The sequence below is a fragment of the Melospiza georgiana genome, chromosome 6, assembly GCF_028018845.1.
Source record: "Melospiza georgiana isolate bMelGeo1 chromosome 6, bMelGeo1.pri, whole genome shotgun sequence".
Taxonomy (NCBI): Eukaryota; Metazoa; Chordata; class Aves; order Passeriformes; family Passerellidae; genus Melospiza; species Melospiza georgiana.
Window position 1 is genome coordinate 60,809,058 of NC_080435.1, and position 117,257 is coordinate 60,926,314.

The 117,257-nt window shown below is 46.5% G+C and overlaps 5 protein-coding genes and 1 non-coding gene across 20 annotated transcripts; 3 read left to right on the forward strand and 3 right to left on the reverse strand.

The window, feature by feature from the left end:
* Positions 1-4,270: 4,270 nt before the first annotated feature.
* Positions 4,271-13,438, forward strand: TBPL2 (TATA-box binding protein like 2). Its single transcript, XM_058026730.1, has 7 exons — positions 4,271-4,321; positions 7,358-7,746; positions 8,481-8,568; positions 8,792-8,883; positions 9,950-10,117; positions 11,521-11,615; positions 13,359-13,438. The coding sequence occupies exons 1-7, from the start codon at positions 4,271-4,273 to the stop codon at positions 13,436-13,438; spliced, it is 963 nt and encodes a 320-aa protein (XP_057882713.1).
* TRNAG-UCC (transfer RNA glycine (anticodon UCC)) lies at positions 4,390-4,461 on the reverse strand. Its single transcript has one exon. It is a non-coding gene; the product is annotated as a tRNA-Gly (tRNA).
* Positions 13,439-16,043: 2,605 nt separating the features above from the next.
* ATG14 (autophagy related 14) lies at positions 16,044-33,728 on the forward strand. Its single transcript, XM_058027086.1, has 10 exons — positions 16,044-16,261; positions 20,880-20,942; positions 21,079-21,121; positions 21,529-21,610; positions 25,669-25,906; positions 26,921-27,150; positions 27,657-27,774; positions 28,808-28,898; positions 29,011-29,096; positions 32,013-33,728. The coding sequence occupies exons 1-10, from the start codon at positions 16,044-16,046 to the stop codon at positions 32,320-32,322; spliced, it is 1,479 nt and encodes a 492-aa protein (XP_057883069.1). The 3' UTR covers positions 32,323-33,728.
* A 4,759-nt stretch (positions 33,729-38,487) lies between these two features.
* On the reverse strand, positions 38,488-78,550 carry FBXO34 (F-box protein 34). 15 transcript variants are annotated; one of them, XM_058027213.1, is made up of 7 exons: positions 78,451-78,550; positions 64,442-64,520; positions 52,034-52,133; positions 51,181-51,231; positions 49,919-50,090; positions 49,459-49,662; positions 38,488-41,256 (listed from the first exon to the last, which is right to left on the reverse strand). In XM_058027213.1, the coding sequence occupies exons 6-7, from the start codon at positions 49,533-49,535 to the stop codon at positions 39,165-39,167; spliced, it is 2,169 nt and encodes a 722-aa protein (XP_057883196.1). In that variant the 5' UTR covers positions 49,536-49,662; positions 49,919-50,090; positions 51,181-51,231; positions 52,034-52,133; positions 64,442-64,520; positions 78,451-78,550; the 3' UTR covers positions 38,488-39,164. The 15 variants fall into 15 exon arrangements, with proteins under 15 accessions (XP_057883196.1, XP_057883193.1, XP_057883188.1 ...); XM_058027210.1 differs by having other exon boundaries at positions 49,919-50,337; XM_058027205.1 differs by having other exon boundaries at positions 49,919-50,923.
* Positions 78,551-86,849: 8,299 nt separating this feature from the next.
* On the forward strand, positions 86,850-105,222 carry DLGAP5 (DLG associated protein 5). The gene is made up of 19 exons (XM_058026890.1): positions 86,850-86,909; positions 89,342-89,591; positions 90,703-90,911; positions 91,334-91,426; positions 91,806-91,890; positions 93,581-93,676; positions 94,394-94,467; positions 96,102-96,394; positions 96,822-96,940; positions 97,020-97,140; positions 97,560-97,645; positions 98,165-98,325; positions 99,053-99,145; positions 100,530-100,734; positions 102,141-102,351; positions 102,707-102,764; positions 103,883-104,036; positions 104,391-104,440; positions 105,100-105,222. The coding sequence occupies exons 2-19, from the start codon at positions 89,351-89,353 to the stop codon at positions 105,220-105,222; spliced, it is 2,472 nt and encodes an 823-aa protein (XP_057882873.1). The 5' UTR covers positions 86,850-86,909; positions 89,342-89,350.
* A 2,003-nt stretch (positions 105,223-107,225) lies between these two features.
* On the reverse strand, positions 107,226-112,516 carry LGALS3 (galectin 3). Its single transcript, XM_058026606.1, has 7 exons — positions 112,496-112,516; positions 109,552-109,599; positions 109,393-109,415; positions 108,718-109,128; positions 108,481-108,569; positions 108,070-108,238; positions 107,226-107,475 (listed from the first exon to the last, which is right to left on the reverse strand). Exons 3-7 carry the CDS (start codon positions 109,408-109,410, stop codon positions 107,320-107,322), a joined length of 843 nt encoding a protein of 280 aa, XP_057882589.1. The 5' UTR covers positions 109,411-109,415; positions 109,552-109,599; positions 112,496-112,516; the 3' UTR covers positions 107,226-107,319.
* Between the last annotated feature and the right edge of the window lie 4,741 nt (positions 112,517-117,257).

Consider the following 117,257-nt stretch of genomic DNA (forward strand, 5'->3'; position numbering starts at 1 on the left):
GGGAGGGACACAGAGCACTAGGGGTTAAATGGGAACTTACAGCCCTTCCCACCACCCAGCAAATCTGGATTGTGGCTCAACTCCCAGCCATTGTAACCTCTCTTCTACCACAGGGTTACTCCTGACTTACACAGGTAAAGTTAGACCCAGATATCAACTCTAATGGGCCTGATTCTGTTCATGTTTACACCAGCACAACCTGATGATAATTATGATAAATAATTCTGGGAAATGACCCTGGATTCTGGCTCCCAGCCATTGTAACCTCACTTCTGCAGAGGGTTACTCCTGATTTACACAGGCAAAATCAGACCCAGGTATCAACTCTAATGGACCTGATTCTGTTCGTGTTTACACCAGCACAACGTGATGATGATGATAAATAATTCACAATTAAAAGCCAAATTACTCACTATTACTCGGTGAGTAGTCATGGCAACTTCTTTCCTTTCCCAGCAATAAATTCAGTATCTGCTGATACTGCCAGGCACTGATCAGGTCTGGAAGGAGAATTATGGGATAGACAATATGAGGGTGATGGTCACACTTGTCGGACCAAAGGCACTCCAGCATCTCTCTCTGATGGCTGCAGGCATTTCTCAAGAGCTTTTCCAGCTCCATGCAGATCCTTTGCTCCCACTGACTTGACTGCAGCTCACCTGCTCCTCTCCCTGACCCTCTCCAAGTTCCCCCTCTGCACCTCACTCTATTTACATCCCTGCCACGATGGCAATCAAGGCACAGGGACCAAAACAAGGCTAAACCACACAGAAGGAACAACCTCCACAACAAGACTTGCATCCTGCTGTTGACAGAGGAGTGCTGCCTCCTGGACTAATTACAAAGTGCTGAATTTGGAGACACCTTGTGCATAATATATTGATTTTTTTTTTTTCCTTGGAACATGGTTCCAGCTCTCAGTTGCTCTTCTACATGCTCCAAAGGCAGAGTTTTAATGCTGCAGGCAGAGAGGGCACCAGGAGATGGGAGCTACACACGAGGCAAGCTCCACTCTTCTGAGACAATTACAGCCATAAAGGTTTAACATAAAGCTCAGGAGAGCAGAAAGCAGAACACTGTCAGTCACAAGCTTTTCATTCTGAAACCGGCTCCTAGAAAAGATAAGATAAAGCCAAACCAGATTAACCAACTTCAAAGCAAGCAGCAAGGCATTTAGGGCACGCTAGAATAGAACGCAGCTGTGCAGAGAGCTGATGAATTAAACAGGTAGAGGTTCCTTAATGACTTGCTCCTTGTCCCTTGCAGGGTTTTGGAAGTTTCCTGTGATTAGTCCCATCCCCTAACGAGATTCCAGCATCCAGGTGATGCAGCAGTGCCTGCCACAGAAACGTTGATGAGGATGATGGAGGTGAGCAAGCAGGAGCTCTGTGGAACAGCCTCCCCCAATCAGTTATCCAAGGAAGAGTGATATTGAATGACTCTTACAAGGGACACACAAAGCACTTACTGTTGAGCTCATCATTAACTTTCTAAGTCAAATTAACCAATTTGCTAATTAAGGCTCGTGGCAATTCCTCACGACAGTAAGCCTGTAGTGCAGTGATTCATCAGGCGGTCACAGAACCAGGGAGGAGCTCCTCCTGCCCTGACTCAGGATGGCTGCTGCTTCCCAAAGGAGTTCAAAAGGTGGGGGGAAATGAGAATGGGAGGAAAATAAGAGAGGGAAAGGGGGGGAAAGGGGGTAAGTGGAACACAAGGCAGTTTGAGAGAGAAATCATATTTTTTAAAATTGACGTGGGAAAAATAGTTGCCTTTCTAACATCATTTGATTTGGATGATGTGAAATTAAGCAGGTAGGTCTCATGAGTTCTAAGTGGTACATTGTGCGTTAACATCTGTCCAACCCATGGCAGGGGTCAGTCTGCTGCTGAAGAAGGAAGGAGCAGAGAGGGAATGATGCCTCTGCTGACCAAGAAGGAGAGACACAAAAGTTGGGAGCAGCCCAGGGATTCAGCTCACTGGAATACTGCTCTCTGGACCTCCCACCACCTGACCTGTCACTCCCTGGGGCTCCCAGCACTGCACAACCCCTCACGGAGCCTCCCCCACTGCAGATTTCCAGCTTGGAAGAGCAGGCTGCAAGCACAGAGCCCTCCTGAGGCCCAGCCATACCTGCTCTCCTTGGGGCAATGGCCAGAAGACCCTTTGCCCTACAGCAAAGCAACCCTGAAAGCTCTAACTGCAAACACAGCATGGCTCTTGGATCCTCAGAGGCTCTCTCAGCTTTCTAAACACCTTCCCTTCTTCAAATGGGTAAATAATCTTTCACCCATTTAACCTGAGACACCAAACTCCATGACTCACCCAAAAATCTCAGCACTTCCTTGTGGCCCTTCCATTTGTCCTTATTCAAGGCAAGAAATGACACCAGTACCAAGAGATTTGTATTTTATGTTCTCTGTTATGTAGCCTCACTCACTTGAGCACCGTAATTTGACCTTCTGTATCTCAGCTTCACAAAATGCAGACAAATCCATTCCCAGGGGCTCCAGGATGAACACATCTCCTCTCCAGGGGGTTCTGCAATGAAGGATTAATTAGCTGAGGAAATTCACAGCACTGCAGCTGCAATGCTACAGGCAGGGCCGCACCAGGGGAGCCCCAGGAGCACCTCCAGCTTCCCAACTGGACACAATAATAGTGTCACAACCTCCTGGCCCCCTGGGATGTCACTGCAAGGACAACGCTCAGCACAATCCCTGTGCTCAGTTCAGTGATTTCTGTGGGCAGGGCAGGCCCACAGGGCTCTCAGGGAGCTGGGCTGGCACTGCAGAGCCCCCCAGCACTCAGTGCCCCATCCTGTTGTGCCCCCAAAGGCAGCTGAGACCACGGAGCTGTCTGTGAGCACCCCAATCACCTGCCAGCCCTAAATGGGACATTTCAGATTGAACCATCCTGAGCTGACCCGAGCTAGCTCCACCAGCCTCCCAAATTCAAAGCACAACCTCCCTGAGTGCTCTCCTTGCTTTGCTGCCTGATTTGCCTCCAGGACAGGCTGTGTGATGTAAACCAACCTGCTTGAGGCTGGATTTTTCTGGAGCTGGGAGGATTTGGCACCTTTTATTACTCACTTGTAAAGTGACTCCCAGAAATACCACAAACAAGCCCAGCAGGCTGCCTGAGGAGGGAAGGATGCTCATGTATGCTCTGTTCCTTGGATAAAGGGCATTAATCTAAGCCTTTGCACCTGTGGGGCAGTGAGAAGAGCCTGGCAGCACCTCCCAAGGACCTGCTGCATGTCTGAGCTTTGACATCTTCTTCCAAAGGGTTTCTTCAGCTCAGCTTGCTGTTTGTCAGCAAATCTCACAGCAAAATCCTGTCTGGCAGAGCAACAGTGCAGTGATCACGACATCCACCAGCTCTAGCAGGCACAGGGACCTGTTCCCAGCTGTGCCTCCACAGAAATCCATCCATCCATCCATCCATCCATCCATCCATCCATCCATCCATCCATCCATCCCCACACAGCAGCAGGACAGGAGAGGAGGAACAAGTCAGGCAGCAGCTGCTGGCATTGACTCAAGTGGCACCCAAGCCAAACCGTGTCAGCAGTGTGAGCCTCCCACAGCATCCAGCAGCCATGAGCTCCTTCCTGGGAACGTGCTGCCTCACACCAGGACACGGGAAAAGGGAATGGCCCCAAACCATCACTCACAGAGGGCAGATGTACTCTCCAGAGGGGAAATGCCTGCATGGGGAGGACAGTGAATGTAAAACTAAAGGCTTCTCCCTGCTCCCCCTAAGCAGTGTTAACCAAACTGAGAATAAACCATTTCATCACAACGCCTTCAGTTTGAAGTTTACACTTTTAGCTGCAGGGGGCTCCTCTCAAAGGACCAGATGTGCCTCATTGCACTTGATGAGACAGGTGGGAGACATTAAGGGGCACGTGACACTTGCTAAAAAGCATCACCTGGGAAGGTCTAAACTACATTGACTACTACTAACTACAGGGTCCGAGTCATTTCTCTTCAACCCTGCAGAGGAAAGCATGCTCAGAGGCACGGGTTGTGTTTTTAGGCTCCAGTAAAGCACACGAGAAGAGCACCCTGATTTCTCTAATGCTGCAGGATGGGACAAACCCTCTCAGACAGCCGTGCGGGCAGAGCAGAGGCTCCAAGGCTGCTTGATGAGGGTAAAGCTCCCAGCTGTGATGGGCTCCGCTCCCTGACAAGCCACAGGTGCTGTCCCTGGGCGTTAAAAGCAGGACAGGAGCAGCGCTGAGGGCTTTGTGTCGGTGGCTGTGCCCATGGAGGGCGTATCGCTGCTGGAGCGATACCTGGAGAGCTGCAGCGGGCAGGTAAGGCAGGAAGGAAAATATCAACCGAGGAGGGGGAAAAAATAAAATAAAGCTAAACAAAAAGCAACTGCGTTGGCCGGGAATCGAACCCGGGTCAACTGCTTGGAAGGCAGCTATGCTCACCACTATACCACCAACGCTGCGATGGAAGTAGCTTCGCAGACGCGCCTCAACTGCGTCATTACCGCATTCCTGCTGGGTGAGCCCCAAATTCCGCTGTTCTGAGGGGTTCCTCCTTGTCCCAGGGGATCCCTGCTGTCCCGGAGCTGCCGGGAGCACGGAGGAGCTCTCTGGAGCAGAAGGTCGCCTTCACTCCCTGCTAAGAGGGATGATGCTGCCTGTGAGGGTCAGCCCGGGTGCTGGCGTGGGTGGGCACTGAGAGGGCAGGAGCTCGCATCTCCTCGCTCTGTTAGTAAATGTCTGCAAAAAGTCATTATTTCGGGGTTTGGAATGGTTGTCCTCTGCCTACTATAAACAACGTGTAAGTCTCACCTTTTCTGCTCCCCCAGCCAACACAGTAAGATGTGCTCTTCAGAGGGCTGAGGAAGGACTCCAAAGAAACACTCTAATAAAAATGCTGTTTTGTTTAAGGAGCCTTGTGCAAATGCATAAATGCTTAATTTTCAACAAGAAAAGCTGTTGTTAAGCAGTGTAATTCAAAGCACAAGCTAAGTGTTTTGGTTTAGTTAGACTCGTTCTGATTTCAGGTGGTTGTAGGAACAACTGGGAGAGGGCTGGACTCCACAGCTGAGCATCCTCCTTACTCAGGAAACAAAACTTCTTTGCATCCTGTTGTAAACTCATTTTCAGCTCAGAAAACAGGCTTAGCACAAGCTGTTTAAATCCAGAGACGATCCTGTGGCAGTGGGTAAAGCCCTCTGAATGTGCCCTCACAAAGCACATAATGTGGTAATGTATAATACAGCTTTTACAAGTGCTGGTGAGCTTTTTATATTTCACATTTGCTGGTACCCTTGATAATAGCAGATGTGTGATAGGAGGAAAAAAATAATCCAAGTCTGTTGCTTAAGGCAGCTGGGTTTGATTTGTGTCTACCTGAGTTGCGGGATTTCTGCAGTGGAAGTGAAAAAGGCTGTTTCCCCTCAAACTGCCCCAAACGGAGGGATCTCAGACAGGATCTGTGAGTGAAATCTCCTCCCTGGAGCTGCTGGGAGATGGCCAAAGCTGTGCAGTTGGTGGGGCCTTGGTGAAGTTAATTAACCCAGAGTCCATAGCAATAACCCTTGGCAGCCAGCCCAATGCAAACATGGTCTTGTGCCCCTTTTGCAGCCTCTGAGCATCTGTCTGACAAGAAGGAAATATTCCCCAGCACTTAACCCTGTCAGGGCTTTCCTCACACCTCTTAGGTGCAAACCTGATCAGAAAGGAAAATTTGCTTTCTGTTTCTACTTGCTCTATGCAATTGACTCTACTTTTTGAAAACTTCACAGCTGTGTGATACTTCCAGCCTCATGTACCACTCGTTTCTCCATCAGCTTTTTTAAGATATGTCACAAATTGGCTTTGGTTGTTTGTTTGTGGGTGGTTTTTTTACTGTTATGTTCATTCCTTGATGCCCATTAGTATGATGTGAGTAGTCTCACAGGGAGCTTTTTGTATCATTTTCTCTACATTGTGGTTCCCACAAAACCTTCCTAATGAGCTCCTGCACAACTAATCCTTAATCCACTGGAATTCTTGCTGAGATTGTGACTTCCTTCCTTTGCTGCTGCCTTGAAAAAGATCTATTTAAAATAGACATAATATTTTATTTGTAACTATTAATTACATATTTTACCATTTTTTCTAAAGGGTAAAGGAGTACATAGATTTATTCAAGAGCATCCTGCCCAACAGATCTTCTGTGGGGCTCTGCATTTAGAAGTCAGTTTTAGAAGCAGTTTTAATTGTGGGTACTTTTCTGATTGCATCTGTATTCAGGCTAGTGAGGGTTTTCTGGATGATTTGTCACTTTGTCAGAGTTCTCCAAGTGTCTGCAGGCAGATATGCTGCAAAGTAGGAGCAGAGCTGTCCCCGTGTGCATGGCTGGGCTGCCAAGTGAGCTGCCTAGAAGAGAGCAGCACTAGCTCAGGGCTGGGAAGCACTGATCTGGAAATCCTGCTCCTGCTGGAGGTCAGGCACTTGCTGCCAACTCCAGGGCTCAGTCTCATGCACCACTCCCTGCTCTGATTTGTGCTTGGGCTTCTCAAGTCCTTCTGGCTCTTGAACCTAAAAATGCCTGATTAAACACAAAACCTCTTGTGCAGATTCTTTAGTCCAAGCTGTCACCTGCTGTGGATGTTGGCAGAAATCACCTTCAGAAAGAGGTTTATGCGCTACTGGAGAGGGAATAAATCCTGTCCTGAAACTCTTGCCTCATTGACATGATGACGCTTTTTAAGAGCTTTTAATAATAAATAGTTGATAAAGGACATCATCAGTATGGAAGAGCTTACTTGCAGGTGTGTTGTGTGCTTGGTTCTGCTGACTGTGGTGAGGCTTTTTTTAGTCCCATCTTCTCATCTCTAGCTTCACTCAGGCTGGTGGCCTCCAGGAGCTGAGGAATTAATTGCTGCTGGTTCTGTGAGCTGCTGCCCTCTGTTGCACAAAGCAAAGCTGACACTGTCCCCTGCTAGCAGGGAGAGGAAACGGAATAATTTACAGAATGGGAGATCAAGACAGCCAGAAAATGCTGTCTGTCTTCCTTGGAAAAACTCAAGAGTGTGATAATGTGGTTGTGGTGTGACAGTGGCTGTGAAAGGTGAAGTGCCAGTGTTGTACCTGCATTTCTCAATTTGTGCTATTCAGGAATTCTCTAGAGTGCCCATGGACTGTGGTGCAAATGCATTTATACAAGCTACCTGGATTTTCATACACTCACAGACAAGCAAAGGACACACTTTCAACCTTAAAACTAGTCTTTGCTAAAACATATATTGGGGAAAAATTATTGAAACTTGCTCATTGAAGATTAATCTTAATTTACTCTCCTTGTTTTAATACAAGACCCTTAATGGCACTTTTTCTTAATTCAAGGATGACTTCTCCACTAGTCCTCATCTGTTCACTCCTATGAGCCCTTATGATTTAGAACTTCCAATTCAAGCATCTTCCCAGTTAAGTGAGTCCAAGGAGCTCCACACAGACTTCTCCTCCGTGGACCTCAGCTTTCTCCCAGATGTCACCCAAGACAACAAAGAACAAAGCCTCTCTGAGGATGGTCAGGAAACCCAAAAAGAGCTTGATGGGTCACTCCCAAGTAAGGAGGACAGTGGTGTTTTCATGGATGAGAGCAGCTTGTCACATCCAGGTGCAGCTGAGCCATCTCCTGAAGCTCCTGGCGTGTGTCCTCCCCTGACTCCGATGACTCCGATCACCCCGGCAACATCTGCCTCAGAAAGTTCTGGAATAGTCCCCCAGCTGCAGTAAGTTATGTGCTGTTCATGTAGCACACACACCATAGTCAGAGTTTGGCTTAAACTGCAAGTTAAGCCAAGTTGCTCTGACTTTTCACTTGAGAATGTAGCAAGCATGGCTTTGTCTTAAATAAGCCAAAAAACTCTACAGGAGTAGTTTTTTTGTAGTAGTTTTTTCCCCCTCTTGAAAGAGAGGTGGAGAAAATTAAATTACAGTATTGGATAAAAATATGAAGATTCTTAAGAAGGAGGATTTCCTCCAGCAAGGAGAATGTGAAGGATGACTCCAGGGGTTTAAGAATGTCACTCTGCCTTTTCAAAAGGAGAAACAGAACCTCTGGCCTCATTAAAAGATGCTGTCCTGTCTAGGATAGAGCACCTCTGGAATAGTTTATACCTGTAGAAAATAACCCAGCCCTGCCTACCTTAGGTGCTGTAGTAACTCTAAATAGTCAGTAATGGTTCAATCCCAAGCTGTGAAAGGCTTCAGTGATGCAGTTTTTGGAAGACACACAAACTTTTATTTCAGAGAATAATAACTTCACACTTTGTTCTATCTCAAAGTGCAGTTTTGGATTGAATTACTTAAGTTTTGCCAGAAGTAGCTTAATGCTTGAGTGGGGAAGAGACAGGCAGGAAATCAGATGATGGCAATTATTAATTGGAATGTGACTGTACTGCTGGGGGGGTGGCTCTGCAGTGGCTGGATTTTGCAATGAGAAAATTCCTCCCTCATTCCACAGGAATATTGTGTCAACTGTAAACTTGGCTTGTAAACTGGATCTGAAGAACATAGCTCTGCGTGCCAGAAATGCAGAGTATAACCCAAAGGTAAATCTTGGACTCAAAGCTTTACCCTCACTTCCCTTTCCCAGTGATCCTGTGACTGTGCTCTTAACTCTCCTGCTCCTGGGTGGGTGGGAAATAACTTCAAGTGGGAAAGAAACTCTTAAAAAGCAAATATGTGTTGTGATAAGCTTTGGAATTGTTAATTTTTGTAAGACTAAACAGAAATACAGCTTAATTCCTGACAGGTTTTCCTTTGAATTTGTAGAGGTTTGCTGCTGTCATCATGAGAATCAGGGAACCACGAACAACAGCCCTCATATTCAGTTCAGGAAAAATGGTCTGCACAGGAGCAAAAAGGTATTTTTCTGGTTTTTCCCTTCCCTCTAAAGGTCTGGGTCTTGCAGCTGTGCATGTATTTTGATGGAGAATGTCTTACTTAAAAAGTCTTGCTTAAAACATCTAGCAAAGGACTAACTGCAAGAAAAGTGAAGCACTGATATTGAAAATCTTCCTTTCTTCATGATGGCACCTTAGCAATTTCTGAACTGTGTACTTCTGTCCCTGAATTTAGAGTGAGCTGAGCATACATCAGTAGAAAAGCTGCTGAAATTCCCAGAAATTGTTAAGGGGTTATTTGCATTTCTCACGGATTTTTAAAGTGTTTAGGACATAACTTGTGTCTGTCAAGTCTCTCTTCAGTGTCTGTGTTCACCAGTCAACACATCTGCCTCTAGAGGAAATGAGAATTGGGGAAAGCAAAAGTTTCTTGCTGTACTCTGAAGCTTTTTCCCCCTGAAGTTCAGCAGAGTCTGCCTTGGTTTTTATATCCCAAAACAATCAATTAGAATTAATTAACTCATGCTTAGGAGACCTCTTCTCCAGCCCCTACCACCACCCCAGGCAGGTGAACTGTAGTGATGCCTGCAGTCTAACCCCTGGATCAGCACTGAGCTGTTTTGAGGAACTGAGAAACCTCTCAAAAGGGGAACTGCTGAGTGATGAAACATCTCCAGTGGGTTCAGCCAGACCACAGGAAGGTGAATGAACAAGTGCCTTACTCTTTTATTTCCCTACAGCAGTTCTGGGGATGGAGCCTTGCTATTTTGAGTGGCAGGATCTCTTTTTATGGAACGCAGATTAGCACAGTGGTGGCTATAAACTGAATTCCACCTCAAGAGCAGAGGAAAGCACAAATAAAAGTTGCTTTTTCCCCTTTGCTCTTTCTTCAGTGAAAAGCCTCATTCCTGGAAGTGTTGCAGGCCGGGTTGGATGAGGCTTGGAGCACCCTGGAATAGTGAAAGTGTCCCTCCCCATGGCAGGGGGTGGAACAAGATGGGTTTAAGGTCTCTTCCAGCCCCAGCCATTGTGGGATTCTGTGATTTGAGGGCTGTTTGGAGATTACAACAAAGATTTCTCCCCTCAGTGAAGAGCAGTCGAGGCTGGCAGCCAGGAAATACGCACGGGTGGTGCAGAAGCTCGGCTTCCCTGCCAAGTTCTTGGACTTCAAGATCCAGAATATGGTGGGGAGCTGTGATGTGAGGTTCCCCATCCGCCTGGAGAGCCTGGTTCTCACCCACCAGCAGTTCAGCAGGTAGGAGGAGATCAGGGACAGCCCTGTGCACCTGGCAGCAGGGCCTGAGGCCAGTTCAGCCTGGTCTGTGCCTTTGCTCTGATGCCTTGTGAAGGCTGACCTAGAACAGAGGCTGGACAGAGCTAAAGAATAAAGTTGGGATTTATTAGGGGACATCAATGGATCCACCTTGGGCAGCACAAGAGCCCAGCCAGGGCTGCACCCAGGATGAACCAAAATGGTCACAAAATGCACAACTGGTCACTGGGTCTGTGCCTGGGATCAGTTCTGCTCCATTTGCACCTTGCAGTTCATTGTCCCATTCCAGCTTTAGCCCTGCAGTCCCACCCTGCTTGTTTTTCTCTCTCCAGCCCACGGTGTTTGTGCTCCTGGGCTGAGATTTGGGTCATTTGTCCTTGGTGCCCAGCTGGAGCAGGAATTGTTTTGTCTCCCTGCTCTGTGCACAGAGCTCACCATCCCCTGATATGGAGCCCAGACCCACACACTAAAGCAGCACAGAATCTGAAAAATAGAAAAGCTCAAATCTGAGGCATCAGCTCCATTGTGGGTTTTAATACCAAGGTGGCCTCTTAACTCCCAGCAAAGCAAATTCCTGTCTGCAGGGATAAGGTTTCCAACCTTCAGGCATGAAGCCAAACTGCAGTTGCAAAATACAGAATTGCAGGTATAATGTGTTTTCTGGGATATTGTTTTGGTTCTGTTTGGATGTTCTTTAGCCAAGAATTGAAAGAAAAGCTGTAGCTGAGTGAGGGCATGTTGTACCTGTGAGATCAGCTTGTTCAAAACTAGATATTGCCATCAGGAAAGGATGATTTCAGCACTGACAGAGCCAAAATTCAGTTGTCTTTTATTAGCACTGCATCTAATAGTTTGCATTTCATTTAGGAGCTAGATATACATTAAATATTTACATTGGCTCTTATCTTGTCTTAGTTGCACAGGATGGTTCCTGATAAGGGTTCTTTGCAGACTAGGAGGGATTTACTGTGAGGGTGCCCAGAGAAGCTGGGGCTGCCCCTGGCAGTGTCCAAGGCCATGCTGGATGGGGCTTGGAGCACCCTGGGAATAGTGGAAGGTGTCCCTGCCATGGCAGTGGGTGGAATTAGGTGATTTTTAAGCCAGGCCATTCCATGATTTGAGGACTGGATGAAGATTACAATAAAAGTTCCAAGGTTATGACAAATCAGAAGTGGCTCACAAGTCTTTAAAGTTCAGCATGAAGATCCCCCACCAGCTCCATCTCTTCAAGATGTCCAAAACCTGACCTGAACCTTCCTCAGGGCAGCTAGATAAAATCAGTGTGGTTAATTACCTTACTGCTACTATAATTAAGGAGCACTTTATTCATACAACACTGAAACAGCTTTTGCATTTTACTGATGTCACCTGCTTGCTTTGAACAGCTATGAGCCTGAACTATTCCCTGGCCTGGTTTATAGGATGGTCAAACCAAGGATAGTGCTGCTGATCTTTGTGTCTGGGAAAGTTGTACTGACTGGTAAGTGCTGCCTCTCTGTGTCTCTACCCACTGCTTCACTTTCTGAGAGCATTTAAATTAAAAATTAACTAAAAATCAGTATCTTGCCACAGTAAAGCCACTCAGGGATCTTTTTAAGGGCTGCTGCAGTTTTATCTGTGTTTTCTGCAGATAACATCAGTATTGTTGCACTAGAATCTTGTATTATTTCATATACAGAGTCTCAGATTTCCATGTTAAGTATTTTTTTTATTCAAAGCCTGATGCCACGTGCCAATGCAGAGGATGCCAACAGGATGCTGCCATGCCAGCAACTACTCAGGCACTTAAATAGGAACCTCACAATAAGCAATTTAAAATTGCTTGGACAGGAAACAAACTTCTTAAAACACTTCACTGACAACATTTAGTAGGGATTATCAGAGGAAAGGGTGGAGATCTTAGAGCTTGTTCCAGACAGTTTGGCAAAACAATTGTGAGGCAAAAGCCTTGCTGAGTCAGTGTGCTCAGCAGATACCTGTACCTCAGATCCCAGGTGTGACTTTTTCAAAAAAGGTGAATTCCTGAGCTCCTTTTTGTGAAGCTCATGTAAAGGCTTCTATTCAGATGTACTGAAAGGTGAATGGTGCTTGTTCCCAGAAGCTCTGAATGTGATATTCATGTTCACAACACAGCTTTGGGAGTGGGGAAGGCAGGAGAAGTGCCTGCCTTAGCCAGAGATTCTCACAACCATAAATCAGGAATGAGCTCAGCCAGCTGAAGGATGGGGCACTCAAGACAAAGCTTAAATGCTTCCCCCTCCAATTCCACAATTTTCTTAGGTCTAGTAAAATTGTACTGGTCAGTAAAATCATACTGGTCAGTTCCATTCCACTGATGCTTGCATTTTTGGGGTGCACTGATTGTAATGGCCTTGCTGCACACTCAGCCCTTTGCTGTGAGTCCTGGGCCAGCTGTAATGACAAAACTGAATTAGCTGAGATGTGAGGAGGGTTTGGTTTTTTTTTTCCCTTAATCAAGAAAGTAACTTTACTTTTGAAAGTAAAAGTTGTGGTAAGGCAGATGAATTATTCATGTCCAAGTGAGGACATGAGTAAAGGTTTACACATCCAACCTAAGCAGGGCTTAATTCCACTTTTAGTTCATTTGAATGCAGTTTTCTCCTGGCTGATGTTTGTTGGGCCAGCATGAGTAGTGTTGCTGGCAGGGAATATTCCTGCCTACTGCAATGCAGTTTGTGTGCAAAACTTGGTATTAAAGATTTGCTACCAGTACCACAGAAAAGGATTTAAAATCAAAGGTGTCCTAACACACAGCTTAAAATTAAAACTGCTTCTCAGAGCTGGAAAAGGAGAGTTCTCAAACTGTGGAACAACTCCCAGTATGAAATAAAGGCCTTTCACCTCTTGTTCTTACCTTTCCACTCACCTCATGAACAGACAGAGCTATTATTCTTAAGCAGATAACACCATGGTGGTGCTCAGTTGCTTTTTTTCCCATCTTCAAAGCCAATATTTTGCAACTGTCAAGAGCAGAAAATTGCTGTTTTGGTTCCACAGGTTAAACAAAACTAGTCTTAAAGCTAAGCAAGCTGGAAAATGCTCTTTGAGGTGGCAGATAGAAATTCTGCCTTTAATAGTAAGGTGCTTTCAGTCTCCTGGGTTTCTTCATGGTTTGTAATCTTACTGGGTTTGAACTGCATTTAGTTTAAGTTCAGCACTCTCAATTCATGTTTTTTTTTTTTTATCTTAAATGTCCATTTAGGAGCAAAAGACCGTTCTGAAATCTATGAGGCATTTGAGAACATCTACCCCATTTTAAGAGGCTTCAAGAAACCATTGTGACACAGCTCCCAGAGCAATCCAAAACAACCCCTGGGCTTGTGTTGCTGTGCTTGGAGCAGAACCAAGGGCATTCCTGGACACATCTGTGGATTATTAAGCAAATTATTCATTTCGGAATGCCACATAGGCTGATGCCTTTCTATAGCTTGTGAAATGTTCTTTTCTTTCAGATTATCTGAGTTCTGACAATTTCTGTCAAGTTAAAGCACTTGATAAATGAATGCACTTTTGATAGAATGTATGTTAAGGTGGCACTTTAAAAATATTTTGCAATAGAAGCCATGTGTCTCCTTCCCTGTTGAACAGGTGAATCCATGCTGCACTTCAAACTGGATTAATCAGAATCCTCAGCTCTAAGTGTCTTGATTTGCTCCTGCAGTGTTGCAGTTTCATGTTTAAGCTCAACATGTCTATAGCATGGCTTACAAAATCCTGTATGAGCTGATTTTGGTGTTTAGAACACAAGTGTTAGAATCACTCTGATCCCACTGGCTGGGTAAATTCTTGTGTTTGAGGGTAGAGGGTTTGCTTTCACAGAGAAGACATTCCATGTCCTGACTGCTGGGACACACCTAGAAAATCTGTGGGTAGAGGGGTGCAACTAATTAAATTATCTAATTTGACATGGGACAAGTTAGATTTTAACCAAATGGTCCCCACTTGATGGGAGATGATGGGAGTTTGGTGCTGACAAAATATGTTGGTTTGGAACTTTGTTAGAAATGGATTTAAGGAAAATACAAAAAGTCTTGGATGCTCGTGGCAATTTTAATTATCTCTGTTATTTAACCAGAGTTCAGCCAATGGCAGTAATTTGGTAATTTTGGAGCAAAACCAATGAGGTTTCCTGTACTTGGTTTGAAGTCAAGCCTTTCTTTTCAGAAGGTGTCCTGCCCAGCAGGAACAGGGCAAAGCCTGTCCCACGGCTGCTCTGGAAAGCCCCTGGAAGCAATCCAGAGCAGTTCTGCTGTGCCCTTCCCTGCTGAAGGTGTTGGTACCTGTCTGCAAACGCCACTAGAGGCTGCTCTTAGATGATTTAAGTGTAACCCAGCCCAAAATCCTCTTCGGTCCTTGCTGGAAATACTCGGCTCACTTCCCAACAGGGTCTTGCTGGGCTGAGTTTTGCTGCCACAAAAGTTTATTTCTGATTCGGTGAGGGTGTGGCTTCATCTTCTGTATCTGTTATGTGTCTCTCACAAGTGGTTTTATATCTATCTCCCCGCAAACTTTGGAAAACTTTGTGAACTTCCTCATGATAAGCTGGTCTTAGCTGTTATCAGTGTCTCTGTCAAACTCTGGATTTCCACACTCAAATCTATTTTAAACACGGGCTTACTTTTCTGTTTGCTTTCGAACGTTGGAGACTTTCCACAGCCATGGGCTGGACTTTTATTTGCACTGTAGCTGTAGAAGCAGCTGATGAGCTTCAGTTAGAATAATGTTTTGTGAGTGAAAACACTCTTGTTTTATTGAGGTGTTGGGGGGAAAAAAAGTTTATCTAAGATGAGCCCTCTTCAAGAAATCACAGTTTTTTGCTTAAGAGCTTGCCACATGATTTCAGTGGTAAAATTAGTGTTCTTTAGAAGCACAGATAAAGCCTTAGAGATAAGAAATGGGCTCTGTGCCTTTTCACTGAGCTACTGATTAGGTTAATGTTTGCTATGGTAACTCTTGTCTTAAAAACAACAATCTTGGTATCTTGGTTCTACCTCCATAGTGCTGTTCCTGCTGAGTGTTTGATAACACTGGGAAGGGGGGGAAATAGAGGCTGGGAATTGCTCTTAAAAAAAAAAAAAAAAAAAAGTAAAAAGGTAATGTGTGGTAATGTGTTGTTGCAGTTGTGTTTCTTTTGGGAAGGGGCATGTGGGGGTATTGCTTAAGTTTTCTGTCTTCTGTGGCCTCGGTCTCCTCTAATGGCCTACAGACAGAAGAGGAAATTACTTCAAACTGAGAGTAGGTTCCTATTAGGAAATATTAGCTAGCAGGAAAAAAATATTTACTCAGAAAGGGGTGGTGAGGCCCTGGCACAGGGTGCCTGGAGAAGCTGTGGCTGCCCCTGGATCCCTGAAGTGCCCAAGGCCAGGCTGGGCAGGGGTTGGACACCCTCGGATGGTGGAAGGGGCTCCTTTTGAGGGCAGGAGCTTGGAACTGGATGATTTTTAAGGTCCCTTCTCCTCAACCCTCCTCCATCCTCTGTCTTAAACTCCTCATCGTCGCCCCACCATGGAGGCTGGGTTGTGGCAACCTCCCTCTGTCGGTTTTCAGGATGTGCCTCGGTATTTGCCGCTTGGACAAAGCGATTTGGATGTTACTGTAAATACACGACCGCGCTTTCGCTGGGAGCCGCAGTCCCCACAGCAGCGTTACTGCCTGCTTATGGTACGGCTACCCGCTGTGAAGCCCCACGAACGGGAATACAACACCCCCGTCGCTCTGTGCCGATCCCAGCGGTGTTCCCTTTCCTCCCGCAGAAGGCAAAGGGCGCAGTTTTTATTAAAAATCAAGATTTTTCCCGCGCCCTCCCCCGCTCCCTCCCGCCGCCTCAGCGCCCCTTCCCACAATGCCCTGCCCGGCAACAGCGTCCCACGTGACCCGCGGCCCCAACATGGCGGCTCCCAGCGGCCGCCGGCCGCAGCCCGCGGGGCCGGGCGGGGGCAGCGCCGCCGGGCCCGGGGCTCTGCGCGGCGCCGAGGAGGACGCCGAGGGTCTCTACGTGGCGGTGGAGCGGTGCCCGCTCTGCAACACCACGCGCCGCCGCCTCACCTGCGCCAAGTGCGTGCAGAGCGGCGACTTCGTCTTCTTCGACGGGCGCGACTCCGAGAGGTACCGGCGGCGCTGAGGGGAGCGGGGCGGGCTCTCCCTGCCTGGCTGCGGTCGCTGTGCCTCGGGGCCGGGCATGGGGGCCGGGTTGTGCCTCTTCCCCGCTGTCCCGGGGTTCGGGGGGCTCAGGGTGTGGGTGGGGAACGCTCCGGGGGCCGCCGGGCCCACCCTGAGACTGGGGGCGGACACAGGACCCTCGGTACGAGCCTTGAAATAACAATATTTTTAATAATAATAATTAAGGAGTGACCCCGAGTAACACTCGGTCAGGTGCGGATGTGTCGGTGGCGATGTAGCCACAGAAGCTCCAGGCAGTTCAGGGCACAGAGACCCGTTCGGTGTTACTTCATACGATTTACCTCTTTTCGTCAACACTTCTTGAAATAGTCGTTTTCTAAACCTTTAAGCAAAATTAGGAAGGTGTATAAGAAAGAAAATAAGCATTTTCTTGTGTGTATACCCATAAATGTGGACAAAAAAAGTATCCACTTGAGTTCATGGTGTGGCAAGCGGAGCGCTGGCTCTCCCTGGGCGAGCGCTGTGCCCATAAACAAATTCCCTCCTGGAATGACTCAGGTGCCTCCTCCAGCGCTGCTGTCCAGCCCAGATTCTTCAAAAGTCCCCAGGGCCATGTCTGGAAGGGCTCTGATCCTTGGCTGGCACCGTGTTCCTGGTGCCTCGTTGGCAGCTGTTGGGAGCGATTCCTGGGGCTATTTTGGGAAGGGTGTGGAGTGGCCGTGTCCTCGCTCCAGAGGCTCCTTGTGTCCCCAGGAACACGGGGACAGTGGTGCCTTTCACCCACCGGCACCCACGGCGGTGGGGAAATGCTGTCAGCCAGCGTGAGTCAGCTTGAGGATCTCAGACTTTAGTCTGTCACTGAAGTCTGTCTGTCTGTTCCCTTTTTGAATGGAAAAAAAGCTATGTTGGAGAACCACAAACTGGATTTAGCCTGGCTAAAATGGGTGGGAAACGTGGAGTTGTGTGAGAGCTGCTTGGGGTTTTCTGCAGATTCTATTAAAAGGTTGGATATGGAGCTTGGAATATAAACCAAGTTTGGGTTTTTTCCTGTGTCTTTTGCAGCCTTAAGTTTTTGGCTAAACATCAGGTTTAATTATAGAAATTCAATTGTAGCCTTTGTTAGAGTTGAAGCCCTGTTGTTTTGTATTAACCAAGGCTTAAGAAGTCTCTGCCCATCAGGAAAATGAAGTCATAAAGAAGCAGCTTTAGCCAAAGTACCAGAAGCAGCAGTGTAAGAGAAAACCCTCTTTATCTTCTCACATGAGACAGGATCAGCTTTTCTGTCTGACAGTTGTCACTGCATCTTCCTGAGAAGCTTTCACTGCCCCATTTGTCTGAAAGGCTGTATATTTACCTTGTGTTTTTTAACTGCAAGGATTAAATCTCTTTTTTTTTCTTCTTTTTTTTTTTTTTTGGTCTTTTTTCCCCCTTCTCTTCCTGGACATCACGGTTCCATCTCTGGGGGTCACTGCTGTTGTATTAACCTGGGGCCTCCCTACACACTCCATTTCCCCAGGCTTTGTTTCTCCTGCTGCTCAGAACTTTTCCATCAATTAATTGCAGTAGTGCAATTCGTTAAAAATGGCAAATTTATTTTAATGAATTAAAGGAACAGCACTCCTGTGTGAATAACACAGTGTTAGCAACCTAAATATCCTCAGTGGCTGCAGGAACTCTGTGTAGGGACAAAAGCTTGGGTTTTGAAGATAATGGGATTATGTTTAAACCATGCCTGAAACATTTTGTTTGCATTCTCTAATTAATATTTGGAATTAATGATTTAAGAGTGGGGAAGGGGTCAGTTTTCTTTGTTTGCTCTTTGTGGGTGTCTCTGAATTTCTCGTGGTGTGAGCCCTGGGAGAGGGGGGAGATGTTTGAAATGGTGCCCAGGGCAGAGCCATGCAGGGACAGGTGCAGGTCACTGGGGGCCTTTCAGCTGCTGTTTACAGCCACCCTTGTTTGTTTATTTATTTATTTTATGCCTTCTAGTAGTGCCTGGGTTAATTTTAGGTCGGCCACTGCTGGAGGAGTGTCATAGCAGGGGCTTTGCTGAGTGGCTCAGTGTGAGAAATTCAGAATGTGGAAGTGTTTGGGGGCACTTGGGCCTCCCATTTGTCTTTTTGAAGTGTTGCAGATGGAGGAAAAGGATCATTATCTTCCTGGTTAAATAGAAAGAAACCAAGCATTACTCCTTCTATCCAACAGTGATTTATTTTTAGAATTTTCTTGTGAATTTTCCTTATATGAAGACAAACAATTTAACGTTCTAATTATTTCAGATTTCACGGGACAATTTTGTGAGCTAACTTTTAGAAGAACTGCAGTAAAACTGGAAGATTTTCATCTGTCTGGCAAAAATCACACCCCGTATCTGTGAGGGGGAGAGACTGAGGAGCTGTTAAGATTAATGACTTCAGGAGAGCTACAATTAAGGATGAGTAGTCCAGAAGTCCTGCAGTAGAACAGTCACTGCCATCCTTCCTTTCATGACTAATGTGTTGTGTGTTCAAAAGCCAAGCTGGCATCTTGGTGTTGGTCTCAGCTCAGAGCTTCTCCTTCCTCCTGGGAGTGTCCTCCAGCCTGGTGTGTGCATTAATTCTCAGAGTGTGTTCCCCAGACTGCTGAATGGCTTTGCTTTGTGCATCTGCAGGTGGCAAAAGCCAAACTCAGTGTAATTGTGGTGTCTGAGCCTGGCTAATTTCTCCAAGCTATGGGTTCTGGTTGGGAAAAGTGATTTTTTTCAGCAGTTATAGTGAATAGTGTGCCCTCAGCTCCTTCAGCATTAATCAACTCCTGTAGATTAATATGTAGATTAATGTAGGAAGCCCCTCTCTCTGGTTGCTTCTCTCTAATCATGAACATGTGGAAATAAGCCAGGCAACCACAGAAAATCTCACCTTAATGTGATAAGACTTGAGGAAAGAGAAACATTCCATGGGTAATTCAAGATGTGCTCTCCTCTCAGTTTACATTTGATGGGAGTTCCTATAATAATTCATCCCAAGTTTTGTTTCTTTGCCAAACTGAAAGGCTAAAGATGTATAAAGAAGGAGGAGTTGCAGGATGCAGTGCAGCTGAAATCAGAGCTATATAAAGCAGTGGAAATGTTTGCTTGGGAGGAGGCTGCTGGAGGGCTTGGTAGGAGCTGTTTGACATCGCTGCCGGAGCGCGTGGTGAGCTGCAACTTCTTCCACAAACCCTTCTGTCTTCCTTCCACAGCCAGAACTTCATTTATTCCTCTGTTCTTTGGCAGATCATTCAGCTTTTTGCTGCTGTGGTGGGCAGGATTGGGTGATTCTGTTCAGTCAGGGTTTGTGCCCACAGATCCAGCTCAGAAACCAAGAACTGCCAGGTGAGCCCAGTGCCCTGCCTGGGTGAGCTCTGTGTTTCTGGTGGCAGCCAAAGGTCGGGGTGCAGGAGGTGTGCTCTGCTCTCTGGTAAACAGGAGGCTCATGCAGGGCCTTTTGTCATTTCCAGGGTGACTCCTGGGGTGAGGACACACAGGAAGAGGGGATGAGCTGGGCTGAGCAGCTGGCCTCCAGTTGCACCACATTCCTCCAGCTCACGTGTGGCCTCTGGCTTTGGTGCCAAGCACCTGCATTTGGTTTGGGTTTGTTTTGGAAGGAAAGCAGATTCTTTTGCTTGGCTACAAAAGCAGCAGCCGGTGGTTTTGTTGTTGTAATGCTAATGTCATCTGGGAGGGTGGTTACACACACTGTGAATCCAAAGGTAGTCACCAAGCTTTCAGCACTTGAAGGAAAAAACTGAAGCATTTTGAAGTTCTGCCTGAAATCAAATCCACAGAGTAATAGAGAGGGAAATCCAAGATGTCATCCTGTCAAGCCTTTTTGTACTATTCTTTCTAAATAAAGCTTAAATGTCCATGAAATGAAAGTAAAATCATAAAATCACATGGTTTGGGTTGGAAGGGACCTTAAGGACCATCTAGTTCCAACCCTGCCCTGGGCACCTTCATGCCTCATCCTGCCTGGCCTTGAACACTTGCAGGGATGGAGAATCTCCAAATGTCACAGCTCTGGTAGGATGAAATCATCAATTCTGTGTGTTGCAGAGAAAAATAGAATGAATTGTGGAACAATAAGGGGGCAGAATGTGGCTTCTGTATACTGAAAGGGTGAAAACACAGGATAATGAATCTGAAAAAATTCCTTTGTGATCAGTTCCCATATCCTGGAGTCCAGTGCAGCAGAGCTGAAGCAGACATGTGGGTCATGGGCTGTGTGAGGTAGTGCTGTTCATTTCTCCAGTGACTGAAGGCCTTTTGGAGTACTCCATGTTTTTTGTAACACACTAAACACTGCTCTTGCTAAGCCATAAATCTAGAAATAGCAGAAATTTGCTATTTGTTTGATAGCTCAACACTCTGATGTTTCTCCAGCTTAGAGGCTCTGTTGCAATTCCAGTGAGACTCATGCTCTAGAATTCTGCAGGAGTTTTACACATTTAGCCATTAACTCCCCCAGATCAAGACAGATAGCTGAGGTTTGGAGAATCCCCAGGCTTCAATTTTATTCTCTTTTTCATACAACTTACAGTGCTGTAATTGTACAAAATATCAATAAAAGAATTTAATCTCTTCCAGGTTTTCAGACAAGAAAGAAAGGCTGATGCATCTTAAAACCAAACAGAGAGAATTCCAAAAACAGTAAGTTGTATTTATTAAATTGATATAAAAGCTAAGAGATCTCATAAAAGGAAACAGTCTCTTTTAACACACTGTTGCTGCAGACAGATGAAGTCCAGATAGTCATAAAACTTTCAATCATGTTTTTTTCCTCTAGTGTTTTGAAGGCCATGGAAGGGAAAGAAATAACTGATCAGCTGGTGAGTTGCTCCAAGTGTCCCATGGTTTTTAAACTCTCTGAATTCCTAGATCTCATAGTTTAAAGTTACAGTTTACCTTGAGGGCGTTGTGCTGCTTTACCAAAGAGCCTGTTGTAAGCAAAACTGAAATGGGCTCTGCCAGCAGAGTGCTCCAAGCTGTCTGAATTTTTCATTTCTCACTAGATATTTGTTCAATAACTTCTTTTACTGATTCACTTTATACTAAGCACCATTTTGTTTGTGGCATTCTTCTGTGCACAAAACACTGTATGAAATATTTAGTTCTTTGATCCATTCAAGAGCATCCTGCTACTTTTTGCACTAAAGCTGCTGGCTTTGCTGTTAATCATTAGTTCAGCATGTTTGAAGTCATTTGTGCCCTAGAGTTGCTGAATGTTCTTTTTCAGAGATGGAAAATAATGTCTTGCAAGATGAGGATTGAGCAGCTGAAACAGACCATTTGCAAGGAAAATGATGAAATGACAAGACGTGAGTAATGCCTGTGCTTTTGTGATGTGGAAAATCTCCCTGTGCCTAAGAGTGAAAAATCAATTGAGGTGAATTTGAGCATTAGTTTTTTTTTTTAAAAATGGTGAATTTCCAAAGAGTTGCTTCCTAAATCAACTTGAAGGCAAATCAGTGAGTGGATTTTGGCCTTTTTATGCTTGGGTTTTAATTAGCAAACAGCAGACATTATTCAGCTGGATGGAGATGGTTTTGCAGCAGCTTTAAGAGCAAATGCTTAGCAGCCTGTGACTCTGGCTGTGTCCCTAGAGATGGCTTTATTCAGTGTAGTGTTTCTGATCACTTCCTCTTGATAAGGAGGAGCAAACAGCTCTGCAGCTGTCACAGATTTCCTGAAACTGCTGAATTTTAACCCACACCTGTCTGAAAATCCTAAAATTCTACTTGAGCAAGAGTCACTGAAATTAAGATGTAGGTTCCATTCAAAAACTTCAGTTTTTGAAACCCATCAGATTGTTTTACACTAAATTTGCAGGGTCATTTTTCAGAAGAGAATGTGCAGCTCTCCTTACAATCCACATGCAAGGGAAGTAGAGGAAGCATATTCAGAAGCATATTGATTGAATCTGGGATATTTTTATGGCTTGAAATTCAAGAGGAGCCATACAGAGAGTGGAAGCAGAGGCAGAACCTGAGAAGAGTCATAAAGGACTAGCACGGGCTTGGGGTGAAAAATCAAAAAGGCTGAGATGCAAAATTATTTTCAATTAAAAAGGAGATGGATAGTAACAACAATGAATGGGTGATGAAAAGGTGAGGGAGCAGAAAAGTGTGTTAATTAACAGGAAAGAGCAATAACAGTGCAGAAAAGTCTGAGGCATTCATTCAGTGCTGCCTTTGCTTCATCTTCCTGCAAAGAAAATGGGATCAGCTGCTTAGCCTGGTTAAATTTGACATCATGAGAGGACTCAGTTGCAGGCTAAGGAGAGGAAACAGATAGCTACACATTGGTTTGCTTTGTGGAAGCCAAGGAAGAAGCTGAGGTGGTCTGTGGAGCACTTGGGAGCCTGTGAGGGTGTGTGAGGAAGCTGAGAACAGTTCCTGCTTCCAAAGGGTGCAGCAAGGCAGAACCTCAGAGTGATGGCACAGGAATCCTGTCACACACCCAGGGGGCTCTGACAGGTAAAAACAGCCATCACTTGGTTATGGTATTCATGTCACATCCATGTTTTGTTATTTATGCCATGATATCCATGTCAAATCAACCCCTCAGTGGGGATCAGGTGCTGCAGTGGAGGATGAAGCAGAAGCTGCACGTAGCTTGGATTTGGGCACTGCCTGAAATTGTGAGCAAACAAAATTTGCTGTGGGTGTAACCCCTGCAAGGTCATCATCACAAAAGGTTAGAAAAGCTTCATTCAAAGAGTGGTGGCACTGGTCAAGCTGAGGAGGTGAGGCAGGTGGAGCTCAGCAGTTCCTGGCCCAGTTCCTGGCAGTATTTCCCATAATAGCTCAGCAGAATAGAGGGTGGAATGGAGGAAGCCAGGCTGGATGGTGGAATGACTTCTGTGGAGACCAGGACCAAAATCAAAACATGCAGATAAATAGACAGCATCATCTGGAAAGGACAAAATCAGGGTACACATTGTTGTAAAGAGAAACATAAACCCAGAATGGGGGATGGTGGTGAGATTTGGCAGGAAGGGATCTGGGGAATTGCAAATTAAATAAAAATTATCAATCCTGTGCTGCTCCAGAAAGGTTCAGGCCTCTTTCTGGGTTAACTAATATAAGTGCTGTATTTAAGATGGAAGCAGTTATCCTGCTGTGCCAGGTGTTGTTGTTGCTTCAGTGGAAGCCTGGTGTCCAATTTAAACAATTTAAGAAAGATACAAATCATCTGAGGAAAGTCTGAGCATTGGAAATGAAATACAACAGCTTAGAAAATTCATGTTTGGTTTAGAGAAGAGGAAGTTGAAGAAAAACAAGCTTTTCAGTGGGTAGAAGATTATTGTTATGGAGATTAGATTATGACTTTTTGTCTTTTGCCTGTGAAGGGAGGAGAAGAGGAAATCAGTGTGACTTTAAGGAATTAGTCACCTCTTCTCAAAATGCTCTGCTCTGGAGGTGGCAGAGTTAGGACCAACCAGGGAGTGGAGTTCTCCATTTTCCCACTCTTCTGTGGAATTTATTATCTGCAACTTTTGCAACTTCTCTTGACTCACAGTGAATTTGATCAGATGTAACCTAAAAACTGAGCTGACTATTGCCCAACTAACCTATTGTTAGCTCAGTTGCTTTTGGAGAGAGACCAGGAATGAATTCTAGCTGTGAGTAGCCAACAGACCAGGATCCAACTTGGTCACTTTAAAAAGTGTGAAAAGGTTGTTTCTCTGCTCTTGGATGTGGCACAGTTTAATTTTCTGAAATAAAAACCATTTCTAGAACACTGGGTTCCTGCTTTTGGAGACCTCAATAACTGGTGGTGCTTAAAATAATGTTTTAAAATCTGTGTGTTTGCCTTCTTTCTGTGCAGAGCAGTTCAAGGAGACAGGCTTGCAAATCCCTGGCAGAGCTCTCTGGGCAGAGATCAGTGTGCCTGGGCTTGCATTTATCAGGCAGTGCAGGTGTGTGGGACACAGTGGTGTGCTGAAATTCTCCTGGGGACAGATTTTTAATCCCCTCATGAAGCAGAGGTGCTGTGCAGAGGGCAGGACAGTTGTGTGTGCACTGGGACTGCTGAAGAGGAAATTTCAGTGCAGTGTCTCCCCTATTCCCAAATAATTGCTGTTGGACCTGCAGGGAAGGGAGTTCACTCTGAAAAAGTAGCCTTTCAAGTCAAACATGAATGTGAAAATGGAACAGCTGGACCTTTTCCTCCTCATCCTGTCTCCTGTTCTTTTTGCAAAGGGAGAGTTTGGGAATATGACTGCAAGTGTTAATTGATTTTCTGTTGATGTTACAGGACTGCTTAAAGGGAAGGGAATTATAGCTGACACATAGAGATTCTGGCATTGCTCAGAGAAAAGTGGATTTTTCTACTGCTCCTCTATCAGGGGTCACTTATTTATATTATATAAACCTGAGGATTATTAGTTCTTATCTTCATGGAGGAGCTTTTCTCACCTCCTTTAATTTGGGCCTTTGCATCTCCCACACACCAGATCTTCCTTCCTACCAGACACACTATGGATTGCAGCAGATCAGATGACTGGAAATAATTCCTGATGTTCAGAGAGAGCAGCATCTGTGTCTGCAGGGGCAGGCACACCTCAAACTAGGGCACAGGGAGAGTTTTAAATGTGAATTTGGGGAGAGCACCAGAAATCTTTCCCTGTGCTTTTAAAAGACAGAGGTGGCTGACTCTCATTACTGCAGCCCCTTATTTTATATCTGAATTAGCAGATTTTGGGATCATCAAGGTTGCAAAAGACCTTTAAGATCATCAGGCCCAGCCTGGGATGCTTTAAGATGCTCTTGCAGGGTATTTTTCCAAGCCTCACACGTGGAGTGAATCCAGGCAGTTGCAGCCCTTCAGCCCATGGGCACAACTCCCATTTGTGAGTGGATGGGGAGATAGCAAATGTTCCCTGTGGGAAGAAGGAGCTGCACTGTTGGGATCCACGAGAGAATCCCAAATAACCCACACCAGCAGCAGCACAGGTGCCAGGACTGGTGAGTGAAGATGCTATCTGCACTTGATTTTGGCTGCAAGCAGGGCAGGGCTTTTTTGGCCAGCACGATGCAGACGTGTACAGTCAGGCTATTTCTGTCAGGATGATTAGCTCAGGAGTTTAATTAAACTGGGAAATCTTGGCTTTTGTGCTCCAAATCCAGAAATAGCTGGGTAAAAGATAGGGAAAGAATAATCCCAGTTGCAGTCTCTTTGGAGATCTCCAGAGGAGATTAAAAAGTTGTACCACTGAGCAGCTGGAAGAAGTTCATAGTTTAGCAGGGTTTTCTGTTTTAAGCTGCCACAGATCTTGTTTTCCATAAATATTAATAAAGCTTTTCTCAAGCTTTTCCTACGAGCCCTTCCCAGCTCCTTTTCCAAGGGATAACATCTGCTGCTGCTCTCACAGACACAGAGGGGCTGCTGAGGATTAAAGAGGAGAACCAGAAGCATTATCGCAGGGCTCAGAGGCACCAGGAGAAGAAGGAGAAGATCCAGAAGCACAACAGGAAGCTGGGAGACCTGGTGGAGAAGAAATCCTACGAGCTGAAAACGCAGTACGAGCACCTGGCCAACCTGCGGCGCGCGCACATCCTGGAGCTGACCTCGGTCATCTTCCCCATGGAGGAGGTGAAGACAAGCATGAGGTATGGCAGGCTTGTCCTTTTGGGATCCTTTTGCTTGGTTTTAGGCACCCACAAGGGAGTTGTGTCAGTCTGAGGTAGGTGGTCTGGCTCCCTTAGGGTCTGTGAGGAGGAGGAGTTGTGGTCTCATCCACAGATAGAGGTCCAGGATGGAAGAATCTGAATCTGGAGGTGCTTGCATCTCCCCACTGAGAGATATGAGCTGCATTTCCAGTGTTAAAGTTCCTTAAAATATGGATTCCCCATCCTTGGAAGTGTTCAGGGCCAGGCTGGACAGGGCTTGGAGCAGCTTGGTCTAGTGGAAGGTGTCCCTGCTCATGGCAGGGGTGGAATGAGATGAGGTGTCCCTTCCAATCCAAACTTTTCTAGGATTCTACAAAAACAGGTATTAAAATTCCAGAGAAAATGAAAGTAGTTTTGGGAATGAGGACTTTTGCAGAAGTGGTTTATAAGGTCCTTTCCAACCCAAACCATTCCTGGATTCTACGAAACCAGCCAATTAAAAACCCCAGAACATCTGAATCTGGACGTGCTTGCATCTCCCCACTGAGAGATATGAGCTGCATTTCCAGTGTTAAAGTTCCTTAAAATATGGATTCCCCATCCTTGGAAGTGTTCAGGGCCAGGCTGGACAGGGCTTGGAGCAGCCTGGTCTAGTGGAAGGTGGCAGGGGTGGAATGAGATGAGGTGTCCCTTCCAACCCAAACCTTTCTAGGATTCTACAAAAACAGCCAATTAAAAACCCCACAATGAACAAATGAAAGTAGTTTTGGGAATGAGGACTTTTGCAGAAGTGGTCTGTAAGGTCCTTTCCAACCCAAACCATTCCTGGATTCTACAAAACCAGCCAAACAAAAACCCTATACTGAACAAATGACAGCACTTTTGGGACTGAGGACTTTTACAGGAGCGTTCCTGCCGGCACTTTGCCCTGGGTGAAACCCAGCTCAGTGCCTGCCAAGCGTGTGTTTGATTCCATTGCCAACCACTTGTTTGCACCCCCTGTGGGCCCTGCAGGGACCCAGCAGACGTGTCCTCAGAGAGTGACAATGCCATGACCTCCAGCACTGTGAGCAAGCTGGCAGAGGCACGCAGAACCACGTACCTGTCGGGGAGGTGGGTGTGCGACGACCACAACGGGGACACCAGCATCAGCATCACGGGGCCCTGGATCATCCTCCCCAACAACGGTGACTACTCTGCTTACTACAGCTGGGTGGAGGAGAAGAAGACCACACAGGGACCTGGTAAGGGGCAAGGCATGGTTTCAGGCAGCTGGGACGCTTTGGGTGCCAACAAAAGGCAATGAGGAGCCATAAACCGGTCTGTTTGTTCTCAGCCTGAGCCAGAAATAAATGCCAGATTAGGGATTTTAGGAGAAGATTCCCTGCCCAGTTGAAACTAGGTGGTTTTTAAGGTCCCTTCCAACCCAAAGCATTCTGTGATTTTATGACTAGTCTGCTGAAATCTTCTTCTGCATGAAATTCTCACTGGGATGCACAGCACAGTGAAATGGAGAAAGTTAATTATTCACAGTTTTGACACAGTTCACATGTCATCATCTTAACAGGAATTCCAAGAATTACTATTTTCTTCCAACTTCTGACAGATTTCACTGGAAATGATTGCTAGATTCAGGCTGTTCTCCTTGCTTAGAAATGACATATTCCAGAGTAGACTCCAGGAACATATTAACACACCCACCAAGACTTCATTTAAAACAAAGATTTCATGTTGTTTTTATTTCTTTCAGATATGGAACATAATAATCCTGCTCATACCATCAGTGCTGCATTGTGCTATGCAACTCAGCTTGTTAACACTTTGTCTCTCATACTTGATGTAAATCTTCCCAAGAAGCTCTGCAACAGGCAAGTAAAAACACAGCAGGGGAATCTGTGACCTTAGTTTGAGCAAAAAAGTCATTAATTGGAACAGCTTTTGATAATATAGGTGGCTTGTGGATTTTTGTGCTGTTTGAGGGGAGAGCTAGCAGGATTTTAGACCACAGTTAACAGTCCCTCCCTCCTTTTTTATTTCCTGAGAGGGAGAGCAGCCATCAGAGTTGAAAATAACACCTCTCTAATTGACATATTCAGCATCGTCCCATGAGAGATGAAGTATGGCAGTGCACAAATGGCACTTTTCATTTCACTGGAGCCCACTGTGCTCCCCAGAATCCCAGCCCAGTCCAGCAGCTCCTGAACAGCTCTGCTGCCTCCTGTGCTGTGGGACAAGTGCTGTAACATGTCATGGCAGCAGTGTCATTCCAATGGCATAAAAATCCTAGGAGCAAACCCCATAACAGAGCACTGTTAGAATTTTGGTGTCTGTGTGGAGCAGCTGGGATCTGCACCACGGGTTCCAGATGTGCTGCTGAGATTCTTTAAAGTGTTTTAAAATAATGGCTGTCAAACTGAGGGCACAAAAGTTGTGTAGGGTTTCAGCTTTTTGCTGTGGCTCAGGGGTTGGAACCAGGTGATCTGAAAGTCCCTTCCAACCCAAACCCTTCTGTGATTCTCTGATTTTGTTTGGGTGTTCAGCCCTCACAGAAGGAAAAGGTTGGGAACAGGAAATGGTGCAAGACTTTAAAGGAGATCTGAAACAGTTTGGCTCAGGTGGATCTGAGTTCCCTACAGTTCCCACCACCTGTCCTGTGCAAACTGGTGAGGCCAGGGCAAGCAGAGCTTGCTGATAAAATGCTCACAGTCCTGCTAGGTTTAAAATTAATCTCCTCAGCACTCTAGAACTGGCTGCAGACTTTGAACAAGTGCTCGCTGCGAGGATTTTTACTCCAGGATTTGTTAGGAAGCCAGGGCATGGAATGCTGATGCCTCCAGTAAATGCTGTGTTTTCACAGCATTTTGTTTTCTGTGTGTTTTTGTGTGTGTGGTGTTTTAACAGTGAATTCTGTGGAGAGAATCTCAGCAGACACAGGTTCACACGGGCAGTGAAGAAGCTGAATGCTAACATCCTTCACCTCTGCTTCTCTCAGGTAGGGGGATGCACATTTCATATCTTTAAATAGCTTTTTAAATATCAGCTCTGCCTGCTGGTTACCTTCAGGACCTGATCATGGTTTGTTTTTTTTCCCTTCCTCATGTCAGCATGTAAATTTAGATCTGTTGCACCCCCTGCATACCCTCAGGAACCTCATGTACCTGGTCAGCCCAGACACCGAGAACTTGGGCAGGTAAGAAAAGCAAAACATCAACTTTGGAGTTGATGCCTTTGCCTTGTTACTTGTGAGGGAAATTCTCTTCTGGTGTGCCTATAGATCAGTCCTCAGCACAGAAATCAGGGTAGGTCCAGGAGGAGGAAAGACTGGACAGAAAAAGGGGCTCCTGAGTAGGGAATTAAATGTACAGATGTGTGTTTGCTGTGCTCCTGCCTATGGCAGGCTCAGCTGGAGGCTTTGCAGTGATGATGGACTCATTTCCCCTACAGCCAGGAGCAGGAACTCCTTTCCAGGCAGCTCTGCCATGCTCCCAGTGTGACCCTGCCCACACCTTGCCAATATGCAAATACCTGAGAGCATCCAGAAATACAAACCCTGAAAAGAATCCCAGGCAAACCTTTCCCAGAATATTTCCAGTCAGTGAACTGCCTAGACCAAAGCTGACCCTTTAAACAATACTCATTTATATGTAAATTAAGATTAAAGACAACTGTTCTCTTAGTTGAGAACGTGATGAAAAGAACGTCAGTTCTGGCATGCACACACCAGGTTTAATAATTTATTTCTTTTTTTTACAAGTTAAATATAAGAAAGCAAACAACACTGATTTCCCCATTGGGATAACCCAGACACAAGTCACTTGTGCCCAAGACAGTCTGCAAATATTTGTTTGATGTGCCTGATGTTTTATTCCCCCCTTAAACACAGTGAGTGATGTTCTGAAATCTGCTTTTCTGCTTTGTTCTCTTGTATGGATCTGGTTTTATTCAAAAACCTGCAGTGCCACTAAGAGGAGCTGCCTGTTCCCACTTCCTTGTGTTCTCTGGATCTGTCCCTACTGAGCCAGCCCACAGACATGGGGAGCCACATCTTTGTAAAAGATTTTGACAAAAATCTGTGCTTGCTGCCTGAAATAGAGTGCTGGGAATGGCCAGAGGATGGAGAGCTGTGTCCTCAAAGGAAAGCAGCTGCTCTGAAGGGTGCAGGGCTGCAGTGGGCACCTGTGCAGGTGTCCCAGAGCTGCCCATGCATCAGCTGGGTGCAGAGAGTAAAAGGAAGGGTTACAGGAAAGCTGGGTAAGATACCCAGCAGGCTGCTGAGTGGCTTTACAGACACCACTGGGAGCAGAGAGCCTGAGCTGCTTGAAATGAGGCACATGCACTTAGCAGAGACAGTAATTACCCACAGGAATGAAGGTGGGGATTCAGTTTCCTTCTGTCATCCTCTCAAGGCTGGATGAGTTCCTGGTCTGGATGCATCATCAGGCAGGAGTTGCTGGGCTCAGGACAGGGAGGAGGGTGGGACTCAGGGGCCTTTGTTAGACAGGAGGTCACTGGAGATGATCTAATGGTCCCTTCTGGCCTCAACCCCGATGACTCCTTCTTGTGTTGCCTTGTGAAGCAGGAGGCTTTGCCAGGAGGCAGAGCTCCCATTGCTGTCCAGAGGATGAAAGAGGAGTGTTTGCCTTTCATTTCTCAGCTGGCTGCAAAGTTTGCAGCAACCAGCTCTCTTTGTTTTCCTTTAGATACCTAAGCTGTGGTTGCCTGACAATCTCCTTTACATGCTGCTGGTTTCATATGCTTATGATTTTACCAAGCTTTAATTATCTGGATTAATATTTCCCATGACAAATCACTGCTTAAGGCTCCTTCTCCCACTGAGGCTGGATAAACTCTGGTCTGTGTTTAATGGTGGGACTCAGTGATCTTGGGGGTCTTTGCCAACCTAAATGATTCCATGATTCCATCAAATTCCTGCTCATGTTCACAGGGCAGTCTTGTGGCTTGGAGTGAGCTCTGTCAGGGACTCTGCTTGCTGTGGGGAATTCACCTTTTTCCCTGGAATACAGGCAGCCCAAAGCAGTGGGATGGGATGGGCAGGATGCAATCGCCTCTCCCACCAGGCAGTGGCAGCAGGGAACTCTGAGTGACAGCACAGCTGGGACCCTGCAGGACCCTGGGGATGCAGCCATGGCCCTGCTCAGAGCACTGCCCACTGTCCCTGCTCCAGGGGCCCAGCAATGGCACCAGAGCAACGAGCAGGAGCTGATGCCCACAATTCCACCTGAACGTGAGGAAGAACTTCCCTGTGCAGTGACTGAGCCCTGAGCAGAGACCAGAGAGGGTGTGGAGCCTCCCTCACTGGGACATTCCAGAGCCATCTGTGACCCATTTCAGACCCAATTCTGTGCCCTGGGATGACCCTGCTGGAGCGGGCAGATGGGACCAGATGAGCCCCTGTGGTGACTTCCAACCTGAGCCACTCTGTGATTCTGTGTTTGGAGTGTCCCCACAGGAGACCCCTCAGCCTCTCTGGGCAGCCTGTTCAGTGTCTGGCCAACCTCAGAGTGAGAGACCTTGAGGTGTTGCTTGGGGCAGAGTGGGAAGTCTCCACTGCTGGGTTGTGCCAAACCTGGGAGGTGCAGGTACAGCCTGACAGAGCTGAGCTTTCTTGGCTTGGCTGGGCCTGGTGTTGGAAATTAAAGCTGCTCCACATCAAGGCAGGATTCCCCTCAGTGAAGCCCTGAGTTATCACCAGTGGCTTTCTCTGCTCTGTGTTTCTCTGTCCCTGCCAGAGCAGAGCTGCTCTCCCACCGTTCCTGCTCCATGGTCTGGAACCCTGTCCCTTTCTGGGCCAAGTGTTTGTGTCACATCCAAGGGGGTGACACCAAGCTCCTGTTCCTGCTCCGTGGTCTGGAACCCTGTCCCTGCCTGGGCCAAGTGTTTGTGTCACATCCAAGGGGGTGACACCAAGTTCCTGTTCCTCCTCCATGGTCTGGAGCCCTGTCCCTTTCTGGGCCAAGTGTGTCACCACATCCAGGGGGTGACACCAAGCTCCCTCTGCCAGCTGGCAGAGACAGGCACTCCATCTCTGCTGTGCCCAGGCTGCTGTGGGTGGGAGGGAGAGGCACTGATGGTGTCCTCCCCACAGGTCCGGCCCCTTTGAAATCAGCGCCGACCTGGAGGACTCCATGGAGTTTGTGGAGCCGAGCGCGGCGGGCGAGACGGACGAGAGCGGCGACGAGCGCGTGAGCGACGAGGAGACGGACCTGGGCACGGACTGGGAGAACCTGCCCAGCCCCAGGTTCTGTGACATCCCCTCCCAGCAGGTGGAGATGCTGCAGAGCCAGAGCACGCAGGCGTCGCAGCCCATCGCCAGCAGCAGCAGCGCGGGCGGCATGATCTCGTCGGCCGCCGCCTCCGTCACCTCGTGGCTCAAGGCCTACACCGGGCACCGCTAGCGGGGCTGTGCCAGCAACCCCTCCCTGACTGGGCTCTAACCAACCTTTACCTATTCAGTTAAGTAGTGCCTGGAACAAAGGAAAGGTCAGACTTCTGTTTTGTAAACGGAGAAAACCTTTTTATTTCCCCAAGACGGCTGTGAGGGCCCCGTTTTGTAAATGAGCTCCGTGCTGCCCACGGATCCTGCCGGGGCACTTGGTGTCTTGGTTCTGTCTGCATCGAGGATTGGCAAAGGACCCGGCGACCTCCAGCTCTACTTTCTGAAGAAGAATCAGATTTTGGAGTGTTTGGATCAGGAAGGCTGCTCAGGGTGCGGTCTGGACAGCGGTGCAAATGCAGTTCCCACTTTCTTAACTCCTTACAGGGTTTTCCTTTGCGTGTGTGTGTTTTAAATCTGTCTTGCATAATGCAAAAATGCGTATTTCTAAATTTTTTTCATTCAGGACATGAAAATTATGCATTTTTAACATGTTTTCTAATCTCTGTTGCCATATTTTTAATACAAATGATCAGCATGGACAGGGAATTCACACAGCAAATTGCTCTTGGTTTAGATTTGGTTGTGAATCTTTACCCAGTTTTGCCATAGAAAACTGGCTTGTTTCATGCTGTTTCCACTGGTAGGTGTAGAAGTTTTGTGTTGTGCTGAGGCACACAGGCTCTGTACTCTTAATACCATACACCAAAGAAACACTGGACATTCTCTTGCTAGACCCACATTGGATGCTGATCCAGAATTGCATTGTTGCAATAATATCCATCGGTTACCACACCATGCTGCCACTTTTTAGCATTAGAAAAACCCCATTTCAACCCAGTTTGGTGAAGTCACGTGCTCTCCACACTACATGTGTTTGTAACCCTGTTTTACTGTATGTTCGTGGTGGGGTTTGTTGTTTACTGACTGCCAAGAAGTTGGTTTGGTTGCCCTGGCACAGCTGGCTCCTGGAACGCCAGGAGGTGGGTGCTGACTTGGTGAGCAAGGGCTCCTCCTCCTCCTCCTCCTCTGCCCTGCAGGATGGGACACCCTCGGGTGGTTTGCTCAGCAGAGCTTCCAACGTTTACATTTAGGGCTGGGACAGTTCCTCCACAGGGCCAGCCAAGGAGGAGCCTCCTGAGGATTTCTGGCACTGCCCCTCAGCTCCTGGGGACACAGCGTGGTGACAGAGCCACAACCTGCCTGCTCCCAGCTCCAGGGCTGGCTTTCCCAGCACCTCACAGGGTGTTTGTGCTGGATTTCTCTCTCCCTGGCCAGTGCTGCCCCTGTCCCCACGCAGGAGGGGTGGCAGTGACACCCATGTGCCACCCACCCCTCCACGGCAGCTGCTTCTCTTTAGCCCTGAGCTGGGCATCCTTTGTCAGTAGTTTCCTCTCATTTTTCTTTTTCTCTTATTTTTTTTTTTTTTTAAACCAAAGACCCTTAACTCCACACGTTGTCAGACAAGGCCAGCCTCTCCTGCCACTGCTCCCAGAGCTGGGTTTGTTGTAGAACAGCCCAGGCCCCTGGGCTGCTGCAGCTGATGGGGCCTGGCCCAGCCCCACTGCCAGGCTGGGCTCTCCTGGCTCTCAGCACTTTAGCACTCACAGCTCTGAGCCACCAGCACACGCCAGTATTGCAGCCTGGGCTCACAGCCCAGCCCCTTTGCTTCCCCGTGGATTTTGCACTGGACCCCACCAGCTAAATACCTTCTTGTTGTTGTTTTTTAATAGGCATTTCAGTCCCTTTTTCATTGCTGCCTTTGTGCTTTGAGCCCCACAAGGTCAGGCCATGACTCAGCTTCGTGCACTGTCACTGAACTTGGGGAAAGAAAATCCAACACAAGAACTTTTCTAAGCCATATTCTTCCTATCCATGTTTTCCAAAATAATTTATTTGCAACCGTGTCATACTCTGAGAGTGCACAAGGGCACCGTGGGGGTGTTCAAATGTGTTGGGGTGGGGCTTTTCATGGAACCTTTTTTTGTAACAGAACACAAGGTTGTGGTGGTTTTTTAAAAAGTGTTTTGCACATGTGTAGCTGAGGAAGAACTGTGTGTGTCCAAACCTTGAGTGCAATCACCAGGATTCGTTTCCCAGGTTATTTTGTTGGGGTGAGGGAGGGAGGGAGGGTAGGAATATCCATAATTATAAATATTTGAAGGCAGCCAGCTGAGAGTTTACAAAACTTTTTGTGTAGCATGAACACGGGAATTTCAGTTCTGGCCAGGATTTCTGGTGGTGATCAGTGACCTGGGGTGGCCAGTTTGGGCTGCCAAGGAGGAGCCTGATTGCAGGGCCCAGCCCTGTGCTGGAAATCAGGTGCCTGTGCAGGGTCAGGGTGGGACACCCAGGAAACTCACGGCCCCCCTCTCACAACTTCCAGACTTAAGATGTAACTAAACACAAATGGTTTGGTTTTTTTGGGTTTTTTTGTTGTTTTTTTTTTTTTTTTCTTCTAAATTTTATTGTATTATTGCAATAAATCTTTAACAGTAATTTTTTTTTAAAGTTGTATATTTATGACTGTTACTTCTGTGTGGTTTTTCACCGTGCTGGGCAAAGTACACAAGAATTTCCAGCCTTGGAAGCATCACAGGGACCAGACCTGTTACAGTGCAATCATACAGAGGTGGAATAAGCAATATCCATTATAAAAAATACTCTTACATAAAACAACTGCATCTCCATGGGAGCAGGGGTGGAGTCCTGCACAGCACAGACACACAACATCCCTCAGTGTACATGTAAACCTCTTGGGTGTGCAGGGGATGTTTCTGCAGGTGGGGGGTTCCTTCTGCATGCAAAGCTCCTCATTCCAGGCTGATTTCAGGGTGCAGGAAGGTGCCCAGCTATCCTTTAGAGGATGGAGTTATTCAAGTCAAGCAGTGACAGGGAAAGGGCCCAGCAGGCTCTGCCCAGGGGCACTGGTGGTTCACAGGCTGCTGTGAGCACACCATGGAGGACAAACCACCCCTCCCAGTCCATGTTTTGTGATGATGTGATGGGGAGCACCGATGGCTCTGTGGTTCCTGGTGCTGGACACTCAGGGCTGGCAGCAGCAGGCAGCTGGGGCTGCACACAGAGCTGGCACTTGATGGCCTTGGTGACAGCACAGCCAGGTCTGGGCCTGGCTCAGCCCCTGCAGACAACGCTCAGGCCAAGTCTGCTTAGGCAGCACCAGCAGCTTTTGTCCTCTGCCCAGCCTGGTTTGTGGCAGGGGAGCAGCTGGAAATGTCCCCACCTGTCCCTACCCCAGGACTGCCTGGAGCAGCCAAAGGCAGCTGGGAAACAGCCCCAGGGGAGGCTTCAGCACCATTCCCACCGTGCAGGAAGGGGGAGTTGAGCCTCAGCTTGGATCTGTCAGGGCAGTTTTGTGCAGCTGGGAAATCCCAGAATGGTTTGGGTTGGAAGGCACCTAAAGATGGCCTTGTTCCACCCCCTGCCATGGCAGGGACACCTTCCACTGTCCCAGGTGGCTCCCAGCCCTGTCCAGCCTGGCCTTGGGCACTGCCAGGGATCCAGGGGCAGCCACAGCTGCTCTGGGCACCCTGTGCCAGGGTCTCCCTACCTTCACAAAGAAGAATTCCCAGTTCCCAATCTCCCATCCATCCCTGCCCTCTGGCACTGGCAGCCATTCCCTGGCTCCTGTCCCTCCATCCCTTGTCCCCAGCCCCTCTGCAGCTCTCCTGGAGCCCCTTCAGGCCCTGCCAGGGGCTCTGAGCTCTCCCTGGAGCCTTCTCCTCTCCAGGGCAGCACCCCCAGCTCTCCCAGCCTGCCTCCAGCCCTTGGAGCTTTTCCTTGGCTTTCCCAACAGCTCCAGGGGCTGCACGGGGCAGCCTCTGCAGGCCCTGGGTCCAACAGCAGGAACTGAGCTCTGCTGCAGCTTCCCAGGGTTTCTCCACAGGGCCCAGGGCCCAGCAAAGGGAAAAGCTGCTGCAGAACAGCCAGGATGGAGCAAGAGCCCAAGCACAGGCAGCTGCCCTTTCACAGGGCTGTCCATGCCAGGAGAGCCCCAGAGCTTGATGAAAACTGGAAGCTTACGGACAATGGAAATGTTGTTACAACTCCTCTGCAGGCCTATCTGGAAATTCAGTCCAGACACTCCAAATGCTCCCAGGCAGGGAAGTCAAGCACACGGTGCAGTCCTTCATCCTCAGTTCTAAACACTGAACTTTGTAAATCCAACACTAGATTTTTTTTTTTTTTTAATTGCTTCTTAGGAAAAAAACCCAAAACCCTGACATTCATCAGATTTGGCTTCTCCCTGAACCATCCCTTAAGGAAACAGAAATCTGCATTTTACAATGGTACAGGGAAAAAAAAAAAAAAAAAGCCTGCAGGCAGCTCAGCATGGCAACACTCAGAACCAACTCATTTCTGGATGTAAAATCCTGCTCTGTGAAACAATTTTTAACAGCAATGCCGTGCAGGAGGGACAGTTCCCTCAGACAATGTAATACATGATGTATAAACCAGCCCACGCTCCCCAGGCAGCCTGGGGGCAGGGCAGGGATGGGGTAGGGACAGCAAATTGTCCTCTGGCTTTACCTGCTCCAGGAACAAAATAGCCTCATGATATTATTGTATCCTCATTTTTCCCCTTGTTCAACAAAGGTGACCAAAATCTCACACCCTGTTCCAAGTAAAATGACCTCACCGGCCCCTTATCTAATTACAAAATATTTTCCTCTGCCACTCCATTCCAGCCTCGCAGGGACTTTCCTTGCTGCTGTCAGCCTCAAGTTTTCCAGGGTCTTGGGTGGGGGAGCAGGAAAGCAGCTTCTTTCCCTTTTCCCCTCATCAGAACGAAGCCGAAGGCTTTGGATGCCGATGGCTCTGGCAAAACAACAGCCTGGGGGTGGCTGTGCTGCTGGTGCAGGTGCAGCTGAGGGAGCAGAGCGGTTTGGGTGAACCCGAGCCCCGTCAGGGGTTGAGGAGGGATCTGCTCTTCCTCTTCCCGGTTACAAGGTGGCCACACCCTTCGGTGAGATTCCTAATTTCATTCCTCCTGCTTGCCCTCGTGTCTGCAGCGCAGGGAGGCTGAGCAGCTCCGGGACGGGTGGATGACACCCGGTGGGTGGCAGGAGCAGGTGAAGGCAAAATATAAACCCAGCACATCCTTTCAATCTCCCTGCAAAGCCTGAGCTCACCAAACCCACATTTCAGGCTGTCAGGGCTTGATTTTCCTTCTCCCACTGTTAAAGGCAAGAACAAAAGCCTTCAAACCCTTTTGTCCTCCTCATGCTCCAAACCTGTGTGTGAGTCACTCCCTGCGAGCCCAGGGCAGGGGGGGTGGCTGGCTCGGCCTGGCCCCACAGCCAGCAGCGTTCCACACCTCGATCCAGCAGCAAAGGACAGAGAACAGCATGGGCCACCCCATCCCTGCCCTTTCCAGCAGAGGTGACCCCGTGGGAAGGTGGCACCAGGTCAGATTGGGAATGGTGAGAGCCAGGAGTCCGTGTGTGCCCTGAGAAGGGCAGAGGAGCAGCACCAAGAGGGGACAGGAGGGAGGCGGCAGGGCCAAGGCAGGGCTGCCACGCTCTGCTGGGCTCCTGCAGCAGCTGCTGCTGCCCTGGCCAGGCTCCATTGCCACCTTCCCAACCATCCACCCTGCCAGGGCTGCAGCAGGAGGCTGAGGTCTGGCTCACAGCACTGCAGGACAGGAAAGGATCCAGGGAAACTCTGCCACACTCCGTGCTCCCGTTCTGAGCGTGAGGAATCGCCGTTCATCCCACACAAAGCTCTGAACTCCCCTGGAAAGCACCAAGCCACGGCCCTGGGAGAGGCCAGGGCTGCAGCAGGGCAGGCAAAGCACTGCAAGGAGTCTTCTGCAAGGGAAAAATCCCACACAGAGCTGATAGGGAAGCTTCCAGCACACCACAGAGCCAAGGCAACTCCACACTCATCCTGCTGGACCCACACTGCATCCTCGAGCATCCAGGTATCAGGGCAGGCGCCACACAAGAGCCAAGGAGCAGCAGGACCAGAAAGTGCACCCAGCACCAGAATTCCCAATGAAAGGAGCCCCTGCTGCCGGCAGAAGGAAAAGCTGGAATCTGTGATTGTTACAGCAGGGAGTTCTCCAAGTACTAGAGATCTGGGGGGGTTTTGTTCCTTTGTTAGCAGGAGGAGAGGTTTCCTAGAGAAAGCACATTGCACGTCTGAACTACAGCACAGCACCAAGTTTCTGCCACGTGTTTTACAGCATTTTTTTATTTTGGGGCAAAAGTCTTACAAGAGAAAGTCTGGTAAGGCAGATCTAGAATGCACATTTTATTTATGTGTAAAAAAAAAAAAACCCAACCAGACAACATGGGTAAGGTAGACAAGAACTTTTTTTATATTCTGACTATACAATAATATTCCTCTCTTTTCTTTTTTTTAATCCACTGCCACGCTACTATAATGGATCTGTTCTATAGTCTAAGTTTCAGGTTGTCCAGTTAAGTTGTCTGCAGCTTCTTTAAACAAGTTGACCTTTACCTATTTAGAGTTTCTTCTCAGAAACATTCATATATTATACAGGATATACAGATTTTGAAACAAGACACTTAAAAACACACACACCTATAGCCGCAACACTGGGATAGCTGCATTGTAGGGGTTACCTTGTTCAGCCAGCTGTAGACTCTGTATGTACAATTAGTTTTTATAGTGTTATTTACAGAGATGGACTAAAAGCTCTCTTTTAATCTAAAAGGTAAAGGCTCTTGTGTTTGAGTATGTGCAGTTTCATAGCCCTGTGGGGGGAAAAAAAAAAATAATCACGACAATTATATACACTGTAAACAGCACAAGGCATGAGAATCTCCTCCTCCTCCTCCTCTCCCAATCTCAATCTTGCAGGAAAGTGTTTGTGCACTAATATTCCTCTTCCACCTCTGCTCCAGCTCCTCGGGTTTTCTTGTGGATGGCGCGGTTAAAGCTGTGGCAGGCGGGGACCCAGTGATTGTCATGGAGGCCCAGCTTGCAGCCAGGGATGCCCTTCTGGGAGCGGTGGCAGCACATCCAGTAGCCAGGCCCGTAGGGCAGAGCCTGGCAGTAGGGCTTGGGGTGCCACCTGCACAGGGACACGTCCCCCTTGACGTATTTCTTCTTGCACTGCTTGCAGGGATCCTCCCGGTAGCGAGGGTCGCGCACCCAGCGCGAGTCGGCCGGCCTGATGTTGTAGTACTCAATGATGAACTTGAAGTAGTAGCAAGTGCATTTCAGGGCAACCAGGCTCCTGGTGGGAAGCAACCCAAAGATCTTCACGATGATGTGGTGAGGCAAGAAGGCCATGTACTGCTGGGGCTCCAAAAGCTGCTGGATTTTAAACCTGGTCTCCAGAAAGTCATGAGAAACCTGCCGCTTTAGGCAGGAGGCATCAAGTACTTGCAAAGCTCCTTCTGTGGCAGGGACAGAAGGGGCTGATGGCTCTTTAGGGACACTGCTGCTGACACACGATGTACCAGATGCCAGAGCATCCTCATCCTCGTTTTGGGCTACTTCCCCTGGCTTCTCCTGGGGACCCTCCCACCGTGGCTGCTGCTCCTGAGCAGCAGGCTGCTCACCCTGGAGGAAAAACAGCCTCCCTGGGAGCGAATCCTCACCAGAACCAGAGAGCTTCTCCTTCCTGCACCCTTCCTCTGTCTTGCTGACCGATATACTGATGCACAAGGGCTCCTTCCTAGCAGGATGCTTTGGGAAAATTCCAGGCTCCTTGGACGTACAATCAACAGTCGCGCTCGTGCTCTGCAGGGGATCCGGTGGCAGCCTGGCAGCAGCAGCGGGACACGGGGCCAGCAGGGCCCTGGGGGGCTCCATCCGCGTGTCAGCGTCACTCCTGCCAGCTGTCATGGCCAGCACCGCCTGGGCAAGCCCCGAACTCACATTCCCCACCCGGGAATCCAGCCCTGAAGGAAACGGCTGCGGGGCAGAGGCGCCGCCATCCCACAGCTCGGTGTCACCGCAGCGACCCCCGTACCCATCCCCTGCCACCCCTGCCTGTCCCTGGGGCGGGCCCCCCTTGCCCAGGTGCCCCTCGGGCCGGGTGCCGCTGGCCAGGAGCACCCTGCCCACGTTCCTGCGGAAGCTGTTGTTGCGGGAGAGGCTCCCGGCCTCGCTCTGCCGCCGCAGGCACTCGGACTCCAGCCTGGCCACCATGTCCAGCACGCGCACGGGCTCGCCCTGCGCCTCCGCCTCGCACGGCCCGCCCGGGCACGGGGGCTCGGGGCCGGGCACGGCGGGCCTGGGCTGGGGGCTCAGCCTGGCGCCCGTGCAGCTCTTGGCACAGTCCACCAGCAGGGCGCTGGCGCGCTGCTCCAGGAACGCCACCATCTCGATGACGGACAGCGAGCGGCCCGGGAAGGCGCCCTCGGCGCCGTCGCCGCCCGAGTGCACCGAGCAGTGCTCGACGCCGCAGGCGAACGGCTCCGCCTGCGAGCACCTGGAGTTGGCCTCCCTCATTCTTTCCAGTTGGATTTTGGCTTTTTTAAGATCCACCGATTTTTTCCTGCGCTTGGCCGTCCTCCCGTCGATGTCCCACGTGCTCTTGATTTTCATGGAGCCCGTGCGGGTGCTGCCGCCGCCGCTGCACTGCTGGGCTGCAAAGAAGGCGATTTTCTCCTTGGTGTTGCCAGGTTTCACCACAGCCCACACATCCAGAGGTCCCTCCCCTTCTTCTCCCTGGTGGATCGTGGCAGACAGGGCGTTCTTCTTCTCTCTCGCGCTCGGAGCGTCCGCCGGGCCCTTCCCGTTCATATTGCACATAGTATTTGGATAAATAATCCCCAGAAGCTTCTGAGATGGAGCCACCAGGGAGGGTTTTGGGAAAACGCTCAGTTTGGTGCAGTTGGTGAATTTTTCTCCTTGTGCTGGTCCCTGGTGGCCTCGAAGGGAATCCTGGCTTATTTCTGGGGATCGCTCTTTCTTCTGTAACTTGAGATATGGCTTTAAGTGCATACCAGAAACCCTGGAAAAACAGAGAGGGAAGAAGTTATAGTTGCAAAATGTGCCTGTCTGGAATTAGAGAAGGTGGCCCAGAGCAGGCACCAGCCCACACCTCAAGAGGAACCACATGAGAAAGGAAAAGAGCCACCAAGGCTGCAATATCCACCCCCGAAGAACTTCTGCAGCAGGAGAGAACTTCCCATTAGAGAAATCTGTTTCCAGGCAGTTGCAAGGAGAAATCCTCCAGTTTAAGTTGTATCAGTTGTGAAAACATAGCTAGTGGTTCATTCTTGAGCTAGAGCCATCCTCCTGCCTGCTCATTCCTTGATCCAAGGCAAGGCACACACGGGTCCCAGGCTTTATCTGGACATCAGCTACCACACACGCTCTTTTCAGTAGATAAAATGTGGTTAAAGCTCAAAAGAGAAATTAGCAAGAGTAATTATATTAATCAGAGATCCCAGGGGATATCTAATCTCCTCCTATCACCCAAAATCTCACAGTGGTTTGGGCTGGAAGGGACTTTGAAGCTCATTTTGTTCCATTTCCTTCCACGGGCAGGACACCTTCCACTATCTCAGCTTGCTCCAAGTCCCATCCTTGGAGACTTCCAGGGATGAAGCAGCCACAGCTTCTCTGGGCAATGAAACCTTTCCTTCAGCACACTGATAATGGCAAATTTGGTGACTTTCCCATAAGGGTCCTTATGTACTCATCAATGTCCCCCCAAAGTGACAGCAGCGTGACATCCAGCTGAGGACACCCACTCTCAAGGATGGGATTTCACACTCAGGAGCTGTGAAAAACCCCTTGGATGCTGCTGACAGTGCAGCAGCAGCCCCAGACTCCTCTGTCCTGTCACACCTCCACAGCCACCTTCCCTTCAGAGCTCAGGAATGCAGAGCCCAGGGCACTGCACACAGGATGCAACCACGGGAGACTCCAGGCTCTTCTCCCAGGAGCATCCCACAAGCACATACAGAGCTAACTACAGGTTATGTTTCCATGGTAATCTTTGAGTTGCTGCACTCAAAGGCCTCCTCCTCAGGGATGATCTGAGCTCAGGAGTGAAGAGCAGCAGGTTCAGAGCCATGTTCATCATGAGCTGGCACAGACACACTGAGGCACTGAACGTGTTCCCCTTGAGAGCCCACACCAAGAGAGTTTCTTAAGTGTGGCAACTTTGTAGGTGTCTGGCCTAAAACCAGCTTTTAACTAAAAACCTCAATTTGTTGGTCTATAAAGTCCAACAAATTTATAAGTGATGCTGCCCAGGAAGAGGAAGCTCCAGGACTAGAAGCAGCTGAAGATTGCTTTCTCTGGTTCCTCCTTCTGGCTCTAGTGACAACAGGGGAGGGCAGGCACAGAGATTTTGGGCAGGTACATCAAGAGGAAGGGCTCAGCTCACCTTTCTACACCTCTGTGGTCCAAGCAGGGCTTTGAAGGCCAGGAAGCAGCTGCTGGAAAGGCAGATGTCATGTTCCTTCCCTCTGGATTTTTCAGGGAGATCATCACCTGGCTCTTGCAACCAGACAATGCCACAACCACCTGCATCTCACCTAGAGACTGTGGGTAAGAGATCCCAGTGCTGCAGACACACACACCCACCCAGCCCTGGGTTAATTCTCTGCCTGTGTGCCAATTCCAGCTCCTTGGAATTGGGTCACCTCCCAGTTTAGTCTCCTCTGCAAAATGCAACTGAGCTACTTTGTTTGCCTCCTCAGTCGGATGCTAAAAGCTAAAATAATCTCATAAAAATAGAACTTCGGGGCGTTGGAATAGCTGCATGGAGAGAAAAATGGGAAAATGAGGCTGCTGGAGTTGGCTTTGGCCTCATTTTTCACAGGGGCTGCCTCCCTCTGGTTGTGCTTCACATGGAGCAGGGTCAGGCTGCTGAGGTGACCTGGCCAAAGCCCAGCCCAGAGGAGCAGCAGGTGAAGCACTGCAGCAAAGTGCTGCAGAGAACAGTGCCTGCAGCCTCTCCCTGCCCTCCCTTCCCTTCCAGAAGGACATTTCCCAGACTAGGGAGGGAAAAGCTCCAGTGGCTGCTCGCCACCGTACCCTGGGGAGAAGAGGTGAACACAATTAAAACACGGCTTTGCATGCTGAAATCTCCTGAGCCAGGGGCAGGAGATCAAATTTCATTCATGAGTTTTGTGCCAAGGTGTTTGAAAGATGAGCTGAGCTTGTTTTTTAAAAGGCTTTCTCCAAGCAGTTTTGAGGAATCCAGCAGGACAATCAGCTCGACACCCTTCATTAAGAGAAGCTGCAAATGGAGGTGAGAGAGCAGGGATTATGTGAATAAAACCAGAACCAAACTGGTTACCCCAACAGGCTCAGGGGACACGTTCAGCCAGCAGAGTTGGTTCAGCTGCTCCCAGCTATTTCTGGTCCATGGAGAAAGACAAAGGGTAAAGTTCTGCCTCACCTATTACAGATTTCTTGTTTAAGGTTATATTCCCTATGTTTCAGTTAGTCCCTGGCTAAGCCAACAATACCATTTAAGGTTGAAAAGTTATAATTTACATAACAAAATTATGCCTTAGTCAGAAGTTTTACTGCCAGAATAATTGCCTCATTTGAATTCAGCATTCAGTTCATTGCACATGTTTTAATGGATCTGGATTTAAAGAAAACCTTCATCTAATAACTTCAGACAGCTATAAAGAGCTCTGCAAACTCCACAAGACCAGCTGCCACCTGCCTCAGAGTTTTCCAGCAGCAGGGAAGAGAACTTTCATTTCAAAAGCCACTTTAGCAATGAGCCTTACCTGAAAGTGTCACTTGGAAAAAAAGGAGCCCCCAGCTCACACGCCCTTTGCTGTGGACATTGAGAATGAACTTTCAGGCAATCACAGCTCCTTCCCTGCACACCAGCAGCACATTTCATCTCTAGCTCCCACAATTAGAACAAGACTTCCCAGCAGAAATTGCTTTGAAGATGAAGCAGAGCCCAGTCCCCACCCACAGACTCCCCCGTTTCTCAGGGCTGGCAAGCACAGAGCTGTGGCAGCTGCAGGTAAGCTTTTAAATATTTAAAACCACCAAAAATAGTTGTTAAAAGGTGAAGTCACATATTCCCTATGACACTCCATTCCAGAATAATTCTGTTTGCTTTCCTCCACCCTTTAAGTTATCAAGCTCTCTAATTTTATCTTTAGAGACAACGACTCTTCAGAAGTCCACGGGAGCAAACATAAAAGGTTTTCAATCCCAAATGTGTGGTTTTAAATTGCTGATAAGAGAGAATTCTGCCAGGAATGATCAGCACTGAAACAACGAGCAGTGCTGCCTTTATACTATTATTCCATCCTTAAGCTGATGAAATAAAGGGGCCAGTTTTTTCTATTTCTAATCAGCCATGTCTGAAAAACAGGATACTTGCACTGCTGGAATGAGACTGCTGTTTTTGTAAGTCCTAACTACAGCTTGTTTCCACTGCACTTTTATCAAGCTGGTTACTACACGTTGCTGATACAGAAATCTATTCCTTTCTATGAGCTCAGATACTCACACACCCCTCTCTCCCCACCCATAACCCACTGGTGGATTCCCCATCCCTGCAAGTGTCCAAATCCAGGCTGGATTGGGCTTGGAGCAACCTGGCCCAGTGGGAAATGTCCCTGCCCATGGCAATGGGGTGGAATGAGATGGGATTTAAGGTCTTTTCCAACCCAAATCGTTCCCTGATTCTACTTGCCAAGCTGGCCAGACTCTTCCAGCATCCTTTTGTGTTTATGTATGTTCTAAATCACAGCAGCCTAAAACAATAATATATTTGCTTTAGTGGAAACTCCAGAGTTGGAGGCAAAACTGGTAGAAAAGACTCAGTTTTCACAACTCCTTTCTAAGGTCCACAGAGAGCCTTAATTCCCCTTTCAGCTCCCAGCTCAGGGATTTTGATGATGCCCTGTGAAGCCAAAAGATTTCCTCTGGCCAGCAAGAATAACAAGGACAAAAAAGCCTGATCTTCACAAACACCATATTCACACTGCAAGTTTTCTGGGCAAAGCACTGGAAGGTTTTATTAGGGGGAAAATTTCCATCCAAACCCCCAACTTTCCTATGGATTTCTCCTTGTAAACACCAAATGCAGTTGAAAAAAGCTCCTCACATTGCTGACTGCACACCCAGTGCCAACTACAACTCTGAAAAACCCCTCAGGACATACTAACACAAGGCAGAAGCCAAAAAAAAAAAAAATAGGGGAAAAAAAATCAACAACAATAAAAACCCCACACCTCTGGCAAAGCATTCGTCTTCCCTGGCATCCCAGCTCTCTGTCCATGGAGTTTTCCTCCTCCAGAAAGGACACTGACAATTAGCAAGGACTGAGCACTGAGTGGGAGTTAACCACACTCAACCACTTGTTATTTCTGGAAGGGCTTGGTGGGTCCTTTGGGCTCCATCTCCAGCACCATTTCCATCCCCTCTGCACTGCCAGGGCAAGGCAGAGCAGACAGAGAGCTGCTTCAAAGGCATTCCAGGGATTCTGCTGGGGAAAGTACTGCCATGGAAGGCTCCCTGCACTCATGGAGTTTGTTCTGGAGCATGGCAAGGCTCCAAGCTCACAGAGAGGAGGGCTGGGAAGCTCCAGAGCAGGGCTGGGTTTGACTCTGGCAGCTGTGGAAGCATCTGATTTCCTGAAAGCCCACTCCCCTTGGAGCAGCAACTGCTCCTGACCCAGCTCCCAACAGCTCCAAAATGCCTCTTGCAGCAAAGGGAGAGCCAGCAAGGGTTAGAGAGGGATTGGAAGGCAAACAGAAGGCATGTGGCTGCTGAAGGAGAGCTCTCTGCTCCAGTGGCCAGCCTGGGGCAAGGGGCAGAATGCCAAAACCGTGGGGCAGAGCTGAGGAGATAAATGCTCTGTAAGAACCAAACTCCTAAGGCCGGGTCCCTCCCCAGCTTGGTCACCTGCATCAGGTGCTCAGATAACCTGATTTTGGGGGAGACAACCCCAAACACAGCTGCACCCAGCACAGCCAGGAAATCCATCCCACAGAGGTGCTGGGTGACAGAATGCACCCCCAAGCCCAGCACAGACCCCTCCACTCTGAGGGCTCCCACCCAGCAATGTTTTGAACATGTTTTACACTAAACACACACCCACCCTTCAGTAAAGCACAGTTGCCTTGGCTACTTCCTACATTTTGCACAGGAAGAAGTGCCACAGCTTTGCCAGGCTTTTGTATAAAAGCACTCACCATGAAGGGAGAGATGCAGCAGCAGTTCTGTGCTGAGCCTCAGGAAGGTCAAAGCCCTGCTGCCCAACCACACCAGACACGACAAAGCAAAAGGGAACAAAATAAACTGAAAGATTTGGAATTCAAGGTTATCAGCTGCATCCAGAGATGATGGGATGGCACACGTGGCTGTGGTGGGATGGGATGAGGGGAAATCACAGAGGGACAACAAAACAAAAACTGCTGATTTTATAGGGCTTCTGCTGAAAGGTAAGTGCCAAGTGTCCTTCTGGAAGTGTTTTACATTTATTAATTTGTTTCCTGATTTATGAAGTGCAAGAGAACCTTTCTTCATATCACAGTGCAACAAATTCCTTGTGTTAAGGAAGCTCCACAGAGTGATGCTATTTATAGCCTTCATTGTTGTGCATATGCAATGAGAACACATCAAAGGTTGCAGAAATTAACCTTGGACCAAACAATCTGTAACAGACTCAGCATTCAAAATAAAAACAAGCAGAAGCAGAGTTGAAAGCAGGTTGCCCTTCTGAAACTCAAGACTGAAAGAAACTGGTGATGAATTCAGGATTTCACTGCACACTGCATTCTCCAGGAGTCAGAAGGTGTTTTCATTATTAAGAACACATCCCAAACAAAAGACTCAAAGCAACTCCAACTGGATTTGATCCTTTTTTGTGAAAGATACCAGAAGCAGACACAGGTTTCAGGTCACATCACTTGGAAACTTCTACCTTAAAGACCAAAAAGTCCAGGAATAAACATGAGAACTGGTGCAGTGTTAAGTCACCGCAGAGATATTTAACAACAAAGAAAAACTTAAAGGTTTTTTTTCAGTTTGTGAGAGAATGGAGAAACAGGGTTGCAAGCAAGGGCAGGGCAGAGATCAAGAGTACAACACAAAATACCAAATTTGACTTTGCACCATTTTTAAAGAGGGGAGGTAAGGGTGATGATGAGGGCAAAAGCCCAGGCGTTAATCTGAACAAGAGCATTGGCAGGAGGGGGATTAGAGAGCTTCATAAAAATTGTGAGGATTGGCTCATCCCAGTTTCAGAATCCAAACCAGATAGGCTCATTGCAGGCCAAGAAACAGGATTTATAAACCTCTTGAAAGGCAACAATAGGAGATAATAAACATGTGGCACATTGGAGGGGGCACTGCAGGGGAGAAAGGGAAGGAGAATGATCACAGCCTCTCCAGGGCTCCTATTCTGACTCCAATATAAAGGTGCTTTGCAAGCAAAGAGGATTAATGTGACACACAGAAAAAGGGGGAAGAGGGAATAGTTCAATATGCCAGACTAACCTCAAGGTTCTCAAAAAAAGCCATCTTTTTAGAGCAATCTACTATATCTTCCTCACATGGACTTCAGAGAGCACAAAGAGATTTACTGGCTAAGACAGATTGGCAGAGGAATGGGAAAACAGACAAAGGAGCTGGCTTAGCAGGAGACAGCCCCAGGTGATGCTGAATAAGAAAATACCAGCCTGGAAACCAAAGACATGCCTCAAGAATCAGCCCTGGGAACATCTGACTTTGTTAAAAACGACCTCAGCACTAATTCTGCACCCACAGAAACAGAGGCAGCTCCAAAACAGCAGAGACACAAAGCTCAGAGTAACAGAAACTGGGGAGGTTTGGAAATGCAGGCAGTGATGCATCAGCAAGAGAGACACCAACAAATTTTGGGAGTAACTGAGGTGAACTGGCCACCACAGAGACATCCATGAAATAAGAAGTGGAGGTGATGAAGAAGCCCTCTGGGCAGAGCAGTCCAGAGCACAGCACACACTTTTAGCCAGGACTGAGAATAATCTGTGAGGGGCATCTCACTGAGAACAGCAGCAATTGCTACTCAGGAAGCTGCTAAACAACACTTGGGTCACTCAGCAAAACCACAGGTGAGGTTTACAACCCCCTCTCACAGAATGCAGAAGAGCTAAAGCACTGAAAATGAGCAGCAGTCCTTAGGCAGAAGGGAAATAAAGGAACAGAAACTCAAATTAGTCTATAAACTGTCATGAACGTTCAGCCTGGGAATGAAAAGAAGGTTCCTAACTGCACAGCAAGATCTGTCATCTTCAGTAATGGCTTGATCTACAGGAGGAGAGAAGAAAAGATACAAGAAAAGATGTAAATGTTTTTAGGCTGGACTAAGTTCACAAAAGGGGTTATGAGATGCTGCTTGGGAAAGCAAGGAGCTGGGTGACCCAGGAAGTCTTTTCCAGCACTAAATTACCATGAGACTAACATAGCAAGTATATGCTGTCTACACAACCACAAAGAACAAAGGTTAAAAGTTTGCTTTAAACCCACACAGCCTTTGGAAACCAAAAAGCTGGCGCTCTTCCTCCAGACTGAGGAAGTTTAAGAGCCTTGGTTTCAGAAAAAGAGTTTAAAAAAAAAAATACACATTTATTTTGCAGTAGTTTGAACTCCAACAAACTGGCATGTCCTTGCATTTGCATGAGGACAAGTTGTTCTGCATGGTGTTCCTATAAGGAGGCACAGTGAGAGGCGTTCACTTAATTGTCACACAAGCACAAGTGTTTGAAACCAATCGTGCATTTCTCCTTAATAAGAGACACAGGAGAGTGAGCAATGCAAAATGTGAGCTCAAACTAATCTAATTACTTAGTCCATAGTAAGACAAACCACAACAATGACTGCCAGCATTTCCACTTGCTTTAAGCTGCCTGCATGTTTTAAAGCCTACTCTGATGAGCCTTTCACCAATTAAGTTTTACTTCAAAGTCATGTTTCCCAAACTAATTTACAGCTGTTGCTAGAAAACCCAAGGATTTCTGCAAGTACCCTACCAGCTGCAGTGAATCTGCAGCTGTCATGATCAAATAAAAACGTCAAAGAACATTTCTGCCCTTAAGCCATTACAACCTAAACACCACCTGAAAGTCAGAATTTCGTGCAAATATTTGAGTGACAGCACAAGACAATGGGAGAGGACAAGGAGAAGGCTAAAACCAGTGCTGAGGCTGAGCTGCAGGCAGTGTGTTCATACCGTTTGACCTGATGGAAGGTGGAGGATGTGGAATTCAGCGGTTCCCTGTGGAGGCCAGCTCTGCAGGAACTCTTCATGGTAAGGCCCTCTCCAGGCTAAGGCACGTCCTCGTCACAGCCAGTCCATCCTGGGCTACACCCCAGGCTCCCCCATCAGCTCTGCCTGCCCCACACTCAGCTTCACCGTGTCTCTGCCACCTAAAAACTGAACAACAGAGAGCTGCGTGAGGCGGCGACAAGAGCAGATGATCAGGACATGGATATTCCCATGAGAGAGAACAGATATAAATATAAATATATACAAACACAAACATGCTATGCATGCATAGATATAAAAGATACATATTCAGATTTAAAACAACATCATCATGCCAAGTGTTGCAGCTGGAGTTCCTGAACACCACCAAACACAAATGAGCACGCCCCACCACAGCCTGTCTGCACACACGGAGTTTTTTCACCTTTTATCCAACTGCAGCTCTACCTTGGCACCTCCCACGGAACACGCTGTCTTCCCAGCTCCATGTAAACAGGACGCACAAGATCTCTCTGCTTGTTAGCACCACATCAGGCTTTGGAGGGAAGTAGCTGCTAGCAGTGAGATTTGAGGCTGCCAGGAGTTACGTTAGCGCTCTAATCGAAATAACGTGGTGGATTTTAGAAAAGGACAGAAAACATGTCACCACGCAGCCTCCAAGTCTTGTGAAAACTGCCCTGTCTTTGCATCACGTGCAGATAAGGCAGATTACAGCAGAACAAAGCTGTTCTGCAGTATCTCTTGTTCTCCCTGGGCTGCTGCCTTCTCCACCTTGTCCTTGGAGCAGACACCCTTACCGGCGCGTTAACGCACTTTGATGGAGAAACAACAACAACCTTCGAGCTGGAACATTAAAGGGAAGAGTGACACAGCAAAAGAGCCCTGGAAAACCTCAAATACTCCAGCCTGAGCTGCCAGCAGATTGTTTTAGAGACCGTTTGCTTCCTCTCTAGAGGCCTGTGCACAATGATGCCGTAATAAAGGAATGCCATTTGAGGATGCTAACTATGGAGCTGTGTCCCCAGGGAGATGTCATTTAGTGCAGCAGGTTGTTCTCTCCTTTTCAGCAGCTCTGCCCAGCGTTCCTACTGCTGTCCTAGCCCTGCTTTTGCAGAGATTGAGCCTCTCACATCACCCCCTTCCCAATGCCTCCCACACAGAAGAGCCCCCACTGCGCCCAGCCCAGCACTGCTTCACCGGTGTGGTTCACAATCAATGCTCCCACTAAACACCCCTGGCCTGGAAAACCTGCTCTAGGTAGACACACTTGCCAGGAAAATGATGAAGGATGAACCCTCCAGGCAGGAAAAACAGAGACAGAAGCTGGTTTAGATCCACCTGACTTGATGTCTGCTACACCAATTCCACGGTTCGTTTAATGATGGCGAATAAGAGGTTAAGAGCTTGCCTACATTTGAGTAGCAGGAGCCTAAAATAATATATAAAATATTATATAAACACATTCCAGTCTTCATGAAGAAATCTCTGCTGAGCTCTACACAAGGCTAAGAAACGTGTGGGGTGGAGGAGATGGAGGCAGGGCAGGAGGAGGAGAGCATGTCCTCTACCCCAGGGACTCAGGGAGACCAGCAATGAGGCTGCCACAATCAGCAATAGCAGAAATTGAAGCTTTGTAGCTAAACACCTTTTTCATCAGACTACCCAGAGTCTCTAACAAGGACCTACCTCTATGAGTGAAACCTAGGCACAAAACCAGGTGTTTCTGATGTTCTCATGCTGTAAAGATACACATTCACAAACAGTAATTCACAGAGAAGTAAAAAGCATATGCCCGGTGCTTTAGGAAAATCAAACACAAAATCATTACTTTCCCACGAACCATCACTAAAAGGCACTGAAATTCTGACTTTTCTCCAAGCTTTTGTCTGGCTTTACTAACACTAGCATTTCAAACTCAGCAGGAACTGTATCACAGAAGCATGATTATATCCACACCCAAATAAATGCAACCACACCATTGCAAGAATGCCACTCACTCTTCCAACAGCTTATACCCTCTCCATGGATCCCTGGTCAAGAATACCACATGTTTTGTCCTAGTCCTACTCCTCTGGAGATCAATGGAGAAGTAAAAGATAAAAAGCCAGACAAAGAATTGAAACTCAAAGATATCTTGTTTGCAGTAAAGAGCTCGAGAAGCAAAACCATCAAGAGAATTGGTTCAGGTCAGGAGCAGCCAGAACCCTGATCCAAGCACAGGCGTTGTATGGTGGGATTTCGTGAGTTTAGGAAGGGACCAGCAACTACTAGAGGGAAGCAAAAGCTGACAAAATAGACACAGCCAAGTTCAGATGGGCACTGCAGCACAGACCCAACCACAGCTCCATACAAAGCATGCTTTTTCCCCCCCTCTGTAGCTGCTGGGCTATAGAAAAGAGCTGAAATAGACTATTAATGCCAGCAAGCTCCTGACAAATTCCTACTGTGTGAAGAGTAAAAAGCTGTGCTTGTGAATTAAAAAAAAAAAAAAGGAAAAGAGAAAAAAAATCCCAGCATTTAAGCTAGCAGATATACTTACTGCTTTTTAACTACCACTGTTTCTGTACCAAGGCTGATCCTTAGCAGAAGGAGCTGCAGCCGATTTAAGTTTTGCACAGAGTCAGGTACAGCCCAAAAAACTGCAATACAGATGCACAGAGAAACAAAACAGAAGAGGAAGTTAAAACCCTAATGGTGTTCTTCTCCCTCTCTGAAACCACCCCCAAACATATGCCTTTCTGCACAAGATGTGGGAAGGACTCTGCTTTTGGCAGCAGAAAGCAACACATCCTCTCAGCCACAGACCGAGCCCAGGGAACGGGCCCGCAAAATTCCCTCTCTTATCACCAGGTCTGAGCACTGCTGCAGCCTACAAAAACAAATGTATCAACTCAACCAGGCTGCACTCAAGGTCTCCCCATCTGTGTAGCAATTCACCACAGCTTCTGATATTTTGATTAGCGCAAGTGTGTTTTAGCTGTAGCAACAGTAACTGATCAACAAAGCAGTTCAAAGGGTGGGCACATCCTCTCAGAAAATTTATTTCTTGAAAGGAGGCCCTGGCCTCGGGGCTGGAGCCGAGCAACAATCACCCTGCGGGTAAAAACATGTGTAAAAACACATCTGACCACCCCACCTCCAAGCAGGGCAAGCTTTGGGATGTTCCATGGGGATGTCACTCTGCATCAGCTGGGCAAAGAGCATCAGCACGCTCAGGATGCAGAAGGAAGCAGCAGCAAGTGATTCAGAGCAGAACTCAGAGGAGTTAGTAACAAAAACAGTCATTAGGATGGGAAAAGTCGGGGCTGAGGCTTTATAACAAGATAAGGGTATTTGTTTTCTTGCAAGAACCAGTTCCATGTCCATTCTCCCACCATGGAGCTCAATCCTAGGTTGTTATTATATGATCCTTGTCTCCAAAAGAGTAATTCACCAGACATGCAATTCTGCCATCCCCCAGCCAAGTCATCCCTCAGGACCCCTCTGACAGCACCAGACTCTCCTGACCAAGAGGCTTTGCCTCAAGCTCTTCCCCCATCCCAACATTCCCACAGCAGCTCCCAGGCCAGGTGTGACATGAGGGGATTGACACACAGGTCCTCACCCTCTCAAACCCCTAACCATTGCTTTTAACCATTCTTCAGGTAATAGCTGCATATTTAAAGCACCTGAAGAACTGCCTTTTAACCCCAAAGGAGCCATCACAGGCATCATGTGCCTTGTGAAACCTTGTGTGCTCAGCCTCCCCTCTGTTTGATGGTCCATCTGATCTGGCATTATCTGATCTAAGGGCAATGAAATTGCCACAGGGGCTCCAGCTGGAATTAGTGTGGGGGAGTTTCCTGTGCCTTCTCCCACACCAACACCAGCTGATGGCACTTCTGCCAAGCACCAGGAACCAGAGCTGCCAAAGCAGCAGGAGCTGGTTACCACTGCCCTGTGCTCATTTCCTCACCAAATTCACTCCAGCCCTTCCTTCCCAAAGCTCCTCCAAGCTCCCATCCTTGGATCCCACCAGACAGAGCAGCAATTCAAATGAAAACTGAAGATTCCCATGTAAGCAGAGGCCACGAAGACAATGAGGGGTCTGGAGCACCTCTCTTGTGAGGAAAGACTCCAGGAGCTGAGCCTGTTCAGTCTTTCACACCTTCCCCTGTCTGATTTCTCACCTGAAGCCTCCCAAGGAGCTGGACCAGGACAGAACTAACCCAAATTGCTCCCTGAACCCACCTACCCCTGACCTGGCAGGAACCCACAAAGCCCAGCAGGACAAGGCCCTCAGAAACTCAATCCACACCTGCAATCATGCTGGGAAATGTGTGGTTTTTATGTCCTTTTAGTGGACAGAAACACTTCTGAATGCACAGTGGGCAAAGTGCAGAGTGTTTCAGAAGCAGGGAAATGAGCATGTAGGGCTCCAAGGCAACATTTGACTCCTCACTGCTGTCAAACAGCTCTCCTGGCTGTACTGATAAGCATGTGAAATGCTTATTCCAATGAAGCACTACAGGGAGAACCTGTTTTCCTCCCAAGATCACGTCAGGAAAGAATGAAAGGCTCCACATTTGTGGCTCACATGCTTCCTCACTAGGTGGGGTAAGAGTTGGAAGCACTAAGTCGTCCCCTCAAAAGGAAAATCTCAGAAAGGAAAAAGAAAATAAAGACAAGCTCTGCTGCACCCTCTTAGCCCTGCATGAGTATTGGGAAAAATAATATTACAAGTGTTTCCCTTGTTTGACTATTCCTGAAAGGCTTCAGCTGCCTTGCACGATCTGGGTAAGGACATCACTCGCTGCTCAGCTGGGAAGAAGTTAAGAACTGGCTCATTAGATTTGTTCTGCTTGATCCAAGAGGAAAACAAAACCAGTCCATCCCTCCCTGGGCAGTGCTGCTGCAGCTCTGGTGACAAACACACGGGGCTCACACATCATTCTGCTTTCTAGAAAGCTGCCTTGGCACCCCTTGGCACTGTCATGTGCCCTGAATGACAGAGTGGGGGTGGCAGAGCCCCTGTGAGAGTGGCTGTGGCTGCTGCACCCTCAGCTCATGGGGCACTGGCAAAAACCCGCCCTGAACACCCCCACATGAGCCACATCTGAATTATTCAGCCTCTCAAAGTCCATCTGCTTTGCCATGCAGATTGTGAACTCATGAAAGCTCCGTGAAAGGCCACTTTCTTGGGGGGGGCGAGGAAGGAGAAAGCTTCCAGAAGCTTTCCTATTATAGAAGCAATAGAGCTGGTTCCAAATATAGTAGAGCAGCACTCCCAGAGCTCTGGAGACGTGGTGCCCTGGTTTTGGGAGGCTGAGGTCTCGCTGGATTGCTCCTGCACATGCAAAGATGGGTGGAGAGGGCTGCAAGATGCAGAACTGACGTGAGAAGGGAGTTTCAGGACAAACACCAGAGGCAGAAACCCAGACTGTCTCTATGAAAAGATCAGCCTGAACACCAGGACAGAGCCAACCCGTCCCACTTTAGAGAAAGCCAGTAAAAACCAGCAAGAAGAATCCCATCTTTTTCAAGAACACAACATAAGCTTGCTTTAAAAAATCCCGATTATTTATTATTATTATTTTTATTATTATTATTATTATTATTATTATTATTATTATTATTATTATTATTATTATTATTATTATTATAACCCCAACAATCATTTGATCAGCCTGTCTTGCCTGTGGTAGCAGGGATCCAGGCTGGAGAGGTGCACTTGACTCACTCTGGCATGCAGAGGGTGGATTTGTTTTTGTTGTGACAGCTCATAAAGTGACCATCACATGCCCTGCCCCACAGAAATTCCTCACCACTCACCAGGAACAGTTTGTTAGTGACCCATTTTAATTCCTCAAGTTTCCCTCTCCTGTTTCAGGGCAGATTTTGTAATACAGCAGAAATAAACTCAGTTGCAAAAGTGTATCTTTGCGTATCTCTGCATCTGTGTACTCCAGCATAGGACTGGATTTGTGATTGGCAAATAGTAACAAAGTAAAATGTCACCAGGACAGCAAAAATCTCATACAGGACCCCACACAGCGAAGAAGGCCCCCTAAACCATGGCACAAAATGCACAGGAATAATTGATCCTGCACATCTCTCCATGGGGTATGAAACAGCTTCTAAAACAGGAGAAAAAACCTAAAGCTGATTTCTAAATATCCATCAAGTAAAATACAGTTCCTTCCTTAGAACTCTGCCAACAAGGAAAACCCCACACAGGTGACTCAATGCTAAGCACTAATTTCATCAGCTTTAAAACTCAATTCACTGAATGAAATATGGCTTTCCCAGGTTTCTGTGGCTCTCACTTGGTTGGAACCAGCCCTTGGGTTGCCAATTCTCCTTTCTGAGACCACCCCATATTCCCTGATACAGGTCCAGATCTACATAGCGTAGCAGAACAAGAGGTAATTTATTTTAATTTACTTACATAGAATTTTACCCTTTAACCAAAAGATTATTATGTGCATTTCTCTGTCCTATACCACTGTGGACACTTTTTCAGCAGTGACAGAGGCACAAAAGACCCCCCCAAAAAAAACACTCCCCAAAAAACCCCAAGCAAACCAAACCCACTCAAATGACTCAAAGCAGAACATGCAGTTTCCTCCACATGGATTCATTCCAGTCCACTGCAGGGCTGAGAGGTTCCAAAATCCATTAGGCATCTCTAAAGTGTCCAGATTTTTTCCTAAGGGTCTCCAAATCCAAATTCAGCAAACCTTACTCAGCAGCACAAACACTAGATTAAATATAACAGTACCAAAAAAAAAGAGCTTTAAGAAGTAACTGTGCCATTACTTGCAAATATTTGGATAGGTTGGATAAGGCCTTAAGCAACCTGGTCTAGTGGGAGAAGTTCCTGCACATGGCAGGAGGTTGGCAGGAGATGATTTTTAAGGTCTCTTCCAACCCTTAAACATTCTATGATTTCATGATTTCTGTCATTCAAAATGCCCAAATTTTTCCTATCGTATTCCTGAATCCACCCTGTTCTCACATCAAAGCATTTTTCAGTATTTTTAGTATCAAGGTCTCATGAATTGTCACAAAACCTTAAACCTTTTCAAACTTTTGTCTGAAGTAGGCCACTGCTGGTGCCCCAACGTCACATTTTCACAGAGAAACATCTTCCACCTTGCAAGGACAGTGCAAAAATGCTGAACTCAGAAATCCCCAATTTACAGGTCAGCAGTTTACAGAAAAGTCTGCTCTGCACTTAGGGAGAAAGAGCTCTCCAAGTGTCCCCAACTTCAGGACAGATTTCATGCAGAAACAAGTTCAAACTATTTTTCACAGCACATTTTGGAACAAAGTGCCTCATTACATCTGCAAACTTGCACCAGAACAGATTCCTCAGGAACATCTAAAAACAACCCACCCACCCACAAGCAAACAGGACACACCACCACCCTCAGCCTCTGAATAAGCTTGGGATTCACTGGGCTTTCCAGCTGTGTCTTAAAAAAAAGCAGAAAAGCTCCTGAAGAACAGGTTACAATCTAAGACAAAAAAAAAAATTAGAAAAAAAAAAAAGAAAATTAAAAAAATAAATTAAAACCACTAATTAATGTCAGGTTTTAAAAGAGCTTCTACTGCACCCAGGCCCTTTCAAAACTGCTCCTCATGTCCCACCACAGGTACCCACTGAGGAAACATTTAAGAAAGGGTGAAAAACACCTGACAGAGAGAAAATGAGGGAAAACCCCACCAAGGCCAGGGAAGGATAAGGAGAGCTCCACAGCAGAGCAGGTCCTGCCCCACAGCGAAACTGGAGAGAAGATGTTTGGTTTTATGCTTGTTTCTCACTATTATTTTACTATTCTAGCCATCAATAAATGTTATTTTTTTTTGTTTTGTCCACAACAACAATCAGCAATCTCATGAACTTTATCTTGACCTTTAAGCTGTCTTGGCAGTGCTTCTGTGACATCTCCAACTCAAGTCCCTGGGTGGCAACAACTCCTGTGGCCACCCTGTCAGGGTGTCTGTCCCTGCACAGGAGTCACCCACTGCAACCACTCACAGCTTATTGTTGATGTCAGTCTCAGGAGGGACAGGAATGCTCCTCCTTGCATGGAGAGTGGCCATTCCCAGCGTGTCCCTCTTTTATTCACTTCTGACTTCTTGGGAGAGGTGCGGCAGAGCCCACTGGGATCCCTGGAATTCAGATTTCTGAGTCTCTGAGCTCTCTGAACACATCCTGCTTCACAGAACCCTTGAGAGGTTCAGGTTGGGAGGGACCTCAGATCCATCCAGTTTCAACCCTGGTCCAGGGCAGGGACACTTCCCTCTGTCCCAGGTTATCCCAAGCCCATCCAACCTGGCCTTGGGCATTGCCAGGGATGGGGCAGGCACAGCTGCTCTGGGCACCCTGTGGGGACAATCCCATCCCTCCTGTTTGAGGCAGCCCTGACTCAGCTGTGACTGTGAGCACACACAGCCCTCTCTTCATCCACCACAACTCCAATGTCCTCCTCTGCAGGGCTGTCCTCAGTGACTTCTCCCAGTCTGTACCGACACCTGGCACTGCCCTGATCCAGGAGCAGCACCTGGACCTGCAGAACTTGATGAGGTTCCTCAGCAGAACCTTGCACCTGAACTTGATGAGGTTCCTCATTCCCATGAAGGCCACACAACCTTCTCACATTCTCATGCAATTCCTGGACATGGTGACACAGCTCCTCAGTGAATGAGGACACACCTTCTGCAGAGGTGTGAGGACTTCCTCCAGTCTGTACTCACACCTGGTACTGCCCTGACCCAGGAGCAGCACCTTGCACCTGGACTTGATGAGGTTTGTCATTCTCATGAGGGCCACACAACCTTCTCACATTCTCATACAATTCCTGGACATGGTGACACAGCCCCTCAGTGAATGAGGACACACCTTCTGCAGAGGTTTGAGGACTTCTCCCAGTCTGTACTCACACCTGGCATTGCCCTGATCCAAGAGCAGCACCTGGACTTGCTGAACTTATGAGGTTCCTCATTCCCATGAAGGCCACACAACCTTCTCACGTTCTCATACAACTCCTGGACATGCTGACACAGCCCCTCAGTGAATGAGGACACACCTTCTGGAGAGGTGTGAGGACTTCCTCCAGTCTGTACTGACACCTGGCACTGCCCTGATCCAAGAGCAGCACCTTGCACCTGAACTTGATGAGGTTTCTCATTTCCATGAAGGCCACACAACCTTATGTTCTCATACAACTGCTGGACATGGTGACACAGCTCCTCAGTGAATGAGGACACGCCTTCAGCAGAGGTGACTCTCAGCCCCAGTTTCCTGCACAGGGAGCAGCCACCCTTTACAACCAGAGGTCTCCAGAGCTCCACTGCCACCAGGCCTCTTTGGGAGGGACCCTCTGCCATCCTTGGGGCTGCCAGGAATGAGCACCAGCAGCACCCCTCCTACAGCTCCAGGCCTGCAGTGTGAGGTCATGCAAGGAAAAGGAAAGAAACAGGACACCAGGGTGTGACAGGCAGCAAGACAAAGCTGGAACCCTCACCAGGGACAGCAGAACAGCACAGCAAGGCAGAGGAGACCCACAACAGCACCTGGCACAACACCACAACCCTAGGGGAGCCCTGGACATCCCTGAGCCAAAGCAGGCACCTGCAGAGCTCATCCAACACAGACACAGCAGCAGGAGCAGAACAGGGCATGGCTGAGCAGAGCTGGGCTCACACAAACACAGGTGAACGATCCCAAAGCAGCACCAGGGTATTTCCCACCCTAAACTGCTGTGCAGCTTGTAAAAAAGCACAGAAGCCCTTTAAAGGGACCAGAAAGGACTCGGAGCAGCCAAAGCACAGACACGAGCCCTTTGGCCATGATGTGTCACAAAATGAAATCAGAAGGCAGCCACTACAAATCCTTCCCAGACAAGGCATCACCTGGGCTTACAGAAATTCTCAGCATTGTACACAAAACATCTGCTGAACCAACTCTGCTCCACAAAACTCAGAGATTTTGGCTGGTAAACTGCAGTAGAGACCAACATTAAATTCAATATCTTATTTCATTATGATTATTTCAAAGGACTGTTCAAAATCTAAGCTAATCTGGAAACCTACCAATTCCACAGATCTTTAATTTTTTATTAGTTCTATTTTTAAAGATTTTTTTCCCCACTAATAACTCAAGAATTATTGAAATAAAAAATAGTTTGATATTTTCAGAGCTTTGTAGTCAATACACCTAGCAACTGACACAATTAAAGTTTCAGAAATCCTAAGCATGGCACGAATTCCACTGTAATTCATTCTTAAGGAAAAAAAGAAAGGCCCCAAAATAGCTTTGAAATTTCAGTAAAGGACAACTTCTGCACGTTTATGAACTGTGACAACTTCTGCTTTCTGCCTTTCCCTTTTCACATTTCCTCTTCAAAATTCAAAATTCAGTGGCACACACCTAGAAGAGGACACCAGAAATAATTCTGGTGCAATCCTTTCCATGTTAATAACCACTTTGGAAGCATGAACTTTTCTAAAGTCCACTGGAAACATCAGAATCAGGTTTGTTTTACAAGACTTGAATTTATTTTTTTTTTTATGAAAAAACACAGAAAACATAAAATCCTAGAATGGTTTGGGTTGGAAGGGACCTTCATGATCACCTTGTTCTAATACCCTGCCATGGCAGGGACACCTTCCACTGTCCCAGGGTGCTCCAAGCCCTCTCCAGTCTGGGCACTTCCAGGGATCCAGGGGCAGCCACAGCTTCTCTGGGCACCCTGTGCCAGGGCCTCACCACCCTCACAGTCCAGAATTTCCTCCCAATATCTAATTTAAATCTATCTTTTCTTATTTTAAAACTGTTCCCCTTTGTCCCACCCCTATCTGCTCACATAAAAAATCACATTCCCTCTTTTTCCCAAGTCCCTTCCAGCCCTGGAAGGGGCTCCAAGGTCTCCCCAGAACTTTCCCTTCTCCAGGTGAACACTCCCAGCCCAGCTCCAGAGCAGAGGTGCTCCAGTCCTCAGAGCATCTTTGTGGCCTCTGCTCTAACAGGTCCAAAAAACAACTTCATAATAAAGACAGAAAAAGGAAAAAATACCTACATTGCTCTCTAACCCAATATTCCCATTGCTCCCTCCAGCACAAAGAGTATTTTCCCCTCTTGGACAAAATGGAGAAAATATGAATAAACCCCACCAAATCTCTAAGAAGTGAAGCAGAAAATGAGGAGCCCACAGCTGTGGTTTAGAAGGGATGGTTTGAGTGAGGCAGATTTGGAGCTTTGGGGATTGTGACCCTGCTGTGGAAACCCTCAGCACTTCACAAACCAAATGTGCCACTCCAGAGCTCCCACTCATCCCCCTGGCCTTCAACAACCAATTCTCTCCCAAAAGCCAGCTGCAGTTTGCCAGCCCAAACCCTGAATTACCAAAGCAATCACCAATCTTGAGCCCTCACCCTTTGACATCTCTCACCAATTCTCTATGAGCTTGCAGGAAATCATTTCAAACAGCTCCCTCAAGAAAATAAGTTTCAAGCTTTAGTTTTTTCCATCCCAAGCCATCCCTGCACTATTTCATAGCTCTGATAATTATACCACTGACTAAACCTCCAACTGGGAATAGCTGTTTTTATCATCACTATTAAAAACAGTCCCTCACACTGTTAGGAATCTGGAAATTCACTGGAGCTGCATCCCACCCTTCAGCCTCTCAAAACACCACAGAGCAATGAAAGTCTGTGCTGAAACCAGAGGATCCCTGTGCTGAGCAGCTCCTGCATTTCTGGGGACTGGAACTGCTTCCTCAGTGAACCAGGGAGGCTTGGATATTGATTTTAGCAGGGCAAGGGGCACCAGAGCTCTGAAAGTCAAAATTTTCCATATTGGACTGGGAAAGTTTAGTTACTTTTAGAAATGCAGCAGTGACATGCATGCTAAAAAGCTCCTCACGTTCACCTAGTTTTGTAGTTTTTATGCTTTTTTTAAAAAGTAAAAAGATCATCTGCAGTTTTCCTTTCCTAAAAGCACATTATCTTTGTTTTTACACCTTGGCCAGAATAGTGACTGACAGCTCTCAGGGAAGCAGCAAGATGCAGAAAAACAAGAGTTGAAAGAAAAGTGGATTTAAAAAACAGTTTTTAATTATCTGAAGGTACAGTTGCCAAGCAGACAGCAAAGAGGCTGTGCATCATTTACAGATGGGAAAATTCCCCCAGGTTGATTTCACAGCCAATTACAGTGGATTAACCTATTAGGAGGAATGAAATAGATATATATTTCTTGGTGGATGCAAGTTTCAACAGCTTGAAAAATCATTGCCACTGGTACTTTGATACATAGGATCAGCAATCTGTTTTATCACACTTCAAGTCATCACCATCCATAAACACACCCTAGAAAAAAAACCTCACCCTCTTTTTTTAATGCATCTTCTGTCATTATTTCCTTCTCAGAGAACAGCATCTCTCTTGGCTCCCCACTTTGGGTATCACTTCATACATCAATATTTCTTTTATTGCTGTTAAAGAGAAACATCTAACACCTTCAAGCTGTTTTACACACACCTTTGCACACACATACATTATTATGTCTGCCAGATGCCACTGCATAAGGTATTTGTCAAACAGAAAAGCACCAAAGCACTGATTTTCAGCTTTCCAGGATCCCTCTGCTAAATCCTGGGTGTGCCTACTTTTGTTTGGTATCAAGTTCCTCCTGCTGGCTCTGCTGCAAGAGCAAACTACAGGGATAGTTAAGTTTTTCCCCACCACCAAAAACATCTGTTCCTTTTCTGAGTTCTCCAGACTTCCTTCCCCTCAACTGTATCACAAAGCCTCTCTTTTCAGCAAGGCTGCCTTCCTGAGAGTCCATCACCACTATCTTCTTGTTCTGTGCAGAGCAGCTTGAATCACTGCGTCCTGCAGAGCTCCCAGTCCTTTCAGCTCGAGGCCAGGATCTGAATTCAAGCATCATGATTTACAGAGAGGGTTGTTAAACTCCTTCCCTGACTCTTTTCTTACCACTTCACAGTTTCCTGTCCTGGGAGGCAACCAAACTGCTACAAGAAATGCCAGTTTCTGTTAAATGCCCTCAATTCCTGTGACACTAAACATTTAAAACAATTATGTTCCTTCCAAATCTTGTACTATAACAGCTTTTACCCACAAAGTGCAGAGATGAGCAAAAATTACTTTAGCACCAAGGAGTGTGAGTTGGTTATTTGCTGCATCTCACAGCATTTCTAGTTAACATTCAGCCTTGGCACGACCCATCAGCACAATGTCACCCCTCAAAACCCCACTGTTCAACCTAAAGGCACTGGGTTTTTTTCATTTTTATTTTATTTTAAGGGTGCATCAGCTGCTCACTGAAAGTGGGAATGCTTCATTTAGCACACACACACTTGTTAAACTGCTCACAGCATGCAAATAAAACACTGCATTGTGCAAAAGTCATTCAGTCTCCCCATCCGTAGATACGAGCAATGGAACCGAGGCCAGGAAAGAGAAACTTGGAACAACTTGCAAATATTTCAGTCCCTTATTCCCAGTATTCACATCCCAGGCTAAAGCCCACAGCCCTGTCATGCTGAGGGGTGACCATGTTTAAGAATCTGCCCTGTGCAGTGGGTGGGACAAGGACCATTATCTGTCTTGCCCCTGGACTGCACCCTGTTATTTGTAGTTATTACTGCAAACTGCCTTTTTTTCCAGACAATGGTTGTGTTATTGTAGGTACCTTCATGCCTTGCCAAAGCACATACACACAGCAATTCAGAACAATCAGCCTTGTTTTCATGGGAGCAAAGGTTGCAGCCAAATGAAATGGGTGGAGATCACATTAAACAATCTTGGAATCTGCTAATAGGATATAGGAAAATGTGACCATGATGCAGATGCGGAGTTCCCCTTTCACCTTCCAATGTTATGGATAAAATAAAAGCTTTGGAAAACCAATTAAACTGTTTGAACAACATTAAGCAAGTCAAAGTATTCTCAGGGTGCTTACAAGACCACTGAGAGGTTCTTTAAAATGAAAAGAAAGCAGTGCCCTTTCAAAGCTCTGAAACCAGAGAGCATTTCCCCACCCCAGAAACAATGATCTCCTCCACCACCTGTTTTAAAGATATAAGAAACCTGCAAGTCCTCTGCTTCTCCATGGTGAAGAGAAGCTCATCAAGACAATTGTTCCTGTCTCAGGGACAAAATCAGCCCCTCCTCTAAGTGGGGAATTTGCACACTGAGGCACCTTGGTTGGTCAGCTGTAACCTGCATTCCCCTTGTTTGCTTTTGAGATGTGCATTAGTCAGCTTTCTCCTCCACAAATCTGACTGTGCCTCTGCATGATCGTGCACTGAAGTCATGTCCTTGAGAGTGTGACATCAGTCTGTTGCCATGGCAATGCACAGGGCAGTCCAAAATTCAGTATTATGGCATCACTGCAGGATCAGACAGCAGAACAAGCCAACGCCTGAGAGCTGGTTAATGCAGCACGAACAGCCAAGACATTTCAATCGAAATGTTAAAGTGGAACTGCACTTCAGCACAATATTCTTTATAAATATGCCTGGAAGCCTCAAGAAAGACAATCCAGAAGGTCATTGAATTGGAGAAACAGGCAAACCATCATGCATCACTAAAAAGAAGGGCAATATGTTTCCAAGGATGGCCACCAAGTATGAAGAAAGCTCAGCTCAGCTCTCTGAATAGAAACCACCATCTGTTCCTAAGGCAGCACCAGAGCTGCCTAAAGACATCATCATCCACAGAGAAACAGGCATGGTCCCTCAGCACCCCAAACCAAGTGTCAGCCTGCACCCAGTTTTTGTGGAAATCAGAGGCTGGAGGATCACAGCACTGTCAGCCCTTTCAAAGGGACAGCATTACATAAGACACAGCTCTTCAATTCCAAGCTTTGAAGCAAAGATCAGCACATCATTAACCCAACCTGTAACAAAGCTATGGAGTTAAAAAAGGGTGGTACCTTCCAAGAGTTGTTATTCCATGTAGGGTTAGACATTACACTTCTGTGGGTTCCTTACACACTCAGGAGAATGGCATTTCTGGAGAGCAAAAGGGAAGGAAAAAGGAAATTAGTGACACAGTAAAGGTATTAACAACCACTACCCAGCTCCTGAAACCCAAAAGATCCAGTTTGCCCAGTCAAAGGGCACATGGGAACAACAATCCATGCATTGCTGATGTGGGGAACCACCACTTCAAGATCTTCAGTGCTGACTGATCGAGTACACCCCAAGACCAGCCCAGTGGCTGGGCAGAAGCCAACTTGGCACCAGGAGAGCACAGATAGCAGAGAGGAGGGACAGCCAAGCCCCAGAAACCACACTGGACCCTTTCTTTACCTGTTCTTCTGTTCCCATCAAGCACACATGTTCTGGGGTCGGGGTGTGGATTCCCAGTGGCTGTGGTGACACCCAGACTCCCCAAGCCCCTGGAGTGCCAGGGCTGCTGCACGTCAGCTTCCACGTAACGCGGCCGCTCCCCTGGCTGGTTTCATTTCGCCTCCTTCCGCTTTCCCTTATTAATCCACACCTCCCCAACAGCTCAGACAACACTTCCTCCTGCAGAGCTGACCTCCAGCCCTGCCATAACCCCAGGTGCACCCACAGTTTCTTCACAGTGCCATTAAGGAGGCACATTTCATGTTCTCCACACGGATGCAGCCCTCGCCCACTCGGAACCCCTCCGCCCATGTCCCTGGCTGTAATTACCCCATCCCTCGTTATCTAACACCCAGCACAAGCCTCGGGGCTGGGAACCTCTGTTTGTTTGGCTCTGCAGTGTCACACACCCCAGTGGTGTTGTATAAATAAATTCCACAACCTGTTTGAGCCTGAGCTCGATGGAGACTTGAATTATCCCCGTTTCCAAGCGCCTGCTGCAAATACCTCCGCTCGCTTACGCAATCGGCCACCAAGGCAGCTCCAGGGCCAAACACCACGACAGCCCACTGCTCCCACGGGCCACAACTGCACAGAAAACAACCTAAATCCCTCTGCTTTTACATACAAATTGCAGATTATAAAGGGATGAGACAGGCAGAAGCAGACAGCTCTCGGAAATGCGCCTCTGCCCGTCACCTGAAGGACAAGTTCCCCGTGCCGGTGTCACCTCTCGGCCACCACAGCACCCAGGCTTTGCCACAAGCCTCAACACTCAGCAGGTTACCCAGCCACAAGTCTGATGTACCAGGGAGGATGAGATTCTGGAAGCAATTTTGAGCCAAATGGATTTCAGAGTAAAATAAAGCCAGCAGGCTTCATCTCCATGGAGCTGCTGCAACACAACACAGGCTGAGCAAGCCACTCAGGGCAGAGGTCTTTCCTATTAAGTACCTAGTAGATTCAGATTAAAGTCACACAACTTTTCCCCCTCCCTCATATAAAAATCAGATGTTATCCAGCCTGAGGAATCAATCCAGCTTCTGCAATAAGGAAAACCTGCTCACAGCTACATGACACCACACACAATCCATGGGATTGTGGCCCTTCAGGTACTCATTAAAAACTTTTTCCCTAGAAAAGTCTCCAGTAACAATTTGTCTTCCATTCATTTTCTGCAGTGAGGATGGATGGTGACTAAGTACTGGATATGGAAGCACATGAGGAGTCCCAGTGCAGCCAGGCCAGGCCATAAACACACCAGTGTAATCCCATGGACACTCCCCAAGTGCCCACCTGCTCCCATGTGCTGATTCCAACATCACAGGGGCCACCAAACACCAGGAAGAGAGAAAGGAAGCACTGGGGCACCCCACGGCCATTAAAAGGCAAACAGAAGCCAGAGAAGAGCCAAGGCTGGGTGAATGTGGTGGTGTTCACAGGTCTGCTCACTCTTAGGAAGGAGCTGGGCTTTGCTGATGCTTCCTGACTACCCACCTGTCCATAGGTGAGTCCCTTCCCACCTGGATTACCCTGGGAGCAGCTTCAAAGATATCACAGCCCATATTTTTGCTTATTTTCCCTACAAAGTCAAGGCAGTCAACCTCTTAAAAAAGCAGCATGGCAGCTGTGCTCCCACATGAGACTCACATCCTAAAACTTTCTCCTAAACAAACCATGAGCAAAGAGCACTGTGAGTCAACATCCCCAGCAGGTGGGGGTCAGGCAGCCCTGCCAGGTAACACTCCAGGCCTGAACCTCATTTTATTTTGGGAATACTCAATCCAACCTGCCAGCTTCCTGTCCCTGCAACATCAGTGGCTATACAGGGATGCAGGAGTCTGATCAGATACAGACTCTCAGGAAAAATGTATTTTTCCCCAATACAAATAAAGAAATACTTCTTTTAAAAAGGAACATGATGCAGTTTACCTCATTAAATAAGTCACACTGTCCCTACATGGATCCCTACATGGACCCACTACAGTACACAATGCACAGGTTGGTCTGCAAAGCATATTTGGGCTCTTCCCTCTGAAAGCCACCCTAAAAATGTAAGATTCAATTAAGGAGGCCTTGCATTCTTTGTTCCTTTGAAATTCACCACCACTTCACCTTATTTATTTCCCAGATCTTAGTGCTGCAGTTGGATCTACACCATCAACGCTATCAGCCGAGTTACCACCAACACAACCAAACCTCAACTTCCAAAACCGTTAACTTTCACAAAGTATATATTACATTTTCTTTCCCAAAACATTTAACCTGCTAACAAATACCTGCCTTAGAGCATTACCATCCTCCCATGGTCCTGGAGTGAGTTAGCAGGCTTGCAGCAAAGCACAGGGAGAGCCAAGCACGCTCTGCCCCTGGCCAAGAACAGACCCCCTTTGGGGCAGCGACACTCGAGGTCAATTTAATGGGAAAACAAACCACTTTTCCATTCAAGTCCAAAGCAGAGACAAAGAATTTTATGTGGCTCACATTGCACACTCAGCTGTCCTTTTAGGAAAGGATCAGATTTAATGGTTCTGTGGCAGTCCAGAAAAAATGAGCCTGAAGAGAGTTTAAGGTTTGGCTGGTTCTGCACTGTGCAAAGTCCAGGCACTTGTCTGGGGTGATCTTGTGGCCTTAAATAGGTACCTGAAAGTCATAAGCAGCAGCAGCAGCAGCTCCAGGTGTTTTATGAGGCCCTGGCACAGGGTGCCCAGAGAAGCTGGGGCTGCCCCTGGATCCCTGGCAGTGTCCAAGGCCAGGCTGGATGGGGTTGGAACAGTCTGGGATAGTGGAAGGTGTTCCTGCCCATGGGAGGGGGTTGGAATGAGATGAGCTTGAAGGTCTCTCCCAACCCAAACATTCTGGGATTTTATGATTTCCCAGGGTTCAGCTTGGAGTACAAATTCACTTTCACCCCATTTCAAAGAGAGGCAAAATCTGTCTCTCCCAATCTCTGCCTGATACCTCTCTTGTGCATCACATGGGCTGCATTTAACACCATTTCCACACCAGAGAACTAAAATGAGGCAAAGCTTCAACGTGACCACCCTCACCACAGGGACTCGTATTCTGAAGCAGCAGAGATGTGCTCAGGCCCTTTCACTTGACTATTTCAGGGCTTAATGCAGACAGAGAAGTTAATTAACATGTATTGCTCTGGAAAGGAATATAATCCAAACCTTCACTGGTTTATATCTAAACCCTCTGAGACATCCAACGTCAAAGCTGAACAGATCTTCACCTGGCAAACATTTGGAGAGCCTTCAACTGAAGCTTCCAGGTATGGGAATGCAGTATTTTAGGATATTTTTGCTACATCCACTGGGGACGTACCTCTAACACAAAGCCCAGAGAATCATCATGACAGCTGCAAAAACAACTTTGTCCTGGCTAACATTCACATAACGAAATTACAGTTTCACTCCAGGGAAAAAGGAAAAAGCACTTAAGTTTTGTTTATATTGAAGTGCTGCGAGCCACGCCACTTATCTGCTATCAGAGCAGATTGCAGGGCTGCTCCAGTGATTATTCTGTAATGAAGTAACTGGAATTGGAAGGTATGCAATTAGTCCTGTCTCCTCCTCCTCTGCCACCTCCCTATCGAGAAGAAAACCAGCACAGACGTTATCACCTCTCCCTGGAGCTCTGCTACCCTCACCACTTAAAATACCCACAAAGCAAAGTAGGGCTGTCACTTACAAGCTGCTAACAAGCCTGGCTTGGCCCGGACTGGCAGCAAAGGTGATATTCTCAGCATCTCCCCAGGAGAAAGTTCCAGGGTTACCTCATGGGATGCTTTCTCAGGTACCCACACACACATGTATATTAAGCTTAACATGTCTGCATTTGGCTACATTTTTAACTCCATAGCTTTGTTACAGGTTGGGTTAATGATGTGCTGATCTTTGCTTCAAAGCTTGGAATTGAAGAGCTGTGTCTTAGGTAATGCTGACAGTGCTGTGATCCTCCAGCCTCTGATTTCCACAAAAACTGGGTGCAAGCTGACACTTGGTTTGGGGTGCTGAGGCACCATGCCTGTTTCTCTGTGGATGATCTTTAATCTTTTATTAGCTCTATTTTTAAAGATTTCCCCCCCCACTAATAACTCAAGAATTATTGAAGTAAAAAATAGTTTGATATTTTCAGAGCTTTGTAGTCAATACACCTAGCAACTGACACAATTAAAGTTTCAGAAATCCTAAGCATGGCACGAATTCCACTGTAATTCATTCTTAAGGAAAAAAAGAAAGGCCTCAAAATAGCTTTGAAATTTCAGTAAAGGACAACTTCTGCACGTTTATGAACTGTGACAACTTCTGCCTTTCCCTTTTCACATTTCCTCTTCAAAATTCAGTGGCACAGACTGGCAGCAAAGGTGATATTCTCAGCATCTCCCCAGGAGAAAGTTCCAGGGTTACCTCATGGGATGCTTTCTCAGGTACCCACACACACATGTATATTAAGCTTAACATGCCTGCATTTAGCTATTTTAGTAAAAGCAAACCACTTTTTATTTGGAGAATAAAAAAAGCACTGCTGTTCCAAGTAGCTGTAGCTTAAAGCATCTCTCACTGATCCTCCTGGGCATGACCACTGGGAAGGGAATAGATTAAACTCAGGACACAGGTATCACTTGCTGGCACTCTGGGTAGTTTTACTGACTCATTTTACCTGGGTCATTTACCCTTCCTTCCCCTAAAGAGCTCTGCTTTGTGTCTGTGAAGTGGTAAATGCAACTTTCCCATAAGTGCAGCTAAGAGATGGAAGATGCAAAAAGGCCCCAGACAGCCCAGAGCCAAATGGGAACTCAGTGAATCCCTGATTCCAAACTGCAATTCTGCTAAAATACAATCTGACATTTACTCAGGCTCAAAAGCTCACTCATCTCTTCCCCTCCACCCCAGTGATACCCACTGGTCTAATTAAAGACAAGGCTTCTCTCAGCAGCCTCTGCCTTACATTTAACCCAGTAAAATCTCTATCTGTGACCCAAGGGGACAGCTAGGGTCCCTTGGGCATTAATATTTTATTTTAAGGATTTGGGCATTCCCCAAATCCTTAAAATAAAATATTAAAATAACCTTAAAACCACCATTAAAGCAACATCAACTAACTTGCTCTGTATAGGTCCACTAGATGTGCAGCAATTTTCACTCAGTGAATTCACTCCATTGAGTGAATTTCTCTCAGGAAAATGTTGAGAAATGAGTGAAAAATAAGTTTTCCCCAATTTCTTGAAAACATTTTCCCAAAGACAATGGGCCACCCCTGCAGGATGCACTGGTGCTTTCACTTGGTAGGATTCAGCCAGGTCAGGGATGAAGATGTGTTAACCTCGTAAAATCCACACACAACCCTTTCCTTGCTCCATACATCTACTGATCCAAACAGGAAAAAGGGCTGAAAAAAACCTTTTTAAGGCAAGAAGAGTGTGCAGAATGGCAGCAGAGACATTTGCTACAAAGGTATGTAAACTACTGCTCTTTATCCTACAATTTACCCCATGGCCTCCAGCTGACACATCAGCTGACACCATCTCAACAACCCCATGAGCAGCTAAAGCTGAACAAAGCAATCATTAGGAAAACTGGTTCAGTCCACGGCTGGTGGCATCCCCTGAATGTCCTCTCCATGACTCAGACTGCTCCGGGCTCCCATCCACAGCAGAGCTGCATTGGAAACACAATTCCCAGCAACTTCCACCAAAGTCACGTCTCCAACTCCTTCTGCTGAGAGACCAACTCCAAGTGAAATGTTTTATATTTTAATGTGACTACATCTGCAGTCCTACTGCATCTAAAAAAACATCCATGAGCACTTTAAGAGAAATACAGGGAGTTTTTTTTTTTCCCTTAACACATGGAAGATGGATTCATTGCTATCAGTAATCCTCCCACAGCCCCAGTTTCAGAAGGAGCTGCAGATTCACAGAGATTTCACCCACAAAAACAAGCACTCTCTGCATCACCTCATTCATCTGTTTATTAAGATAAAGTTACCTCATGAAAAAAAAAATAAAATGGTGGAGTGTTATCCTTCTTTAGAGAGGAATGAAGTGAAAAAATGCAAGGAACTAAAAGTCTGTCTGTCCCACACCTGCTGGCAAGCTCCTGATGGTCAAATTGAGGTGTATAAACCAATTTTCAGACAACAAGATTTCCTTAAGGGTGAGGTTTCTTCTAGAATTCCCTTCCCAAGTGCCTGACACTTGTCTCAAGGTACCAGGCCTTGCATGTTCTCACTGCTCAGCAGTGGATCCTCCTCTCCCCAGCACCAGGACATGTGCAGGAGGCCAAGGAGGGAATAGAAATTAACAGAATGAATAGAAAAACGAATAGAATAGAAAATGAATGAAAAAATGAATACAAAAAAGTCACAGTAGACGTCATGGCAAAGCAGGAGGAAAAGGGGCAGTTCTGCATGTACATTTACAGGGAGCTTGTCTCAGCCTCAGCAGTCACAGAAGCTCTGAAGGCACAAAAACATCAAGAGACCCAACACCAGAGCAAAGGCTTCACCATGGGAAGGATTTTTAGACTTTGCAATAAAGGTGAGGCTCAGAACAAAGATCTCAATGAAGAGTTCCATAAATGAAAAGAGAACTGGGGTGCTCTGGAAACACATGAACATAATTAATCACAATCCAACACTGGCCACTACCATTTATACACAAGTCCTGCTTGAACCCAGGGTCCAAACTCTATTTTTAAACATAGCCTGCAGTATGACACATCTCAGAAAGGCAGACCACAGGCACAAACCATGAGCCTGCCTTTGAAGTTCAGATACACCAGAAAATTACTTCACCTCCCTAGATGCAGAGGGGATAGTGCTGCCTTTGATGCTGCAAGAAATTTTGGTTTCAAACTGCCCAAGGACCTCAAATTGGGTGTTGCAGCGTGGCAACACTCAAGCCTACACATACACACAAATATAATTATGCCTGGTCTAGACTTGGGGAGAGGGAAAAAAAAAAAGAAAAAGTATTTTCAGTGATGTTAGCACGCAAAGAAAATAATAGCACATACAAAGAAACCTCTAGGGTGACTTATGAAGAAGATTTTATGCTTGGCTTTCTGCCAATTAGAGAGGAATTAAAGAGTCTGGCAATATAACCCCGTTCATCCCAAGGAGGAAAATGCATTTTTAAGTGGTCAACAGAGCAGGAGGGATGAGAAAAGAGGGACAAAGACTCAGGAGTGCAACAGCACAGAGCAACATAGGAAGTTTCTGATGGTACTGAGACAGAACGTGGGCACAAATAATTCAAATTTTAAAATTAATCCAGTCTATTGCCTCCAAAAGAAAATCAGCATGTAACAGCTGACTCCAAATGACAGCATTCCAATAAAGCAGACAGTATTTTCTGCTATAAAATTCCAACTGCTTCAATATTTTACAGATTATCCACCTCCACTGACTGCCAACCAGCAAAATCAGTGAAAGGTGGAGGTCACAAAAACAAAAGCAAACCAAGTGGAAAAGGCATGGCTAGACAACTTGGGAAGCTGCAAATGTGTCAAAATAAAGTCTTTGAGAAAGAAAGAACATTTAGTAGCTATCTGCAATGGTGAATTTACATCCAAACTCTTTGGAGCTTAAAAATTCCCATCATAAGACCAGCTTTTACCAGAATTAGGACCAGACTTGACATGCCCCAGTTTCCCCAAGGTTACTTTTGCAAATGCATATACTCTTAAAATATTTCAAGTGCTCTTCTCACACTGCAGAAGAGCAACCAAAACCCACCTTCTAATTTGACTTTTTTGGAATTATTTTTTTAACAAGAACCTCACTTCAACACTTTTTAAAATCCGAATGACAGAAGGAATTTTGTGTCACATTGCAGGTTGAAAGTTACTGGAAATGGCAGCAAGCTGCTGTTGCTTATATAAAGTCATTGCAAGGAAAAGACAAAAGCTCCTGAAGCTTTCAAAATCAAACCCTGTAAAAACACCAAAACCACAAAATTAACCAGAAGTAGCTTAGGAGTTGCTAGGGATGTTTAAAGTTAATAAAAATTCTAAATTAAATGGCTGCCGCTTCGGTTTGCCAAAAAATTATGCAAATTTGCAAAGTTCATACATAGTAATTAGCACAGCAAAAAGCAGGTCCCAAATAAGTGATGAAGTTAGCCTCACTCTTATTCCTCCAGCAGATGGAATTAGCTATGTGTGAAGCTATTTTTTTTTTTTTTGCAATTGAAGATTAAACATATTATCCTGAATATCAATTCTGGAAGTACAGCACATTGGATATGTGCATTCATGGAATATGCAAAAATCAGCCTGAATCCTCCTTTTCCATCATTCTGAGCAGGACACTCAAGGTTTACATATTTAAGATTTCATTTTTCAAACTGATTGCTGACAACTTGGTTGAGACAAGTTCTCTCAAAGCACATTTAGAGTTAATAGTCCAAACAGGTTTTTCCAAAGAAAAATGTCTTCCTTGGCTGAAAATACATCCTCTTGATGTGCTAATTGACAGATCACAAAAAGTCACCCAAACTGCAAGCCCAAACAAAATGTGGCAGTAAAGACTCTTGGGTTTGTCTATTCCTTCTCCAAATCCTGGTTCACAAACATACCATCACATGCTGTGTGATACAAATTCACCTTTCCCATTCCTAGGATGGATTTACCCCTTGTTTCACACTTCCCTCAGCCCTGGGTGAACCTCGTGTGTGCCCTTAACTAAAACACTCCACCTGCGTTCCATATTCTCAATTTAATTTCTCCAGGGCTGTCCCACCACAGCAAGTTCATCTCAGAGACACTGCAAGACCCAGCAATTTTAATTTTGGGCTGCATTTTATCTTTCTTAGAACAGCACAGGCCATGAAGGCTCCTATCAACACATCCATCCAGTTTAGGGGGCACCACCCAGCAGCAGCAGGAGAGTCTTGAGAATGTTTTGGTTGCTCTCCCTGCACTAAGTTACTGCACTGACCACAAAGAAAGTGCATAAGTTTCTTCCTAAAGACCAGCTTCCAAGCAGAAAACTAGTAAAGGAAGAAAAAACAAACTACAAGTCTCTTCCTACATGAATATTACTTTCAGGCAGCCTAGAAAAGATTTCTAGAATCTGTGTGTGTTACAAAAAGAACCCAAATCTTACATAATTAAAGGAACATAGGGAGGGGAAGGTAAAGTTTAATGCTAATTTCCAAGTCAAGTCAGTGACACCCTGGATTGAATGCTATTAACCAAAACTGTGCAAGTTAAAAGTGGATGTACTGAAAGCAGCAGAAAGCCTGCCCGCAACAAAATGAGAATTCTCTTACAAAAATACTTCTGTGGCCAAATGAAACACTGAGTTTAAGTAAGAAAGCAAGCACTTACACCTATCATGCTCTCCCCCTCTTCCTTCTCATCTAGGGAGTCTCATTTATCTCAAAGCAATCTAAAGAAAACACTTTGATTTTTCAAGTCAGAAAAGCTGCAGAAATTACAGCCCTGTCTGGCACGAACAAATAATATTTCTGAAATCAAAAGAAGATTCTCCAAGTTAGGGGAAGGGCAAAAACAGTCCTGAATAACTTACTTTGCATAGCCCAATTCCTGCCAAAACAGTTCTGTAAATCCCATGGTAGTTCAGATAATTTCCATTCTTAGAGGAAAAAAAAAAAAAAAAAAAAAGCTAGATCGAACATTAGCAACATTAATTGTGTGATATGACCTGAATGATGCAAGAACAAGTAGTTAAGTGAACCACAGCATCTGCTGAATTTTTAATCACTAGTTGTTTTGCTGCAAGGCAGAAGAACACGGTATATTCCAAGCACTGCATGGAATGGCACATTAGGACAGCAAGATTTTAACTGGCAGCAATTCTGCCTCCCTGCCACCCAAATGCCATCACTTTGCTGGGAGCTGCAGACAGAGCAGCTTCTAAAGCAGGATTATTTTTTAATCACACTGAATAAAAAAGAACCAGCTCTATTTCCTGCTCCCCAAGATACCAGTCAGCCATTTCTAATTTTTTGTTTTTAAAAGCTGACACTTTATTAACAGCCATTTCTGTGTCCCTCTGTAGTTTATTTCTACTCTCTTGAAGCAGTCATGGGGCTGCCCAGCAGCAAGTTGCTGCTAAAGAGGTGGTTGAAGCTGGGATGTGTAGGAAGGTGATCTATGTAAACATTCCTATTAGCCCTGTACTGCAACAGGAGGAGCAGCTGCAACATGTTGGGACACACCTGAGTTATATTTAATCCACCTCTCCCTGACACCCAAATTTGGACAGCCAGGTCATGGTACCACTGATGCTCATCCTGGACCTCCACCAGACAGCCCTGCTGTGATTTCTCTGTGTTTGATACCTAAAATAGTTAAATAAATCAACCACCATGCCTACAGTGGTAAATACAACTCCACGTATGCTCTAGGCATAAAACTGCAACAGCAGGATTAGCAAGTGATACAGCAGATATTCCACAGATATTCCCTTCCACAAAAAAACACCAAAAAAAAAAGTTATTTGGGGAATAAACACTAAGTCCACAGCTACAATGTAAATTCCAAACAAAAATCTCACAGGCAAAATCTGAACTATGGACAATTAGCTGGTTTCATATTTTAGGGATGAAAAAAGGATATTTGGAAAAAAAAGGACAACACTCCTACATTAAAGAAAGACTGACTTTAATAGACTCTAAGTTTAATAAGTTAATAGAATCAAAACAGCTTAGAAAACAAGCCAGTAAAATATGGTACAAATAAAAATGGAGCAGCCACACATACCAAAGCAGCATTCCTGTGCCCTCCTTCCTGCAGAGCTTACAGAAGAGGATCTCTAACCCACAACTTTCACTAAACCAGAATTTCCTTCTAAAGCTCAAATCTATGGATTGGAACACCCAGTGATAAATCCAGTAACCAAATAATCCACAAGAGACAAAAAAATCCCAGCAGACAAGGACAAGAGAGATGCTTCCCAGGCTATGTTATCCTTCATTATAGGTTTGGGATCAGCCTTGTGTTTTCCTTATAGACTCAACCATCAGATGCAAGAAAAGCTGCTCTCTTCTCTGAAACCTGCTATCAAACCTGCAACAGGAATATTGAAATATGCCCCAGCTGCTGGGAATACAACAACCTCTCTGTGTGTGACGATCATACCAAAACGCTGCTGAGGATTATACCAAAAAATGAAAATAACACATGGTGACAGAGGTGCTGACACCTGGAACCTCAGGGAGCGTCATTACCCAGGCAGGGTCGAGCATCGACTGCACAGCTGTCACCTTCACACCACCCAAACCCAAGCTGGCCCCTCCACACCCCAAAACCACAGTCCTTCCTGGAGCTGCACACCAGCCCGTGACAAACACCCACAGCACGAGCTTCAAGATGAGCTCCCAAATTTAAGAGACACAGAAAGATGTTTTATAAGCTCTAAGTCACTCAGCTACAGCTCAGCACTTAACAAGGCACTCACAGTTCTTCTGCAAATGGGGGAAAAGATTTTTAAAGAGCATTTAGTGCAAGTGAAACATCCCCAGCTTTCTGCTCAAGCTCTGGTTGCTCTCCAATTAAATATGAAAGCAACAACTTAGTCCTACTGAGCATGCAGGATGATTTTGAGACAGTGGTATTAAATCAAATTCCACAACTTTTCACACCTATTAAATTGTTACTCTGTCATTAGGCGGGGAGATTTTGATAAGCACGACGCAATTAACAGACAGTGCCTTTGTTACCAGGCTGCTCGTGATGAAGCCCAGGCTCCTTGACATTCCATTTCTTCCCCTCAAAGGCTCTGTGCTACAGCAAATTTATGGGTTTCAGCATGTAAGAGGAGAATTGGGCAGGTTACCTTCCAAATCAGTCAATAAGGCCCTTTCACTCACTCGGGCTGGGGGAAGGCGGGTGCCTGCTGGAAACCAACACAAGGCGCTCCCTTCCCCCTCCCCTCAGGACCCAAAAATGCCGCGTTCAAAACACTCCCATCCCCTGCAGCAAGGGATTAGCCATTTATTAAAAAGGAATCAAAACATTATAAAAGGCTTCCAGTTAAGATTTCAAGAGAAAAAAAAAAATAACAAAAACATTAACGCCGGTAGAACCAGAGTGACATTAGGAATTCTTCTGGGCACTGAAGAACAAGCAGCTCAAAAGCAAACAGGATGTCATTTGTCCCAATGATGCTGATCAAATGGCTCAAAAGGAGGACAGAATTAGATTAATTCTTTTTTTTTTTTTTTTTTTTTTTTTTTTTACTCAGTCATTTTGCTGTCTCCACACCCAGAAGTAACAGCATTCACAACCTACAGGCATTTAGACTTTGGACTTTTAAGACGACTACCTACCTCCCTGCTTGTCTTTTAGGGTTTTTTTTTTTTTTGGCTCTTCTCTAGGGGTGACAGACAACTATAATGGCCAATTATGTAAAACCTTTCATCCGAGAAAACACGAAGCACTACGCAAACACTCATTAAGACTCTCGACTGGAGCCTGCGCCGCACGTTCTCCCGTTCCACAGCTCCCCTGGACATCTCCAGCCACCAAAGCTGGACGCGAGCGCTGTGGCAGGGCCAGCCCCGGAGCTCTCACCGAGCCTCGCAGGCGGCTTTTACAGCCCGCAACACGCTCCGGGCTGCTGGGGTGAGCTCTGCAGCCCCATCCGAGCCGGTTATTTAAAACCGGAGCAGAGACACACGCGGCTGCTGGGCGTTGTGCAAAGCACCTGGCAGGACGAGCCTCAGACCCACTTGTCCGGCTGATCCAAGCAGATTTTTCCAACCGGGAGCCGCGTGGCACAAGTCAATAATCTCGGTTTACTGAAGAAATTAAAAGCTACGCTTATTGTTTTCCAGTAAGGCCTTGGAGGAAGTAATTCCGAGAAGAAATCACTTCCACTGTAATTGTACTTTTAACCTTTCCTTAGGTTCTTACGCCATCCCCACGTGAAGGCGTCCTTCAAGAATTATCACAATATCTAATAACCATTACAGCTCTTTTCGGATCACTGTTTATGTTTAGCGAGTTCACAACCCCTCCCTTCTGATCGATGGATGAACCAGGGGGGAAGCCGTGCAGAAAAAACACCACCAGGAAGTGACCGCAACTCGGGAGATCAAAATTTGGGGGGAAAACACGCGGTTTTAGAGGAGACTTGCTTTTAAAAGAAGATCCGCGAAAAGACTGACCCGCAGAAAACAGGGGGGGGGGGCTTGGTGCACCCGGCCACGCGTGGGACGAGCGCGTTACGCAACCGCGGGGAGCGGGGATGCTCCGAGCCCCGCACGGCGAGCGGGCAATGCGGGGGACGCGGCACCGAGCCGGGCAGCGCTGCCCGAGCCGCCGGGCCGGGAGAGCCGCGGAAGGAGCACCACAAAACCCCCGCGCAGGCCGGGAGCGGGGCGCGGACAGAATAAAGCGAGCGGGTAAAATAAAGCCGGGCAGAGCGCGGTGCCCTCGGCGCGGCCCCGTGCTGCGGGCGGCAGCGGCCCCTCGGCGGCCCCGCAGCCGCCATGGCCGGCGGAGCGCGGGCGCTGCGGGCGGGCCCCGCTCGCCGCTCGCCGCCCACCTGCCCGCACCGCGCCGAACCCAGCGCCCACCCATCCACCCGTGCCGCGCCCGCGGGAGCCTACCGGGAGCGGGGCCGGAGGACGGGCCGTGGCGGAACCGCCAGGCTCAGCTCGGCTCGGCTCGGCTCGGCCGGATCCCCCCTGCGCCCGGCGGCGGCGGGAGGAGCCGGGCGGCCGCGCCAATCCGGGGCGGAGCGGGGCGGGACGCGGAGCCGCCCCCGCGCCGCGCCAGGCACCGGCCGCTCCGCCGCGCCAGGCACCGGGGGCTCGGCTCGGGGCGCTTCCCGGCTCCTCGCCGGTGCCTGTTCGAGGCCAGCGGGTTCCAAGGCAGCTGCCGGGGCTGCTGACCCCGTGGTTGCCCGCTCTCCCCGGTGTGCCGGGCTCGCAGCTCACCGAGAGTTTTAGTGACCAACGTGGCACTGGAAGACGCGGGGGTGCCGGTTCCCAGCCCACCGGCAACTTAGCAGTGAATTTAGTCTGGGCTAAAAATGAGGAGGCCAAAAAGTCGTTCGAAAAAGCTCCTGGCTTTGAAACCTACTGAAGTCCCGGCAGCAGGGCCAGAAGTATCACAGAATCAATTAGGTTGGAAATGAGCTCTGAGATCATCGAGTCCAACCCGTGACAGAACAAGCAGATCATGGCACTGAGTGCCACGTCTAGTTTTTCCTTAAACACCTGCAGGGATGGTGACTCCACCATCTCCCTGGGCTGTCCATCCCAGGAGAGCTGCAGGGAGGTCACTGGGAGTGTCCCTCCGTGCTGGAACCCCACCAGCGTGGTGCCAGCCTTGCCAGCTTGTTTTGCCAACGTTTCCTCCTCGGCACAATCACTAAATGCCCTTTGCTGTCATCTGTCCTTGGCAGAGGCAAACAAGAGCTGCTGTTCCTGCTGTAGATGTATCCACAGCAGTGATTTGTCATGCAAGTGTCACCCCAGCCATCTTCCCTGTGCACGTCTCAAGAAGCCTCAGCCTGCTGAGAGAAAGGGCACTGGAGAAATCCTCTGAAACCAAAGGTATTGACAACAAGAAACACGAAGAGAAGGCATTGGGAAAAGGGGAATTAAGAGGTGGCATCAGATGGTAGTTTGAACCTAAAAGGGTTTCTACAAGAAGGAGCTTTTTCTACAAGAAGGAGCTTCCCCTCACCTTAAAAGATTTTGGCAGATTGTTTCCAGTTAGATGATGGAAGCAGGCAGCAAACTGAAAAGGCCTGGTCCCTTTCCACCCCAGGGAACAGCAGGAAGCTGTTCAGGGGACATTTTGTTTGGATATCAGGAAAAGGTTCTTCCCCCAGAGGGTGGTGGGGCACTACCCAGGCTCCCCGGGGCATGGGCACAGCCCCAGGGCTGCCAGAGCTCCAGGAGTGTTCGGAGCTCTCAGGCCCAGGGTGGGATTGTTGGGGTGTCTGTGCAGGGCCAGGAGTTGGACTGGATAAACCTTGTGGGTGCTTTTCCACTCAGGAAATTCCCTGACTCTATGATTCCCTGACCTGCTGGAGGGCAGCACTATTTACTCTCTGGTTTCACTGCTGAGAGGAGATCCTGAGACTGCTCTCAAGCTAAAAAGCAGCTTAAGTGTGTCAGCACAGCATTGTGCCATGACAGCCCTGACCAGGGACAGAGCTAATTAGCCAAGGCCCAGGATCACATTTACATGGTGCCTCAGATGGCTGAGATGAAGTCTCTGCAGCCCCTGTTGACTATGACATACAAATGGAGGGTGGGAGGGAAGACAGAGGTAAGATGAGTTGCTGAAGGTCAAATATTAGATGAGGACAGGACAGAAAACAGACCCTACTGTTCTCACCCCTCCAGTCCTTTCTCCTCTGAACTGTAACAAACCACAGAACAACAAGGGGATTTAGCTGCTGCTGACACAGTAGTTTCCTGTGTTCCAGGGGAAAAGTCTGTGTTTTGGTACAGGACCAAATGCATATGGAAAAAAAAAAAAACCCTTTTACTAGCATGGCCCCACAGTTGGGTGACATGCAGTGAGATGCAAGATATCCCCAGGTGACTTAAAGGGGAATGAAATATGTGCCCTGTCATATTAGGAAAGGCCTCACAGAGATATGGCCCCAATCTTTTGTTATAAATTGATAAAGACAGTGAACTGCCATTTGCTGCTGACTTCTAATGATTAAACAACCTTTCTCCTCCCACCCCCCCCCTCGGGGCACTTAGTGATAATATAAGAAAGATTTTGCACATTGTTTAGCTTAAATGGCCATCTGGTCCTTCTGCATTTCAGTAGCCTTGAACATTAAAAAAAAAAAAATAGATAAAGAAACCCAGTCCTATCTTATCAGAGACCTGGAGAAGTTTAACTCTGTCAGACCAAAGAGGATTAACCAAGTCCTTACAGCTCTTGTATTGTTTCCATCTTGATTAGCAGTCATATTCCTCACAGCTTGTGTTGTACTCCCTAAACCAAGAGAAGGAACTGTCCCTTACTGGCTGCATTCATTTTAACCATGAAGCACAACTCCAGCAGCTCCATCCAGCTTCCACTGGAGGTGTTCTGCCCCAGGGCAATGCAGACACAATGGCCGAAAACAAAAAAAAAAAATATATAGGTTTTCTGCCAAAAAAAAAAAAAAAAAAAAAACCAACAAAAAAAAAAAAAAAAAACCCAAACTGGAATTATTGTGCAAGTAGGGAAAAGGATGCTCTTTTCAGAGGAAAATGTAATGGTCTTGGCCTAACTCAAACCTACTTCCTGCTGCTGAGACTTCATATAATCCCACCCCACTAAGTGCTTTCTTCATGTGCTTCTGCTCAAGGGGGTAAAAAACACAATTTCCCCAAAGCAACTCACTGAAAGTCTCTAGAAACAAAAAAAGAGTTTGGTCTCAATTCAGCTTATCGCTGGTTTATGGTTGAATCCAGCATTTCTTCTGGGGTTAATTCCCACTCCCCTCTTTGCCTCTGGAAGAAAACTAAGAAGGGTTGAGTCTGTTTGGAAAGAAGTGTGATATCCTTTAAGAACACAGCCTTGGGCTTTGAAGAAAGAAGGCAGCTGAGGATGCTTTCACCTGCAGTGCTGGAGCAGGTTTGTGAGGGAACATTTGGTGTGAACAGCCCGTAAATAACAGAGGATGAGCAGATATGCTGAGATAAAACCACTCAGGCTGTGTTCCCAAGTGCACTTTGCATGCTGACATTGCTGATTTGCATTTTTGTGAAAGCTGGGAGCTTACAAATGTGCTACAACATCCAGCTTTTGGGTATCAGCTGCCAGAGTGCAACAGAATCCCCAGAGTCAGGTACCTTGTCCTTCTATTTATAGTCCACAGAGAGACACTTCCCAAGGGCAAGTGGAAACTCCCACCTGGGAGCAGAGAGCAGGAAACATCAAATGAGGGGTGCATTAGATCACTTTGTGCCATTGTTATATTTTCTGAAAAATCCTCTTTGCCCAGGATTTTCTCCTGGGAAGCTGAGAAGCTTCAGCTTCTCCTGTGTTTGCTGCTCTAAAATGTAGCCTGGAGATTGTTTATCCAAACATGTGAATTGTTTTAACTTCATGACCAATCACCATCAGCTGTGTGTTGGACTTTGAAGAGTCAGTCAGGAATTTTTATTATTCATTCTTGTTAAGCCTTCTGTCTATTCTTTAGTATAGTTTTAGTATAGTATTCTTTTAATATAATATCATAAAATAATATATCAGTCTTCTAAGAGCATAGAGTCAAATTCTCATCTCTCACCTCATCCTGGGGACCCCAGCAAACTCAACAACTTTTCAGAGCCAGTGCAGGTGTTTCCATCAGCTCAGGATCCCAGGCCCACGTTGGGGTTTGGGGATCTGTCAGAGCACTTTGAAGGATTGGAGCAATAATAATTTCTGTCTGTTTAACACTGTGGGTGTCAAGGTTGTGTTTGATGTTATTTTTGTCTCTGCTGATCTGGGTGGTGGAGAAACAGCCAGAAAAGGGAAGACACTCTCCAAGCTCATCCAGGTGAGAGTCCAACCATCTCTCTCTACCTTGGACCATGCCCTCCTCCCAGGAGGTGACAGGCTGAGGCACTGGGGGTGGCTTCCTCACATTCCTGGTGAAAATGGGCTGCAGAGCAAAATAAACCACACAGAGCAGAGCAAGAGGCTGAACTGTGTTCCCTGTGCTCAAAGACAGGAATTTCACTTCTGTTTTCAGCTCCTTGATTTTGTTCTGGTTTTTAAACTAGCAACCACTTCAGGTGAAAAGCCTGAGCAGAAGTGGGAAGAGCAGCCAGTGCATCATCATGAATTTGCTGTTCAATCCCTGATTGTGAGGTTATCAATTGAATTTGGCAACCTGTGTCCTCTGCAGTGTCTTATTTTGCCTACACAAGATTTTCTTTGACTGCAGGCAAGTGGCTGTAGGGCACAGCTTGATAACTCCATTTACCTGTACTTTCACCAAAACATGATCAGAAAATGTAATTATTTCAGGTCTAAATTTGAAGATTAATTTCCCTCCACACTCCATATTGCACTGGATTTGTGCAAGGGTGGGGAGAATCACCTTCACAAAGAGCAATATTCCATGTGAAGGAATGAAGAGCAGAAAGACAAAGTTAGCAGATTGCCACATAATGATCTCCTCAGTACCAAATGTATGGGATAATGACAGTTCTATTGCCAAGAAATAAAGAAATTCAAATTGGTTCTCAAAGCTCTATGGCTAAAGTGGGATATTATCATAAAATCATCAGGTCTGTATGAGAACAAGGAGTTTAACCTTTCAGGCATGGCCAATATGTGCACAGGACAATGAGTTTAGAAATTCACATCCCTTGTTCATTTCTATGAAATGGTAATATGTTTATTTCTCTTAGCACAATAAAAATCAGTAGCAATCCGGAATTTGGCTGGAAAACACCTAATTTGAGTGATATTGCAACACTTTTAAAATCTTGGCATTATTCAAACACACTGAGGCCCCTGTGGTGACCTAAATACTGTCAGTGGAAGGTGTCTGTGCAGCACTTTAAGGAAACCCACTCTGGCTGTAACCTACCTGGCTCAGGTGACACCTGCAGAGGTGCACAGCAAGCCCAGGGCAGGTGCTCAGGTTCCTCAAGGCTCCAGGGCTGTGTTATCACTCCTCTTGTTACCTGAGCTCCTGAGATTAAGCCCAGGCTGTAGCAAAGCTTCCCAAATTCTGTATGGAAACCCACAAGAGTGGGAATGAGCAAAGGTGCCAGTCCAGGTGCTGCAAGGAGCAAACAAGTTTTGTTTCAGCATATTCAGGTATGCAGTAAGAAAAAAAAAAAACAATTTTGAAATTATGACACTCCTAAACTTACTTTCTCCTTAAAACTTGTGTTTCAGCATGGCTCACATCACTGGACTATATCCTGACATAAGGCAGAATTGCTGATGTCCTCAAATTCCACTGCCATAGGAGAAAAAGTGGAGTAAAAAAAAAAAATCAGCAAACCCTGAGGACTGCATTGGATTGGACTCTGTGCACCCCACAGATCTGAGCTCCCGTGGTTCTGTTTAATTGGATCTTTTTCAAACCATCACTTTGGCAGCACTCAATAACCTCCATGCTGGTCTTTTATTATCTCTAGCAAATAAATGACTGAAGGATTAGGCTGGACGGTCAATATTTGTGACCTTTGCTGTGCCCTTTGTCAGTCTGTGCAGAAATGGGGTGACTTTTCCCCGACTGCTCCAATCTGGGATGCCCAGAGCCACTCACTCTGATCCTTGCCATGGGGAACAGCTCTGTGTTCTTGCTGTGGTGCTTAATCCATTTATTGCTGTCTTAAAATCGCCTTTATATACAAAATTACTGATATATTTGTGTAACGCCAGAGGGGATCCCGCATTTTCAGGCTGCTGCCACTGACCACACTCCTGCTATTCAGCAGTTTCTCCTTTCCAAACACTTTTTTTTCCTTTCTCCAAGCGTCGTCCCCATTTTTGCAGTGCCACCAAGCGGATGGTTCCTCCGTCAGCTTTTGCATCTCCCAAGTTGTAACTTAAAAACAAACACAGAACTCTCCAGTAGCTGAGAATTGTGTTAAACGCAATTCACCCCAGCGAACCGCGGGGTGGGTGCGGTGCGGGTAGGGCAGGGAATAAAGGGTTGTTAATAAAAATCACTTTAATTATGTGTTTATGGTCCTTTCAGACGTGGTTGGGCTCCTCAGGAGGTGGCACCATGCGGGTGTTCGGGTGTGGACACATACAGGAGAGACGTGGAGCTCCTGCAGCGGGTGCAGGAGAGGCCGACAGCGGGACTGGAGCATCTCCCTGCCCAGGAAAGGCTGAGGGTGCAGGGCTGGACCCCTCCAGAGGGACCCGATCCCTGTCTGTCCCTGCCTGCATAAAGCGCTCAGTGACAGAGCAGGCTCTGCTCCAGGGGCCCAGCAATGGCACCAGAGCAACGAGCAGGAGCTGATGCCCACAAATTCCACTTGAACGTGAGGAAGAACTTCCCTGTGCAGTGACTGAGCCCTGAGCAGAGACCAGAGAGGGTGTGGAGCCTCCCTCACTGGGACATTCCAGAGCTGTCTGGGCACAATGCTGTGCTCTGGGACGTCCCTGCTGCAGCAGGGAGATGGGACCAAATGAACCACTGTGTCCCTTCCAGCTCTCTCCGTTCTGGGATTCTGTGAGCGGTGGGAGCGCTCATCACTGTCCCTGAGTCCCGGTGGCACTGAGGGCTTTGCAGAGCCCCGATCACAGACGTCCCTCAGCCACAGGCGACCCCCGCTGCCATCTTGGCGCCCCCGCGGGACGCCAAGGGCAAGCCACGCCCCCGCGCCCTCCGAGGCTTCACCTCCCTCACTCCTCCAGCCAATGAGCGGCAAAAATGGGCGGGGAAAATCCCAAAGCAGCCAATGGAAATGAAGAGTGGCCACGGGGCCACCAATAAGCATCCCGCTCTGGGGTTCCGGCGCTGTCAATCACCTGCCGCACTGAAGCCAATGGGAGCCGGGCATCCGCGCTGGCCAATGAGCGTTGGCGGGTGAGATTTGAAAGCGAGGCGGGGCGGCGCGCGGAGGGGGCTGTGCAGCGCGCGGGGCCGGCGCAGGTAATGGCGGGCCCGGGGGGACCGGGGATCCCGCGGCGGAGCTTGGGAGCCTGGAGGGGCTGTGAGGGGTCGGAGGGGCCGTGACTCCCCGGCAATGTGCTCCGTAAGGGTCCCGCCGTGGGGCTGGGCTGGCTGCGGTGCTTCTTCGCTGAGTTGCGGTGGGAGCAGCCGGAGGCGCTGGCGCGGATGGGGCTGAGGGGACGGTCCTGGGCTGGCCCCGCACGGCCGGGGCTGCGCTGGGCCCCGGGGCCCGGCTCGGAACCGCTGAGTTCACGTTTTACTCAGTCTCCACCCGCTTGTATTTGTTTTGGTTCAGAGCAAATTGGGGAGAGGATTTTTAAAGGAGTTTTTGTAGGAAAACAGGTTCAATCGGCCCCTGCTTTTAACCGGTCCGGGAGAAACTACTTTTTTGAAGAAAAGTAGGGAAAAAAAAGTTTATTAAACAATAAAACTCTTCGCTGCTCTAGAAGAGATGACAAACTGAGAAAAGCCCCCTGCCCGGGTTGCAGCTGGGCTCACTCAGTCTTTGATCAGTTTGTTCAGTGCTGGCAGTGTCGCAGGCCAGGCCCGGTGGGTGCCGGTGCTCCCCTGCGTGTTCAGTCCAGAGCAGCTTTCAAGAAGTCTAAAGAAAAGGGAAAAAACTACTCCAGTCTGGGGAACTTTCTTGCTTCAGCTAGCTAAAGTAACCAAAAGCAAAAGAGAGCTCTGTCCCGCTGTCTGTCCATCCGCCGACAACACAGTCAGCAGCAGGAATGCAGAGGAGGAGTGCAGAGTATGAAAACAAACTTCACACTATTTCTCTCCCCCCCTTCACTCTCTGGAACACGTCTTAAAAGTGCAAAACTTATTATTCAGCATAAAACAGAACGAGACAATTGGGGATAAAAGCATCATATAGTCAACACAGGACACTGCTTTAAAAATAGCAATACCTGCTCTTCCTGCTCTGTTTTCTCTTTGTTCAGCCTAAAATGTTTTCATGTTCAGGTTGCTCTTTGGTTCTTATTGTTGGTCAAAAGTGTCTGTTTTCCTTTGTTGTTATTTATGGAAATAAATTATCAGTTTTAAGTTTTGGTAGTGTACGTTAGCCAGTCACAAATCCTTTGTCACAAGGATTCTGTGCACAGTCCTTTGTCACAAGGAGTCACAAACCCTCTGTTCCTTTCTTGCTCATGTCCTGCTCTGTTTTCTCACTATTCAGCCTAAAAGAGCCCCTAAATGTTTTCATGCTCACATTGCTGTTTTGTGCTTCTTATTGGTCAAAACTGTCTCTTTTCCTCTGCTGCTATTTATCAAAATTAATGATCACCTTTAATTTTTGGTACTATATGTTAGCCAGTCACACATCCTTTGTGTAAGCTCTCTGTCCCTTTCTTGCTAAGAGTCTTTACTTGAGTTTATGTCAATTTCAATACCAATTCATCTTCTAGGCTCCTGTTTGGGCAAGATACTCCACAGGAACAGTAACCTGGGAAGAAGAGCAGACAGGTATTTTTGTTTTGAACACATCTTTGGGATATTGAGCATGACATCCATTTTTAATGAGCCCCCAGAAATCACTGGTAACCTTGCTGTTCTTAAAGGGTAAATTTAGGAGCTTTGTCCTGAAAAAGGATGAGTGTAGAGACTAAATTGCAGCTTTGAGGAATATTTGTCATCCACTGGGCTCAAAAGGCTGCTGCTTCTAGGACACAGATAGTAGAGATGTATTCCCACTGTTTTCTTTATGGCTTTCTGTAATGACATGGAATTACTAACAATTCTGTCATGAGTGACTCTGTGATTACTAGCAGGATCAGTTCAAATATGATTATTGGAGATGCTCATTAATTAACCTCCCTTAATCACTTCTATGTAAAGCAGGGCAGATATGACCTATGAACTGCAGTGGAGGTTTTTTGCACTCATCATTAACTGGCCTTTTTAATCAGTTTCTGAAAAGTGGAATGCAAATGCAGGGTGAAGCCCAAGATATTCACAATTCAGGTGGTGCTGGTGTGGAGCAGCTCTTCCAGGATTGTGTGGAGGACATCCAGCCCCTGATTTGAGTTTTTTTTATTCCCCTTTAGTCTTTAATTTCCACTGAAGGTTTTTCTCTCCTGAAAAAAAAGGAGCACAATGCACTGATTTTGGTTTCTGTCCAAGCAATTTTGGTTTCTGTTCTAAGCAATTCCAGGGGGTTGTGCAGGTGCTGTTGGTGCTGTGCAAGATTCCCCCTCCATGAACACTTCCATGGAGTGGGGACCAGGGAGCTGCCACTGATGGCATCTGAACAGGCTTGGGCTGAATTCCTTCTTCCAACAGCTCAGCTTCTCTCCTTGACTGCTTTTCCCATAAATAAATCTACTTTATTTCTGCATTATTTCTATTTTGCTGCTTTTTTTCTTCTAACATTTGGGTTTTCCAGCTGGGCTGCTGGTTGAGTTTTTGGCTTTTGGTGGCACACAGATGGGGAGGGGATGGACTTTAAGAAATCCTGTATAACCACTGTCAAGGCTTTTCAGTTCACTGAGATTCCAGAGCATGCTGTCCTGAAATGGAGAGCCTCAGTAAATGACTCAATTGCCAGTGAATTAATAACTGTTGGGTGTTTAGTTTTGTTGCAGACATCTTTATGGAAAATCCTTTCCTTAGGATTTTTCCTCCTGAGAAGCTGAAAGGCCTCAGAAACAAAATGTAAGCATTGATTATCTGCTGCTGTGGAATGCAACAGGTGCATCTGGGATTGGTCTCATGTGGTTGTTTCTAATTAATGGCCAATCACAGTCAGCTGGCTCAGACTCTCTGTCCAAGACAGAAGCCTTTGTTATGATTATTTCAGATTCTATTCTTAGCCAGCCTTCTATTCTTTTAGTATAGTTTTAATATAATATATATCATAAAATAATAGATCAGCCTTCTGGAAGATGGAGTCAGATCCTCATCTCTTCCCTCACCCTCAGACCCCTGTGAACACCAGCACACAGTGTAGCTCTGTCACCCTGACTGTAAAAGCTTACTTTACTGCTCACTGTGAAGCTGTGTTCTGTAAGTGGTGGGAGATGAGATGTGTCATGGCTGAGGTGGAAAACCCTTGACAAGCCAGGTTTCAGTGGGGGTGCAGGGGATAACAGAATCCCAGAGAGGTTTGGGTAGGAAGGGACATTAAAGCCCATCTTGTTCCCATCCCCTGCCATGGGCAGGGACACCTCCCACTATCCCAGGTACTGCAAACCCCATCCAGCCTGGCCTTGAACACTTCCAGGGATGGGGCAGCTACAGCAGCATCTCTGGGCACCCTGTGCCAGGGCCTCACCACCCTCACAAAGAAGAATTTCTTCCCAATATCCCACCTAACCCTGCCCTTGGTCTGTTTACATCCATTCCCCTTGTCCTGTCATTCCAAACCCTCTGCATCTCTCCTGGACTCACTTTAGGTACTGTTAGCACAGCAAGTGCAAACCAGCTGACAATTGGCTTAAGGCTTCCTCAAGTTAAAAAAGATGGGAAAAATTCTGCTTGAAATAACCACTCTTTATTGCAGTTACATCCTGGAAACATCCTGGTTCTGATGGCAAAATTCCTTGCTATCAGATAGGTCTAATCTAAATGGAATGTTGCTTCCAAGTATTGTCCTACAGCTCTGTCATTTACTTGCTCATCTCCTTAATATGGAAAACAGCTGTGGAGAAAGCAGCCCAGCCAATCCCAGCCATGGGGGCAGTGTCCCCTCCTAATTCTGTGCCACACTTGGTGACACTCAACACCCAAACTGGTCCCTGGAATGAACAAAAATCATGAGAAATTGCTGAAAGAGTCATTGCTGAAATTGTCATTTGAGTTTTTCTGGTCATGTACAGAAATAAAGAATTCAGGGCTTTGCTCATAACATTAACAAAAATGGAAAACAAATCATGACAGTGTTTTGCTTGTTGTGTAAGGTCATCAGGATGGCTGCAGCTTCCCAGTTTGCCAGTAGATACAAGAAGGATTTGAGTACAGAAGCCCTCAGGACCAAGCTTGCCCGCAGGAAATCCATCCTCCAGAAGGAGAACAGGCACAAGCTCTTCGAAAAGGGCCGGCAGCTGGGGCTGGCAGATGTCAGTGTTCAGCTCCCCAAGGACAGGGCAATTTCTGAGCTCAAGGAAACCAGGGACTTGTGCTCTCAGGAGAACAGCAATGGGAAACAGAGTAAGTAAAGAATTGCTATAAGATTGTTTTTTAAGTGTTAAAAATTGTAAGTAGGTTTAGTAGCGTTATCACAGAAACCTAATAACAGTCAACATTTCAATTTGACAAAAAAGTTGAAGATTTTAAAACCCTATCAGCCTTTCCAAGTGTTAAAATCAAGACAATAAAATCTTAATATGGCTGTACCTTTGTGATGTGAATGAAGCTTTGCTCTGGTTTGTCTGCAGCAGCTAAAGGAAGAATGCATTTTGTTATTAATATTCAATAGAAGTGCATTTATGATTGCTTTGTCCTTTAAGATGTGAAAAACTCCAGTCTAAAATACCATCTAATACACATCTGTTATGTAATTAAAGTGTGCTTAGAAATGGGCAATTTTATATTATATATAAAATTATTAATGGATAAATGCATCATATGATTGCATTTTGAAAATAGCTAGTTTTGGACAACTTCTTTTCCTCCCAGAAAACAGAGCCTGCATATATGCTGAATTCTGCCCCCTGGCTCTCCTGGATGCTTGTGGTCTAAGAAATTAAGTTAATATTTCAAAATGTTAACAAGTTATTGGAGGATAGTAACAGGAGTTCAGTCTGTATGTAATATTATCAAATAGGAAATTTAATAAGTTTGTCTTGATTATCTTTAATAAATTTCAACTTTAAGTGGATATTAATTTTTCAGGTAGACATAATTCAAATTTGGCAACATCTTAAGGTTTTATTCTTTCATGTAACTTCTGCCTCATTTATTCTCATTTATTGGTATCTAAAGCTGAGTTTTCAATGACATTGCAAGTGTTTGAATAGAGAAACTGGTACAAATAAACCAAATAAGAAGATGAGGTGTTAATTTTCATACCAGTAACCTTGCAAGCCTGTGAAATGGGAGTGAGTTTCTAGTAATCCTCAGGTGGATATTTGGGAATTCTATTTGTAAGCTGAAATTTACCATTGAATTCCCTTTTAGTGGGAAGGGTTAAAACTCGTCAGAGATTCCAGTCAGTTCCTCTTCTACCTTGGCAAAGTTTATTGGAAATTTCTGACTTCTTGTTGGCTCCAAAACCATCTTCATGTTTTCCTAACCCATCTTTCCTGCATGTGTGCTGCAGGGGCAGCCCCCAGTGCAGGCTCCAGGAGGATGAACGAGCGCAGGGAGATGCTGCAGCGCTACAAGGAGGAGAAGGAGCTTCGCAAACTGCAGGAGCAGAGGGAGAGAGCCAAGAAAGGGGTGTTCAAGGTTGGCCTCTACAGACCAGCTGCACCTGGGTTCCTTGCTGCTGAGGAACCTGCAGTGGCAAAGCCAAGAGAGAAGGTAACAGTGAGAAAATATTTCATATCTCAATTAATTGCTTCTGTGTATGCCGTTTAAATTGGTGTTTTTGTACAAGATGTGTGTGTTGTTTCAAATAAACTGCTTATTTTGCAAAGGCTTTATTAATGTTATGATCAGGGAGTAATTTGGCTCGTTCTCTTTTCTAAACAAAGCTGGAAATAGTACTAATGATATGTGGATTTTTGTATTTGTGATTATGTTCAGTTCAAAAATTGGAATGATTCATCCACAGATGAAAGAGCTGTGTTATTTTAGAACCAGTAACTTGTTCATATTTAGTCAAAGCTTTCACACTTGATGCATTTTGCACAGACATGTTGTTTTTCACATTTATGCTTCTTGCTCAGTCTCAGTGACAAAGGGAAAAAGGAGTTAATAAACTCTCATTTCCTTGGGGATGTTTTCAGGCAGCTCCTGCTTTCTCTGGAAGGATTACTCGGTCAAAAGCCAAGCTCCAAGAAGGGAAAACCATGATACCAACTGCACCTAAGTCCTCTACGGTTTGTTTTTTATGTATCTATAACTCCAGTGAATAAATTTAGAGAAAGGGATGAAATTTCAGACTCAGGGTAGTATCTTTACAAGTTTGATTAGATCAGTACAAGAAGAAAAGAGCACAGGTTTTTCAGGATATTTAAACTGTTTCTTAAATCTTTTTCTGACAGTGCATTAACTAGTTAGATAATGCACAATAACATATCCCTAAACAATCTATTTTAAGTTATTCTTAATGTCTCTCTACTTTTTAAAACCTCCTGTGCCAAATTATTTTACTTTTTTCTTTACTGTAATCTAGGGTAGATAGATGAGGAAAGAAATTGGGCTGCTGATTTTCTGGAAATCTGATACTTCACAAAAAACTTGGTTTTTTTCTCCTAGGTCAATGCCCATGGGCAGAGTGTACACTCTACACAGGCAGGACATAAACAGATGAGTGCAGCCAAAGTGGCTGAAAAGGAGAAAGGTATGGAAATACAGCTGAACCTGAAAGTTGGGTATTTTTGGGGAGAAAGACCCACAGCACATTTTTGGGTGTAGGAAGGAAGGAGGAGGTTTTAAGATGGCCATTTCTACCAAGGGCAGCAGCTGGTGAATTATCAAGTGTGTGGCTCCAGGGCTCACAGGAGCCTGTTGCCTCCATAGGCTGGGAAAATGGAATGCAGGGTCCTGACAGTCCTGGTTACTGATTATTGCCCCTGGGAGAGGGAAAAGAAACAGGTCAGTAGGCAAATTGCACAACTGCCAGATGTCTCAGCTCCTGGAGCTGACAGAGGTTTGCCTCAGGAAGAATATCACAGGTAGTGTCTCATTCTGTGCCACAATTACAGGTATTTCTTAAGAAAACAGCAGTTAAAAATAAACAACCTGTGCCACCTTTAAGAGATTTGAATGCCTTGGATCAGAAACTTTTCTTCATAGCTCAGTGAGATCCTTAAGTGGATACAACCAAGTCATGTGGAATGTTGATGTTAATGCAAGATATTCAGTAATTCAGAGTGAAATGACTTTCACATCATTAATCTAATCAAGTCAGCAAGCTGCAGACCTTTAATTTCAGTAGTGCCCTTGGTGAATACTGAAAAGATGTATTATTAGTATTTGATACAAAAATTAAAATGTTTAATTCTTGCAAAATGGTCATCCATTTATTATTTCTTTCTAAAATTGATTATTTCTTTCTAAAATTGATTATTTCTTTTGTACTGAATCAAGGATATGCATTATATGTACTTAAACTTCCCTGCCCATGGCAGGGAGGTTGGAATGAGGTGATCCTTAAGGTCCCTTCCAACCCAAACCATTCTGTGATTCTTTGAAACACCAATATAAAAATGTTTGGGAAGTGAATGTTTGATAAATCCAATGTTGTAGTTATTTACCCAGTGATTTTTTTCCCCCAACTTTTCATTCTAGAATCACAGCTTGACAATAAAGACAGGAATAGCATGAACAGTTACCAAGTGGGGATTTCAGACAGGCAGGGAATGGAATAAAGAGCTCCCATGAAATTTGTCTGTGCAGGAAAGTGCTGTCATTTTAAAAGCCTGTTAGAAACAGTGCTAAAGTACAAAGATGAAAATGATGATGATGATGGGTGATAGAGTGCATGAACTTGTCATGTTTTATAAAATATTTCAGAGCAAATTAGTCTTAAGAGTACTTTGTTAGATTGCATTAAATTCTAACCTTGGAAATCTTTCATATAATGGCCAGGGCATTACTTTGTTACACCAATGGTTTGCTTTAGCTTCCAGCTCTGCCAATAACCATGGCAAAGATACTAATCTAAAAAACTTCATCTGTAAAACAGGGAGGGCCTTGACTCTGCTTGCAGGGAGCAGTGGGGAGCATTCCTTATTAATGTTGTTATAAAGGAGTAATTATTAATGTTATGATGAAGGAGTTTGTGCATGGCATCAAACACACAGATGGAGCTGTGCAGGAAAAGCACCTCCAGTCAGGATCCCTCAGTGCCTTGCCTGCATGCCAGGGCCTGGCTGTGCCCTGAACTGACCCAACCCTGCTCATCCTGACAAACCCATGCAACTGATAACTGCTGGTGCATTCCTCATTGCTATAAAATGGAAACTTTGTTGTTACTTGAGTGCAGCTCCTCATTAAACTTGGAATCTCTGGGTTAATCTCTCTTGCAGTGTTGCAGCCTGCAGCCCAGCCAGCCCCAAGTGTGAGAGTCACCAGAGCAGCTGCTGCTGCAGCCAGGCAGGTGCTGAAACCAACTGCTGCTGCTGGTAAGTGAGGCAGAGCTGGGAAGCTCAGCTGTACCTTAGACTGCATTTAAGTCTTGCCAAATTATCATCTAAGAAAAGGCCTGAGTGCTGCATCACCCACACTCTTGTCTTGAACTCCACATCAACATGTTGAAACCAACACTTCCCACAAAGCCCATCAGTGTGGAGCATCCATGTCCACATGGTAATTACAAACTCAGAGAACAAAGCCAGCACTGGTACAGATTGGCACTTTGGCTGTTTATGGCCATAAAATTATTAAATGTGTGAGCAGGAGCATCTCTGGAAGAGATGAGAGCCTTTGTTCTTCAGGTGAGGAATTTCTCTCTGTCTGTTTACTGGAATTCAGTTCACCAACAGAATTCCTAAGCCATATTGAAATTAAAAATCTAAACTCAAATTGGCTTGACACTCTCTCTCCAACCTTTTAGGAAATAAGGTGACTTTTATTTTTACTATGTGGCAAGATGTAAAGATTGATGGCTTAATGAGTTTGTTTTCTTTGTGATACATCTGTTACTACACTGTTAAATCCTAGGCCAGGTTTTCTTTTGAATGAACTTTTGCAATGCTATTTCTTCCCTGTAGCCACCTCCCACCCAAGAAATAAAGCAGTCTATCCCTATCTTTAGCAACTGGATTTTTATGGCAGTGTTTTGGTGAAAGATTACATGAATCAGCTGCCTTTTTGACCTCTGGGAGTGTCTCTTTTTGTAGGTAACCAGTCACAGAGAAAGGCAGCAAACACAACAGGAAAGCAGAAGAAAGCAGTAAAACCTGAACCCATAAAGGTAGGTCATGTAATAGTTGAAATGGAAAAGCAGTAAAACTCATTTAAGAGCCAATAACTGTGTCATTGTAGCTGAAGTGCTCAAACATAAAAGCAGTAATTTCAGTAATAAGCTCGAATTTGGGAAGGACTTGTATGTATTTATACTGCCATATTTTAAAAATTAAGATCAAATTTAGTGCTCATGTAGAATCACAGAATGCTGTGACTTACAAGAGACCCACAAGGATCATCCCAATCCAACTCCTGGCCCCTCACAGGACAACCCCAAGAACCCCACCATGGATATGGACGTGGCTGATGAATGATCTGATTACTAATCAGGATCTGGACAATGATTTAAAATAGACAAGAAGTTCTTGCATGACATATCTGATGTTTTAACTAGTCAAAAAAATAAAATTGCTTTGCTGGTTTGATCAAGCAGCTGTAAATTTTTGAAGTGTATTCTGAATGGATCCTTTTCCTGCTCAGGTAACAGTATGAGACTCTAGAAGCTGAGAAATAAACACATTTAAAATTTTAGGGTTTTAATAAAAACCTAAATTTTATGTTTTGAACCACCAAAAAATAAGGCTGGAAATGCTGTTCTCTGCAAAGGAGAGCACTATTCTCTGCATGATTTACAGCTCAAGGCAATCATTGTGGATCCTGGTGTCATCACTTCCAGAATTTTTTATGCATTTCTGTGCAACAGCTATCCCTGATTTTTTCCTTCTTTTGCTCCACTCTTCCCTCTCACACCTCCCATCTCCACCTTGTTCCTGTAACTGAGCTGTGCTCTAGAGTGTTTGAGATTGTGCAACCACACCCAAACAGGAGGTGAGAGCACTTTTCTCTGCCTTGGACAAGCACCTCTCCACAGGCAGAGTCCCTGCCAGTTGCTAACCACAGGCAGCTCATTGGAAATGTTGGCTAAAAGCAAAATTCAAGGTTTACATTCCTAGCAGAGGTGACTGAACTACAACAAGACTTTCAGTGGGTTGAAGATGCATATTTTCTTGAGAAACACCCAAAGTTTTTCTGGCTGGCTTGAGCTAACAACCTCAGTTGGGTAGCTCAGAAATGTGTTCTGTGTGACTATCTGGTCACTCAGCTCATAAGAATGTGAATTATTGTTTAATTTTTTTCTCCTCTTTTAAAGACATTCTGTGGTGCTAACTGCACTTGGGTTGCATTCCTCAGCTATCAGCCTATTCCAGTTTGTTTTTCAGTCTTTGGATTGGAGTATGTGCATAAACTATGGTTATTCAACAGTGCCAGTTGGATTTGGAGCCAGTAATTCTGCTCTTGAGGGTTTTATCACCTTAAAGCTTTTATTTCTAGCAGAGGGAGCAAGCATTTGTCAATTTTAATTATTGTTTTGGTTGGTAAGGTGTTCTGCTTTAGCCCCTGGAGTGGATTGTTGCATTCTTTGTAGTGAAGTGTTACTTCTGTCTCTAGAATTATTTGCAGGTGTCAGAAAATGGTTGGACTTGTTGGTAACTCATCACTTGTGTCCAGGTGTGCTGGTTTAGGAGCTGATTTACCTTAAGCTGTTCCCTTCCTGGTGGCTGTCAGACACTCCTGTTATAATTCAGCCCATGCCTATTGCAAACACATGATTTGATGATTTGTCTATCTATGCTGTTACAGATAATTTCTTCTGAACATGAAGTGGAGACAAATGCTGGAGTGGAACCAGAACTGAAAAGTTCTGCTGCTGATTCCAAGCACTCAATGCCAGTAGAACTTCAGCAAGAACAAACCTCAGTGGAAAACACCAATTTTTCTCCAAGGAGACCCAGAACACGCTCCTTTGCTCCTCAAAACTTTGTGTTTCAGCCTCTGAGTGGATTGGCAACCTACACTGTGACACCCATGTCTCCTTCAAGGGCAAATGCTTTTTTGACACCCAGCGCTGTCTGGAATTTTTCAAAATCTCCATTGTAAGAGTCTTCCTTCTAATAGGGCCTAAAATGCAAGTGAACCTCTGTGGGGATACCAAAAATCATAAAAAGATTCACTCTTTAACAAAGTGTTGTGGTGTTGTAACACCTGATCTTTATGGCTTCTATCATTGTTTAAATATGGACTTAACACAACAGCAGAAATGGGTGAATTTATATGGATATAATAATGGATATGGATATAATCCATATAATATAACAGATAGGGATATAATCCATTATTCTGTCCATGCTTGAGTAGCAGCTGTCAGAGACTCTGCCCTGTATCCATCTGCACTGATTTATTTATTTATTTAGTGTTCTGTGGAGGTTTGCCTTCTTAACTCTGCATTTCTGTGAAATTCACCCATATTTGATGTCACTTTCTCACTGTGTCTTAACTAAATGTACTTTTGTTTGTTTCCAGCAAAATATTTGAAAACTCCAGTGAAACTAAAGCACAAAAGTCTAATTTAAAAAGTCAGCCTTCACCTTCTGTTAAAGACATTCAAGAACAGCAAATGAGCACAAGTTTGGAAGGAGGAGGTAGGAAGTTCACATTTAGTTTATGCTGATGCTTTTAATTATCACCAGATTGTGAACAAATTCTTTTCATACTTTTCAGCAGGTGAATCAGATGAGAGAACTTCCACTCAGAGATCAAACAGCACAACTCCTGTCTCAACAGCACTTTCAGTGAAGTCAGATGATACAAAAGAGCAGGAGCATGATGTGCCCTATTTCAGGTTTGGCTTCACTTGTTTCATTTTCCTGATGTCCATTTGAAAATTCTTAATAAGAAAAATGAGACTTCTTCTGAAGATCAGCTTAATTTAATGCTGGTTGGTGTCTGTCAGCTCTTACCTGAGTAGGCAGATATTCCTGCATTCTTTTTTATACCTTAAGGTACAAAAGGTACCTTTTGTACCTGTTTGCCTTGCACCTAAGTGCAAGGAAAGTAAAATTCTGGAGACTAACACCTTGTCCTATGGATCAAAGCAGTAGAAAAAAAATTGCACCTCGGCCACTCAGCAAAATAAAACAATCCAATCTTCAGCTCAGAGGCTGTGGGTTCTCTGAGAGCAAAAGGATATTATCATTAACAGGCACCACAAGTCAGAAAATTCTCCAAATCCTTGTTTTTTCTCTATCCTTGTATTTTCAGAAACATTCTTCGGGCTGAGACAGAGAGGCTGCTGTCCCAGTGCCTGCAGTGGGAAGGAAACCTTGAGCTGGACATCCCAGAGGATGGTAAGAGTGAGCTGCAATGGGACAGAGAGAAGGACATGTATGTGCTGTTTGCAAAATAGCAAAAAATAATCTGCAAAGCTGTGCTAGAGAAAGTTTAGAGTTGGATCTGCCTCAAGATACAAAATCTCCTATTCCTAAAATTTGCGTAGCACTTGCAGTGATGGTGATTGATAAAGTGAACAAAGTGCACATCAAAATAGTTGTTCTATTGCCAGTCAGTATTTAAATGTAGGAACTTTAACCAAGCTGGTTTTTAAAAATAAGATTAGTTTTTAATGTGGAATATGTGCCCTTATCTGGGAAAATACAGATGACTCCAGCAATGCTTATCTTTAACACTTGAGAGAGAATTTTTTTTTTTTTTTTTTTTGTAAGAAGCAACTTCAGAGCATTTAATTGGGCAGGAAAGCTCCATCTGAATTGAATTGCAGGTTTGCAATAGGTGGGACAACAAATTCCAGGCTCCTCAAACACTTATTTATCCAAGATATCCTGTGTTTTTCTTCTTCTTGCTGCCAGCTAAAGACCTGATTCGCTCCACAGTTGGTCAGACAAGGCTGCTCATAGGAGAAAGGTTCAAACAGTTTGAAGGACTGGTTGATAATTGTGAATTTAAACGAGGTGAAAAAGAAACAACATGTACAGACCTGGATGGATTTTGGGATATGGTTAATTTTCAGGTATGTACTTGCATGTTAACTTAGTAGGATAAAATGGATGGGAGTTATTTATGAACCAAGTATTGATTTTTTTTTTTTAATATTCAGGTTGTATTTTTTATCTTTAATGTAAAAAATGCAGGTTTTTATTTTAACACTTGGTGACAGTGAATTGTTCCAGTTGGGATACTATGAGTTATAATTCATTTACCAGTTCTGTGTTGTTTTTGGGCTGTGTGCCTTGTCTGTCTCTGGAATAATTATGTTGGGCCAAATTTTATTCTGTTTTGGAGTGAGGATACAGTCACAATGTCTACCTCCCAGTTTTTGGAGAATTCCTGAAGCTCACCTGAAAAGTAGGGGTCCCATTCTTCAGTATGAGAATAATGCAGAAATTACAATAACTCTATTTAGGGCTCAGCTTAGGTGGTAGAAAACCTTCATCTCTTTTCCTCTGTTGATGCTTTCTTTAGTTTCACAATGAAATATAATCTGAATTACCAAAAGAGCTCTCAACAAAGGAGTTTGTAAGTAATTAAATTAAATGCAGAGATGGACTTGTTGTGGTCCTAGTCACAGGTTTTGGTCCTAGTCACAGATTCTGACTTCTTTGCAGAAAGTATAAAAGTTTGATCTGCTTCTTCAGAAGTATTTGAGAGCTGTTTCCTGCAGGATGGAAGACTGTGCTTGTTTGAATAAAGGTTATTTTACAGTGTATTCTTTTGCTTTCCTTAAATGTGACCAACAGATTGAAGATGTGAATAAAAAATTTGATAATCTGATGAAGCTCCAAGGCAATGACTGGCAGCCACTTGATGTCCCAAGCAAAGCAGTTGTCAAGGTATGAATAGCCCCTAAAGCACATCTTGCATGGCTTCTTTAGATAGATTGAATATTAAGTGAAATTCCTCTCAGGGATTTTCTCCCTTCTCCCTCACCTCTCTTGTATTATTTGCTGGGTTTAGTCCCAGTTGCCTCTTTTGGCTGCTAAGATTAGAACTAAGAATTAACAATGTATTTTTGGAGTCATTGGATTCTATGCTAGTAAGACAAAGCTCTTAAATTTAGGATGTAAACTTACTCTTCAGATGTAAAACAATTTATCTGGGCCACTGACATAACTGGGAAGTAAACCACCCAGGAATTTGGGAGTGAGTGCCAGTTTGGAGCAGGGAGTGCTCCATTGTAATGGTGTCCCATTAAGCCAGCACCATGGGTGGCTTTAAACTGCTGCTTCTCTAAGTACAAATGGATCTGACACTCTCCAAAATAAGTTAGTGCTGATTGCAAAATAAGCTGTAATGTGAGTTGGTTTATCTCCTCTTTGGTTTGAAATATAGAATTGCTTCTGAATATAAATTGTATTTGCATTGCCTAAACTCTTAAGTTCCTTGAGACTGCTTAACTAATTATAAAATTGAGGTGAAGATGGATAAGAAATGCCAGGCATGGGAAAACAGAGGGAATGTGGTCTGTGGGAGCTGCCCATAAATGCCAGAACTCTTCAGGTGGTACAAAACAAAACTTCCCTTGGAAAACTGAATGCCAAGAGAGGCTTCCCTGACTGCCTGGAGTCTGTCCTGTGGTTACACTGTGTCCCTGCCACTAGGAGTCCCTGCATCCCAGTGCTTCCAAAATCTTACTGAATTTATCAGGAAAAAAGTTACATTGAGGATTTTTGAACTGCAGATTCATTTGAAAAAAAAATCATTGATGCTGTTAAGGTAACTCTGTGATGTCAGCTGGATGGCAGCCCAAGAAGTGCTGGGGATGGGCAGAGGCCTTGATGCATAAAATTGTAGAATTGTTGAGGTTGGAAAAGTCACCAAATTTAACCATTCCCCCAGCACTGGCAATGCCACCACCACTGTCCCCAAGTGCCACATCTCATGGCTTTTAAACCCCTCCAGGGATGGGGACTCCACCCTTCTCTGGGCAGCTGTGCCAGGGCTGGACAACCCTTCCAGTGAAAATACTTCTCCTGATAGCCAATCCAAACCTCCTGTGGTACAAATTCATCCAATTCCTCTGCTCCTGTCCCTGGGAGCAGAGCCTGAATCCCCCTGGCTGTGCCCTCCTGGCAGGAGCTGTGCAGAGCCACAAGGTCCCCTCTGAGCCTCCTTTTGCTCCTTGCTGTGTCTGTGGCAGCAGCCCCTGTGCAGAGGCTCATGTGCAGTTGCTGCTGTGCAGAATTGCAGGTGTGAGCCAGGTTTCTGTCCTTGCAGAAGAAGGCAGTGCCAGGTGCAGTGCCCAAGGCCAAGCTGGAAGCTGCTGCCAGAGCTGCTGCCCGGAGCCGCCTGGCCTCTGTCAAAGCAGCCATGAGGGACAGGATGAAGCTGGGGGGAGATGCTGAGAAGCTGCCAGAGACAGAAAAAGTGGTTTTTGAAGCAGGATTTTTCAGGATTGAAAGCCCTGTGAAAAACTTTTCAGGTAGGTGAAGATTAATTGTGATTTTTGTGATCTGAAAGTACCAGAGGGTTGAATCCATTTCACTGGGGAGAGGTGTCGCAGACATTTTTTCATAGAAATCCTTTCTTTGGGACTTGTTCATCTTCTGGGAAGCTGAGGCCCCAGAAAGAGAATGTAAACAATGATTATCAGCTGCTGTGGAATGCAATAGGATGCACCTGTGATTGGTTCATGTTCCATGTGTACAATTAAGGGCCAATCACAGGGCAAGCTCTCTGGAACACAGGGACAGAGAACTCTCTTGTTTTTAGATTCTTTTCTATACTATTCTTAGGTTAGCAGCCTCTGCAACTTCTCTCCTTATTCTTTTTAGTATAGTTATAATGTATTATAGATCATATATCAATAAATCCAGCCTTCTGATCATGAAACAAGATTCTCATCCTTCTCTCACCCTGGAGACCTCATCAGGTCGCTGTAATAGAGAGGAATTGTGCTGTTTGTTCTGGCTGCAACTCCAGGACTGGACACACTGTTTCACCCAGTGCCTGATTACATCAGGGCTCCAAAGTGAACTGGGGTACATGAATGTGCTGATTTGAGTGGTTATGGCAGCATGAAATCCCTGCTTAGGCAGAGGTGAAATAGCTGGTTCATGTTTTCCCAGCATAAATTTAATAATGAAATTCTAATCTGAGCATGCCCAGATTCAGCTGATGAACCTCTTCAGCAAAGTCAATGCCAGCTCACATGCTCTAATTGCAGGACAGGAATTGGGATTTTTATTTTTTAATTAAACCTCTTGCTGTGCTGTCTTCAAAGCTGCAAATAAAGTCCACTCATAATCTGTGCTCATGGTTAACAAGATTGTAACATAATCCAGTTTGCTGTAAAAGCTGTTTAATAGTTCAGGTTTTTTAACAGGTGCTCAAAATATAACTTCATTTCCAGCATTATATCTTATTGACACCTATATGCAGCCAGTATTTCCAGTACTTCTGTTTCTCTCACATTTCTAGTACATAATTTGATTTTAAATTCCCTTTTTTGGGTGCAGATCTCTCTTCTCATGACAAAACTAACAATTTTTTTCATGTGCCCTTTTTTAAGTAGGGGGGAACTTCTGAAAAGCTTTGAGCAACACTGGATTTAAGCCAACTCCAACAGAGACTCTGTTCTAAGCATCAGTTCTGAATCTGTGTCTTTTAAACTCTATTAAAATGGCCTGATTTGAGAGATGGAAGTTAATAATTTCCATTTCTCTTTGCAAGTGTATGTAAGATTTCCATCTAATATTTGTATAAGATGATTCAGCAAGCAAAAAACAATTGTGTCTCTGGTTAGAATTGTAATGTGATCAGTTCATTTCAGTTTTTGGAAACTGCTGTAGGAATGAAATATGTATGAAATATTTATACATTTTCCAGGTTTGCTTCCAAGGACCCCTGGGAAACGGGCAAATCAAAGATCATCCATCAGATCTCTGCTTTCTTCTCCTCTCTGTAAGCCTGAGGATGCACCTGCAAAACAAACCCCATCAGCCCTCAACCTCCACCCAGCCCAGAGTCTGAAAATGGACCAACTCCCCACTGAACAAACTCCCCCCCTGCATAAACTCCCTGAAAGTCTTGAACAAAGGTAGGAATGTTAAAGCAGCTTTTAATTAACCTTGTACAAATCATTTTAGAGCTGGAACTGAAAGACATGATGTTAAAACCCATCAAATGTTACCTTTCCATTTGGCAGTGATAAAGTTTGCAAAGTGCTTGTGACTTTTCCTTCCCTTAAGCAAATATTAAAGAGCTTTGCCCAAATGTAATTTTGCTGCTGGGGTAGAAGTTTGTTTGCCCAGGAAATTTGAGTTTGATGTAGCTCAGCAGTGCCAACCAAGGCAGCAAAACTGCAGAACAAATTGTAACATTAGTTGGACAAGTCAGAAGGTGATTGATGAAGATGATTGAGAAGGATGAAAATGTTTTGGTTTCCCTTCCAGCATTTCTGTGGCTGCAGAAGAAACGTGTCTGGCTGCTGGCACAGCAGAGGGAAATAAGGTAAGTCATGCATTGTTCATGGATGTGCTTTAAATACTCTGGTTTTACTAGCAAAGGAAAAATTCTTTTGATTACCCCTTGGATTTCTGATCAAATCCTCACTTAGAAATCTTGTGTATTCCTCAGGGCAGTGCTTTTTACCTCTGGGTGGGCAAAGCTGGGGACTGCTGCAGTTTGGGGACCTTGTCTTGCTCTTCAGAGCTGTGTTTGGAGGTCCTGGCTGCTCCAGGGGGACACTTGTCACTTGGACAAGCAATGTTTACCACCTCCTGCTTTCTGGTGGGGATTTTTAAAATGCATTTAAAGTGTAATAATGCATTATGTAATATAAGTAGTACAATAATAATGTAATATAATAATGCATTAAATGGATTTATGGACCCTGACTAAAAGCAACAGCACTCAGAGCATCCTCCACAGCAGAGCATTGGGCTCTTAATCTCCTTAATTAGTTAAAAGAGCTAATCCAAGTGTCAGAAATTCATATCCTGAAATGTCTGAAGCCTTGGTGACATTGTTTGTGTTTGAGTAGCCTTAAAAGAGCAGGAATGTGGTCTCTAATTCAGGTGATGCTGTGCTACCAGGGAAAGTTGGTGCTTTGGAGTCAATCATCCTTTAGTAACTTTCATTGGAAATGGAGTCTTTAAATTTTATTTGTCACTGCTTGGATCTGTGCATGACTGCAGCACTCATTTCCCCTCCCATCCCCCTACATATAATTTTTTTTTTTTTAATCCTGATTACTAATTTTTTATTATGGCTTTTACTACATCCTTTCTCTATTAAAATGAGTGTTGGTGATTTTCCTCTCTGGGGAAACCTTTCAGTGCTGCTCATGGGTTTTTCTGGAGGAAAAGTCACCAGATAACACTTGAAGTTCAAAACCTTCTTTCCTGTGGAAGAACTTCCCTTATCCTGTCAGAGGGATTTTTAGGCTTTAAAGGGTTTTTGGGATTTGAGTCATAGCCTTCACCCTGAGCCTGGGCCTGCCTGTGCCTTGCTCAGTGCTGGAGTTAAATCTTTCCTGAACTGCCCATAAAATCTGTGAGAGAGATGTGTGGACTTGGTCTGACATAACAAGGACATGGCTGGGAACAGAGAAAATCCCTGTTTTTCAGGTCCTGGGAGATTGTAGCAGTGAATCAAAAGCAGTGGATGGCATGGAAGAGATGGAGCTGTCTGCTGCAGAGCAGGGCCAGGACATCACCATGTGCAGCCCAGAGAAGGAGACAAACCCTGCTCAGCCTGGACAGCCACAGATCCATCAGCCAGGTGCTTCTCTCAGAGCTGCAGGGGTGCCATTGCTGGGGCCTTCTGTTATCCTAAACATTTATAATAATCTGAATGTTACTCTTTGAAATCAGATTGATTTGTGGGTGCTGTTAGAAAAAGCTCCCTTAGCTGATGTGACTTAAACACAAGTTGCACATGAGCAAACAGTGCCCCTGGATTTCTCTGTACAGTTTCTGAGGGATATGTGAAAGAGAAAGCCAATATAAAGAAATAAATACATTTTAGAGTTTGGATTTCTTCTTTTAATAAATACAGAAAGCAATACTGTGTTTTCAGCTTTGGCAGCATCAGACTAACTTTTTTTTTTTTTTTAATTATATACTTATTTTTCAGATGTTTCATGTAGTGATTTGACACTCATTGACAGAAATCCTTTTGATATGGTAAGTTGACCTTCAAGTTTATTTGACTAAGGCAAGCTGCATGTTGCAGGACTGTTCACCTTTGCTGCAGACTCAGTTGCTGCACAGAGAAAATTAAACTCTTAAAGATGTTATCAAGCCAATTGCTGTAACTTTAAATACAAACCACATTCCAGCTGTCTCCTTGCTGGGCTCACACTGGTGTTCCTTACTGCACATAAAGAGTGTAGGATGAATCAAGACATTTGTAGCAGGACCATGTCTGATTTTTGTCAGATTGAGCCTTTGTGTTTCTTACAAATTTCCTTGTAGATATTCATTAACAGCCTTTTTTTTCTTCCTGGAATTTTTTAAGTCTACCCCAAATCTTTTTTAATCACCTCAGCATTTAGAGCTGGAAGTAACATTCAGCAGGGAAAAGCAGATGTGCAAAAGCTTTCACATTTAATGCAATTAATAGAATTAGGGTGTAGGTTTTCTTGTGAAAAATCCTCTTTAAAATACAGATTACTGACTTGAGTAAGGAGTGTTTTTCTTCAGCACAGACCATGTGTAATCACTTTTTATTTTATGCCTGGGAAATAAGCTTGTAAAACTGCTTTTGGGGAAAATCAGAGTCCTTTAGTGCTCTGTGGTTTAAGTGTTCCTCCAGCCCTGACTCCACTCTGCTCCTCCCACAGCCAGTGCTGGATGCTCAGCTCCCCTTCACTCCAGTCAAGACCAAAGCCCAGAAGTTTGCAGCAGCTGAAGTATTCAGTGACCTCATCGTGTTTTCTCCCATTGGTCCCTCTGGGGATCAATGAAAAGTGACTTTTATGCAAAATATGTAAATTCTATGAAGAGGAAGCCCACAGAGGGTGTCTGGAACACAATCTGCTACCCTGGAATGTGCTGAGAGAGGAAGAGTGGCCATGGTAGTGGATCTGCTAAAGGGTTTGTGTCATTTGATGGTGCAGCTGTGGTTGCACCAAGCTCTGCTGTGCATCAGTAGTGGGCTGTGTTCTGGTGATCCCTGCTGTAAATTCTCACTGCAACCTGAAGCATTTTTATGTTGGTATCATTTAATGTATCTCCTGTCTCCTCCAGGTTGTAAAACTGTTACCTTTGAGCTTTTCTACCCTGGTATGACCTCATTGCTCGTTGTTATTACAAGGTGCCCAGCCCACCAGCTGTGCCCGTGCCCTGTATCTGCTGGGATGGCACCTTTGGGGTGTCAGCCAGCCTGTTCCCTCCCCAGAGCACTCTGCCATGCTCTGGGGGTACCTGTGCACCCCAGACTGCAGTGTCTGCTGTGTTCACACCTGCCTCAGCTCTGGCTCTGGCAGGGCTGGATGCATGCAGTTCTTCCCTGGGAAAGTTTTCCTGCTGTGTAAGAACCAGTGGATTTGTAATATGAGAAACTAACTCAGAACAAGGATTTCTAAGTCAGATAATACCTTTTCCTGGTGATGTATTGAAATAGGCATTGATATTATTTCCTTTAAGGATGCAGTTTTCTATTCAGTATCTTAACAGACCCATGTTTTCTACTTGTTTTTGACATGTTTATGCTCAGTCTCTTCTCTCATCTTGTTTGTTGTGCATTCCCCATCCAGACTGTAACATATTTGTGCATAAGGAACATGCCAGTTCTGTAGACTGTGGATTTGAGGAGAAGCATTACAGCACCACCACTTGTTATATTTTTAACAAATACCTCACTGGGCTTCTTGTCCCAGTGACCTGAGTGTAACACACACATCCTTCCACCAGCCTTGATCCCAAACCAAGCTGAGATTTCAGTCCCTTAGCAGAAAGTGGCTGCCACTGCCAGGGGTTAAGTTTTAACCTGGAAGCTGTGTACTGATTACACTGGAATAAAGAGGAAGCTGATGTGTGCTGGAATCCATTTTCTTCATTTCTAACTCCAGTTCTAGGGATCCTTTTAATCACTTTCCTGCTGAGGAATGGTTTGGGTTGGGAGGGAACTCAATGCCCATTGAATTCCAGCCCCTGCCATGGGCAGGGACATTCCACAGACCAGGTTGCTCCAAGCCCCATCCAGCCTGGTCTGGAACACTTCCAGGGATTCAGGGGCAGCCACAGCTTCTCCATGCTGGTGGTAGCAGTGTGCTGCTCTAGACTGCTGCATCTGCTGGGAATTTTAAGGACTCTGCTTGTAACTTGGCACTCAAAGCATGAAAGGAGTCACTGTTACAAAACAGCATCAGCCACGTCAGAGAAAGCTTTGGAAACTTCAGTGGTGGCTGTTGGACTGTTGTTTTCCAGACAAGACTGCAGTGACTCACAGCAAAGGGAACATACTTCTCTTTTCTTTTTTTACCAGCCTGACTCACAGGATGAACTTGCCAATAAAGCTCCCCACCCTTGAAACTGCTCTTGACTCACACGGGGGTGATGAGTGGGGAGCAGCACAAGCCTCGTGACCCATTCATGGAGTACCCAGCACTCGTAGGAATGGGATCTCCCTGGGCTGGGAAATGTTCCTGGTTTAGGGCCCCAGATGGGCAGAAATGAAGGACAGGGATGGCTTGTCCAGCCATGGTGTAGCAGAGAGATTTTGCTTCCTCCAGCTCTGAGCCCTCTCCTGAAATGGCTCATCCTGGTCAGGCTCAGAGGCTGTCAGGTTTTCTCTGTACTTCCTAGAGGATTGCTGCCCCTGTGCACAGGACCAGGGCAGAGTGGCACAGGCTGCTTTCCCAAGTTCCTCTCCACAGAAACCAAACTCCTTGTTGCTGCCCCTGCAGCAGGAGCTCAGCTCACCTGGACCATGTTGCATCTTTCGAGATACGATTAAACCAAACTGTACATGTTCAATGTTTTATTCCCTCACAGTGAGCTGGTGAGAAGGCACTTGTGTCCCACCCTACCAGAGCAGGGTTTGCCCAGAGTGCCCCCAGTCAGATCATGGTGGGCACCACGCTGGTGAGGGCGATGTCCCCCCCGATGCAGAGCTTGGTGACCTCGTTGAGCCGCCTCTCGCGGAAGTTGTACTGCAGCAGGTGCGCGTCGTTCACGGCCACCTTGAAGTGATCCGTCTCACAAAGCACCTGCAGCTGCAAGAAAAGCCCCACATCAGCCCCAAACCCCCCTGGATTTGCTCTGTTTTAAGGCACACACCCCAGCAGGCTGGCACTGGCTGCAGGTGCTGCCAGCCCTGGGGCGTGGGGAGGAGCTGCAGCACCAGCGCCCTTTGCCTTCCCAAAACTCTCCTGTGCTCTCCCTCCTCCGTGTTCCAGCCCAGTTTCTGCCTCCTCATCCCTGTGCCAGTCCCTCAAAGCAAGGCTCCGCATTGTGAACCTCCTTTGCAGGGAAAAACACCTCGTGAGAGGAGCTGCCAGCAGGGAAAACACCGTACAGAAACCTGTCCAACCACTGTGCAGAACAACGGTGTAAATAAGGAGGGTTTCATAACCCATGGGATACCAGAGCAGGGCAGAAGTCATGCCCTGGGCAGCTGGAGCTGCAGGAGGGGGTCAGAAGAGCTGGAAGGTGCTGTAGGGACAGCACATGGGGTGGCTGCCTCAGAAACACCCCTGGGAGCTGATCCCTGTGCAAAAGCATCATCGTCCTTACACAGGCCTTGCTGCCCAAACCCTCTCAGTGCTTTTGGTGCAATGAGACTGAGCTGGGATGGGTTTTACTGGTACCTTGAAGGGTTTTCCAGCTTCAAATGGAAACCTGGGAGCTGTCCTCTCCTCCTTCCCCCAGGTGTTCTGGAACATGGAATTGCAGACGATGACTTTCCTGTTGTCTTCGTTGAAGCGAGGGTTGAAGTGGAAGGCAACGTCATTCCCTCTCTTGAAATCCAGTGAAAACCTGCAAAAACAAGAATGGAGTTGCTGCTTTTGCCACACAAAAGCCCTGAACTCTGTTGCAGGGCCTCCCAAAAATAGCAGAGAGAAAGACCCCATAGGGCAACAACAGGGCATTTACACATTTGTAATAATATTGTAATAGAATTTGTAATAATATTTGATGTTACACCAGGCAGGGGTTGTTCAGGAATGGAAAGCAGATTCCAGCCCCCAGAAAGCAGATTCCAGCTGAACCCCCAGTACCTGTTTGGGTTGGGGTTCACAGTCCCAGTGATGGTGATGAGCAGCCGAGGGACGAGTCCTGCCTGCAGGGGCAGCTCAAAGGGCACTTTCTGGGAGACAACAGGCATTTGGTATCAGCAAAAAAGCCATCTCAAAAGCACAATGCCACCCCTGGGGACAGCCAGCCCCATGCCCTTCCCTTGGCCAAGCAACATCAGCCCCTGAGGACACAAACCCTCATCGTGATGGAGCCATTACCATGGGAGGGGTTGGTCCTCCCTGTGGAGCTGTTGGTCCTCCCTGTGGAGCTGTTGGTCCTCCCTGAGGAGCAGAAGGCCCAAATCCAGGGCCACTGGGTGGTTGTCCTGGGGCAGGATACGGCCCTGTTGCTGGTGGAGCTCCAGGTGCTCCTGGATACGCTCCTGGTCCTGCTGGTGCTCCAGGATAAGCTCCAGGTGCTCCAGGGTACGCAGGGTATGCTCCAGGTCCTCCAGGACAGGTTCCAGGTGCCCCAGGGTAGGCTGCAGGTGCTCCAGGGTAGGCTGCAGGTGCTCCAGGGTACCCTGGGAAGGCTCCAGGAGCTGCTGGCTGGTTCCCCCAGGAGGGCCAGCCCTGGCCTGGGGGCGCACAGGGGGCTGGGTTGTTGCTGTTGGCCAAGGCATCAGATAGCTGGGGACACAGGAGAGGACAGGGTCAGCTGGGGGAGGTCCCTGCTGGCATCACACGGAGCTCTCCAGAGCCTGCAGTGACCAAGGGCAAGAGCTCAGCTCTCAGCTGCTCCCTGGGCTTTTCCATAAAACTGCTGAGAGAACGCAGAGGGTCTGGGGATTGAGCAGCTTAGCAAGGATGTGCTCCCTCCCATCCCAGCCAAAGGTCTCTGCTGCAAGGCCACAGCCACAGCCCCCACGGGTTTTTAGAGAAATCCATACTTACAGAGAAACCGTCTGACATTCTTCCTGAAAAACAACAACAAAAAAAGAAGTGTCAGTCATTCTTAACCTGTCCCATCCAAAACCCAGAATTTTTGAGGGGAGTCCAGTTTAGTGGGAGTTGATGGGAATTGATGGGAATTGCTGAGTTGCCATCACGTACCTGCCCAGCAGAGGTGACAGCTCCAAAGAACAAATCCTGCTCCAACACCTGGTGGATAAAGGGGAGGCACTGCTGGGAGAGCAGCCCAAATACCCCGGGGTGAGCCCTTGGGATGGATCCAGCACAGCTCACAGCACTCCCAGGATGTCATTCACTCCCCCAGCCCTGAGGCACCATCCAGGATTCCCATTCCCATAAAAAAACCCCAAACAGGACCCTCGGGGCGTGCAGGGGCAGCATCAGCCCAGAGGGTGCAAACCCAGCCCTGCACACTGGGGACACCCTGTGACACAAGGGATGGCCTGGGATGGGCACAGGAGGGTGGCAGCACCCACACAGGTCCTCTTTGTCCTCCCATGTGTCACAACTGTCCCATTCCAGCCATAGGGATGACCTGGGATGGGCACAGGAGGGTGGCAGCACCCACACAGGTCCTCTTTGTCCTCCCATGTGTCACAACTGTCCCATTCCAGCCATAGGGATGACCTGGGATGGGCACAGGAGGGTGGCAGCACCCACACAGGTCCTCTTTGTCCTCCCATGTGTCACAACTGTCCCATTCCAGCCATAGGGATGACCTGGGATGGGCAGAGGATGGTGGCAGCACCCACACAGGTCCTCTTTGTCCTCCCATGTGTCACAACTGTCCCATTCCAGCTGGAGGGATGGTCTGGAATGGGCACGGGAGGGTGGCAGCACCCACACAGGTCCCATTTCTCCTCCCTCTCACCCACAACTGTCCCGTTCCATGGCAGGGCCAGCAGATAAAAGCTGCTTTGCAAGTTCTGTGAGTCCACAAGCACACAGAGAACACGCACCTGCCTGTGCCCAGGAACAGCCCCAGCTGGGCTCCTCCCATCAAAGGGAGCATTCATAAGAGAAAGGAAAAGGGAGAGGCAGGAACGGGGGGAGAGAAGGAAAATTCCAAATTTAAAGCAGAGAGAAGGCAAATTCTCTTTGGAAGAAACAGCTTTGTTCAGATGCACAAAGCTCTCAGGCGTGGCTGCCCTGCCCCGGGAATAACAAACCCCCAGTTCACAGCCAGCAAATCTCTCCTCTCCCTGCAAAACACTCGGGGTTTTTAAGGCCGAAATGCAGTGAGCCAGAGTCCCAAAGCTTTATTTGCTCTCCGGGGTCTTCCTAAACCCCTTGGGTGTGGCAGGAGAAGCCGGGGGTGCCCACACAGCCGGATCAGGTGTGCTCACAGTGCCCTGTGCTGCTGCACTGGGGTCCTGCACGATCCCGTCACCCCTGGAGCAGCAGCTCTGCTCCCTCGGGGACAGGCTGGCACAGCCTCGTGTCCCCACACACACCTGGGCAGTTTGGGGCTGTACCAAAACCCCCAAACCCAAACTAAAGCTCTGCCACCCCAATCCTCTGCAGCAGGTTTGGAGCCCGGGGTCACCTCCTCTCTGTCCCTGCAGGGCTGGAGCTCCCGGAGCTCTGGAAATGCCCTCTGGGTTGGCTGCCAGCGGCCACGGAAGGGGTTGATCCCCACCCTCTTCAGCAGCTCCCCAGGGATGGCTTGCAGGGAATCACAGCTCCAGTGGGGCTGGAAAAGCCCTCTAAGCACAGCCAGCGCACCCAGCACTGTGTCCCCAAGTGCCACAGAGGTTTTAACTCCCTCCAGGATGGGGACTCCAGCACTGCCCCGAGCAGCTGTGCCAGGGCTGGGCAACCTTTCCATGAAGGAATTTTCCACAATATCCAGTTACACCTCCTCCAGTGCAACGTGGGGCCATTTCCCCTCATCCTGCCTCTTGTTCCCGGGGAGCAGAGCCTGAATCCCTCCCAGACCCACCCTCCTGGCAGGAGCTGTGCAGAGCCACAGGGACCCCCCTGAGCCCCCTTTGCTCCAGGCTGAGCCCCTGCCCAGCTCCCTCAGCCTCTCCTCACTGAGAACCTGAGCTCTGGTTTCCAGCAGCATCTGGGCAGCTGAGCTCCAGCTCACCTGAGCTCTCCCTGCCCCAGCAAGGATCAGCTGCAGGGAACATCCCAGAGCTGACCCCAAACATTCCCTACACTCACAGCAAGTGGAAAAAACCTTCTGTTTGGGAAAGAAACACCAGCTCTCTCCCCTTTGAATTCTGCTGTTTTATTTGAATTCTGCTATTCCTGCAGATTTCAATTAAACCCACTCACCCCTAAACGTAACTGGCGGAATAGGAAAATAAAAATGGCTCACATTAAGAAGCATTTCTTATCAAGTCCAGTCTGTCTTCCAATATGAACTTATTACAATATAATATATATAAAAAATATATGATAGTATGCTATAATATAATATTGTAATGCAATAATTATAAATAACACAAATAATAAATGTAAATAATATAATAGATGTAAATAATATATAATAACATATTATTATGATATATACTATTTACATATCTATATTATATTATTTATATTATATTATATTATATTATATTATATTATATTATATTACATTATATTATATTATATCATATTACATTACATTATGTTACATTATATTACGTTACATTATATTATATTATATTATATTATATTATATTATATTATATTATATTATATTATATTATATTATATTATAATTACGATTCTTCACCCTGCAGGGATTTTGGGGCAGGGCTGTCCAGCCCCCTACAAGTTGCAAACACCCTTGGGCTGCCCCCCAGCCGCCATCCCTCCATTATCCCTAAATCCAGAGAAGGTTTCAGGGCTATCCACCCCCCCAGGAATTACAATCACCTTCGGGTCTCCCCCACATTCCCCATCCCTCCATCACCCCCAAAAGCCCCCGGGTCTCTCCGTGCGCCCCAATCCGCAGCGCCCGCGGTTCCCCCGCCTGTCCCATCTCTCATCCCATTTTTAGGGTGCACGAACGCGCCCCAAACCCTTCATTTCCGAGGATTTCTGTGCCTGATCCCCCCGTTCCCCCCCGGGATCCCCCATCCCTCACCTGCGTGCGGCGGCTCCGCGCTCGCTCTGGCTCCGCACCGGGACCCGCCCGGGGGCGGCGACGGGAACGGGAACGGGGCGGGAACGGGGCGGGAACACCCGGGACAGCCCACAGAAAACACCCGGGACAGCCCACAGAAAACACCCGGGACAACCCAAACACCCGGGACAGCCCCAACACCCGGGACAGCCCACAGCAAACACCCGGGACAGCCCACAGCAAACACCCGGGACAGCCCAAACACCCGGGACAGCCCACAGAAAACACCCGGGACAACCCAAACACCCGGGACAGCCCACAGCAAACACCCGGGACAACCCCAACACCCGGGACAACCCACAGCAAACACCCGGGACAGCCCAAACACCCGGGACAGCCCACAGGAGCCGTGACAACCCAAACACCCGGGACAGCCCACAGCAAAACCCGGGACAGCCCCAACACCCGGGACAGCCCACAGCAAACACCCGGGACAGCCCCAACACCCGGGACAGCCCACAGCAAACACCCGGGACAGCCCACAGCAAACACCCGGGACAGCCCCAACACCCGGGACAACCCAACACCCGGGATAGCCCACAGCAAACACCCGGGACAGCCCAAACACCCGGGACAGCCTACAGCAAACACCCGGGAACACCCGGGACAGCCCACAGCAAACACCCGGGACAACCCACAGCAAAACCTGGGACAGCCCACAGCAAACACCTGGGACAACCCAAACACCCGGGATAGCCCACAGCAAACACCCGGGACAACCCACAGCAAACACCCGGGACAACCCACAGGAGCCGTGACAGCCCCAACACCCGGGACAACCCACAGCAAACACCCGGGACAACCCAAACACCCGGGACAGCCCCAGCACCCATGACAGCCCATGTCGCCCGTGACAGCCCCAACACCCGTGACAGCCCCCACCAGCCCTGCGTTTCCCCTTTTCCAGCCCTGACATCCCCCACGGGCGATGCTAACACGGGATATTTGGTTTTCCTGGCCGTTTGTGCCCCGCACGGCCGTTCCCGTTTCTTTCCCTGCCCTGCCCAGATGTTCTCTCCTGGCCAGATGTTCGCCCGTGCCCCTCACGGCTCCATCCCTTCCCCCAGCTCGGGAAAACAGCAACTGGATTTTGTGGAAAATGTGTATTTTATGATTGGCTTTTGGCAAATATTAAACTGAATATTAGATGTGCTGTGTTAGAAAGTGATGCTGTATTAATTCTCTTAAGTAGTGTGTTAAATATAGTTTTAGGTTATAACAAAATGTTAAAATAGAAACTGTGCTATGTAGGATACTTTTTATAAAGAGAGGACTTGCACTGAGACAGCAGCCACAGGACACCTGAATCTTTCAGAGAAAGAGAATTTATTGCTCCATTATCAGGAGAAATGAACTTCTTCCCTCCTCGAATGCACTGTTAGGATCCAGAGGAAGAAGCTGACTCTGCCCAGACAGAATCCTGTGTTTGAATGGAATTTATGCATCATGGATGAGGTGTATGAATATGGAACAGGTTATTGCTTTAAGGGTTAATCCTTTGTTAATGTGAGTCCTTTTTCGGGCTCGTGCTGCCCAGAAAAGGTACCTGGACGTTCATAACTCTTTGTTTCTATTGTCTCATATTGTCCTAATCCAAATTGTCCAAATTATTATTACTCTAATTGTATTACTATTTTTATAACCATTTTATTGCTATTAAACTTTTAAAATTTTAAACACAAGTGATTGGAGTTTTTCCACAGATTTTAAATTCTGAACATTTTCTCCTTCCCCATGAAGAAAATAAAAGCTAAAAAAGCTTTGTTTTCACAGAGGATGGGCTCTGGGAAGCTGCTGGAGGCAGCTGGAATTTCAGCAAACCCGATTTCATTTGAGGTTGAGGGTGAATCATCTCTGGTTTGCTCCATGGGCTGCACGGCTTACAGCAATGGAAAAGAACAAAGTGGATTTGTGCTGAAATCCTGCACTGTGCTGCTGGGAGGAGGGAAAGGGAGGGAAAAGAAATGAATTGGAATGGAATGGGATGGGATGGAATGGAATGGGATGGGATGGGATGGGATGGGATGGGATGGGATGGGATGGGATGGGATGGGATGGGATGGGATGGGATGGGATGGAATAGGTTAGGATCGAACAGAAGAGAGGATTTCAGCAGGAAGACACCCACAATGAGCATCCAATCCACCTCCCTGAGCAACTCAGGGCTGACCAAAGGCAGCTGAGGGCCGCACCCTCCAATTGCTGCCATTAGAGGCACAAACTGCTGCTTTTAGCCCTCAGCTAAAGGCTCCGCTGCAGCTGACATTAAAAAAAAAAAAAAAAAAAATCTGTTGACTTTAGCTCTGATTAATTTCAGTATAAATTCCTCTGGTTCAACTCTGCTTATCCAAAAGATTTTCCTTACAACGGGGCAGCCTCCTCTCCATCGGGGCCCCAGCCTGGATGCAGCTTCATGCAATGCTTGTCACAGGGATTCAGACCAAACCTGAGGGTGTAAAAATGCCAGGGATGCCCATGGGAATGGCTGGAAATTGAGTATTTCAGGGAAATGGGTACATTATACTTCATGTGTGTTAAGTAATAGATATTAAGAATATTAGTAAATGAGAAATGCGCTTAATTAGGGAGTGCTTGCCTCTCACAGCACCCAGCCCACAGTAAACACTGCCATGTCTTTGGAGGTGTTTTAGGGCAAAGGAGAGGATTCCTGGGGAGGATTCCAGGCATAAATCTGGAGGATCCCTGATCCGTGGCAGGAGGAGCTGCAGCTTCCTGAGCCCGTGACTCAGACAGGGCTCTGTGAACCCCTCAGAGAACAGGTTTCCCTTCCTCCCTAAAACTCCCTCAAGATGTCTTTGGGAAGAAAGATTTTCACGGAAAACATGTATTCCTTTTTTCATTGTTTTACTCAAAGGCTTCAAACGCCGACCAAAAAGGTTTTCCTGGTTTTTTTTTCCTTCCCCAATGCCCTGAGGTTTTTACTTGTAGTTATGCAAGACACAGAACTCACAGAATGACTCAAAGATCACCGAGTCCAACCCAACACATAAGGATAAAGAAAATGTGACCAAAAGTCAGTGGATACAGAAATCAAAACCAGACCTAGTGAATTCCTTGACTTAAATAACCCAAGCTGCAGCAAGGATGAGGAGTGAGGTTGGATGGGGCTTGGAGCAACGCGATCTGGTGGAAGGTGTCCCTGCCCATGGGACAAAGTGGCCTTTGAGGTCCTTCCAAGCCAAACCATTCCACAGATCCCTGATTCAGCACCCGTGGGGTGGGTGCTGAGCCCTGTGCACACACAGCAGTGATGCTCCTCACCTGAGTCATCCCTCGGTGACTCACAGGACACCCAGGCGTGGCCACTGAGCCTCACAGCTCTGCCCTGGGATCCAGGGAGGGGGAGGCTGGTTGATGGCCAGGAGTCAGCAGAGCAGGGCTGGAACACCCTGGCTTTGAGGGAGATGTGAGGCACAGCAGATCTCCTCACTCACGGCCTTGTGATGCCTGGCCACGCAACCCCGGCTCCTCCAAAGTGGGTGAAGAGTTACTCATGGCCTCAACAATCAATACATTCTGTGGGTTTGAATTTTTTTAAGCACTTCCAAGTATCTTGGTTGCTTCAGAGGATCCTCAATGTAAAACAAAACCCTCCTTGGTGTGACCGTGTTCGCAGGGTTCTGAGGATGAGGGAAGAGATGAGGATCTGAGTCCGTGTTTCAGAAGGCTGATTTATTATTTTATTATATATGTTACATTAAAACTATACTAAAAGAATAGAAGGAAGGATTTCATCAGAAGGCTAGCTAAGAATAGAATAGCAAAGAATGATAACAAAGGTTTGTGTCTCAGCTCTTTGTCCAAGCCAGCTGACTGTGACTGGCCATTAATTAGAAACAACCCCATGAGACCAATCACAGATGCACCTGTTGCATTCCACAGCAGCAGATAATCAATGTTTACATTTTGTTCCTGAGGCCTCTCAGCTTCTCAGGAGGAAAAATCCTAAGGAAAGGATTTTCCATAAAAGATGTCTGTGACACCTTGGTACCATGGATGGTTTGAAGCCCCAGATTGCAAACCCAGGGGTGGGAGATGGAGGAGCCAGGGAGGTGGATCAGCCATGAGAACACCACCCCATTTCTGGGGACGTGCTCTCAGCTTGCCCTTCACTGCAGCCAAACACTCCAAGCACGAGTTGCTTTCCCCATTTTAAGAATTCCCAGCATTTCTCCAATGGCAAGAGCCAAATGATGCCTGACAGTGGCTGGGCCTGCTTGGGGAGGTTGATGCTCCTCACTGCAGCTGTGGAAAAACACCCCAGTGCAACAGATAATTCATCTCCAGAAGGGAAATACCTTAAAGCTGTCATTTGGGTTACTGAATAACTTTAAAGCAGTAATGGAAAATAATAAACAGAAAGCTGATGGTGAATTAATTGGAGGAAACCAGTCCAGAGGGCAAGAATCTCCGTGGTGTGAGAGATGCACTTCCCCTCCCAGCGCAGAAAAACCCACATCCACATTTCCCTGCCTTGTGATTCCTGTGGCCTGATGTGCGTGGGACTGGCAGCACCCACAGTGTGCAATGTTTGGGCTGCAGATCTGCCACGGGGGCTGTGCTTGGCACCGTCCCCAAGTGCTAAATTCAGCCACCGTCTCTGCCTGTGCCACCTCCCAGCCCGGGGAGCTGGGACAGCATCTCCTCCTTTCTGCCTCAGACTGGGGATGAGGCATTGAGCAGCCTTTGTGGAGCCCTCATG

Bases quoted from the DNA above. Each gene is read 5' to 3' on its own strand.
- TBPL2 (XM_058026730.1), top strand. From the start codon at position 4,271: ATGGAGGGCGTATCGCTGCTGGAGCGATACCTGGAGAGCTGCAGCGGG. The intron at 4,322-7,357 runs GTAAGGCAGGAA...TCTTAATTCAAG, and splicing joins TGGAGAGCTGCAGCGGGCAG to GATGACTTCTCCACTAGTCC. The intron at 11,616-13,358 runs GTAAGTGCTGCC...ATGTCCATTTAG, and splicing joins TGGGAAAGTTGTACTGACTG to GAGCAAAAGACCGTTCTGAA.
- ATG14 (XM_058027086.1), top strand. From the start codon at position 16,044: ATGGCGGCTCCCAGCGGCCGCCGGCCGCAGCCCGCGGGGCCGGGCGGG. The intron at 21,611-25,668 runs GTGAGTAATGCC...CTGCTCTCACAG, and splicing joins AAATGATGAAATGACAAGAC to ACACAGAGGGGCTGCTGAGG. The intron at 27,151-27,656 runs GTAAGGGGCAAG...TATTTCTTTCAG, and splicing joins GAAGACCACACAGGGACCTG to ATATGGAACATAATAATCCT.
- FBXO34 (XM_058027204.1), bottom strand. From the start codon at position 49,535: ATGAAGAGTTCCTGCAGAGCTGGCCTCCACAGGGAACCGCTGAATTCC. The intron at 41,257-49,458 runs GTATGAACACAC...CTGTTTTTCCAG, and splicing joins ACCTTCCATCAGGTCAAACG to GGTTTCTGGTATGCACTTAA.
- DLGAP5 (XM_058026890.1), top strand. From the start codon at position 89,351: ATGGCTGCAGCTTCCCAGTTTGCCAGTAGATACAAGAAGGATTTGAGT. The intron at 96,395-96,821 runs GTAAGAGTCTTC...GTTTGTTTCCAG, and splicing joins AATTTTTCAAAATCTCCATT to CAAAATATTTGAAAACTCCA. The intron at 97,141-97,559 runs GTTTGGCTTCAC...TTGTATTTTCAG, and splicing joins CATGATGTGCCCTATTTCAG to AAACATTCTTCGGGCTGAGA.
- LGALS3 (XM_058026606.1), bottom strand. The intron at 108,239-108,480 runs GTACTGGGGGTT...TTGTTTTTGCAG, and splicing joins GTGAACCCCAACCCAAACAG to GTTTTCACTGGATTTCAAGA. The intron at 107,476-108,069 runs GTACCAGTAAAA...CTTTTCTTGCAG, and splicing joins AAGCTGGAAAACCCTTCAAG to CTGCAGGTGCTTTGTGAGAC.